The sequence below is a fragment of the Narcine bancroftii genome, chromosome 1, assembly GCF_036971445.1.
Source record: "Narcine bancroftii isolate sNarBan1 chromosome 1, sNarBan1.hap1, whole genome shotgun sequence".
In the NCBI taxonomy this organism is placed as follows: domain Eukaryota; kingdom Metazoa; phylum Chordata; class Chondrichthyes; order Torpediniformes; family Narcinidae; genus Narcine; species Narcine bancroftii.
Window position 1 is genome coordinate 2,092,019 of NC_091469.1, and position 122,887 is coordinate 2,214,905.

Consider the following 122,887-nt stretch of genomic DNA (forward strand, 5'->3'; position numbering starts at 1 on the left):
CAGGTAACACTCCACACAAAGTCATCTCTGACCCTACAGAACTGAATGAAGTGTTTGTGTGTGTGTACTCTCCCTCTTGTGCACTCTCTCCATATAATCGTATGTGTGTGTGTGTGTGTGTGTGTGTGTGTGTGTGTGTGTGTAGCGCTCCCTTACCTACACTGGTCCGACTTACAATTTTTCAAAGTTACGATGGTTCGAATCCGTACTTTCAATTTCAAATTCGGATCTGTTCCTTCCTGTGCTTGCGATATGTGGCATGCTACTCTCACAATGCTGGATGATGGCAACATTATGTGAGAGTTTTGTACAGCATACTCTCTCATGATGCTGTGACATTAATGGTTTTTTTTTCAGTAAAGGTATTCAAAATTTATTATAAAAATTGCTAGGTGCAGTATTCATTTTCGACAGGATGAATTTGCAAAATGTGGCCCTTTCGTAAGTTGAGGAGCACCCTGTATCATTGATTGAAAAGAGGAATGATCCCAGCAAGTAAAACACTACACCTGCAGAGCAGACACCAAAGGAAGGGTAAATCTTTGTTTCAAATACTGGGGCTTTTGGACTGCTGCTCAAAATAAGTACTGTATTGCTGCTAAGCAATAAAAAACATATTACTCTCAAAGTGCAGTATTACTCTTAAAGCACTCCAGCAGGATATTTATTTGTAGGATGTCAGCATTTGTTATCTACCCATAATTGCCTCTACAATTTAAAAAGATTGGTGGGTCTGCAGTCGCTGCTGGCCAGACTAGGTTGGGATAACAGGGTTCTCTCCCTTAAGAACATAAGTGAACCAGATGGATCTTTACAACAATCCTGCAATTTCATGGTCCCTATCAATGTCTAGTTTTTAAAGTTCCAGATTTAGTTATTACCTTGAATCTAAATTTCTCAGTGGCCATGACAACATTTGAACTCGCATCACTGGGTCTATAACATAGCATTCTGGGTGCTGGTGTAATAATTTAAAGTTAAGATGATGCCTTTTAATAGCAGTACTCAGCTCCTTAGAGGGGACATCATTTCAAGTCAATTAGCTTCCTTCAATGAGAAATTCTTCATGAGGCTCCAAATAAGGGTCAGGTTAAATAGACAAGTGCAGTGGATACAACTCTTGATTATTAGAGGTGAATGCATTTTGATTCACAAATTCTCAACACATTCAGATTTAGATTTATTGTCAGAGTACATACATGACATCACAGAATCAATCGTATGTTACATTCTAAATGTAGTAACATATGACAATAATGGAATCTTTACTTTTTACCCTGAGATTCCTTTTTCTTGCGGGAGCGGCAGGATTACCACTAATTGGTAATGCAAAAAAATAAACTGTACACTGCGTAACATGTAAACAAAGAACTTTAAAAACAGATAGCAAATGTAAACAAACTGCAATGCAAGAGAGAACAAAAAGAAAATCAATAAAGAGCACAAGTAAATGAGACTCTGATTGAGTTTGTTGTTGAGGAATCTGATGGTGGAGGGGTAGCAGCTGTTCATGAACCTAGTGGTGTGAGTCTTGTGGCACCAAAACCCCTTTCCTGATGGCAGCAACTGGAACAGAGTATGCACTAGGTATTTGATGATTGCTGCTGCTGTCCGATGGCAGCGTTCCCTGTAGATGTATTCAATAGTAGGAAGAATTTTACCTTTTGGAGGGCTTTATGCTCAGGGGTATTGGTGTTCCCATACCAGACCGTGATGGAGCCAGTCAGCACACTTTCCATCACACCTCTGTAGAAATTTGCCAGGGCTTCTGGTGTCACACCAAACCTCTGCAAACACCTGAGAAAGTACTAGAGGTGCTGATGTGCTTTCTTTTTTAAAAAAAAATATTTAATTGTTTGCATCGTTACAGGAAATAATGAATAAAACAGTAATCAAATATCCATAACCAATGATACAAAATAAAAATACTTTTATATTTTTCTCCCCATCCCCCCACCCAAAAGTAAGAAAAGGAAAGAAAATAAGCACCTACTATTTAATATACAATAATATTAGCATAGACAATAATTGTGTTATTAAAAATTACTAATTAAGAGGAGTGGATAAGATAGAAGAGGTGGACAGAAAATTATCCGTAAAATCCATATATGGCTTCCAAATACTATAAAAATTCTCAACTGAATTCCTTAAACTATACGTAATTTTTTCCAAAGGAATACAAATTCACAACTCATTATACCATCTACTTCATAACACTTCTCCATCATCTTTCCATGATATCACCAACATTTCTTTGTCGTTGCTATTGTAATACTTAAATATTTTTCTTGGTATTTGTCCAATTTCAATTTTATATCCTTTTCATAAATATCTCCAAGCAAACATATTCTTGGATCCTTTGGTGTCTTTGGTGTCTAATAATAAATTCAGTTCATTCCAAAAACTTTTCCACTTTTTCACAAGACCACACTGAATGCAAAAAAGTCTCTATTTCTTTCGCACGTCGAAAACACTTATTTGAATAATTAGGATCAAGTCCATTTAACCTTTCACCCAACTCGTAATATTTTTGACATGTTCTCATTATATCTCTCTCCACTCTAGAAGTCTGTATAGTGTTAAGTCTTAATTTCTTCAACTCTAACAATTTGCTCTTCTCCTCATCTTTATGTACTTGAATTTCCTTCTCCAATTTAATTATTTCTTTATCTAATTGAGTTACTTCTTTCATATATTCTTTCTTATTTTTGAAGTATAACTTATTATTTGACCTCTCAAATATGCCTTAATTGAATCCCATAATATAAACTTACTCGCAACTGAATCCTTATTAGTATCAAGAAAATTTTTTATGTTGCCTCTCATAAAATCACAAAATTCCCTTTTCTTCAACAGAATAGTATTTAAACCTCCATCTAAAACCTACCTTTTGTTCTTCTTCCAATGAAATAGACAAAATTAAAGGTGAATAATCTGATAAACCCACGCTTGATACAAGATCTGTTTTAAAATGTCTGAATGTACGTGACCTAATCTATATTGAAGTTGTGCAGAAATTAAAAACATATCTGTCCGCGAATATGTCTTAAATCGAAAAGAATAATCTCTTTCATTTGGGTGGTCCTTTCTCCATATATCCACTAAATCCATTTCTTTCATCAAATCTGTTACCATTTTTGCTACCTTAGTCTTCACCATTCTATCTCCTGATCTATCTAATTTAGGATCTAAAACAAAATTACAATCCCCTCCCAATATAACCTTTCCCTTGGCAATTGATAAATTCATAAAGACATTGAATCAACAAGCCCCTGCAGTATGAACCACTCACTTCTTTTCTGGCAACTTCAGTATAAGTAAAGATATAAAGGTTACGAGTAAATTTGACTTGATTTTCTCCTTTTTTTTTAATTTTTTTATTTTTCACACCATAAATCACATTAGCCATGATATACACTTTTTCTTTTTCACACATATACAGTGACTTTTTCTCCCCCCACCTCCCTCCTCCCAAGCCACCCCCCCCCCCCCCCCCACCCCCCACTCTCATCCATTTTAGGTATACAATCTAGGTTGCATTAAACCAGTCAGACAATGTTGTCATTCAACAAAAATACACCAGAAATTCTACTGAGTCCATTCTTTACTTTCCTTCTCCTTCCATCAACTTAGGTAATGTTTGTCCCCGGTAGGTTTTCGCTATTGTATTTAATGTAAGGCTCCCATACTTGTTCGAATATTTCAATATTATTTCTTAACCTATATGTTATTTTTTCTAATGGAATACATTTATTCATTTCTATATACCATTGTTGTATTTTCAAATTATCTTCCAATTTCCAGGTTGACATAATACATTTTTTTGCTATGGCTAGGGCTATCTTAACAAATCTTTTTTGTGCATCCTCCAAATCAATTCCAAATTCTTTGTTTTTTATGTTACTTAGGAGAAAGATCTCTGGATTCTTTGGTATATTGTTTTCTGTTATTTTATTTAATATCTGATTGAGATCATCCCAAAATTTTTCTACTCTCTCACATGTCCAGATTGCATGAATTGTTGTTCCCATTTCTTTTTTACATCGAAAACATCTATCAGATACTGTTGGGTCCCATTTATTTAACTTTTGCGGTGTAATGTATAGTCTGTGTAACCAATTATATTGTATCATACGTAGCCTTGTATTTATTGTATTTCTCATCGTTCCAGAACATAATTTCTCCCATGTTTCCTTTTCTATCTTTATATTTAAATCTTGTTCCCATTTTTGTTTAGTTTTACCATTTGTTTCCTCATTCTCCTTTTCTTACAGTTTAATATACATATTTGTTATAAATCTTTTGATTAACATTGTATCTGTAATCACATATTCAAGGTTACTTCCCTCTGGTAAACTCAAATTGCTTCCTAATTTATCTTTCAAGTAGGATCTCAGTTGGTAATATGCCAGCGCTGTATCTCCAGTTATACTGTACTTATCTCTCATTTGTTCAAAGGATAAGAATCTACTTCCTGAAAAACAATTTTCTATTCTTTTAATCCCTTTTTTTTCCCATTCTCTAAAAGAAAGGTTATCTATTGTAAAAGGGAGTAGCTTATTTTGCGTCAATATTAGTTTTGGTAATTGATAATTTGTTTTATTTCTTTCTTCATGAATCTTCTTCCAAATATTGAGGAGATGATGTAATACTGGAGAAGTTCTATGTTGTACCAATTTTTCGTCCCATTTATATAATATGTGTTCAGGTATCTTTTCCCCTATTTTATCTAATTCTAATCTCGTCCAGTCTGGTTTTTCGAAAAAATTACAGGACAATTTAGAGCATTGGAAAGATCTACCACTAACACTGATAGGAAGGATAAACTGTATTAAAATGAACATTTTTCCAAGGATATTATACTTATTTCAGGCATTGCCAATACAACTGACAGAAAAATTCTTCAAAGAGTTAAAGAAAATAATAAGGAAATTTTTATGGAGAGGGGGGAAACCGAGGATAGCACTAGATAAATTAACAGAATGGTATAAACAAGGAGGCTTACAATTGCCAAACTTCAAAAATTATTATAGAGCCGTACAATTAAGATACCTATCAGATTTTTATCAAACTTGATTTTCTCCTTCAATGCATAATACTTTGTGTGTGAGTGAGATAGAATGAGTTCTCAATCTGCCTGCATTGTTAAAAGCCCAAATGACCCCAAAACCCAGCAGCAATAGACATTAACCAAGACAAGTGGCTTTCAAAACAAAAGTTATTTTTAATCAACTTCAAACATGAAAATAGAATCAAACATTAACTTAACTCTATACTTAACTAACCCAATTTAACCCCCTTTTAATTCTAAGTGCACATGTATGTAATGTGTGTTTAAATTCAAAAGTTCTTTGGTTCACAGTCCAATCTCACTTCTCCTTCTTCCAAGTTCTCTGGTTGCGGGCAATCACTATACTGTGCAGAGAATTTAACATGTATAAAGTTTACCAGGCTTGGTGCTTGAAAGGTAACTGTTTACCGCTCAGCAAGGTTCTTGTAGGGTTTGCAGAGAGAGATATTTGTTGCTCCAAGATTTCCACAACTGAGGTACCACCACTGAATGTCTCGCTGATGAAACGTGCCCCATCAGGGTCTTCTAGATGGTAACCTCTTTCTTCAAGCTACCACAGAGTTCCATTCCTTCCTCTATTTCAAGAGAAACATCAGACAGATAGCAACTTCCAGCCATCTACTGCTTTGGAACTTGCTTTCATCAGTTTCAAAGTTACTTGTCAGTGTCCCACACACTGACTGACTGAGCTGTTAACTCAACTCTCTCTCTTTTCCAACTGAAACTCCAAAAAGAGCATGTGACTCATGTCTTGCAAAACCCCCACCATCTCCAGCAAACAGTTCTTCCTTCTGCTCCCATCTGTTGGTATCTTAGGTTCTTTCTTTGGCTTGGCTTCGCGGACGAAGATTTATGGAGGGGGTAAAAAGTCCACGTCAGCTGCAGGCTCGTTTGTGGCTGACAAGTCCGATGCGGGACAGGCAGACACGATTGCAGCGGTTGCAGGGGAAAATTGGTTGGTTGGGGTTGGGTGTTGGGTTTTTCCTCCTTTGCCTTTTGTCAGTGAGGTGGGCTCTGCGGTCTTCTTCAAAGGAGGTTGCTGCCCGCCAAACTGTGAGGCGCCAAGATGCACGGTTTGAGGCGTTATCAGCCCACTGGCGGTGGTCAATGTGGCAGGCACCAAGAGATTTCTTTAGGCAGTCCTTGTACCTTTTCTTTGGTGCACCTCTGTCACGGTGGCCAGTGGAGAGCTCGCCATATAACACGATCTTGGGAAGGCGATGGTCCTCCATTCTGGAGACGTGACCCATCCAGTGCAGCTGGATCTTCAGCAGCGTAGACTCGATGCTGTCGACCTCTGCCATCTCGAGTACTTCGACATTAGGGATGTAAGCGCTCCAATGGATGTTGAGGATGGAGCGGAGACAACGCTGGTGGAAGCGTTCTAGGAGCCGTAGGTGGTGCCGGTAGAGGACCCATGATTCGGAGCCGAACAGGAGTGTGGGTATGACAACGGCTCTGTATACGCTTATCTTTGTGAGGTTTTTCAGTTGGTTGTTTTTCCAGACTCTTTTGTGTAGTCTTCCAAAGGTGCTATTTGCCTTGGCGAGTCTGTTGTCTATCTCATTGTCGATCCTTGCATCTGATGAAATGGTGCAGCCGAGATAGGTAAACTGGTTGACCGTTTTGAGTTTTGTGTGCCCGATGGAGATGTGGGGGGGCTGGTAATCATGGTGGGGAGCTGGCTGATGGAGGACCTCAGTTTTCTTCAGGCTGACTTCCAGGCCAAACATTTTGGCAGTTTCCGCAAAGCAGGACGTCAAGAGAATCCAGAATTGACCTTTCTGTGAGCACTTTGCAGAAAGGGTACTGATAGACAGCATGACTCCAACAAGACAATGGTCAAGCATTTTATGACATCAGTTCAATTAACACCTACTTGTGAAAGGTGCTTACATTCTCCAGAGATCCTGCAATGTGAATTCTTCAGTTTTTCAAATAAGATCCATTTTAAAATGTCTGAATGTATGTGACCTACTCTAAATCTTATAAATTCTACCCAAATATTAATATTGTTACAGTATGGCTTACCTTTACATATCTGATTACATCATAAAGAGTTAAACAAGAAAATCCACAGACGCTGTAGTCAAGTTGAATGCTCAAAAGTGCTGCATCCATAGGAAGTAAAAGGTAACCAACATTTTGGGTCTGAGCCCTACATCATTTGTGGCTCACAACCCTGACCTCAAAACCAATCCTTGGAGCAGCGCTATGGGATCAGCCTCACTTTCAGCCTCTTTGCCTCCAACAGTAAGTTTTGGTGTTTAGAAAAGGAACCTGAGGTTAGTTTTTTTTTAGTCAGCAAGTTGAGATCTGAACACAATCATTTCAAAAAGGAATTGTGTGATGTTTCTTTTTATTGTAATAAGAAAACAACTATATTTTATTAGCTAAAGACCATATGGAGGCATCCAACTTGAATCCAACCGAAGGTGCCACAAACTAGTCTCCGACTCTCTCTAGTGGTCAGGAGGATCACTAGCACTCTATCATTACATCCCCTTTCCTTGAGATGTTTAACAACATGACACACTAATACAGTATTCATTTCAATTTAAAGTTCAACACAAACATAAACATGTGCAGTTCTTTTTCTTTTAGTGATTCAGTCTGTCAGGTGCCTTGATAATGTGTGTGGATCTTCTTAACACAGGTTCTTGTGTTGTCTCTGCTGGTCCACTACTGTCTTGCACTGATGGTGTTTCCTCTGTTGCTGTGCAGGCTGGGTCTTCTGCATTTGTCTGTTTCTGCAGTGTCTCTTGTGTTTTCTATTCCTTCTCAGTATTTGACCCTCCTCCTTTCTGACTGTGTAAGATCTTGGATTTACTTCCTCCAGAACAGTGGCCTCCTTGTCCCAAGTGTTGGAATCTCTGAGTCTCACTGTGACATGTTGTGCCAGTGGCCCTAAGCTTCTTCCTGACTTGTTATAGTTTGCTTATTGTCTCCATTGCAGACACTTTTGTTTCTGTTCAACATCTTCAACATTTCGGTTCTTGTTTGGGTCTGCAGAGTCGAGAAGTGTGGTGCGTTGTCTACGTCCCATCGGAAGCTCAGCAGGTGATGTGCCATGTTCAAGTGGCCAAGCTCTGTAACTCAGTTCAGTTAGATATGGATCTGAGCCACTGTTTAGTACTTTCTTGTGCAACTGTTTAACTATCTGAACTCCTTTCTCTGCTTTACCATTTGACTGTGGGTGCAGAGGACTTGAAAATCATACTCTTCTACAAAATTCTGGAATTCTCTACAGTTGTAGCATGGTCCATTGTCACTGTAGACAATTTGAGGGATTCAATGTCTTGCAAAGATTGATTTCACATATTGGATCACACAGGCAGCATATTAGGAAGCAGCGCAATCTCCAGATAGTTCGATAGATATCAATAACCAGCAAGTAATTGTTTCCATCCATGTGGAACAGATCAGTCCTAACTTTCTTCAGTTATTATCATGGGTTCCTTTGTCTGCTTTGCATGATGTTTCAAACAGGTTTCACAGCTGGAAACCATCCTGTCAATGTCAGCATTTATCCTTGGCCAATAAACAGCAGTTCTAGCCATCCTCTTGCATTTTTCCATTCCAAAGTGCTCCTCATGCACCCTTTTCAGCATCTTTTGTTGCAGTGATTGAGGAATGATAATTCTGCTCTGTCTGAGTAGAAGTCTATTGACAACACTCAGCTCAGCTCTTTTTTTTCAAACTTTATTTAAAAGATAACAAAAACATAGCATACAGAAAAAAATTTTCATTAATACCCATTCCCCCCCCCCATCCTTACAGCCAGCTCCCTTAAGGGGAGCAAAAAAAAAATTAATTTTAGATATATATATATATAAAAAATATAAATGTTAACAACATTTCAAAGTATATCTAAATGCATATATTTCAAATACGGAGACCATTTACAAACAAAAGAAGAATAATTATCATGCAAAGTATAAGTAATTTTTTTCCATAACAACACATACTTACAATTCATTATGCCAATGAGCTATATTAATCTCAGTATCATCTTTCCAGGTACTAGCAATACATTTACGCACTACTGATAATACCAAATGTACAAAAGCAATTTGAATTTTATCCAATCCCATTTCTCTTAACGAATATAAATTTCCCAACAAGAAAATCATTGGATCTAACGGTAGTATAAAATTATATAATTTCTCCAAAACTACTTTAATTCCTTGCCAAAATGATTGAACTTTAACACAATTCCATACAGCATGTAAAAAAAGTTCCAATACATGAACCACATCTAAAACAAGAATCCGAATTACTAAACCCATATTTTTTTTAACTTTTCTGAGGTCAAATATAATTGATGTAAAAAATTATACTTAACTATTTCATATTGCACATTAGTCAATTTAATTACATTGTCTTGACACATATTAGCCCAATCTTCTTCAGGAAAAATAAATACTAAATCACTCTCCCATTTAAGTTTAGATTTCTCCCAGTCTGATTTATCCATACTATCTTGTAACAAATTATACATAACTGAAATATAACCCTTTTTTGGGATAGAGGAAATCAAAGATTCAAATCTCGACAAAGTAGATACAAGATTGTTTTGTAGAGGGGAAATTTCTTTCTTTTAATCAATTGGGAGAAAGATTTGATATACCCGCAAATTCTTTGTTTGTGTATTATCAACATAGGGCTTTGATAAAAGATAATTATGGTAGAGAGGTGATTTTATTGTCTTTATACCCTTACAATCCCAAATCTTTAAATGATTTCAATTGAACATTGAAAAAGGAATAAGCTGATTATTATGCAATGGAGTTAAAATAGATAATTTATCTTTCGACCCTAACACCCTATTTTTTTTTAACCAAATCTTTAATAAATGTTTCAATATCGGCATATTATATTGCTGTAACAAATTTGAATTCCAACGAAATATAAATTCATGTATTTCAACCCTAGAAATACACACTATCTCCACTTTAGCCCAGCTAGGAGGCTGATCTAAATCCATCAATCTACTAATGAACTTCAACTGAGCCGCTTCATAATAATTTTGAAAATGTGGTAGTTGTAATCCGCCCAATGTATACTTCCATGTAAGTCTATGCAACGCCATTTGAGCTAATCTACCTTTCCATAAAAACTCTCGTACTGCTTTATTCAGATCTTGAAAAAAACCCTTAGAAAGTAAACAAGGTAATGACAGAAATAAATATTGAATTGAGGAAAAATATTCATTTTAATACAGTTAACCCGACCAATCAAAGTTAATGGAAGATCTTTCCACTTAATCAAATCTGCTTTAATCCGTCTTAATATAGGTACATAATTTAATTGATATAATGATTAATAATTTGTATTCATAAACACACCTAGATATTTAATTTTACTTGTCCACCTTAATTTTATAATTGTTTTAAATTCAGAATAATCTCCCACTCCAACTGGTAAAATTTCACTTTTATTCCAATTAACTTTATATCCTGATATTTCTCCAAATTTCAACAAACACTCTTGCAATTGTTTCAACAAGCATTCCGGTTGCGTTAAGTATACCAACACATCATCCGCAAATAAGTTAATTTTATATTCTTCATTCTTAACCCACATTCCTCTAATTTCTTCATTTTGTCTAATACCCTGAGCTAACGGTTCAATAACCATGGTTAGGTTGCTTTCGATATGTATTGACCAAAGTAATTAAATTAAATATATTGTCCGATGCATTTCTATTCTTAATGAAACCTGTTTGATCAATATGTACCAATTTAGGCAAATATTTTGCAAGTCTATTAGCTAATACTTTAACTATAATTTTATAATCCACATTTATTAAAGAAATAGGTCTACATGAAGACACTTTTAATGGATCTCTATCTTTTTTTGGAATGACAATTATTACATGATTCTGGTAATTTCTGATCTTCAGTAATTTGATTCCACACCTCTCCAAATTCATTAGAAAAATCATCATAAAAAAGTTTATAAAATTCCACAGGGAATCCATCGTCCCCTGGGGACTTTCCGTTTGGCATTTCCTGAATAGCTTCCTTAATTTCAAAATCCGTAAATGGAGATTCCAATTCCTGAACATCAATTCCATCTAATACCGGTAACTTTAATTTAGATAAATAAGAATCAATAAAACCATTATCCTGTTTCCCCTCAGAAGTATATAATTTTTGATACAATGAATAAAACTGGTCATTAATTTCCTGAGGCTTAGGTTATTATTGAATTCTTCTTAACAGCATTAATGGTCTGAGATGCCTGTTCAGCTTTCAATTGCCAAGCAAGTACCTTATGAGCTCTTTCCCCCAACTCATAATAACATTGTTTAGATCGATTAATTAAACGCTCAAACTGATGTTTGTAAAGTATTATAACACAATTTCAACCTCTCTAATGCAACTTTTTGTTCTTCTGTTACCTCTTTCTGAAAGTCCTTCTCTAACTCAGCAATCTTATTTTCTAACTCTAAACTTTCTGCCATATATTGTTTTTTTAACTTTCATAGAATAACTAATGATCTGCCCTTTCAAATATGCTTTTAAAGCATCCTATATTACAAAATGACTATCCACAGAATTAACATTTTCAGTCAAAAATAAAGAAATCTGCTCTTTAACAAAAGTAACAAACTCTGGTTTCTTCAATAACATTATATTAAACCTCCATCAAAATGACGGATGTACTACCTCCAAACTTTCGCAAGAAAAAAGTAATAGTGAATGATCAGATAGAACTCTACTTTTATATTCAGCTCATAATACTCTACCTAGTAAATGTGCTGATACCAAAAATAAATCAATTCTAGAAAACGAATCATGTCTCGAAGAATAAAAAGAAAAATCTTTCTCTGTAGGGTCAACTTTTCTCCAAATATCCACCAAATTTAAATCTTTCATTAATGCATTAATTTGTATTGCTATCTTTGATTTCCTTATACTTTTTGGATTTCTATTCTAACTGTGAGAAACACAGTTAAAATCACCACCAACAAAAACATTTTCATTAGCTTGAGTTAACAATAAAAAAGCTTCTGAAATAAACCACTCATCATCTATATTAGGGGCATAAAGAATCAACAAAGTCCATGATTCAGCAAAAATTTACAATTCACTCTTAATACTCTGCCAGCATACCCCTCTGAAGATTACAATTCAAAGGGTAAATTTTTATGAATCAAAATTGCTACTCCTCTTGCCTTAGAATTAAAAGAGAAAACATGACCAACCCAATCCCTTTTCAATTTCAAATATTCTTTCTCAGTCAAATGTGTTTCTTGTAAAAAAGCAATATCAATTTTCATTTTTTTTATATAAGCCAATATTCTCTTTCTCTTAATTGGATTATTTAACCCCTGCACATTAAAAGATGCAAAATTCAATTGAGACATCTTTTTTAACTACTAATATAGTTACACACTATAAAATAATGCTCCCCTCTACAATTCTTCCAAAAAAGTTAAACCCCCTCAAAAAAAATTTTAAAATAAAAAATAAAAATAATAATTAATAATTTTTTTAAAACAACAAAAAAAAATACAAAAAAAACCACCCAAAGGTAGTAATACCCTAAAAAACTGGGTGTGGTAAACCCACTAGTGGCAGATGACTCAAAGTTTTCAGTATCATCCAGCCCCTCCCCCCCCAGCCAGATACATATTAATTATAATCAAACACAATCGAATATAGTCCATATATTCAACCCAATGATTCCAAGCCCAACGACTGCTCTGGATCTTCAACATCAAGAAGACTTTGTGTCATCTCTTCTTTCTTTCCATACTTTCCATTATTTCCATTCTTTCCATTCCCATGTCCATTTCCATTTCCATTCACTCTCCTCTTAGGAGATAATGGAGGAGAAGATCCATTTCTTCGCAATTCCGGCAAAGAATTAGCAAAAACCAAAGCATCGTGATCATTCTCAAAAAATTGAGATGAAAATTTCCATAGAAAACCTTCAAAATTGCAGGATAATGAAAAGCAAACTTGTAACCTTTTCGCCACAAAACGTCTTTAGCCGTATTAAATTCTCTTGGTCTTCTAATAACCTCTTGACTCATATCAGCATAAAAGAACACCCTATCATGTTGAACCATTAATGGAGATCGATTCTGTCTTGCGTTCTGCACTGCCATACTTAAAATCATTTCACGATCTTGATATTTTAAACAACTAATCAAGACTGCCCTCAGTGCTTGTCCTGGAAGTGGTCTTCTTTTCAGAGCTCTACGAGTCCTATCTAATTCCAAACCTTCAGGGAAAAACTCTTTACACAGCACCTCTGGGATCCAGTGCTTAAAACATTTTATAGGGTCAGTACCTTCCATATCCTCTGGAAGACCAATTATTTTCACATTATTCCTCCGACTTTGATTTTCCAACAAATTAATTTTCTTCATTAAATCTCTTTTCTGAATCCCCCAATCTACAAAAGAACCTTCCATTTTTTCTCTATTACGTTCTACCTGAGTTTGACACTCAGAGAAAGCTGTTTCAATTTTCTTAAAATTATCTTGCAGTGTCTACTGATTTTATACATTTATTAATATTACTTTTAACTAGTCATTTCCTGTTTCACAGTTGACATTTCATCTCACAAAGTATTCATTTTTATTTTCATATCCATAAATCCTTGAATCATTTGAGTTGATATTTATTTTGACATATTATGCATTTGCTGTATTTGACCAGCAATCCCTTCCAAAACAGTGAACACTGAATCCAGTCCAGATTCCACTTCCACTTTTTGAGATTCACTTTGTTTAACTGCAAGCTCCTCCTCCTGGATGTATTCCAATAAGGTAAGCTCCTCTTCTTCCTCAGTCATCACAGTTCCTTTAACTGAACGGCTGAGGGTCTGGACACCTGACGGCGGCACCCTGACCTCTTCGGGATGCTGACGTTCTGGGACTACTGTGAACCTGAGGTGGTGCTCTTTATCTTTAACTTTCACCTTGAGTTTACATGCACCTTTCTTGATGATGCTCTGACAATTATAGGCTTTGAGCAGTACAGGATTTACATGGATGTATGGCTTTATCTTCATTATCCTGATATCACACTCACAGATCAAAATGACCTTTGCCCCTGTGTTTAGATTGAAAGGAATATTTGCTCCATTTGTGTGAAATGACACAGTCCACTTGTCCTGGTTGACGCTGTTCACGCTTGGCTCTTCAATGTCTGTTGGTTTGTAATCTTCTTGCATTATCATGCCAATGAAAAGTGCATCACTGAAAGCAGGTTTTTTTTAGTGTGTACAGTGTACACGCTTTCACTTCTGTTTTGTTTACCTTTGGAAAAAAACATTGCTTTCCATAATGATTCTGCCCTTTGCACTTTTTACACTCTTCCATGTTGGTGCATGTTGAATGCCATATCATTTGCACTTGAATGTCTCTCCATCTTTTTGTTGTTTCCTTTATCTCATTTTTTTGTTCGTGTTTGTGGACACACACCATGGCTACGGCTTTGTTTTCACTGGCTTTTGCATTCTTGTCATGACTGCTGCAGCAGCGCTACGAAATGAAGAGACGTCCACACAGTGCGAGGGTGAACAAAAAACTGACTATTATTTGAATTTGCCTCATTGCCCCGTGGGGAGCACCCACTTCCGGTGACGTATGCGCCGGCTTCCAGAAGTGAAATCAGCACGTTGCTCCATCACTCCTCAGCCGATGGTGCGTCACACAGAAGCAGGGGGTTCCCTTAGCTCGCAGGTGGCATCAACCATGGGCTTCTTTCGGTGGTGAAGGAGGGCCCATACCATCTTAGGATGGCTGACTGTTGCAGTGGATGTGGTGTATGAGTTCCCGTGGGTACTCCTAGGCATTCACACAGCACCAAAGGAGGACCCGTCAGCTTCATCCACAGAGATGGTGTTTGGTTTCCCACTAACCATTTCTGGGGACATTCATTTCAATGACTACTCTCGGTGCTTGTCCTGTAAGTGGTCTTCTTTTCTGTTGCAGCGATTCAGCCCATCCACCCACGTGGTCACTCGGCCCACTACACTACCCCCCCTCCCAGAATCGCCCCCCCCCCCCCCCGAGCGGTTTAACTTGCAGTCTCTGGGCAGTCGGCCTGGGGGTGCGGGTCCAGGGCCGGCAGGTTGGAGCCCAGGTGCACGGCTTTGAGACGGTCAACTGTGAATCTGTCTGGTCGGCCGCCAATGTCCAGTGTGAACACGACACCGTCTCTCTATAGACCCTTGAACGGGCCTTCGTACGGGTACTGTAGGGGAGTTCTTCACTGACCTCTCCTAACAAAAATGTAGTGGGTGGGCTGCAGGTCAGTGGGGACGTGGCTGGGCAGCAAGCCGTGGCAGGGGGAGCTGTTCACCCACTTACACCTTCAACTTCTGAAGGATGTATAAGGCACTGGGCTGTGGGCTGGGGGGGGGGTGGAAATGGATGTCCCCAGGAACAGTTAGTGGTAAAACATACACCATCTCTGTGGATGAAGCTGGCAGGTCCTCCTTTGGTGCTGTGCGAATGCCTAGGAGTACCCATGGGAACTTATTCACCACAGTCAGGCCATGCAGCTGGGTTTTCAAGGCAGCCTTCAGGTGGCGGTGGAAGTGCTCGACCAGGCCATTTGCTTGGGGGTGGTAGGCCTGGTGTGGTGTACTTGACTGCTACAGAATTTAGTGAGGTTGGACCAGAGTGAGGGGGAAAACTGTGCTCCTCGGTCCGAGGTGATGTGGGTCAGGACTCCGAAGCAACTCAGGTGGATAGGAAAACCCTGGCACATGTCTCCATGTTGCATGCAGGCATAGGTATTGCCTCCGGCCAGCGAGTAAAACTGTCAGTCGTTGTTAACTAGTATTGCATTTCCTGGCTCATGGGGAGTGGGCTGACGATGTCTACATGGGTATGCTCAAACCGGTGTTGCACCAGTGTACCTTGGTGCGCTGGCACTGGAAGCAGGTTCGGGCCCACAGGGTCGTGTCTCAGTGGAGGCCATGCCACACAAACTTGTCGGACAGCAGGCGGACCGTGGACCTTATGGAGGGTGGGATAGGGCATGGATCTGGTCGAAAACCCGCTGTTGCGAGGTCGTGGATAGGATATGTCTGGGCAACCTGTGGAGACATCGCACAGTAGGGATGAGCCTCCTGGTGAGGGTTAGAAATCTCTGACTTTCAGGCTGGTGATGGTTGTCCAGTAGGCCTGGATGTCTGCATCTTCCTTCTGGTCTTGGTGAGCTGGGCAACGTCGAGCCCTCCTGAGGTTGCAGCAATCATGGGTCTGGACAGCGCGTTGACCACCACATTGGACTTGCCTGCGACGTGGAGGACGGTGATAGTAACAGCATTCACCTGTCTGCCTCCTTGGCTACCAGGTGTGGGGCACTGAAGTCCATGTCCGAAACTGCTGAGGAAACGTGTACCAGCAGCTTGGAGGAACAAGGCCTCGAAGAGGAAACAGTCTGTACACCCATCCACTTGGGCCACCATCTCGTGCATGAGCTCAGAGGGATGGATTCCTGTCACCCAGGCCATGCATGTTTAAGATCAGAAAGGTGCGTTCATGCCGGATGAGTTCGAGGGAGTTGAGGAGGAACCCACCGGAACTGCTCATACTTACGCTCCATTGGCAGGTTCTCCTCGAAGGAGTTTACTTTGGCAGCAGTGGCAGCATCCAAAGCGCTGATGATGTGCCAGAACTTGGTGTCATCTGAGACAATTCCCCTGATGTGGAACTGGGACTCAGCCAGTTGCAGCCAGTTCCTGGGCTGGTTTGCCTGTTGCGACTGTAGTAGTAGCAGATTCTTGCATTCTGATGTGTTTGATGAGGGTTCCAAGACATTGTAACCATCGGGAACACCACTGTAGTGACTGCTGTGGCAGCACTATGAAATGAAGAGATGTCCGCACAGTGTGAGTGTGCATCAAAAAGCTGATTTTATCATTTGAATTTGTCGTGTTGCCCCATGGGGAATGCCCACTTCCGGTAATGTATGCGCTGGCTTCCGGAAGTGACATCAGCGCATCTGTGTCACTCCCTGGCCAGCGGTGCACCTCACAGAAGGGGGTTCCCTTAGCTCGCATGTGGCATCAACCGTGGGTTTCTTCTCAGTGGTAAAGGAAGGCACGTGCCATCTTGGGATGGCCGACTGTTGCAACGATTTGGCGTGTCCACCCGTGTGATTGCTCGGCCTGCTACACTCTCTCACGAAATTTTTTCGCATCCTGCAGAGCTAATTCACTGGTGTGGCATATCTTCACAGCTCCAGCTAAGGTAAACACTGTCTCTCGCAGCAACCTCTCTCTTACTTTCTTATCGATAATTCCGAACACAATTTGATCACGGATCATGGAATCTTGCAGCGATCCAAATTTGCATGTTTTAATACCAAGTCTGTTAAAAATGTATCAAAGCTCTCTCCCTGCCGCTGTGTGTGAGAGAAAAAACACATACTTCTCGAATGTTTCATTTTTCTTTGGTGAACAGTGTTCATCAATCATCTCGATAGCCTTGTTGAACCTGCCCTGGTCATCTGTCTTGGCAAAAACAAACGTGTTGAAAACATCTAGTGCTTGAGGTCCTGCCACAGTAAGTAGCAGTAAAATCTTCCATGCACCAGGTTTGCTATTGCAGGTATAGCACGAATCCTTGTTTGAACAACCTCCACTCATGGAGATTCAATTTACAGCATCAGGATCCTTTACACTCTCCATATCTCAGTTGATAATGACTGAGACACACTCTGCACACTCCTAGTACCATGTGATGTTTCTTTTTATTGTAATAAAGAAACATTGGTTCTTTAAAATAATTATATTTTATTAGCTATTGACAAGACCGTGTGGAGGCATTCATAATTGAATCCAACCAAACTGCCGCAAACTAGTCTCTGGTGGTCAGGAGGATCACTAGCACTCTATCATAACATGGATAATTAATATCTGTGGAAAAATTGAGTAGTGCAATGGTAAGAGAGCAGAAACTTATCAAAATGGTTCAGGCCGCATACTCCTGTTCTGGCTCTGAATGTTTCAGCTGGAGCATGTTATACCTAGAGCACATAATGTTCCTGGTGAAAGTATTCAAGATGCTTTTAAAATCACAATATATCAAAATTATACATTAAATCTACAGCACAGTAGAGACCTTTTATTCCAACTGGTTGAATTATGATCTATATCAGATTCCTTTCACCCATTGTTATATAATTCTACCAATAATCATTCCCCTTCTTTCACCCTGATGCATTTATTCAGCTTCCCTTCAAAGGTTTTTTTTTGCCCTAAGTTTATGATGGAACTCTAACTTTTTTTTAATCTCTCTCTCTCTCTCACACACACACTCACTCACTCACTCACACAAAGTTACGCATTGAAGGGGATGATTGTATCAAATTCACTCATATCGTAACAAATTTGAAATTGTAAACACTCTGTGGATGGAGAAGTTTCCTTTGAACTCACTGTTGAATTTATAACAGATTCTCTCATATTTATTGATCTTAGTTTTGGATGCCTTCAGAAACAGTAGGGAAAACGTAAAATAATAAGCTTTGCCGTATTACATACCATTTTTGGTGACCAAAGAATAAATTATGAGCAGGATATCCTGGAGAACATCAATCCACTTCCAAATAGGCTATCTAGATGCAGTCAAGATCCTGGTTTATCATTGTTATGAACACATTCCTCTCATTTTTCCATCCCTTGTCAAAGGGCTCAAGCCTGAAATGTTGGTTATGTATCTAACTTTGCTTTATAAAGTCCATGGTTTGACTGTTGAGTTTCTGTAGCATTGTGTTTTTACTTCAATCACTGCTTCTGCAAACTTTTGTGTTTTACTTCTCTCCATCCCATGGTATTGCACTGAAGTTTCAGCATCGATTATGATTGACACTCAAGTGTGATTTGGAATATGTTCAAAAACATCAGAAAGAGGATCAGGAGTAAGCCATTCATCACATTCAAGGTTGAGCTCCTATCTCAGTTCCATTTTTCTGTTTTAATCCAATAACCCTTGATTTCCCTATTTCGTGAGATTTTCTCAGGGGGTGCCCGCACCTCCCACTTGCTCCGCCTGGTCTGCCAGCAGTCACTAACTTTCTTTCTTCCTCCCCACACTTTGGGACCACTTACTGAACCATGATATTCTGGTGAATGTATGACAGCAAGTCTAGCCCCTGCTCCAACTCCAAAGTGATTCTCTGACATCCCACACCATAAACATAGTACTTAGCTGAGCTGCCCTGCAATATTTCACCCTTACTAATAATGGAAAAAAATGTCAGAAAGTACTCACCCAACCATTACTAACTTGACCAACTTCTCACTATCAAATTGAATCCCAGTGCTGAGAGTCACAGGACCCTACTCACCAGGCCCTTTCAAACTGCCAAGCAATTTGCACGGTTAGCCACCCAGTTCCATGGCGATTTGAAAAGATCCAACCAGGTTAATCTGGTCAGAACCCAACAGGGTCCCTGACCTACCTCAGAGGTAGTCAGGGTACCTAGTGAAACTTATCTGAACGTCCCATTCTGGCGGTTTGAAAAGGGAAATGGCGTCACAGGGAAACCCCCTGGCTGAAGTGCCTGCTGCATTTGGAGGGAGAGAGGGATCGCTGCCTCGGGGCCCAGGGTGGGGGAGGGGAAGAAGTCGCTGCCGCAGTTGGGGGTGGGGGGGCACAAGTGGGGAGAGTGAGGCCGTTGCCATGGAGGGAGAGGTTGCTGCTATGGGGAAGGGGGTGCCACGACTGGTGGGAGAGAGGTCACTGCCGTGGGGGGAGAGTGGGGGGGGTCCGCAAACTGCCACTACTGCGAACACAACTCCGATTCGCAGTGATGGCTCAATTTACGCGGCAGCGGGACATTTCTGAGGAGGGGCACATGCAATTGACGGGGTGAGTATCGATTGACGGTGGGGGGTGGCGACTGATGAGGGGTGAGGATGACTGACTGGGGGGGGTTGGTGATTGAGTGAGTGGTGACTAACAGGGGGGAGTGACTGACAACCAGTGGGGGTGCAGAGGAGACTGACTACTGATAGTTCCTGTGAGTATGTGACACGTCACTTACCACATCATTGCGGTGAGGGAATCCTCCTTAAATCACCCTGCGATTTAAAAGATGCTTTCAGCACCTTTGCCCCAGTTAATCACACCTGGGACCCAGGAGGGTTACCCAGGTGCTGCAATTTGAAGAGTTACTGTCACCCTCGCTCATTCACCAGAGCTTGCCCTCTGAAGATTGTAGCATTCAAAGGAATACTATGTATGAACCACCTAATCAAGGCCATCTTATTGAGAGATGAGAGTGCATCACACCTATGCAAATAAGGCCAGTGCATTGGACCTTGCTGGCTTAGTCTGCAAACATGAGAAATGAATATGAGAGCCATTAAGACAAAGGACTGCAAATGAATGATTTCCCTGACTCAGACCTCAAGCGATAGCAGACTTTTACACATTGGTTTTTCTAATTTAATTGTGTGGGCCTGGATGTTCAAGACATTGTCTCAAATCTGCTTCATTGTTGGATCATTCTTGAAACAAAACAGTATTTACCTGTTACTATTAACAGGCTAAAATATGTGCAAATAAAAGAGGACATAGAATTAAAGCTGAGATCTGACCTCATGGTAAAACACACAAATTCAGCTCACAGACACAGGACTCCTGTACAGTTTGTCTTCTTCAGTTACAGCAGTGATTTAATTATAAAAAACCCAATGAAATTAAATGTAACTGTTAAAGCAAATAAGTTGACGTTGCATGAGGTATCAGTGTGGAACCATTAACCTGATCATGATCCAAAGTTTTCATGTTTAAATTGGTGGGAAGAGATGCTCTGGGCTGGTATAGTATGTGGATAAAGAAATAAACCTTAAAAACCAATGCTTCAGTGCAATATACGGAGCCCTACAGTTTTGCCTGGGGAGAAAGTGATGGTACTGATTGGGTGGTGACTGTCAGAAGGCCAATACTAAGGGGTGCTGCACTGTTAGACAGGTAATATTAAAGGTGCTGCATTGTCAGAGAGGCAGTACAAAAGAAATGCTGTTCCTTCTTTCCTGAGGTGGGGTGATGGGCGTTGGGGAAGAGCTTAGGGCAGATGGTGGGGAGGGGTAGATTCCTGCTAAAGGGAGGAAGGCATGGAAGAAGACAAAACAGCTCTAGACCCCTCCTCTGGAGGAGCAGGAGTCAACGGTTTCCTCCAGGCCAGACCCAGAGGACCTGATAGTCTTTGGGGGTCAACAAGGACCTGAGGGAGTCGACGAGGGTGATGGAGTGCCAGAGGTCGAGGATTCCTCAGAGATCTCTGTGTCTCAGGAAGAAAGTGGGACAAAATGCAGGAGACACATGTCCGCTGAAGTGGGAAAGGGGGAGCCTAAGGCCACATGCACAGCAAGTATCTTCCCGGACCTAGAGGGTGGCCCTGTTGCAGCAGACCCACATGAGTGCTGATGTGCCCTCCTTCAGGGTTGCACTTGCCCAGCAAACATATCCGGAGTCGGTGGGGGATTCTGGTGAGCGGGAGGAAGGGGACCTACTGATGCACCATCAATTACTCGAAAGGTTATTGTACAGAAACCAATAAGCTTTTATTCACTGAAGAACTCAAGCACATCCGTACTGTTTGGTTGCCCTGCACTGAGCTGCAGGGGGCTGTGGAACAGTCACCTTTATGCAGGAGCCTGTGGGGATGGGCCACAGGTAAAACCGGCCAATTAGGTATGCCTGACCAGACAATTATACATAACAATGCTTTACCATATTCACCCCCTTGTTTTTAAAAAAAAGTCTAGTGGGATGAAATGGAACGTATAAGGTTACAATTCAAAGTCACAAGTTCAGTCTTTCAGAAGGTCTAGTCGTTCACTGGGACTGTCGTAGCACTGGTTGTGAATGCGGTACCGCAGCAGGGTCCTGGACGATCTCGGGCACCTGTACATATTCATCAGTGTTCTACTGGTGGGTAGGCACCAGAGAGCCTGGTAGGCAGCATACCAGGGGGTCAGGTGTATTGTGTATGTTCCATGATAAGGGAGATATGGGGGAACAGCCGAAGTCTCCAGGGCCCCTGAGGGAGCCAAGTCCTTGACGGTGTCTTGGTGTCCATCTGGCTATGCCACGTAGGCATATCGGGGAATGACATGGAGGGTCAGACTTATGGCTCCTCTCATGCTTCCAGAATAAGATGGGCCCTGGAGTCTTCAGCCATGTCGGTAGTGTGGTCCCAGTCACAGATTTCCTGGGAAAGGAAAACATACGTTCATGAGGTGTGGCATTTGTGGCCATACATAGCAGGGATCTGATGGAGTGGAGTGCTTCCGGGAGGACTTCTTGCCAGCGGGAGACTGGGAGGCCCTTAAACTGCAGTGCTAGGACTATCTTCCAAATCATAACATTCTCCCTCTCCACTTGCCCATTACCCTTGGGGTTGTAACTTGCCACAGGTACTGGAGTAGCTCATCACTCATAAGAGATGCCCCACGATCACTGTGGATATAACTGGGGAAGCCAAACAGTGAAGAGGCTGCGCAGGCCCTAGATAATTATGGCAGCAGTCATGTCAGGGCATGGCAAATATAAAAAGGAATATTCATCGATGATGTTCAGAAAATACACATTGCGGTCAGTAGAGGGCAGGGGTCCTTTAAAATTGACACTGAGTCATTCAAAGGGGCAGATGGCTTTAATCAATTGTGCCCTGACAGGCTGGTCAAAGTGTGGCTTGCACTCAGCACAGACCTGGCAGTTCTTTATCATAGATCTGACCTCGTTGATGGAGTACGGCAGAAAGGGTCATTTTCCAGCGTTTCTCTCTTGAGGATCTGCTCCATTGTAAAAAAAAACTTTAAGTGAATAAAAATGATGCACCATTAATTACTCTTTAAAAGACTATTGTAGAGAAACCAAAAGGCTTTTATTCACTTAAGAACACAAGCACATCAATTCATTTTGGTTGTCCTGCACTGAGCTGCAGGGGGCTGTGGAACAGTCACCTTTATACAGGAGCCTGTGGGGAGGGGCCACAGGTACAACCAGCCAATAGGTGTGCCCGACCAGACAATTAGACATTGGTTAACCACACCTACCCTCTGATGTATCTGCGCACCCAGAGTGTGCGTCACCTGGTCGACAGCCCAGAATCCAGGGGTTACCTGAGGGAGGAGGGTTGCCCAGTGGATTGGTTACCCAGATGGTAGCCTCTGTCGAGGCAAGGGGTCCTGTGGAGGGACAGACAGCCCCCAAGTCACCTGTCTGCTCAGTTCATGGGTCACCAGCTCATTCTGTGGCAGGCACAACTCAGACACCATGTGTCCTTTGTTCATACATAAGGAGGGTGAGTCGCCGCTACTGGGAAGTGGTGGTGTAGGGGGCACAAGACCTGCCATGCCTGTGGACCTGGATCAAGCGACATCAGGACTTCCATCAGTCCTTACCAAATGGACTGGGGTAAGCACATCGGCCGGTGGGGATGGCTGCCCAGAGGAGGACAAGGACATGGGATATGGCGAGGAGGGCTTCTTTAACGCAGAGCTGGAAGACCTCTTTGTCTGCATTTCTGGGTCCACGGCCGTCAATGTAGGAGAAGTGAGGGAGTTCCTGAAGATCACCCAGGGGAAATTGAATAAAGTGCAGTTTGCTGCCTCCCACTGGTCAGATATCCTTTGGGTTGCTCAATCCCTCTATAACATCCTTCAAAGGCAAGGAAGGAGTCAAAATTGATGAGAAATTAGCGGCAAAATTTCAAGTCACTCCTGCAGGCCTTGTTGCTGGCAGTTCTGGCGAGGGGAAACTCTACAAGGAGCTCTACTCCCTCCACCCAGGGTTTTGGCAACAGACTCTCTAGTGACTTGTCATGAAGATTACCATCGCCAGCCTGAACATCAATGGCAGTGGGGGAGGGAGGGGGGGGGCGGGTCTCTCAGTCCTTGGGAGTGGGAGATATGCGGTGAGTTTCCTGCAGGAGATGCGCACCGTTCCAGAAATCAAATCCACCTGCCTCCTGGACTGGCGTGGGGGAGTATACATGAGTCACCTCAGCTCCACTTTGAGCGGGATGGCTATTTTGTTGGCCCTGACCTTCCAATCCAAGATCCTAACAGTTCAGGAGCTGGTGCCCAGCTGTCTGCTCCATCTGGCCATGCGCCAGGACAGCATATCATTGCACCTTGTTAATGTTTACGCTCCTGAGCCCACTCTGATGCAGGCACACCTGTTCCAGTTATGACTTCCCTGCTGGCTTCTATTAGCAAGAGAGAACATGCTATCCTCAGGGGTGATTTTAACTGCACCCCTGAGGACAGGGATCATTCCTCAGTCTTGCTGAACCTCGGTGAGGGAGCTAGTGGGTTCCTTTGATCTGGTTGATGTTTGGTGGAACCTCCACCCGGACCCCTGCGCTTACTTGAGGCTCGCGGATTGACCGATTGTATATCTCCAGGGTACATGCCTCCTGGGTGTTGGATGCTTCCATGCGGCCAGTGGCATACTCCACCACATCTCGTCTGGGCGGAGTAAACTTCATCTCCTCATGGGTGCTGGTCAACAACCAGCTGCTGAAGGATGACCAATTCTAGGATTCATTCAGAGAGTTCTGGACCACCTGGAGGAGGCAGCGGGAGGAATTCTGCTCTCTGCAGCTATGGTGGAATGTGTGTTAGGAGAGGACTAGAGGGTCGACCAAGGGCCAGAACTATGAGATCATGTGGCTTGAGAGAGAGGTGCTTGACTGAGTCTCATTTTGGTCTGACCCCTGGGGACCCACTCCTATGGCAGGAGCACCAGAGGAAGAAGGATGCGTTGAGGAACCTGCAGTTCCAGTAATCCCAAGGTGCATACGTGAGGTCACAGATCCAACTACTCCATAATTTGGACCGCGCCGTCCCTTTCTTCTTTTATTTTTGAATATTTTATTTAGAATTTTTCAAACTCAAAGAGTGTCAACAATCCATAATAAAAAACACACTACATTCTCCAATTATATATAAGCTTCGCCGTCAAGTCCAATTTTCCCCTCCCATTCCCCCCTTTTCACAATTAATACATCCAAAGACAAAATTAAATAGACAGTTACACTAAAGTAAAAAGGGCAGCAATCCCTTATTCCTGTACGATTTATCAGTATCCCTTTATGTTCCTGACAAGTTAAGGACTTAAGGACCAAAAAGTAAAACAAAACAATTACACTTAAAAAATTCTTACGAAAAAGCAAACTCAAAAAGAAAAAAATTGCAATCGTAGGATTCGTCGGAATCCCACCACCAGCCCCCAGGTCTTTGAATTTTCATGTCTCAACCTGATTAAGATAGATCACTCCCCAGGGAGAGGGCAGGCAGGAGCGGACAGAGCAACAAACCACAAAGATCTGTAGTATATCTTTGCGCCGATATAATGCAAGTACAGTTGCCAAACTTTAAGGAAGGTGTCATATTTCCCTTAAGTTGTAGGTAATTTTCTCCAGGGGAACACAGCTTTGCATATCTGCATTCCAATGCGCAATGCTTAGATGAGAGTCTGACTTCCAGGTGACTGCTATGTACTTCCTGGCCACTGCCAAAGCAATCAACACAAATTGGATTTGAAATTTGGACAGCTTCATTGTAAACCTCATGTCCAAGATGTTCCCAACAAGAACAGCTCTAGGTCCTGCAGAAACTCTTTACCTATGATTTTCTCTAGGATTTAGCCTAGCTCTTCCCAAAAGGGCCTCACCTTGGAGCATGACCAGGTTGAGTGCACAAAGGTTCCCATTTCTATGCCGCACCTAAAACATTGATCTGAAATTTCTGGCTTAGCCTTCTTCAATTTCTGCAGCGTATAGTACAACCGGTGTAGAAGGGTCTGCCAAAGATTGATCCAGAGGCAGTTGAACGTTTGGATGCTCCCCTGACACCAGTGAGCTGTCTCCGGCCTTGCACCAGGTCAAGTGCGGCAAGCCCTTGGCTTGGATAGCCTGACTGGAGAGTTCCTCCAGACTTTTTGGGATATCCTGGGTGAGGACTATGCACATGTCCTGGGTGAGAGCCTGGCCACTGGAGAGATGCCCCTCTCATGGTGGAGAGCTGTCATGCTCCTGCTGCTAAAGAAGGGAGACCTCCGTCTGTGACTGATGGCCGGTCTCTCTCCTACGCACAGACTACAAGATCTTCATCGGGCATTGGCCAACTGTCTTTTCTCTGTGCTGGGGCAGGTGGTCCACCCTGACCAGTCATATACCATCTTGGACTAGTCTATCCATGCCAATTTCCATCTGGTCCGAGCTTAATCCATCTGCACCAGCAGCCTTCCTCTCCCTGGATCAGAAGGCGGCATTTGACAAGGTGGTACTCTGCAGGTAACTGACTGAAGTGTATGCGTACAGTTAGCGGCTCTCCACTTTAGGACCCTGCAGAGATTTCTTTGTGGTAAGCACCCTCCCAGGTGACACGTACTATCCATGTACTTTCTTTGGCAGGGCCAATGCATTCATGAGGGGACATGGCTACCACCGGCAGGAGTCAGCATGCTGCATTGCAAGGGCGTGCCACTTCTGTGGGCTGGAGGAGACCTTGTACCACATGCACGTAGGGTGTGTGAGGATGCAGCCCTAGGCTGCTCCTCGCATTCTGATTACATTTCAGTACTACCCTCTTTATGTTTGGCCACCCAGTAAGGAAGGGGGCAGGAAGGGAGGGGTATGGCCTGGTCACCTTATAGTATAGTTTAGAAAAAAGGGACAATACTTAGGGAGTGCACACCGTCAGAGGGATAGTATTAAGAGAGTACTGCACTCAGTGGGACACTACAGGGTGACTGCAGCACTGTTAAAGAGGTGTCACTTCCATTCCATACTGCCCTCCAGGCATCTGCAAGGAGGATAGGACAATCTCCCACCTCTTTGCACAGTTAGAATAGTAGTTAACGCAATGCTCTTACAGGGCCAGAGACCCAGGTTCGAATCCAGCACTGTCTGTAAGGAATTTGTACGTTCTTCCCGTGTCTGCATGGGTTTCCTGCTGGTGTTCTGCTTTCCTCCCACCATTTAAACCCTATGGGGTTTGTAGGCTAATTGGCGTATTTGGGTGGCACAGGCTCATGGGCTGAAAGGGCCTGTTTCCATGCTATATATATAAACTAAAGGCAGCATTTTTTTTTTAAACCCTTGATGAGGTTTATAACTGATCTATAGGCTATTCCCCGGGATGAAGACTGAGCCAAACATTGGGTGATGGCTGATAGGTCATCATTTCAGTTAAAGATGTACTTTGGTCTGCTTGAAGTGTGTTGGTTTTCGCGTGCAATGAGAGGTCTGCCAGGCACGCTGCAGGAATATATGCTGAGGGGTACACTGAAGCTTGGTGCTGCCAATGTAAAGGTTTTGTTGGGAAAGGCCTTCAGTCACTGCTAGCACTAGAAATGAGAGGCTGGTTCATGTAACAGTCCCTCAAATACTCAAAGTGTACATTTTTAAAGAGGTCAGATGAGTGGCATGGGAACTCTGTACGTGAAGTGCATTAATGACACTATGAATATAAAGAAAGCCACATGCTGCTGTGTATTTTCTGTATACATTTTTCATTATTGTTTATTTTTGAAATTGAAAAAAGATGCCACCACCCTAAGAATGAATTTTAAAAGCTCCAAGGAAAGCTGTATCTTGTCCACCAGGAAATGGAAAATGTCTTTGACTTCAGAAGAGCACTTTCTGCATCTCAATGGTCTCTGCGATGCTTTGGAGTATTTACAAAACTTACTTGTGGTTCTATATGAAGTTATGTTATTTTATAATCCAAGATTTTTTCAAATTAGAGAAAATATTTCAGCTTTGTTATGTCTGAGTAGCTAATAATCTAGATCTTAGAATATTTCTCAGAAGTTTGTAGAATTTGAAACATTATCCAGTTGGCTGCAGTCCATTATTAAAAAGCTTATGTAGCCCAAGGCATGAATCACTTGAAGGTGCTTTTAAGATGCCTCAAGGTGCCTGACTTAGCATGTTTTTCCAATAAAAAAAGCACCATTTTATTTTATTACTTTCTTTACACATCCACTGTTAATACATCTAGGACTGCAAACACAGTTCTAAGCAAGAAATTCAAGATCTTGTTAAATCTCTGTCAGTCATATTTCATATTGGGTACTAAATTATGCCATTCAGCATGCTTTAGTATAGAATATGCCAGCTCTCAGTGCATTTTCATTAATCTTATTCCTTCACTTATTTCACCAAATCTATTGATTCACAATTGCCCATTTATACCTCCAAATTCTCCTACTACCCACCTACCCTACAGGCAGTTCTTCTAACGACCAACATAACATTAAGTCAGTAACTCCTGCTGAGAATGAATTAACCCCAAGAGCTGCAAATCACAACAAGCTGTTTTCGACCATCTTGGTGAGCCACATTGCTTGGGGGGTTTACTTGGCTTGGATTGAGTCTAAAAAAAAATTTGGGGTTACTGAAGTACTTCTGAAATTTGCCGACAGCTGTCATGGCCAAAATGTGCACAGGAAGGTCCCGTCAAACAGCGATGTGCAATGGACAAATAGTGATGTTAGTGATCCGGGGCAGGGCACAGGGAATGAGGGGATCCAGACCCTGAGGCAGGCAGAGACACAGCCCTGGGCCCAGATCTTTCGTCCTGGGTCAGGAGCGCGGACTGAGGAGCCTGGACCTGGACCAAAGCCCGGATTCTGAGTGAGAGGCTGGACCCCGAGGCAGAGCCTGATACCAAGCACCTTGAGCCAGTGAAAGGGACAGACGGAGAGATGTTACTGGCCCACGCACTACCTTCATCTTCAATATAAACATCGAAGAGAACCTCGCCTCAATATTTGATTCTAAGACTTTACCGGGACCCCCCCCCCCCCCCCTCCTCCACTGGAGGGTGAACCTATACTTTTAAAATCACGACTTTCTTCTCCCAGCTGCCCACTTGCAGAAGCTTCATCGTTTCAAAGGCCGTGCCACCATTTCCTGAACATTTCCCACCAGGAATTGTGCGGCGAGGCCTCTCCCTTTAAACTCTGCCCCGGCCCGAAGGGCCACATCCACAGGCCGACCCTCACCTCTGAGACGCGGACCGAGTCCAGCTCTACCTCTCCCTCAGGTAGTGGGTGAGAAGGACCCAATCCACCCATCCCCTCCAAATCGCCGTCCTCTAGTTTTCTCCGCCGGGGTGGGTGGGGGGGTCCACGGCAGCCTACCTGCCCCCATCTCCGCCCCTCGTACCTCAGTGCTCGCACCCGCAACCCGCCATGGCGGTTGCCAGTTAAAGAGGCTGTACTGCTGACTGCCGATGTCATGGATGAGCTGTCGGGCCCGGTGCGGTTGGAGTCTCTGTCGCCACATAAGGCTTGAGCCGGCAAGTTAACGAAAGCGGCGCCCGACGGGCATTCTTCCGCGGCCGGGCGAAAAGACAGACGCAAGTTGGAGGGTGGCCCCACCTGTTCACGAGAGCCGGGGCCGTTGCCCCTTTAAGAGGCGATGGCTGTCGATGGCGGATGAGATGGATGGGTTTCTCTGCGGGACTGTGTGGTGTTCACAGCTCACTTTGGGAGAGAGGCAGAGCGCAGGAGGAAGGATGGATTTCAGCGTCAAGAAGCTGGCCTCGGGTGCGGGAGTTTTCTTCACCAGAGCCGTTCAGGTTAGAGACCGTTCGTCCATACCCCTTTCCTCATCGGCTGCTTGGTTTAAGAGTACATCGGAATATTTGTGAGGCCTTGTGAGAATCCGGGGCAGGGCACAGGGAATGAGGGGATCCAGACACAGCCCTGGTCCCAGACCCTTCGCCCTGAGTTCGGGACCCAGGCAGGAGCGCGGATTGAGGAGCCTGGACCCAGACCCCGGGACAGAGACGTGGACCAAAGCCCGGATTCTGAGTGAGAGGCTGGACCCCGGGGCAGAGGTCCGAAGCCAGAGTCTGATACCAAGCATCTTGAGCCAGTGAAAGGGACAGACCGAGAGATATGGATTGGGGGGTGTGGGGTGGGGGGGGGGGGGGGGGGGATCGGGCCACAGACCCTCCCTCTTAAAGACACAGTCCCCGATTCTGTTTCCCCCGTCTGAAGTTAAACAGAAGCACAGATTTGCTAAGAAAGTGACATCCTGAGGCGGAGACAATCTAACAAGCGGGGTTCCTAGACTCGAGTCAGTGAAGGAGGCAAAGCCCCTTGTAACATTCTTGTTACTGCTTGACTACTTCTCAATGAGCCAATGCAGTAAATAGCAAGACTTGGGGATTTTTTTGGCCAGCGGAGATGATTGCTAATTCAAATACAAAACTGAAGGTTGAGAAATGAGGGAGAATAAAGTTGGTAGAGTCTACTTGTGTATGGAACTGTTGAGCACAGCTGCCTTTACACCACAGATTTACTTTCATCTGAGTGAACCTTAATCCTTGTAATTTCATAAATGTAAACTGAGCTGTTCTAGATTGATTGTGGATCTCTGGGCTGTTTACAAGCTTGTTTTTATTTTGTACCTCTATGTGATTGACACCTTGCTCTTCCCCTCAGCTACACCCTCTGTGCCCTGATGAGGTGTTTATGACTAATGCCCTAATTGATACCCAATTAGTGCATAAGGTTAAGTCACACGATTATTGTGGTTCAAAGCTATGCTACTTGCAAGGTTTTTTTTTTGGATAGGAGGTGAGAGTAGTGGTTGTAATGGTCAGTGGGTGTGTACAAAGAATATGATTGATTGCATGCTGTTGTATCTGATTCTTTATTTGTTCTGTCTTCAGCTATCTGGTTGGAATCTTGTGTGATATGTTAACTGGATTCTACCATGTTTTGGAGTTTTAACCCTAGCTAAATGGAAACCAGTGAATAATTCAAAGGCAATGCCATTGACAGCTGTGACAAATTGTTGTGTCCTGCGACTGAGTCACAAAGGTTGCCAGCATTGGCACAGCAATGTGGTGCAGTACAGAATGTGCACTGGATTCTTGGGAACTATGAATTTAATTCTGTTTAGTCATACAGCATTGAAAAAGGCCATTCTGGTCCATGAGCCTGTGCTGACCAAATAGACCCATGTGATCAATTAACCTACCTACCCTGTACATCTTTGGAACGTGCAAAGAAATTGGAGCACGCAGAGGAAACTTTTTTGATGTATGCATTATACAAGGTACATCAGCATTGAAATTCTTTCTTACTCCTGCAGAACAAATACTTTAAAACACTTTAAAATACTTTAATTGGATTTTAAAAGACAATAAATGCACAAAAAATTTGCAATTGTTCTAGTGCAAAAAATGCAACTTAGCAATAGCACAGACAATCCTTTTGTGGTGTCAGAGCAGCCCCTGATTAGTGTAACAAGGGGAGGTTCAAGAACCTGATGGCTGCTGAAAATAAATTGTTCTTGAATCTAGAGGTGCTGCTTTTCATGCTTCTGTACCTTTGACCTAAGGTAGCAGTAGAAGAGAATGTGACCATGGTGATGGGGGACCTTTACGACGTTGGCTGCCTTCTTGACACAGTGCCTCACATAGATGCGTTCAATAAATGGGAGGTTTCTTTATTTGAGATGCTGATTAAACTGATCTTGGATCTCAGGACACAGCACAAAATAGGATCTTTACTGAGTGGGGAACACCTTTTTGCCTGTTTGGATTTTTTTTTTGGAGGAAAAGATACTGTTGCACTGATTCAAGGGGTAGTTTTGGAAACTTGGCCACACCTGTCAGTGGTGATTGGCCACAGAGAGAGCCTGTAAACATCATGGCAATTTAAAGATAGGTTTTCAATTTTCAGTAACCATCTATAGAAATGTTTCACCATTCTACTTTTTATTTAAATTGAAGTTATTTTTTCTCTCTCCCTCCTACATGCCTGGTGGTGGGTAATCTGATCTCTTGGTGAGCTACTCAGTGCAATGTCCCAAAGTGGTGTGAGCAAGAGCCTCTGAAAGTGTTTGTGCCTCTTGAAGGTGTCACAGCCCTAATGATCTCCTAAGTGCCTGCAAACAACTGGGTAGGAGTGTTTGCTAGGTATTTTTGTGTTTGCTGCCCAAGGTGAATGTGAAACTCCTGCATCAGCTTTCCCATTCAAAGGCCTGAAGCTCTCCTCCACATTACAGACCAGGAACAATCCCTCCCACCTCCCATATGTAAATATGAATAAACCCTGTCTTTGAAAATGTTGGATCATTGAAAGTATTATCTCACTTTGCATTTAAATTATGGCAGATAGAAGCTGCCACTTTTCTCTTGCACTACTGTAAATGAATATTTATTATCTCTATTTCTGTACAATAATTTAATGTAAAGTATTTAAATTTTGTTTTTGCAAAATACCTGTTTGGCTGCAGCAAGTGAGAATTTCCATGCATATGTACATTATTCTTGTGTGGCTGACAATAAACTCCTTGTCATTCTCACTAAATTTACCTTTGATCTAGGAAAAGGCTTGCATTTTGGTCGCACCTTCCCCCAGCCCACGGTTCCCCCAGCCCACGGTTCCCCCAGCCCACGGTTCCCCCAGCCCACGGTTCCCCCAGCCCACGGTTCCCCCAGCCCACGGTTCCCCCAGCCCACGGTTCCCCCAGCCCACGGTTCCCCCAGCCCACGGTTCCCCCAGCCCACGGTTCCCCCAGCCCACGGTTCCCCCAGCCCACGGTTCCCCCAGCCCACGGTTCCCCCAGCCCACGGTTCCCCCAGCCCACGGTTCCCCCAGCCCACGGTTCCCCCAGCCCACGGTTCCCCCAGCCCACGGTTCCCCCAGCCCACGGTTCCCCCAGCCCACGGTTCCCCCAGCCCACGGTTCCCCCAGCCCACGGTTCCCCCAGCCCACGGTTCCCCCAGCCCACGGTTCCCCCAGCCCACGGTTCCCCCAGCCCACGGTTCCCCCAGCCCACGGTTCCCCCAGCCCACGGTTCCCCCAGCCCACGGTTCCCCCAGCCCACGGTTCCCCCAGCCCACGGTTCCCCCAGCCCACGGTTCCCCCAGCCCACGGTTCCCCCAGCCCACGGTTCCCCCAGCCCACGGTTCCCCCAGCCCACGGTTCCCCCAGCCCACGGTTCCCCCAGCCCACGGTTCCCCCAGCCCACGGTTCCCCCAGCCCACGGTTCCCCCAGCCCACGGTTCCCCCAGCCCACGGTTCCCCCAGCCCACGGTTCCCCCAGCCCACGGTTCCCCCAGCCCACGGTTCCCCCAGCCCACGGTTCCCCCAGCCCACGGTTCCCCCAGCCCACGGTTCCCCCAGCCCACGGTTCCCCCAGCCCACGGTTCCCCCAGCCCACGGTTCCCCCAGCCCACGGTTCCCCCAGCCCACGGTTCCCCCAGCCCACGGTTCCCCCAGCCCACGGTTCCCCCAGCCCACGGTTCCCCCAGCCCACGGTTCCCCCAGCCCACGGTTCCCCCAGCCCACGGTTCCCCCAGCCCACGGTTCCCCCAGCCCCTCTCAGCTAACAAACTATTTTGATGCACATGTTGCAGCACACAATATCCCACAAATAGTAATATGAAAAGTGTGATGACACCAGAGAAGCGGATACGGGAATCTGCTGGAGGAACTTAGTGGAACAGTTGAGACCCTGCATCAGGATTATTCCAAAATGTTGACCAATCCTCTGCTTCCACAGATGCTGCCTCACCCACCAAGTTCCACCAGTTGTTTGTTTTGCGCGTTCAATAATATTGAGATTGGATTTAATGGTTGAAGATTTATCTGTCTATTTCAACATAGCAGAAATGTCTTGCTGACTCATGGGAATACTGTCAAACTGAATAACCATGGAACTGTGAGAAGCAGAAGTACCTTCACAGAATTTGCTCGAGACAAAAATTGAGAACAAAGAACTTTATTATACTATTACAACAATGCAAAGTTGGGTGCTTCCCCTTACCCTGGGAATACACACAGATACTGAGGCAGACCCAACTTTTATACATTTCATTCCAGTACAGAGATACCTTCCCCCTAACATTCTTCTGCCTCCTGGATTGGTTTAGCATTAGGTAATTCCGCCCACGTGGATTCTAACATCTTATCAGTTTATGTGCCTTCCTGCAAACTTGTTAGCCAGGAAATATCATGTCTTTGTTCTTTACTCATTAATCAATCCCCAAGACTTGCTAAAGCTATCTACTTGCTATCCTGTTTTGAAGATCCTTATTTTATTATACTTTTATAACCCTTCCTAACCCTTCCTCCCATTCCAGCATCCCTTCACCCTGATTTAACCCATAATACTTCATTTCTAATGAGCACTTGCTTGACTCCTCACATTCCAGTATCCCTTACAGAACCATGTGAGGAGTATGTGGCCAAGAGCTGAATCGAGGAAGGCAGAGAGATTTGGAAATGGTTTCTAGCACACAGGGCACTGGTAGCTGACAGCACGGCTGCTTGTGGACCACCTTTCATTGTATTCAAAGGGCCAGACAGAAAGAAAGGAAATTGTTCAGGTGGTAATTAGATTGGTATAAAATTACAAACCATGTGAGGGGCCAGGACGTGAATGGGGATCGAAGGCAGGTTGATAAGTTTAAAATCAATACTTGCTTAATAGGTTAGTGTATATTAGAAACCTCAAGAACAAAGGTAAATAGTTTGGGTAACTTCATAATACCAGAGGCTGGAATTTGAGAGGCTGGCTGGGCATATAGGAAGAGTCAACTCTAGAGGTTGAAGAAATGCATGCATGAAGATCTTAATAGCTGAATAGTTGAGGTGGGGCAGAATCTAGAATTGTGTAGAAGAAGAAGAGGGTGGTCAGTGAGGTGCTAAGTTCATCTCCAGCAGTGGTCAAGTATGACTGCAAGCTTGCCAACAGTTTGCTTCAGCATTTGGTAGAGGCTGAGAGGAGGGATGGTACTGCCTGCAAGGGAGAAGGGTTTGAGATGGGGAGTGAAGATGACGCCTTCAGTCTTCCTCAGCAAAATATCGAGCCCTCAGTGTGATGGTGACCCAGGAATGTGGTGAGATGAAGTTGGGCGTCAACTGTGGTCAGGTGAAATATCACCTTGTGTTTTCTCATGATGTTTCCAAGGGAGAATCACACAGATTAGAAAAAGAGGAGGGAGTTAGGATGTGTCTTTCTGGGAGTCCAGAAGCCTGGGGCAATGACAGGGCACCAAGGAGAGTTCTCCTGCTGTTCAAGAGAATAATGGTGGCTTTGTTTATATCATCTGTAACAGTTGTTGGGACTCCACTAATGATGGAGCAGTGACCAGGGTACCAGGCTGGATTCTCTGCCTGGTATTTAGTGGGATGACCTTGTCTCAAGTCGCCAACAACCCACTACCTGTGGTTCTTCAACCCCTAATTTGTTCACCGCCATGGTTACTGTCCCGTGGGTCTTTCCTCTTCTTCTCTTTCTTAAATGGGTATTCTCCCCATTTTCTTGTGCTCCATACCAGATTCCTGCTTCCCTGGAGTATGCAACCCCTCATGGCTGCTGATCAAGGGCACTGCCTTTAATGGATGCAGACTTGAGACTGAGGGAGGACTGCACTATCACAGATGCTGTCTCATAGAGGTGAAATTAAATTGCAATTTCATTTTCCCTCTTGGGTGGAGACAAAATGTGCCTTCATCAAAACTAAGTGCATTGCTGAATATTTTCAGACATCTTGAGCTTCTGGAGACCATTGGATCCAATCATTTTTTTTACCTTTTTCAATTTGTTTCATTAAACAGACTAAAGTTGGTGGAAGGCCATTTTTTAGAATAGATTTTTTTTTAGGCCTTGCCAAAGATCATCTTATTCTCTCTGTATGCCCATTTTAATAATGTGCTTCATTCAAACATATACAGATATTTTTAGGACATGAAGTTCAGAGATTGATTTCTACTGATGTTATACTGATCTGCACTAATCCACTGGATCTTTCAGTCACATACCAAAAACAGCCTGTTCCATCACATATTCTAGATCCTGACGCTGTAGTTTAATGTATCCCCTTGATACGTAGTGAATATAGGGCACATTAATTTAAAATAACATTTTAAGGACAAAGTGTACATTGTTCTACATTTATGGGCTCTAACTTTCAACTAAGAGATATTCTACCTCCATTTGGTTCTTGTAAACTTGTAAAAGGCTGTAGATATTACGGGGCAGGTATAAAGATGATGTAGAGCTTGTTTTCTTCCTTCCTGCCTTTTGTGTCTTCTGTTCCAAACTTCAACATTTCCAATTACTGAAATTAATATATTTCACTTGAACCTTTGAAATGGTCCAGAGATTAATTATGATTTTGAAGAGGGGTGTTGAGTTTGTAGCTATGTGAACTGGAGGTCCCAGGTTGTTTGAGTGATTGGGTCTAACCTTGTACAAGTTAATCTGGTACAGAGTGTGCTGTTTCTTTCTTTGGCTTGGCTTCGCGGACGAAGATTTATGGAGGGGTATGTCTACATCTGCTGCAGGCTCATTGGTGACTGACAAGTCCGACGCAGGACAGGCAGGCACGGTTGCAGCGGTTGCAAGGGAAAATTGGTTGGTTGGGGTTGGGTGTTGGGTTTTTCCTCCTTTGTCTTTTGTCAGTGAGGTGGGCTCTGCGGTCTTCTTCAAAGGAGGTTGCTGCCTGCCGAACTGTGAGGCGCCAAGATGCACGGTTGGAGGCGATATCAGCCCACTGGCGGTGGTCAATATGGCAGGCTGTAAGGCTTCAGTAAATCACCATGCAGGCAGACCTCCAGCTTTAAGACTGTGGTGTGATCAGGATGGACATTAGCTAGGATTGTATATCTGCATTTACTGTTTCATGCATGGCTTTTAATCAGATTGAACTGTGGGCAGCATTCAGAAATCATTAAGAAATTCACTTTTAGTACACTGCACATTTCCTCCCACAACTTTAGTGAAGATCAAAGAAGGGCTGTCCCAGGAGAGGGGGTGGGCCGGGGGGGGGGGGGGGGCGGGGGCGTGGGAATTGCGGGCCAGGATGAGAAAGCGGTCAGGAGAGGACCAGGAGAAATCCAACCACTGTGAGGGAAGTTCTGATGTTGCGATTCCATCATGAGCATCAGATCTCATGAGGCATTGTATTGTTAGGTTTCTATCCTGTGCATCTCAGAGAGAAGTACAGGATAGAAACCTGTCAGGTTCTTGCTGACTTTAACCACCCATCCTGGGGAACTCTTTACAGCATTTTAGTCAGTTTAAGGTGTACCAGTGTTGATTTTTTTCTCTCTCCCTTCCATGAATTTTAACCAAAACAGCCAAATAGTGTTGTCAGTAAACCATCCACCTCATGAATTGATCTTTCTGGTTTGATTCTGCATCTTTGCAGAACTTGGTTCTGAACCATCAGCAGGGCATAGATGGATTGTGGCCAATCTCTTGCTCTGTGAATCTGAACTTCCTGACTTTCTAATCACTGAAATTGTTTCCAACCTGGAGTTAAATTGTCAGAGTGATTTGAAATTTCTCACTTGAGTGTTAGAATCAAGCTCCTGAGAAATCCACAAACAAATGCTTAACTTGAGTTCTTTTGGGGCTAGTGGATACCATTTTCTTTGGTGTTGTGGCTGTGACAGTTCAATTCATTCTTCCTCACTCCCCATCACTGGGGTCCCATTTTCATCAAGAAGCTATGAAAGCAAGTGAATGTGGGAGAAGATGTTCAGCATGGACTAGTAGGCCCAAAATGGCCTGTCTATGTGCTGTATATGGTTATAGTTCAGATCATAACAAACTTCCCTCCACTTGATAGACCCTATCTACATCTCGTATGGCCCAAAAAGTCAGCCAATATACTGAAAAACCCATCGTACCCCAGTCAGACTTTCTTGGGAAGAAGGTTAAGGGTGTGAAAGTACGCACCGTCAGGGTTAAAGATGGTTCTTCTCTGCAGCCATAAGGTTCCTCAGTGACCCCCATTACCAGTACTATGCTGCTACTGTCCTTGTTTGGTGCTAATTGATCTTTTTCCTTGCAGTCTTATATTCTGAAATTGTGCTCATTACATGAATGTATGAATAAATGTTAGAAATAACCTGTTGTTCTGCTCACAGAAGAAACCATCTCACTGTATTGAGTATTTTGTGGCAAATAAACTGGATTGTAGTTTACACAAAAATGCTGGAGAAACTCAGCAAATCACGCAACATTCGTTATGTAGCAAAGATAAAGATTCATAACCATTGTTTCTGGCCTGAGCCCTTCATCAACGTACAAGTGAAAAGTTGGCAAGTGCCTGAATAAAATGGTGGGGGGGCAGAGGTATGGAGCACAAGACCACAGGCAAGAGGTTGTAGGTGGATATGGTGTGAGGGCACAAGAAAAAAGCTCAGAAGTTGTAGGAGCTGCAGGAAAGGAGACAGATGGATGGGGAAGAGAGGGAAACAGGGGAATGGCCTAACAGAAAGCGGGGATATCGATGATGATATCATTCGTTTGGAGAGTGCCCAACGGAATATTAGGTATTGCTCCTCCAATGTGCAGGTGGCCTTGATTTGGCAGTCCATGAGACCATGGACAGACATATTGGCCTGGGAATGGGGTGCGGAATTGAAATGGTTGCCCACTGGGAGATCCTTGCCATTGCTGTGCACAGAGCAAAGGTGCACAGCAAAACAATCTCCCAGTCTGTGTCCCACTATCTCTGATGTGGAGAAGGCCACAACAGGAGTACTAGATGACCCCTGCAGATTCATAAGTGAAGTGTTGAGGCTCTGAATGATGGAGAGGGAGGAGGTGTGGGGGCAAGTGTGGCACTTTTCCTGCAGTCACAAGGGTAGGTGCCAAGGGGTTGATTAGTGAGAAGGGATGAGTAGATGAAGTCATGGAGTGTTGTGCGAATAAAAGCTCTCACGACTGGAGGGAGAACAAATGCTTTTATTAGCTTATAACTAATGGTAGGGTCTCACAGTAGTCTTCGGAAGGGTTCTGGGTTTAGATGGGAAACCAGGGTTATATGTGAGCAGATGGGGGCAGAGCCAGCCATCAGCACAACACCCTACCAGTGAATCCCAGTTCACTGCATTCACCCTTTCCTGTAGAATTTAGGGTCTGTGAATGAAGACCGAGAATATACATTCTGGGAGTAAAATAATATACAGTTATTTGCAAATTTACAGATATAAGCAGTCTGAAGATCCTGGTGGAGTGCCTAAGCACCAGGGGGCCTTGGACTCCTTGGGTTTCCTGGTCCCCTTGTGAGGGAGGAGAGGTAGGTCTCCAGCTCACAATTGGAGGGGGTTGCACTTTCCTCCTAAACTGGATCCCCCAAGTCCCTGACTGGAGGTGGCGAGAATGATCTCCGTGTCTTGCAGACAAAGGACCCTCTGTTCCAGTGGGTGTCAGGTCCCTGATGGAAACTGTGTCCTCTCTGTCTTCTAGGTACTCCACATAGGCATATGTGGGATTGGCGTGGAGCAGTTTCACCCTTTCCACCAGGGGATCGATGTTGCTTCTACTCGTGCTTCCTGAGAAGGACTGGACCAGGTTGGGAGTGTAGTTCCCGATGCTGATCTTCTTTCGAAATTGAATAGGTGCTAGTGAGTAGTGTTGGTCACTGTACATAGTAGCGACTGGAAGGAATGGAGCGCTGTAGGGAGGACTTCCTGCCAGCGTGAGCCTGGAAGGCCTTTTGCCTTCAGGGCCAGTTTGACAGTCTTCCAGACTATTCTCCTTTTCAACCTCCCCATTCCCCCAGAGTTTATAGTTAGTAGTCCTGCTGGATTCAATGCCCCTCGCCAGCAGGTACTGATGTAGCTTGTCTCTCATAAAGGATGAGCCCCAGTCGCTATGAATATAACTTGTATACCTGAACAGGGCGAAAATGAAATCTAGGGCTTCTATGACTGATGGAGTGGACATGTCTGGACATGGGATGGTGAACAGGAAGTGGGAGTACACACCAATGATAAAGAGGAAGAATGTGTTCCTGTTCGTGGAGGGAGAGGTCCCTTAAAATTGACACTAATCCATTTGAAGGACCTATATGACTTGATCTAGGTGCACCTTTGTGGGGCGGTAGAAGTGCGACTTGTACTTCATGCAGCTATTGCAAGACCTGGTCATTTCCCTGACATCTTCCATGTTGTAGGGGAGGTTGCATGCCTTGACAAAATGAGCCATGCGGGGAATCCCTGCATGGCAGTGCTCGTGCAGAGACTGCAATTGGCTGGTGTGTGCAGATGCACAGCTTCCTCTGGATAGGCATCTGGAAGGTCATTAAGGGCTCCTGGTTGATGGGCAATGTGATAATTGTAGGTGGAGAGCTCAATCCTCCACCTAGCAATTTTGTCATTTTTGATTTTGTCCCTCTTGACATTATTAAACATGAATGCGATAGAGCGCTGGTCAGCGAGGAGCGTGAATTTCCTATCAGGCAGGTAGTGTCTTCAGTGCCTCATGGCTTCTACAACGGCTTGAGCCTCCTTTTCCACAGAGGGGTTCTGAACCTCGTGGCCTTGTAATGTCCAAGAGGTAAAAAAATGTAACTGGCCTCCCGCCTGGTTGAGGGTAGTGGCCAGGGCTATGTCCAAAGTGTAGCTTTCCACTTGGAAAGGTGCATTCTCGCCCACCGTATGCATGGTGGCTTTCACAATGTGATTCCGGAGGTAGTTAAAAGCCATTTGGGCTTCAGCTGAGAGGGCGAACCTTATCAGTATTTTGAGGGATCCACTGGACATAATATGAGAAAAACCCCAGGCATCTCCTTAAAAGCCTTTGTGGACCTGGGAACAGGGAGCTCTAACAGGGGGTGCATCCTATTGGGATCAGGGCCAATGATGCCATTCTCCTCCACGTAGCCAAGGATAGCCAGACGTTTAGTCCTGAGCGCGCACTTGTTAGAATTATAAGTTGAGGGTCCGGGCTTTTGGCGTCTGGAGAAAACTCTGGAGGTTGGCGTCATGGTCTTCCAAGGTGTGGCCACAGATGGTAACATTATCAAGGTAAGGGAAGGTAGCCTTCAACCAATACTCATCGCCCATTCTATCCATCTACCTCTGGAAGATAGAAACTCTGTTAGTGATACCAAAAGGGACCCTCTGTAATTAATAGAGATGACCGTTAGCCTCAAATGCTGTATATCAATGGACCTCGGAACAGATTGGGAGCTGGTGATAAGCAGCTTTCAGTTTGATGGTCGAATAGACCCGATACTGTGCAATATCATACACAGTTTCCGAAATATGAGGTGAGGGGGGGTTATGCGTCCAGGAGTGTGTACTGATTAATAGTTTGGCTATAGTCAATTACTATAGCCTGGACTTGTTTTCCCCTTTTACCACTACTACTTGCGCTCTCCACGAGCTGGTGCTAGGTTCGATGATACCTTTGTCGAGCAGATATGTGTCTTGATTTTATGAAGTCTCAGTCTGCTGTGCTGTACCTCCTGCTCTTAACCATATAACCATTTGCGGAGCGGAAACAGGCTTGGTAGCAATAGATTTGTAGTCCGAGAACCGATTTGAGAATAAAGGTGGGGGGTTGATATTCAGTGTGGAGAGGCTGCATGTGGGTTCTGATTTTAGGAGCCCTCTGTTCTGAACTGTTACAAGGGGATGGAAGAAGAATACTCCAAGGTCACACTTTTAAGGTGACACAGTAAGTCCAGACCCAACAACACCAGAACACCCAATTCATCAAGTACAGACAGGTGAATCTTACAGAAATCCCCCTTTCAAATGACAGATGTATTATACAATGTTGTTGAATACATGTAGAATGCGAATGAGACGCAAGGAATATTCAATAATTGGAAGGATCCATCTTTAGGTTGTATTCTTACAGTCCGTGAGTCTATGAAGCTTTCAGTAGAGCCTGTGTCGATTAGGCATTTAGTGGAATGTCCGTTTACCTTCACAGTCACTATTGAGTTGCTGAGCTGGTCTGTCCTGATCTAGAATCATCGAGGCTAGGACCGCATATTCCTCACTCGAGTGGCCCCCACCGTCCTGGATTGCCCTGCGTTGGTAAGATGGCGTTGACTTCATGGTGCGGTAAAATGGTCGCCCTTCCTCCTCTGACAATGATGACGCCGAGTTTGAATTTGGGTCACGGCAAGATGTCTGTCGAGCCTTTTCGCGCTGTTTCCTCACTGGCCTCCTTGTCGACGTGTTGCGCAGCAAGTGGGTTCAAGTGAATTCAGGGCCAATGGCTTGGGGCTGGAATCGGATCCGGGAGTGGTGCAGGCGTGGTCTTCCCCGGGCTTCCCCTCGCGCGAAAAACCCTCGTCCAATGCCCTTTCTTGCCACAGCTGGAATGCACGGAGTCTTTAGCCTGGCAACAAGATTGAGGATACTGGCTCTTGCTGCAGAAAAAGCACTCCCTAGCATGGGAGCGCTCCCTAGCACAGGAAGTGGCAGCTGTTCAAGCTTGGGTAGTGGGAGCAGCCAGCCCTTGGAAGGTGTCACCTGTGTGAGCGAGCTCGCTGGCTTTGAGGTTGTCATTCTTGAGCTTGGCCTGTTCCAACGATTTGGCTAGTTCATCGTGGCTTGCCAGGTCCTTCTTACCCAACTCGCAGTTGCTGCCTCGTTTACCTCGAGCGGTCCCCCGCGACTAGAGTGTCCCAGATCTGTTCTTCACGACTGTGGCCCGTAGCCGCTTCATACCTGCATTTCTTGGCAAGCGTCCACAGATCCAGCAGGTAATCATCAATGGTCTCTCCTGTCTGTTGGCAACGTAGAGCGAGTTGGTGCCTCGTAGGACCTCATTCTGCAACTTCAGGTACCAAGACTTCAACACCTCGATAGCAGTGTCACGTGTAGTGCAGTCCTTGATGACTGCATATCCTTTCGTTCCTACCCTCGAAACGAGTGCGGACCTCCTGAGTTAATCAGTGTGGAAGACTTCTCTGGTCGCGTTTAGGTAGGCCTGCAGTACGTGAACTCCTCAGCCGTGTCGAGGGACAGAGGGTCTATCAGCAGTATCCCAGGCTGGAGTCGCGCTTCCATCGTTTAGGGAATAAGCTAATAAAATTGTAGTGTGAATAAATGCTCTCACAACTGGATGGAGAACAAATGCTTTTATTAGCTTATAACTGTGTAGGGTCTCACAGTGGTCTTCAGAAGGGTTCTGTGTTTAGGTGGGAAACCAGAGTTATATGGTGGGTGGCAGAGCCACCCATCAGTATAACACTACCAGTGAATCCCAGTTCACTGCATGGAGCGAGTGGTCCCTGCAGAAGGAGGAGATGGGAAGATGAGTCTGGTGGGTGGGATCATATTGTAGGTGATGGAAATTGTGGATGATTTTCTTGTTTAAACTGGATTGTGTTCTGCCTACAAGGAGAGAATACATGTATGAAAATACTTAAATATGGAATTTTGGATGACACGATTTCTTTTTCTTTTTGTGTTTTTTATTGTTTATTTATTCTTTTTATTTCTTTAAATTATGGGGGTGGGGAGGGTGGGAGGAAGGGGGGGAATTAAAATGTCACTGTATATGAGTATTTGTATATATTATTGAGATGGTTCATGGTGAAGTATTAAATTAAAAATTACTAAAAAAAAAAGAAAATGCCAACTTCCTACTTTCAAGAGAGCAGGAGGGAATGAATGGGTCAGAAAGGTGATGAGAAAAAGATGATTATATGAAGTATCTTCCCTTTTGATTGGTTTGTTTCGAATCACGGGGTTTGGATATCACTGGCAAGGCCCACAGCGTTTGCTCATCTCAAGCTGTGCTGAGGAGCTGGTACTCAGCTGCTGCCTTGTTTCACTGCACATATTTCTACAAAGCTGAATAGTGGAAGGTTGCTGGATTCTGATCCAACAGTGATGAAGGAATGGCCAAAGCCCCAGTCTGCATGTGCAGTCTGATTTTTTTTTTTGTAGGTGGCCCTCCTTTCAGATGGGGAGACTGAGATGCTATTGAAGATGTCTTGATAACTTTACTGCATTTTGTGCACTTGCTGCCACAGCGCAGACGTGGTACAGTGAATGATTAAGATACTGGATAAAAATTGAGTAATTTCTGTTGTATGTTGGTGCTGGAGTCCAGATAATTTTAGGCAGTGTTTTGTGTTTCATTATGTGCTATTTTATGATTCATTTTGTGAGGAGTTGAAAGAGTGACCTGTTAATCCTTTCGCTGCTGCCCAATTGTGTTGGTGTTTGGAGACCCTGGTATTCACTGGTTATATGAACTCCTTGAGTCACTTTTAAAATGAAGTGAGAATTGTGTAAATGGCAAGGTTGCTGCAAACCATTTGGGATCAGCTACTCTCAGTATAATTTCTCCAGCATCTGAGCAGGGTAAAAGATTGAATTTGGAGAGGAGATGAGTGTGTGGCTACAGTGAGAGGGATTTGAGAAGAGTGCCTCTGTGAACTGGGAGATGCTGTGAAAGAGATAATCTTCTCTAGTCCTCCAACTCACATAGGTGGTGTCCACTTAAGTTCCTGTCTGTTCCAACAATGGAGTTGTTTCTGAACAGTTTGAACCAATTGCACCCGATTGACCTACATCTCTGGTACGTATTGAAGGGGGGAGGAAACCGGAGCCCCTGGGGGAAAATCCATGCAGGCACGGGGAGAACGTGCAAACTCCTTACAGACAGTGCGGGATTCAAACCCTAGTCTCAATCGCTGGTGTTGTAACTGTGTTGCGCTAACTGCTACACTAACAGTTCAGCCTTTTCCATTCACCTCCAGCTTTGTACATTTCTTCTCATTTCACTTTAAAAGTGACTCAAGAAGTTCATATTAACTATTGAATACCTGGCTCTTTAAACGCCAACACAATTGTAATGGCAGGATTAACAAACCAATTCTCTCAACAACTTACAATTGAATCGTAAAATGGTAGCAAGTAAGCAATCAAGTAATAAGTCGCATGACCAATTGACAAGAGAGTTATCTGACAAAATGTGACACAATTAGCATGAAAAAAAGTAGAGACAACGCAATTCGTATCAAGGAAAGTAGAGGGAAATCTTTCACTTCTGCATTGCCCTGGATTATTTTCTGCATGAGACCCAGGTCTCAAGTGATGCCAAGGTGATACCAAACTGAAAGATTATAGCACAGTTGATTTTGTAGAAGCAGCTCGGAACTATGAAAACCATGAAAGACCAGTGAAAGTTCCTTGGACTCTGGCCACATGGATCCTCTACAGAAGAAGTTGCTCTGTTGGTGGCTGTGCCAAGGCTGTAGTCTCTACATTTTCCTGTCTTGAACCTAGTCACCCTTTTATCTCTCCTTTAAAAATCATTCATGGGGTTTTTTCTCAGCTATCCGACCATAATATTTCTGCAGCTTAATTTCAGTATATTTCTGTTCCTGTGAAACACCTGTATAAATGTGAACTGGTGTTAAGACCTTGCCTCAGACTCTCTTTTTCAATGATGTTTTTGCTGACACCTTTTAAATATCACCGTTTTCTTTACACTATGAAGCACCTGGAGCTCTGCACTTTATATATATATATATATATATATATATCAATGATGGTTTATAATTGGGATGTTGTAAAAGTTTTTTTTTAAAAGCTATTTCTGCAGATAATGTTTGTTTAAATCTGTCAAAATGTATTTAGCAATCTATTCCTTGAAATTAAAACCCTATTTTAATCAGTTGGAATGCAGGTCTAGTTTCTGCAGAGGAATAAAAAATAAATTGTTAACTCTCCTTATGAAAATGCTACTTCATAACATTTTGTAATGATCCACATGGGATGTATGGCATAGAAATGGCCCAAATGGTGGTTACACTCCATCAATATTTCTTCCACCTTGAGCTATGATGCTTGCTACATGCTATTTGCTTCCATCAACTGAAGTAGTTGCAAATTACAACCCTTTCAGTATACAGACGAGAATGAAATGTGTGTGTGTGTGTGTGAGACGAGAATGAAATGTGTGTGTGTGTGAGACGAGAATGAAATGTGTGTGTGTGTGAGTCGAGAATGAAATGTGTGTGTGTGAGACGAGAATGAAATGTGTGTGTGTGAGACGAGAATGAAATGTGTGTGTGAGACGAGAATGAAATGTGTGTGTGTGAGACGAGAATGAAATGTGTGTGTGAGACGAGAATGAAATGTGTGTGTGTGAGACGAGAATGAAATGTGTGTGTGTGTGAGACGAGAATGAAATGTGTGTGTGTGTGTGAGACGAGAATGAAATGTGTGTGTGTGTGAGACGAGAATGAAATGTGTGTGTGTGTGAGACGAGAATGAAATGTGTGTGTGTGTGAGACGAGAATGAAATGTGTGTGTGTGTGAGACGAGAATGAAATGTGTGTGTGTGTGAGACGAGAATGAAATGTGTGTGTGTGTGAGACGAGAATGAAATGTGTGTGTGTGTGAGACGAGAATGAAATGTGTGTGTGTGTGTGAGACGAGAATGAAATGTGTGTGTGTGTGTGAGACGAGAATGAAATGTGTGTGTGTGTGTGAGACGAGAATGAAATGTGTGTGTGTGTGTGAGACGAGAATGAAATGTGTGTGTGTGTGTGTGAGACGAGAATGAAATGTGTGTGTGTGTGTGTGAGACGAGAATGAAATGTGTGTGTGTGTGTGTGAGACGAGAATGAAATGTGTGTGTGTGTGAGTGAGACGAGAATGAAATGTGTGTGTGTGTGAGTGAGACGAGAATGAAATGTGTGTGTGAGTGAGACGAGAATGAAATGTGTGTGTGAGTGAGACGAGAATGAAATGTGTGTGTGAGTGAGACGAGAATGAAATGTGTGTGTGTGTGAGACGAGAATGAAATGTGTGTGTGTGTGTGTGAGACGAGAATGAAATGTGTGTGTGTGTGTGAGACGAGAATGAAATGTGTGTGTGTGTGTGAGACGAGAATGAAAATGTGTGTGTTGTGTGAGTGAGACGAGATGTGTGTGTGTGTGAGTGAGACGAGAATGAATGGTGTGTGTGAGTGAGAAGAGATAAATGTGTGTGTGAGTGAGACGAGAATGAAATGTGTGTGTGTGTGAGACGAGAATGAAATGTTGTGTGTGTGAGACGAGAATTGAAATGTGTGTGTGTGTGAGACGAGAATGAAATGTGTGTGTGTGAGACGAGAATGAAATGTGTGTGTGTAGACGAGAATGAAATGTGTGTGTGTGAGACGAGAATGAAATGTGTGGTGTGAGACGAGAATGAATTTTGTGTGTGTGACCAGAATGATATGTTGTGTAGACAGAATGAAATGTGTGTGTGTGATACATCATGAAATGTGTTGTGTGAACAAATATTTTGTGAGACGAGAATGAAATGTGTGTGTGTGTGAGACGAGAATGAAATGTGTGTGTGTGAGACGAGAATGAAATGTGTGTGTGTGAGACGAGAATGAAATGTGGTGTGTGTGAGACGAGAATGAAATGTGTGTGTGTGTGAGACGAGAATGAAATGTGTGTGCGTGTGTGAGACGAGAATGAAATGTGTGTGCGTGTGTGAGACGAGAATGAAATGTGTGTGCGTGTGTGAGACGAGAATGAAATGTGTGTGCGTGTGTGAGACGAGAATGAAATGTGTGTGCGTGTGTGAGACGAGAATGAAATGTGTGTGCGTGTGTGAGACGAGAATGAAATGTGTGTGCGTGTGTGAGACGAGAAGGAAATGTGTGTGTGTGTGTGAGACGAGAAGGAAATGTGTGTGTGTGTGTGAGACGAGAAGGAAATGTGTGTGTGTGTGTGAGACGAGAAGGAAATGTGTGTGTGTGTGAGACGAGAAGGAAATGTGTGTGTGTGTGTGAGACGAGAAGGAAATGTGTGTGTGTGTGTGAGACGAGAAGGAAATGTGTGTGTGTGTGTGAGACGAGAAGGAAATGTGTGTGTGTGTGTGAGACGAGAAGGAAATGTGTGTGTGTGTGTGAGACGAGAAGGAAATGTGTGTGTGTGTGTGAGACGAGAAGGAAATGTGTGTGTGTGTGTGAGACGAGAAGGAAATGTGTGTGTGTGTGTGAGACGAGAAGGAAATGTGTGTGTGTGTGTGAGACGAGAAGGAAATGTGTGTGTGTGTGTGAGACGAGAAGGAAATGTGTGTGTGTGTGTGAGACGAGAAGGAAATGTGTGTGTGAGACGAGAAGGAAATGTGTGTGTGAGACGAGAAGGAAATGTGTGTGTGAGACGAGAAGGAAATGTGTGTGTGAGACGAGAAGGAAATGTGTGTGTGAGACGAGAATGAAATGTGTGTGTGAGACGAGAATGAAATGTGTGTGTGAGACGAGAATGAAATGTGTGTGTGAGACGAGAATGAAATGTGTGTGTGAGACGAGAATGAAATGTGTGTGTGAGACGAGAATGAAATGTGTGTGTGTGAGACGAGAATGAAATGTGTGTGTGTGAGACGAGAATGAAATGTGTGTGTGTGAGACGAGAATGAAATGTGTGTGTGTGAGACGAGAATGAAATGTGTGTGTGTGAGACGAGAATGAAATGTGTGTGTGTGAGACGAGAATGAAATGTGTGTGTGTGAGACGAGAATGAAATGTGTGTGTGTGAGACGAGAATGAAATGTGTGTGTGTGAGACGAGAATGAAATGTGTGTGTGTGAGACGAGAATGAAATGTGTGTGTGTGAGACGAGAATGAAATGTGTGTGTGTGAGACGAGAATGAAATGTGTGTGTGTGAGACGAGAATGAAATGTGTGTGTGTGAGACGAGAATGAAATGTGTGTGTGTGAGACGAGAATGAAATGTGTGTGTGTGAGACGAGAATGAAATGTGTGTGTGTGAGACGAGAATGAAATGTGCGTGTGTGTGAGACGAGAATGAAATGTGCGTGTGTGTGAGACGAGAATGAAATGTGCGTGTGTGTGAGACGAGAATGAAATGTGTGTGTGTGTGAGACGAGAATGAAATGTGTGTGTGTGAGACGAGAATGAAATGTGTGTGTGTGAGACGAGAATGAAATGTGCGTGTGTGTGAGACGAGAATGAAATGTGCGTGTGTGAGACGAGAATGAAATGTGTGTGTGTGAGACGAGAATGAAATGTGTGTGTGAGACGAGAATGAAATGTGTGTGTGTGTGAGACGAGAATGAAATGTGTGTGTGTGTGAGACGAGAATGAAATGTGCGTGTGTGTGAGACGAGAATGAAATGTGCGTGTGTGTGAGACGAGAATGAAATGTGCGTGTGTGTGAGACGAGAATGAAATGTGCGTGTGTGTGAGACGAGAATGAAATGTGCGTGTGTGTGAGACGAGAATGAAATGTGCGTGTGTGTGAGACGAGAATGAAATGTGCGTGTGTGTGAGACGAGAATGAAATGTGCGTGTGTGTGAGACGAGAATGAAATGTGCGTGTGTGTGAGACGAGAATGAAATGTGCGTGTGTGTGAGACGAGAATGAAATGTGTGTGTGTGTGAGACGAGAATGAAATGTGCGTGTGTGTGAGACGAGAATGAAATGTGCGTGTGTGTGAGACGAGAATGAAATGTGCGTGTGTGTGAGACGAGAATGAAATGTGTGTGTGTGTGAGACGAGAATGAAATGTGTGTGTGTGAGACGAGAATGAAATGTGTGTGTGTGAGACGAGAATGAAATGTGTGTGTGTGAGACGAGAATGAAATGTGTGTGTGTGAGACGAGAATGAAATGTGTGTGTGTGAGACGAGAATGAAATGTGTGTGTGTGAGACGAGAATGAAATGTGTGTGTGTGTGAGACGAGAATGAAATGTGTGTGTGTGTGAGACGAGAATGAAATGTGTGTGTGTGTGAGACGAGAATGAAATGTGTGTGTGTGTGAGACGAGAATGAAATGTGTGTGTGTGTGAGACGAGAATGAAATGTGTGTGTGTGTGAGACGAGAATGAAATGTGCGTGTGTGTGAGACGAGAATGAAATGTGCGTGTGTGTGAGACGAGAATGAAATGTGCGTGTGTGTGAGACGAGAATGAAATGTGCGTGTGTGTGAGACGAGAATGAAATGTGCGTGTGTGTGAGACGAGAATGAAATGTGCGTGTGTGTGAGACGAGAATGAAATGTGTGTGTGTGTGAGACGAGAATGAAATGTGTGTGTGTGAGACGAGAATGAAATGTGTGTGTGTGAGACGAGAATGAAATGTGTGTGTGTGAGACGAGAATGAAATGTGTGTGTGTGAGACGAGAATGAAATGTGTGTGTGTGAGACGAGAATGAAATGTGTGTGTGTGAGACGAGAATGAAATGTGTGTGTGTGAGACGAGAATGAAATGTGTGTGTGAGACGAGAATGAAATGTGTGTGTGAGACGAGAATGAAATGTGTGTGTGTGAGACGAGAATGAAATGTGCGTGTGTGTGAGACGAGAATGAAATGTGCGTGTGTGTGAGACGAGAATGAAATGTGCGTGTGTGTGAGACGAGAATGAAATGTGCGTGTGTGTGAGACGAGAATGAAATGTGCGTGTGTGTGAGACGAGAATGAAATGTGCGTGTGTGTGAGACGAGAATGAAATGTGCGTGTGTGTGAGACGAGAATGAAATGTGCGTGTGTGTGAGACGAGAATGAAATGTGCGTGTGTGTGAGACGAGAATGAAATGTGCGTGTGTGTGAGACGAGAATGAAATGTGCGTGTGTGTGAGACGAGAATGAAATGTGCGTGTGTGTGAGACGAGAATGAAATGTGCGTGTGTGTGAGACGAGAATGAAATGTGTGTGTGTGTGAGACGAGAATGAAATGTGTGTGTGTGTGAGACGAGAATGAAATGTGTGTGTGTGTGAGACGAGAATGAAATGTGTGTGTGTGTGAGACGAGAATGAAATGTGTGTGTGTGTGTGAGACGAGAATGAAATGTGTGTGTGTGTGTGAGACGAGAATGAAATGTGTGTGTGTGTGAGACGAGAATGAAATGTGTGTGTGTGTGAGACGAGAATGAAATGTGTGTGTGTGTGAGACGAGAATGAAATGTGTGTGTGTGTGAGACGAGAATGAAATGTGTGTGTGTGTGAGACGAGAATGAAATGTGTGTGTGTGTGAGACGAGAATGAAATGTGTGTGTGTGTGAGACGAGAATGAAATGTGTGTGTGTGTGAGACGAGAATGAAATGTGTGTGTGTGCGTGAGACGAGAATGAAATGTGTGTGTGTGCGTGAGACGAGAATGAAATGTGTGTGTGTGCGTGAGACGAGAATGAAATGTGTGTGTGTGCGTGAGACGAGAATGAAATGTGTGTGTGTGCGTGAGACGAGAATGAAATGTGTGTGTGTGCGTGAGACGAGAATGAAATGTGTGTGTGTGCGTGAGACGAGAATGAAATGTGTGTGTGTGCGTGAGACGAGAATGAAATGTGTGTGTGTGCGTGAGACGAGAATGAAATGTGTGTGTGTGCGTGAGACGAGAATGAAATGTGTGTGTGTGCGTGAGACGAGAATGAAATGTGTGTGTGTGCGTGAGACGAGAATGAAATGTGTGTGTGTGCGTGAGACGAGAATGAAATGTGTGTGTGTGCGTGAGACGAGAATGAAATGTGTGTGTGTGCGTGAGACGAGAATGAAATGTGTGTGTGTGCGTGAGACGAGAATGAAGTGTGTGTGTGCGTGAGACGAGAATGAAGTGTGTGTGTGCGTGAGACGAGAATGAAGTGTGTGTGTGCGTGAGACGAGAATGAAGTGTGTGTGTGCGTGAGACGAGAATGAAGTGTGTGTGTGCGTGAGACGAGAATGAAGTGTGTGTGTGCGTGAGACGAGAATGAAGTGTGTGTGTGCGTGAGACGAGAATGAAGTGTGTGTGTGCGTGAGACGAGAATGAAGTGTGTGTGTGCGTGAGACGAGAATGAAGTGTGTGTGTGCGTGAGACGAGAATGAAGTGTGTGTGTGCGTGAGACGAGAATGAAGTGTGTGTGTGCGTGAGACGAGAATGAAGTGTGTGTGTGCGTGAGACGAGAATGAAGTGTGTGTGTGCGTGAGACGAGAATGAAGTGTGTGTGTGCGTGAGACGAGAATGAAGTGTGTGTGTGCGTGAGACGAGAATGAAATGTGTGTGCGTGAGACGAGAATGAAATGTGTGTGCGTGAGACGAGAATGAAATGTGTGTGTGTGTGAGACGAGAATGAAATGTGTGTGTGTGTGAGACGAGAATGAAATGTGTGTGTGTGTGAGACGAGAATGAAATGTGTGTGTGTGTGAGACGAGAATGAAATGTGTGTGTGTGTGAGACGAGAATGAAATGTGTGTGTGTGTGAGACGAGAATGAAATGTGTGTGTGTGTGAGACGAGAATGAAATGTGTGTGTGTGTGAGACGAGAATGAAATGTGTGTGTGTGTGAGACGAGAATGAAATGTGTGTGTGTGTGAGACGAGAATGAAATGTGTGTGTGTGAGTGAGACGAGAATGAAATGTGTGTGTGTGAGTGAGACGAGAATGAAATGTGTGTGTGTGAGTGAGACGAGAATGAAATGTGTGTGTGTGAGTGAGACGAGAATGAAATGTGTGTGTGTGAGTGAGACGAGAATGAAATGTGTGTGTGTGAGTGAGACGAGAATGAAATGTGTGTGTGTGAGTGAGACGAGAATGAAATGTGTGTGTGTGTGTGAGACGAGAATGAAGTGTGTGTGTGTGTGTGAGACGAGAATGAAGTGTGTGTGTGTGTGTGAGACGAGAATGAAGTGTGTGTGTGTGTGTGAGACGAGAATGAAGTGTGTGTGTGTGAGACGAGAATGAAGTGTGTGTGTGTGAGACGAGAATGAAGTGTGTGTGTGTGAGACGAGAATGAAGTGTGTGTGTGTGTGTGAGAGACGAGAATGAAGTGTGTGTGTGTGTGTGAGAGACGAGAATGAAGTGTGTGTGTGTGTGTGAGAGACGAGAATGAAGTGTGTGTGTGTGTGTGAGAGACGAGAATGAAGTGTGTGTGTGTGTGTGAGAGACGAGAATGAAGTGTGTGTGTGTGTGTGAGAGACGAGAATGAAATGGGAGTAGGGTAAAGGGTATTTGATGATCGGCGTGGACGTTGTGGGCTGAAAGACCAAATTCTGTGTTGTGTAATTCTGTACCACATTAACTATTATAATTTTGCCTTTTTGAATTGTATTAATGGTGAGAAGCAACCAGTGAAACCTTACTTTCTTTTAAATTTTGGCATACAGCATGGTAACAGGCCCTTCCAGCTCACGAGCCTGTGCTACACAAATACCCCCAATTAATCTGCAATCCCCATGCGTTTTGGAGGGTGGGAGGAAACCCACACAGACACTGGAAGAATGTACAAACTTCATACAGATAGCACTGGATTTTAACCCAAGTTGCTAGCACTGTTGCACTAACCTCTAAGCTAACTGTACCGCCATTATGTAAGCTCAAGTAGAAGCTGTTCGCCCATTTTGTGTGTGTGTGAGCGCGCGTGTGAATACCTTGAAGAACTTTCTGAATTTTCCCTAGAAACTCTATAATCCGAGGAGAATAATTCCAGTTACTTTAGTTTCAACATAAGTAAAATTCCATATTTACAGCTGTTATGAATCCAGAGGACCCCAAAACCTAGCAGCAGTAAAAATTCACCAAGACTAATGGTTACTTAAACAATAGTCATTTTTAATTTTCTTTAAACATAAAAACAGGATCAAAGTTTAACTTATTATCATTAACTTAACCCCCTTCTAATTCTAAGCACATGTGTATGTTATGTGTATAGCACACATGTCAAACTCAGGCCCCCGGGCCAAATTTGGCCCATGATATAATTATATTTGGCCCGCAAGATCATATCAAATATGTATTAGAGCTGGCCCGCTGGCCGCTGCGCCAGTATAGCGCATGCACAGCTAATACTACAAATCCCAGAATGCTTTGCAACTGCATTGGCGCCGGCCCGTCAGCCCACTAATCGCCCCCACCTCCTCTTTTTACTTTCATTAGCATCTGCGACCTGTCGCCCAACTCACATGTAATAAACCCCTTACGAAAAATGGCCAAACGAAAGACAGAAAACAGGACCTTTCAAGACAGGTGGGAGGCAGACTATATGTTCATCATTTTAAAAGACAAACCTGTTTGTTATTGAAGCAAGTTGTTATTTTTTTGACTTGTTGGCTTGTGAAAAAAAATACATTTAAAAGGAGCTTAAAGGCTATAGAGAAATATTATTTATTGAATATTTTATTTCTCATTTGTTAATGCTTCTTCTGGAAAGAGTTTAACCAAAACTATTATTAAACATTTATTTTAATAAGAAAAAGTTTAACATTATATATGTTGAAAGAAAACATGCAAATGTTGTTCAAAATTTTCAATAAATATTTAGTTTGGCCCACGACTTAGTCCAAGTTTTTAATTTTGGCCCTCTGTGAATTTGAGTTTGACACCCCTGGTGTATAGGTTCAGGAAAGTTCTTTGATTCACAGTCCAATCTCACTTCTCACTCCTCCAAGTTCACCGGTATCAGGCAATTCTTGTACTGTGCACAAAATTTAACATTTAAGAATCTTCACCAGGCTCTTGTGCTTAAAGGTTACCACTCAGGAAGGTACTTGTTCTTTTCAGTGAGAGATTTGTTGCTCGTTGGACACAAACAAACTGATTTCCCGCTATCAGTACTTCAGTGTCTTGCCAAAGAAACTTGCCCCATCATGGGTTTTCCAAATTATAACCTCTTCTTCTACAGGTCATCACTGAGTTCCTCTTGTTTCCCTTATTTCAGGAGAAACACTCTAGCCAGCCATTTCCTCTTGTAAGGACCAGAATGGTTTTCACCAGGATGAACTCAGAACTCACAACCCATCTTCAAAATGGGGTTTCAACAGCTTTCCAGCTTGTCCTGTTCCAGACCCAGCTGCTGCTGCTGAACTCTCTCCCTCTCTCTCCCAAAGAGAAACCCTATTTGGTCTTTTTCTCTGCTTATTAAAACCAGAACCTCTTGCAGGGCTAACTCAATCCTTATCAGCACTTTGAGCCTGGACTGTTTATTTGCACCTGCTTTTTAAAAATTCCTTCCAAAACAGTCCCATTGTCTTTTGCAAAGCCACTGATGCCTGCATGACTGGCTTCAGCCAAGCTCTTGCATTTTAAATGAGATATGAAGTGTTACTCTGTGGTGACCTACACAAAACCCCCACAATCCATCTCTTTTAAAGACATAATAATATATAATATACCTTAAAACACAGCCATCTGTTCAATCTCTTCTGCTCTTTCAGAAAAACAGCCTTCATATAAAAAGCAATTTTAACCATAACAAATGTCCTAGGAATCTTCAACTAACTTAGAAAAGTTACAAAGCTGTTGGAATTTAAAAATGTAGCAGAAATTAAAATGATTCTTAAATATCACTTGGGGACCTTACCTTCTGTTTCTACTTAAGTAAATTCCAAGGTTCTGTTTTTATGCATTTAATGATTCCACTGTGCAATACCTCAATGTAATTGGCTTATCAAAATTTATTGTCATGAACATGTCACGAAATTCGTTGTTTTGTTGTGCAAATTTCATTTTAAAAATAAATTATTTAATGCAACAGAAGCTAAAGTAAGCTGGTGCCTGTGGTTAATTTACCATTCAGAAATCTGATGGCAGAGGGGAAGAAGCTGACCTTGTACTGCTGGGTGTTGGGCTCTTGTGCCTCCTTCCTGATGTTAAAAGTGTGAAGAGGGGAATAGCCTGGGTGGTGAGTGTCTTTGAGGCTAGAGGCTGCTTTCTTAAGACCCCCTCTTCTAGATGTCTTTGATGGCATGAAGACTGGTGGTGCCGGCTGAGTTCACAGCTCTCTGTAGTTTTATCCTATCCTGTGCATTGGCACCTTAATACCAGCCAAGGATGACCAGTCAGAATGCTCTCTATGATACACCTGTAGAAATTTGCAAGATCCTTTGGTGATATACCAAAGCTCCTCAAATTCCTCATGCAGTATAACTGCTGGTGAGCCTTCTTCATGATTGCATCAACATGGAGGCCCCCAGGACCGATCTTCAGAGATGTTGACAACCAGGAATTTGAAGTTCTTAACCCTTTCGACTACTGACCCCTCGATGAGGTCTAGTTCATGTTCTCCTGATTTTCCCCTCCTGAAGTTGACATTCAGCTCCTTAGTTTTGCTAACACAGGATTGTTGTTGTGACCCCACTCAACTATCTCCCTCATGTATGCTTCCTCATCGCTGTCTGTGATTCTGTTGATGAATGTCGTGTCATCGACAAATTTGTAGACTGCTTTTGAATTGTGCCTGGCCACACAGTCATGGGCATAGAGTGAGTAGAGCAGTGGGCTAAGCACCCATCCTTGAGGTGCGCCTGTGTTGATTGTTAGTGAGGAGACGTTTTATTCCAATTTGTACTGACTGTGGTCTTCCGATGAGGAAGTCAAGGATCCACTTGCAGAATGGGATGCAGAGGTTATATTTGAGGGAAAAAATGATATTGGAACACTCTCAATAAAAATGCTATTTTATAAATGTACTAAAGAGGCCTTTGCCAGTAGGGCACGAACACGTCTAATGTGATGGCACTTTACTATCCGTCAACATCTCTGCTCATGTATTATTTAAAAGCTCCATGCTCTGTCAGATTATAATCTCTGGAGCCAGCCAGTGCTCATTACACAGGAGTCTTGTTTGCAAAATAGAATACTGAAGCTTTTCTGGCAATTAACATGCTGTGTTGACATATAATTTCTGTTGCCAACTCGCCAAGACTGGTTAGGAGTCTGAGGGAAATGAAGCATTTAATTGCTATGCTTCTGTTGAGATCAATTTAAATGTTTCTTTGAACAATGTAAAAAAAGAATTTTATAGAAATTGAAATTGGATACAAGTACTACTTTGACTGCCTAAAGAAAACACTTTCCAGTGATGAAGGCAGAGCACTGAGATTGAGCAAATCAGGTGTCAATAACCTTTTGGGTGAGGATTGGTAGTGCAGGGGAATATTAGGTGTACACACCTAATTTAAGATGTCAGATAATTTTCCCCTGGTGGTTCAAGAGAATGTATGGCCATCGTTATCTTGAGAACTTGGGAATGGGCAATTAGTGATGATGAACTAATTACCATGCTGTATGCCTAAATTTAACTAAAAACTCCTCTGTGGTGAATCCAGTTGCATCAGCAGATCAGACTTGGTGTTGCGAGTAGTGATAAAATCCTAGGAGATCTTGCAAATGCATCTGGATCCTCTGTGATCTCACTGTACTCGGGAAGCTATGGCAAGGTTCTGGCAAAATACTGACACCTTTGGCAGGAGTGGTGCTCACACAATTGTCTTCACATTGAAGGCTCCATTCACCATATTGTGAGGTGCCACTGCAGTGGCAAATGGTGTTGATTCTGACTGCTCAAAGCTGAGTATCCATGAAGTGTGTTGAACATCAGGAGCAATGGCAGATGAGACTGAAGTGTATGCAACCTTTGTTGGCCAAAATTGGTGTGTGGACAATCCACCTCTGCCTCCTTGTGTGGACCCCACTGTTACTAAGACCATTTGAGTTGGTTTAATTCGATTTGTATGATAACATAGAGCAGCAGACCATTCATTACACAGCAAAGGCTGTGGGGATTCGGCCAAACGTTAGACCTGTGGTCTAAAATCCTCCAGAAGCTCTAGTTAAAATGAAAATCGGTGGTAATAGAGGTGGAAACTCTGCACTGCAAACTGATTGTGGATATTTGGAGGTTAATCATCTTATTGCTTCTAGGCATTCCTCAGGGTACTGTCCTAGGTCCAACCAAGTTCAGTAGCTTCATGAATTACTTTCCTTCCATCCTGCTGTCAGAAGTGGGGACACTTGCTAATAATCACAGAATGTGATCTACAAATGTTGACCAATGAGAGTGCATCTCTTTAAGAACACCACCATCATTTCCCCCCCCCCCCCCGCCCCCGAACAAAATGGGCCCTTGATTGGCACCCAATCCTCTGCTCAAAACTCTCATATCCATCATCACTGGCATCCCATCTAAAAGATGCATTGCAATAAAGCACTGGCTTTGTCAATAGCTTCTCCCAGACAGGAGCCTCTCACTCGGAAAAACAAGGCACCAGCCACCACCAGCTGCTCTCTCTGTCATGTCGAGTTGGAAACTTTAATGGTGTTGCTTCAGAATCATGGGATTCTTCACTTGAGTTAGCTCATTTTCAAGGTTGCTTCATTATAATGTTGACTTGCTATAGTAGTGACTGTATTCCAAGAATACAATGTTGTTTTAAACTCTGTCTACAGCAACTGGTGCTAGGAGCAATTATGTTGTTTGTCAGGAAACATTCCCTTGTGATATGCTGGTTGATGGGATGATGTAACTAATTGGAGAATAAGAAAAAACGTTGGACTTGTAATTTCTCACGTGCTTAACTAAACAAAATTGTCATTTGTGTCATTAATTTTCATTGTCGCTTTTATGTAAAGATATGTGCTATGTAGCTGATGTCTCCCCTCTACTGATGGCTTACCTTGTCTCCCCGCTACTTCTTATTCAGACACTCTTTAAAAACAACTATTGACCAGACTCTTGCTGTCTTTCCTCACAGCAATTCTGATGCTTGGTGTCAAATTTTCTTTCAAAGTCATTCTTTGAAGTTCTTTGGACATTTACCTTTAAAACGAGAGTAAGGGCACTATCTAATGAAAATTATTATTATAGAGGCTATTTTACTTTGGCCAATATTGGCAACAGCTAGGCAGCATCCATGGAAAGAATTAGAAAGCCAATGTTTCAGGTCAAGATCCTTTTTGTCTTGAAAATGGGTCCTTTTTTAAAAAAAAAAAAAATATATATATATATATGTGTGTGTGTGTGTATATATATATATGTGTGTGTGTGTGTATATATATATATATTTATGTGTGTGTGTATGTGTGTGTGTGTATGTGTGTGTGTGTATGTGTGTGTGTGTATGTGTGTGTGTGTGTGTGTGTGTGTGTGTATGTGTGTGTGTGTGTGTGTGTGTGTATGTGTGTGTGTGTGTGTATATGTATATATTTTTTAGTTTAATAAAAAAATACACACACATACATCAAATACATATGCTGGAATATAAGAAAAGACATAATTTGTACATTTCAAATAAAATCTTGATCATAGTACAAATTGTGTACACTCTTCTCAATCAAACCCATTATATCAAAATATTAAAAAATGAAAAAGACCCCTCCCCATTAATAAAAACCCTCCCTCTAAACAAGGCAAATTTGCATATCTAATAGACATAGGAAATGAAGGACGACATTCGGAAACAAGACAACTCTGTTCAGGAGCATCCAAACACCCTAATTCTTTAAATTATGGTAATATTCCATGAATGGGCCCCACGTCTTATAAAAGTTCACCTTTACATTTTAACATTATATTTGATTTTGGGGTCTTTTTATATAAACTTGCAAAGGACGTAACCTCCTGTAACCATTGAGTAGATGGAGTGTTGTCTTTCCATTTCATCAAAGTTGCCCCTCTAGCTATCAATTGGGTAAAAGCTAAAATTCACTTCTGAGATGGTCAATAATATTGCTGAAAAATTTTAATTCAATAAATTCTTATAACTCTTAGCAATTGTAATTCCAAGGTATCTAAACTGATCATGCAGTAACTTAAAAGGAAAGTTGGAATAAAGAAGACTCCTTTAGGGTCTTAAGCAGATTTAATTTATAACCTGAAAACTGGCTCATATGGGCAAATAAGGTTAATGTATTTGGTATAGAGACCTTTGGATTAGAAATCCAAACAAAAGATCATCTGCATATAAAGAAACTTTATGTCCAACACCATTCCTAACTATCCCTGAAAAATCTCTACATTCGCGTAGAGCTATAGCAAGGGATTCTCGTACCAAGTCAAAAAGAAACTGACTTAAGGGGCAACCTTGCCAAGTTCCCCAATTAAAGTCTAAAAAGATTTTGACTATTGTGAATTGGTATGAATTGCAGCTGATTTAATCCATTTTGATTAAAATCTGGGCTAAAATTAAACGTCTAAAATAGCAAACATTCCACCTGATCAAAAGCCTTCTCGGCATCTAATGAAAGAACACATTCAAGAGCTGAAGTAGAGGGTAAATATAGGATGTTTAATAATTGATGTATATTATAATAAGAACAATTTTTAATAAAATACCTTTTGATCTGGATCAATAATTATTGGTAAAATATATTCTAATCTATGGCCCAAAATTTTAGATAATATCTTCATGTCTACGTTAAGTAATGAAATAGATATGTACGAAATGCATTCAGCAGGATCTTTTTTCAAAATAAGAGATATACAAGTCTCATTAAAAGATAATGATAGCTTCCCATCTTTAAAAGATTCATCTAACACTGAACTTAAGTGAGATGCAAGCCATTTGGAGAAAGATATTTAAAATTTGCCTGGATAACCATCTGGTCCTGGAGATTTACCAGATGGAAATGAGTAAATAGCTGATAGTATTTCCTCCTGAGAAATGGGAACCTCCAGACTCGTACTGTTCTGAGAAAGCAAAGGTAAATTAAGGAGATTCAAAAAGTCAGATATTAAAATATAATCTTTATTATATTCAGAGATGTAAAGGTTGGATTAAAATTTTCTGAAAGTATCATTTTTAAAAAAAAAAAATCTGTAGTAGTCTTGCCATCTCCCATTCGAATCTTATTAACTTTTTTAGCAGACATTGTAAATGGGTGCTGACCTGAAAATTAATGACTGACAATTTCTCTCCATGGATGCAGCCTTACCTGCTTATTCCCTCCATCTTCTCTTTATTTGCTCAAGGATCCAGCCTCTGCATTTCTTGTTTCCTGTTCTATATCCTACTGTATGTGATCTTCCCTCCCACACTATTGATCAATATAGAAACTCCCACACAGTATGTGACCTTTTGAAATTTCCCAGGTAGAAAGAGGCTTAATATATTGAGAGTTGGCCTGTGTGGAACCATTGTAGAATAATTGAATACTGCATTAAATGAAATCTAGATGACAGCAGAAGCTTTGGAACATATGCCAATTATTTATTGAAGACTAACAACACCTACCACCTGTGTCTTTTTTCAAATCCAGAAGAACTTAACATGCACCTAACTCATTTACATATCTTACAGACAGATGTAGCTCTGGTTCAGTGTGAAACATTTGCTACAGCTATGAGAAATTATTTTGGGGAACGAATGGAGTCGTATCTGCTCCCAAGATGAGGGCTTCCATTCCAGATCATCTGAGATATCCTCCTCCTTCAAAAAATGTGGTGTCCCCTCTATCACCATCAACTCAGCCCTTACTCGCATTCCCACAAATTGTCCCTGGCTCCCTCTGCCCCTAGATGCAACAAGACAGGATTCCCCTTGTCCTCACCTACTACCCCACCAACCTCCATATCCAATACATTATCCTTTGCAATTTCTGTCATCTACAACATGATCCCACCACCAGATACATCTTCCATAAGGATAACTCCTTCCATGACTCCCCCATTTAGTCATCCTTTCCTACTAATCCCCTTTGACTGTAGAAAGTGGCACACTTGCATCCTTACCTCCTCCCTCACCATTTTACGGGGCTCCAAACAGTCCTTCCAAGTGAAGCAACACTTGGGAGTCCTCTACTACATCCGGTGCTCTCTCTGTAACCTTCTCGACCTCGGAGAGACTGGATGCATATTGGGAGATGGCTTTGCTGAGTGCCTTCCCACTTTCTGCATCAATGGTTAACCATTTTAATCTGCACCCCACTCCCACAGCGATATGAACATTTATGGCCTCTTGCACTGCCAAACCAAGGCCACAGGTAAGTTGAAGGAGAAACACATAATATTCTGTCTGGACACTCTCCAACTGGATGGCATTAACATAGATTACTCCCCCTTCTCCCTCTCTTCCATATCCCTCTCTCCTTTTCTCCAGCTCTCCACCTCCTTCCCTCTCCATCACTCCATTCACATACCTATTCCACCCTCATTTCTCATGCCCTCCTTCCCTGATCCACTTATTAACTCGTGCTTTCAGGGTGCAGGAGAGGATGTTCATCAAGGAAGTAGTAATTTTCTTCCCTTTTTTTTCCCCTTCTGTATTGGTGTCACTCTCTCTCTCACAGTTCAATTGCCTGCCATTTGTGACAAGCCTTGTCAACCTTTTATTTTAGTTCCTCAAACCCCAAGAGTGAGACATATCTGGAGTACCATGGCTGATCTCAAAGATCCATGGCATTTCTTGCCATTGTCGTTGCTGTCCCCCACCCCCATCGTGAGCTGTGACTTCCAAAGTACAAACACTTAAACTGACAAAAAAACATTTTTCCAAGTGTTAGTGGATTGGAGTAGTGTTGTGGTGTATGTCAGTGTGGTGGGGTGAGAGAATCCGAAGCTCCCTGGTTATGTCAGGGTTCTGTTCCTGACGACGATTTGTAGCCAAGGACTGTTCATAAGTGGGAATTGAACAAAAACAATGTGTGGGAGAGGATCACAGAACAGCTATGACAGGAGAGCAAGCAGAGCTGGAAGAATGGCCACTACTAGCCTCTCCAACTCAGTGAGCGAATCCATCTACTCACCACTGCCTGTTTCTAAACACAGTTTAATCCAGGCCCTGATTGATGTAGCTCAAGGGGAGCAGAAGGTAGGTGGAAATTACCTGTCCCCATCCATCTCCCAAACACTGATTCCTATGTATGGGCTTGTCGATAAATAAGATTTTGGTAACCTGGGGAGGACCTATATCTGCATTTATATATGTAGAAGGAAGCTGTTTGACCCACGTAGCCTCTTCTGGCTCTCTGCCATTGAAATCATGGCTAATTGTATTTTTCCTCTCAGTTCCATTCTCCTGCCTTCTCCCCATAACCTTTGATACATCCCAATGCTTGGAGGTATTTATTACTGGCCACTGGGCTTACCGCACTTTTGGGATGTAGGAGGAACCTACGGTGTCTGGAAAAACCCATTTGGTTACAGGAAGAGCATTGCAACCTGCACATTGATGTCTGGATTTAACCTAGATGACTGGAGTTTCAAGGCAGCTGCACTATTAACTAGATTACCCTGCATGGGTGATTGAAATAGTGGGTGGGTTGGTGTAGGGTCATGGGGGCCACTTCCCCCCCCCCCTCAAGTGTTTGAGCGACAACTATCCTTTCCACTAAAAGAAATGGCAATAATTTATCATGAATTCCATACTCGTGCCAGGTGATTAATCAGTGATCTTCAGACTAATGTGATTCCTCCAGTTCCTCCAATTGTTTAATGCTATGCTATGCCTGGTTCTGAATTGCTAAGGAATAAGTTATTGTTTCTAATTACTAATAACATCACATTTGAGGTTTGGAGTGTACCAGTACATGGGCCAGTGATCTCTCATACTGTTTCTCTCCCCATTTTCCCTTCCACCCCCCCCCCCCCCCCCCCACCCTCTCAGTACACTGAGGAGAAGCTGGGACAAGCTGAGAAAACAGAGCTGGATGCACACTTTGAGAACCTGCTGAGCCGTGCTGACAGCACTAAGAACTGGACAGAGAAGATCCTCCGGCAGACTGAAGTCTTGTTGCAGCCCAATCCAAGTAAGAGAGATCGAATCGTGTTCAGTCTACTAGCTTACGTTTCCCTGAAGGTCAGCACTCAGAGCATCACAGCACAGAAGCAGGCCCTTTCAGTCCAAAATATCTATGCTGATCATCAAGTTTTCCTTCTACGCTTGTCATTTTCCTTCACTTGTCCATTGCTTTATAATCCATTGCAATCTAAGCTCTCAACCAACTAGTTTTTTAAAAAGCTGTGAGAGGGCCTAACTCCTCCCCTTGCCCAGGCAATGAATTCCAGATTCCAACCACTCTCTGGGTCAAAATACTCTTCCCAGCTCCTCTCTAAATCTTTTGGCAGAATTCATTGAGGCCTGTTACTGTCACCTTCTTTGGTACCAGCATGATGGTGACTGGCTTGAAGCCCATGGGGATGATGGACTGCTGCAGTGGCATGTTGAAGTTGTTCATAAGAACTTCTGTCAGTTGGTCTGCGCAATCTTTCAGTAGTCGATCAGCTATGTGGTCTGGTCCTGCTGCCTTACGTGGGTTCATTTTGGATAGGGTTCTCCCCACCTCGGCCTTGGCTAAGCAGGAAGCCTGTTCATCAGGGGGACATAAAGCTTTCTTCAGTGTCAGCCTTTTCTTTTAGTTGAACCGTGCATAGATGTTCAGTCTGTCCTGAAGGGAGGCGTCATTGTCTTTAACTTGCAAGGTTGTCTTGTGATCTATTAAGTTTTGATTCCTTGCCACGTGCACCTCTTGTTGCCAGTGTTGCACAACTCTCTATGGCTCTTCTGAAAATACCCACTCTTTGCCTTCTGGAGTGCACAAGAGTGTTCAGCCCTGGCTGATCTTCATGCCATCTTGTCTCCTGTTCTGAAGGCAGCCTCACAAGCTTAGAGAAGTGCCCAGACTTCTGCTTCCAACTATGGTTTCTGGTTAGCCCTGATTGTGAAGCATTTGATTTCGGTGACATTCTCAATGCACTTGCTGATGTAGCCATTAAATCCTTGTCAAGTCTATGGACATCGTTCTTCTAAACCCAGTGCTCTACATCGCTCTCTCTCTCACACACACCTTGGAAGAATCCTTGTCAAGTCTATGGACATCGTTCTTTTAAACCCAGTGCTCTACCATCTCTTCTCCATGGGACTGACAACAGTAAGTCACACTTAACCCCAACTGACAACCAAAGACAAAGCCTCTCTTTCCTGATTCTATCTCCTTAACCCAGCATGCATCAAGAGCGTGTCTTTGCATTTCCTAAAACAGAAGAATTTGTAAGGGAGTTGTCAGGCTGGATGCCATAGGTGTGTTTGTGTTTTTAGTTCCTGAGTGAGATCTAGATAGGTTGTGAAGTTTAAGGGCTGGTTTACATTAAAGAGAAAATAAATTTGTCTTAACTGGGAAAAGATTTCAGGCATTTTTTGGCTTGTCTTTTTTTTTTAAAAAGGCCAGCTTGTTCAAAGAACTGGCCACATTCTAATATTGCCTTGTATGGTTTGGAGTGAGGACAGGAGGGGATGCATGGGAGGGAGGGCCAGGGAAAGAGAGGGCGTGTAGGAGAGAGCGAGTGTGAATCATATCTTTGCTCACAAGAAGCAGAGGTGAGTCTCTGTTGTGCTCTTGTGCACCCTACCTCTTCAAGAGGCTGTGCCAAACCTGGGAACAAGTTCTCCTGTCTGTCCTTGGCTAGTTATCGTGCTTATCAAGAGAGGGATATTTCACTTTTTTTTGTGAAGGCAGTATTGTTGAAGATGGTTCTGTTACCATGGCAATCTTTTTGCATGGCTGCTTGTTGTATATTGCTTGTGAGCGATAGCACTATGTATAGGTAGGATAGATTTAATGTCAAAGCAATCTGCAAGATTGCCACAAAGAGATTAGTCTAAAGCTGTTCATGATTTAACATTACACAGAGCTTTTGTACTTAAAAAAAATTTGTAAAATAAAGTGAATTCAGTCACATTATAGTATTGAAAAAATTAAGCACAAGATACAGCAACGTATTAAATAACTGGCAAATGGTTACATTTGTATGTGAAATATGACTGCAGTAGGAGGCTGTAATTTTGTTTCAATAGAAATATGTAGAGAATACCGTGCAGCTGACATCAGAATCTTCCTCTTTGTGTTTACTATTGACCAGACCTGATCAGTCTTGTACCTTGTTGTTTTGACTCTCACTCTCCAACAGTTGATGAGATCTCAGCATTGCCCCAGTTGTAGCGTTTGGTCTGTGTATCCCAATTTTCTTTGCCTGCCTAAGTCCTAATCACTTTCTGAGCATTCACACCATTTCCTTACTCTCCTCCTTGAACTTGTGCTTTTGACCGAAGAACTGACCACCTCCTAATATTGCCATGTGTGGGTTGGATTAAATTTCATTTTGTACCATTCTGTATTGTGCCTTAGATTTGTTGTCATTATAGATGAGAGATGTGCAATATGAGTGAATCTCACTGTAATCCTAGCATTCAATGAGTTGAACTTGTTACTGTTTTGCAATTTCTTACCAAATATTGGAGTTGGGAAATAAAGTAATTAAAAGACTTGCAAAGGATGATGATAGAATAATACTATAGAATCTTGTGTCACAGATCAAAGTTGCATGAGAGTCATCAAGTAATCCAGCGCTGTTATTACATATACCAAACAGAGCATCAACGAGCAGGTCATTATGAGCTCGTAAGCATCTCTTGCATCTGATCCTTCAAAACTTGGTAATTAAATGGTGAGGTGAATTTGAAGGGCTGACTGGGCTACTCCTGCTCCTATTGTAAATGTTTGGAAACTTAACCACAACACTTCCATGATCAAGAATGGAAGAGTGTACTCCCTCAAATAAAGGGAACTGATAGGAATAGTTTTCAGGGTATGAGAAAGGGCATCTTGATCTTTCTGGGTAGCTTTTCTTAAGACTTGGTCCAAGCATGATGAGCCTTTTATGTTGTGTCAGTTTCTTGTGCAGAGAGGATGTTTCTAATTCTGGCTAAGATGCCACCCCTTGATCCTGGGAGAGGGAAGGGGTGTGGTTTAGTGGTTAGTCAGCTGTCCCTAATCATGATTCTTTATTTGCTGCAGGTGCACGGATTGAAGAATTTCTTTATGAAAAGCTCGATCGTAAGATTCCCTCACGGATCACAAATGGAGAACTGTTGGGGCAGTATATGATTGATGCAGCAAGTGAATTTGGTCCTGGGACCCCTTATGGTGAGCTCTTGAAGACATTTAATAACAAATTTAATAGACAATCTGATCCTTTATAATCCATCCAAGGGGCAGAAGGGCCAAGATTTAATGCTTCGTCTGAGGGAAAGGGACCACCTGCAATTGGGCAGCATTCCCTCCTTACAGCTCTGGGTAAATTTTATGCTTGCCTCTAAAATAGGGACTTGCATGAATCAGAAGTTTGCAATTTCATTCCATCAGTGAGTCATGTTGTACATTATTAACTGAAATTAAGGCCCATGTAATCCTTTACTCTCCCTTTTGAAATAATTAAATGTACATGTTGTGTCGAATGAGGACTGGTTGCACAGTTGAAACGAGACTTCCCTTGATTATGGATCACATGGCAAACAAATGATGAGTTTCCTAGTTCATATGCACTTTGTTATCTCTTGTACCACATCGTTTTTATGTCCTTTCTAACAAGTGATGCACCATCACAGGAACTGGGAACTAAATCACCTCTGGGATTACAGGCAACCTAAAAAACCAAAGTACATCTGTTTTTATTGCGATCATGCAGATTTGCCTTGTTTCATTTGTATTGTGCTCATGAATTTCAAAATCACAAGATTTTTCTGCTTCTGTACTCTTGGCAATGAACAGATGGTCTTGGTTTCACAGCAATGATACACTCTTAGCAAGATTTTATTCAATCTTGAGCCAAGACCTGACTTCATAAAGTAACCTTATCAGTGAAGTCCTTGGTGCATGTTAACAGTTGGATTCAGCTGACAATCTTTGTAAACATTGTGTTCAGGCATGGGAAATGTCCAATTCTGTGAATATTTTTGATCCTTCTATCTCCATGTAAGTGAAGTGACAATGTTCTTTACTTAACTCCTGATGTGATGTGGCTTTGTGCAGTACACCAAAGTGCTAGAGAAACTCAGCTGGTCATGCAGTATCTTTAGGAAGTAAAGGGTAGGCAATGTTTTGGGCCTGAGGCTTTGTATCATTTTGTGTGTTGGTTTCAACTACTGTTGATGTGGCTATCTCTCTTAGGTTAGATTTCACAACCACCGCATTTTGTTTGAACCTCATCAACTCTTTCTCAATTTGACTCTTTAAAACTTTATCAGATTAGGTTTTTAACATGCTGATACTTTTAAACTAACTTGTTAAACGTTTGCCTTGATTTGTTATTAAACAATCTATGGCAATATACATGCCATTGTACTGGTGCATAATTATTTGTACAATTCCAGTTCCTTGTTATCTGATTGAACTTCCAAATTATGATATCCTTTTATTGTTTTTTTTTTAATTGTCCCTGAAATGTTTTTGTTTTTGTCTAAACTTTGAATTGGAAGGTTTAAACACTTTAGTATTTTAAACTGACCAGACTGAGGTAAGTGAAGGCATTGCACAGCTAACAACTGACTGAATTGATCTCACAGATACCCATCACATTCAGTTCTGCAGTCTTGAACCATTAAGGCTCCTTGGCCTTCATCTGCAGCTCTAATACTTGCATAGGCTAGTTGAAATTCCACAACATTCTTGAATGTAATTTCTGTTGATGTAACACCTTCTATTGTCAGATGTTATGAGTTCCTCCACCATATCTACACTAATCTGTCAGGTATGATCTAAGTAGGTACCAAAATTACAGTGAAAAGAAAAGTTCTGTAATAAAACAATCTACTACATTTCCCTCCCAGCTTCTGGCTTCCTTCCTCTTTTAGCAATTTATGATATCTGGAAGTGAAAGTAATTTTCAAAATAATATGAAACATTTTGAAACAAATTGAATGGTCCTGGCCTGGTGTCTCTCAGTGGTACTTTGTTTATTTGCTTATAACATCATTTTGGGTGTATGATATCATGTCTGAATCTCCATGATGTCTTTGGCTTCCAGAAACTGATCTTTTTGCTTGTATACAAGCTGAATGGTTCTTGACGTTGGCCACACATGGGTGTGGTGAAACAGAGCAGCGATGTTGTCCCTTCCCTATTCAGCAATGACTTGCTTAACTCCAGTGTATGCAATAGTCCCATGCTGTCAGTTAGAAATTATCACTTTTCGTGTTATGAATTTGCTAAAACCTACTGAAGTCAGTAATGTCCTTCAGCAATGCTGATCATTGTCACCAAGTTGTTTTGTCTCCTCAAAAATGTTGAGGAAAACCATATATTTTGCTGGGGAATGAACTGGAGCTAATTGCATTTTGTTGAGAAGCTGGCACACAACATTGCTCCCTTCAATTAGGATTGCAATACGAATATAGAGACGGTTCATGCTTAATGATGCTTTGCAAAGGATTGAGAAACTGAGATGTTGAAAATTATTGAAGTACGTAATAGTGAAAACTTGGGTAGAAATTCCACTTTGATTGGCATGTGTTAAAATAGGATGTGTGCACTGTATTTTGCTTCTTAAATATGGTTCAGTTGAAGTAAATGCCACTGAATATTTGGAAGTGGAGATTAAGTGAAATTACAGTATTTCTCAAGCATTTAAGAGTAGATAGCTGTCTGTGGAGTTTTGTTTTTTCTCCCAGAGTCTGTGTACTCTTTCCCTGGGGGCTCCAGTTTTCTCTCTCCCACCCTTCAAAACGTACTGGGAGTTGTAAGTCAATTGTGTGTAATTAGGCTGCATGAGCTTATGGGCCAAAAGGACCTGTTACCATGCTGTATGTCTAAGTTTAAAAATGAGGATGTTTCTATTCTGCTATTTCCTTCAATGGAATAGTTCAGGACATGAGGGTGGGTGTGATGAGCCCAGAGGACCCCAAAACCCATCAGCAATAGAAATTCACTAAGACAAATGATTACTTAAACAAAGTTGCTTTTATTTATCTTTAAACATAAAAACAGGATCAAACTTAACTTATTACTATTAACGTAACCCCCTTCTAATTCTAAGCGCATGTGTGTGTAAGTTAACAAAAGTTCTTTGATTCAGTCCAATCTCATTTCTCACTCCTCCAAGTTCACTGGTATCAGGCAATTCTTATTCTGTGCATGGAATTTAACATTTATGAATTTCATCAGGCTTTGGGGCTTAAAAGGTAAATGGTTACCACTCAGGAAGGTTCTTGTCGGTTTTTAGAGAGAGATTTGTTGCTTGTTGGACACAAACTGGTTCTTTCCGATCAGCCACTTCAATATCATTCTGAAGAAACTTGCCCCATCAGGGTTTTCCAGATGATTATCTCTTTCTTTCAGGTCACTACAGAGTTCCTTTTTGTTTCCCTTATTTCAAGTGAAACATTATGCAGCCAGCCATCTCCTCTTGTATGGACCACAAGGGCTTTGACCAGGCTGAACTAACAATGCATACCTGTCTTCAAAATGGGGTTTTTCCACAAGCTTGCCAGCTTATCATATTCCAGTCCCAGCTGCTGGTGCCTCCCTCTCCCCCAGAAAAATCACATGACCCTCTTAGAACAGCAAACTCCACTCCGACTGTGGCACCAGACCCAATCCTCTGAGTTCATTCATCTGTTGCTTTCCAAAACAATAATCCATTACCCCATAGTATGTCCAATTAACACCTACTTGTGAAGTCCTTATAGGCATTCTTCAAAGTTTTTTGCAAAGAAGCCTGGACTGTCTTGCTTGAGCAGAGCTCCAGCATTTTAAATGAGATCAGTTTTGAAGTGTTTGTATCTGTGTGTGACCTAAATAAAAACCCCAAGATTTTATCTCCTTTAAAACATATCTATATAAGATATAAAATAAGGCACTTTCAGGTGGCCAATTGCCCCGCATGTAAAGCCACATTTTTAGACAATATGCGGCTGTTTTGAGGCCACCTGAATGTGCAGGAGGTGCTCTTGAGGCAGGCTACGTAACCCTCCTCCGAGAGGGATGCTCAGCTCAGTGGCTCCCCCAGCCACCTGAACGCAGCTGGCTGAAAGCGGATGTTAAAGGGTCGGGACACAGCTGACACTGGGCAGGAGCCGGAGTGCGCTCAAGAGCCGCATCCTGTGCAGCTGTGTCCTTCAGGTGGCCAGCGTTGCGCTTTAAACGCTGCCACCTGAACGGCAATTTAAAGGGCCACTTCTGCTTCAGACGCATTCTTAGCGTAGAATGCACCTGAAAAAGCCTATAATCTGTCACAGTGGGTTCTTAAGTTTAGGGGCTGGGCCATTAGAAAATTATGTAAGGATATATATCTTTTTCACTGGTATTGGAAATCTGGAAAATGTCCACCCTTAAAGATTCAAAGAAAAAATAATCAAAATGCAGATTCATAGGTTTTTGTTTGGTCAGTGTTTTCAAGGCTATGGAATCAAGACAGGAGGACAGATTGAGAACCAATTAGTGATTATCTGAATGAATGGTTGACTTCCTGTATGATTAATTGGCTTCTCCTTGCCCTCTTCCTCCTTCCTGGTGGGGTTTGAAAGGACCCCACAGAACTCACCTGCTGAAGGCTTTGTGAAGAATATAAAGTAGATTTGAAGTGGTTTAAAATGTTGACTTTTAAGTTGGCCAGCATTTATATTTCTCTGTTCATACAACGTGATAGTCTGACAATAACAACACAGAAATGCTGGAGGAACTCCGCTGTTCTTGCAGTGTTTATAGGAGGTAAAGATGGATTACTGACGTTTTGGGCCGAGCCCATCCGTAAGGTATGAGGAAAAAGCAGGTGATGTCTTGATAATATAAATGGCAGTGGAAGGAGTACAGACAAAAGGTGATAATTGGATATGGAGAAGAGACTGGGAGAAAGGAAAGGTGACAAATTGATATGGGAAGGTGGGGGGGGGGGGGTGGTGGTGAGTGCTTTGGCTCTGTGAATGCAGAGCTGGGGTAAAGGAGACCGAGGGAAGAGAGGCAGAGCTACCGGAAGGTGAAACACCGGGTTCTGTTGACCCCATGGTTAAGTGAAAAAACGCACAAATGCTGGAGAAACTCAACAGGTCAAATAGTGCCTTTATTATGGTGAAGATACATCACACCAATGTTTTGGGCTGGAGCCCTTCATCAAGGTGTGAGGGAACATGAGAGATGTCTGAACAAAAGGAGGGAGGAGGGATGGTGAGGGTGGGAGATGATAGGGGGAGAGGGAGGGACACTGCAGGTGTGGTGGGGGAAGAGTGTAGGCTAGGTGGAGTGAGAAAGGAAGTAGGAACAGGAATAACGAGTTAAAGTTTTGGGAGGAGAAGGTGGAAAAGGCAAGCTCATTAGTGGAATGCAGGAACTCAATGCTCATACCCTGAGGTTGGAGAGTACCCAGATGAAAAATAAGGTGTTGTTTCATCAATCTGAGGGTCGTCAGGGTGAGGTAGTGTGACAGACAAGTGAGCTTGAGAGTGTGACTCAGAATTCAAATGGTTGGCTAAGGGGAAGTCGCTTTTGTTGCGGCTGGGCAAAGTGATCTCCTAATCTGCAACTGGTGTCTCCGATGTAGAGAAGGCCACAAAGGGTACACAGGATGCAGTAAATGAGTTCTTTGGAGGTACAGGGGAAGTGTTGCTTCACCTGAAAGGTCTGTTTGGGACCTCGGACCATGGTGAGGGAGGAAGTATGGGAGCAGGTATTACACCTCCTATGACCACAATGGAAGGTGCTGGGGAGGTGATGGGTGGGAGGAAAGAATGCACAAGGGAGTCACGGAGGGAGTGGTCCCTAAGAAAGGCTGAGAGGGGAGGAGAAGGAAAGGGGTCCTATAGTAAGTGCCAGAAATTCCGGCGGATAATGTGTTGGATGCAGAGGCTGGTGGGGTGCTAGGTGAGGACGAGGGGGATTCTGTGTTTATTGTTTCTGGGGATGGGGGGGGGGCTAGGGCAGATGAATGGAGGAGATGTGGGTGAGGGCTGAGTTAATAGTGGTGGAGGGGAAGCCACGTTTGTGGAAGAAGGTAGACATTTCAGAGACTCTGAACTGGAAGACCTCATCTTGGGAGCAGATGCGGTGGATTCGGAGAATCCCCTTGCGGGGGACAGTGTGTGAGCATGAGGAGTCCAGGTAGTTGTGGGAGTTAGAAGGTTTGTAATAAATGTCAGTGGAGAGTCTGTCTCCTGAGATGGAGACAGAGAGATCCAGAAAGGGGAAAGAGTCATCTGAGATGGACCAGGTGACTTTGAGGTCAGGGTGGAAATTGATGAAATTGATGAGCTCATCGTGAGTACATGACGCCGCCCTGATGTTGTCGTTGATGTACCGGAGGAAGAGTTGGGGTACCCATGGCTACACCTTTAAATCTGGAGGTAGTGGGATGAGTTGAAGGAAAAATTAAGGGTGAGGACAAATTCTGCCAGGCGGAGAAGGGTGATGGTGGAAGGTGACTGCTCAGGTCTGAGGTCCAGGAAAAAGTGAAGTGCTTTGAGGGCTTATTTGCGGGGAATGGAGGTATAAAGGGATTAAACAACTATCGTGAAGATGAGGCGGTCCGGTTCAGGAAATCTGAAATTTTGGAGGAGATGGAAGGTGTGTGAGGTGTCACGGATGTAGGTGGGGAAGGATTGAACTAGGGGAGAAAAGATGGAGTCAAGGTAGGATGAAATCAGTTCCGTGGGGCAAGAGCAAGCAGAGACCATGGATCTGCCCAGTTGATTAGGTTTATGTATCTTGGGTAGAAGGTAGAAATGGGTGGTGCGAGGATGGGAGACAGTGAGGTTGGAGGCCATGGGGGGGGGGGGGAGGTGCCCAAAGTTGATGAGGTGAGAGATGGTGTTGGAGACGGTGGTTTGATGGGTGATGGTGGGGTCCTGTGGGAGGGGTTGAAAGGAGGAGATGTCTGAGAGCTGTTGACTGGCCTCAGCAATGTAGAGGTCAGTGCGCCAGTCTCCAACAGAACCACCCTTGTCTGCAGGTTTGATAGTGAGGTTAGGGTTGTTGTGGAGAGAGTGGAGGGTTCTGAGGAGGTGAGGTTGGAGTAGGAGAGAGAGGTAGTGAAATTGAGACGGTTGATATCCCGACAGCAGTTGGAGATAACAAAAAGTCCAGAGCGTGCAACTGGCCAGGAGAGGGTGTCCAGGAGGAGGAAGAGGTCTTGAAGCGGGAGAAAGGATCGGGGTAGTGGGGGGGAGGTTGGAGAGTTGTGGCTAAAGTAGTGGGCCTGGAGATGGAGGCGACAGAAGAAGTGTTCAGTATTGTGGCATGTACGGAAGTCGTTGAGGTGTGGTTGGAGGGGGATAAAGGTGAGACCTCTGCTGAGGATAGAGCACTCCACCTCTGAGAGGGGAAGGTCAGATGAGATAGTAAAAACAAGGCAAGGGTCAGAGTGGGAGTCAGTGTGTTGGAGGGGGAGTGTAGGAGAGGTCCGAGGATGGAGGAGGGGGGGGAGGAGTGTTGGGGGGATTGGCAGGGGGAGAAGGGTTAGGGAGAGGAGGGGGTTAGGGAAATGGTATGGGGGCAGGAGAGAGAGACAGAGGGGGAGTAAAGGGAAGGAGGAGTAACCCAAGGGAGGGGGGAAAGAGGATTGGTGGTTGGAGGGTGGGGGGGAGAGGGGGGCAGAGAGGGGGAGATGGTGGTGGAGTAATGGGAGGTTGGGGAAGGAGGAGTTAACAGAAACTGGAGAAATCAATGTTAATGCCATCCAGATGGAATAAAGGTGTTTGAGGTGAAACATGAAAGTCAGCAGACACTGTAATTGTAGTCAAAATACAGAATGTTAGAGGAACTCAGCTGGTCTCACAGCATCCCTAGAAGGTAAAGATATTATTGACCTGGAGGACTATGGGGAGCTTTCCAGCTACATCGTTAATTGGGGCAAGAGTGAAACCATTCCACTTACTAAGGGGGATTACAGTAAATGTCAAGAAAACAGTTATTTTAAGTGACCACAAAACAGGATCAAATATCTAGGAGTCAGAATAGAAAATAACTTGAATAATTTGTATAAACTAAATTCTACCCCCTTGCTTGAGAGAATTGAGGAGGACTTAAATGGGTGAATGCCCCTGCCCATAACCTTAGTGTGAAAATGAATGTGTTGACAAGACATCAATACCTCTTCCAGACACTGCCCATGATGTTACCCTGGGGATTCTTCAAAATTTGTTTTCACAATAAGAATGTTTCTATGGAATGGAAAGTTAGCCAGGGTCTTTATGGGGAAAATTTGACCTGGGAATACATCTGGGCAGATTACAAATGCCAGACTTCAAGAAATACTATTGGGCAGCCCAGTTGAGATACCTCGCCTCACTCTTTGAAGGGGGAGATGTACCATCCTGAGCACAAATTGGCCTGCATGTGGTAGGCGAGAAGGTAGCAGAGAGCTTTATTTATAAATGGGCACTAAATTGTTATCTGGAAAAACAGGCTACCCTATACTAAAACAAATTATCTTCATTTAGAATAAAATTAAGCAATGTCTAAGAATCAAAGGGGGGCTGTCCCAAAAAACACCCCTGACTCCAAATAGATTAATACCATTGACATTAGGTAACAACATCCTGGACATCTGGCATCGTAATGGCATCAGGTGTGTAAAGGAGTGTTACGAGTATGGGCAGCAAATGTCACTTGAGCAACCAGTTGTATGATTTATGAAATAAGACGTTCCACTGCTACCTTCAGATAAGCTCTTTTCTTCAGGACAAATTGGGTCTAACTATGGCTCTACCAGAATGCAGTGACATAGAGAGAGGACCATGATTTGAAGAGGGAAACATATGGAAGTTCATCTCGGCAATGTATTTCTTGCTCCAAGCGGAAGGACCCAATCCAGGTCTTCATAAATCAAGGCAGAGGTGGGACTTAAGAATAACAATTGATGAGTAGTGTTGGTCTGACCTGTGTCAGACCAGCATGACTGCAATTGTTAATGTGTGGTACAGGCTGGTGCAATACAATTTTCTGCACCAGCTGTACCTGGCACCACAAAAATTGAACAGATCTAAACCAGAATTATGAGACCAATGCTTCAGATGCAGCATTGAGATAGGAACCATTGTGCACGCAACCTGGACATGTACAAGATGAGGCCTTTTTTGGTGGAACTAGGTCAAGTCCTAGGAAAAATTATAGGCAAAGAATTCCCACAGGATCCAGAGTTGTTCCTGTTGGGAAATATAATGAACGCAAGACTTGCAATGAATCTGTCCAAATTCCAAATTCAGTTCACAATGATCGCGTTGGTAGTGGCCAGGAAGTGCATAGCCGCCACCTGGAAATCTGACTCCTGCCTGAGCATTGCTTGCTGGAACACAGAAATGCAAAGCTGTGTTCCCCTGGAGAAAATTACTTACAACTTTAGAAAAATGTATGACACTTTTTTAACAAAAAAAACTTGACAACCATACTTAAATTCCTTAGGAGCACTGCTATAATGCGGACCATCGCGCCTTGCCGCCCTACCTTCCCCATCTATCCCTCAATTGGTTTGGGGGGTTGTCCATCCCATCCTAATCAGAAAAAGGCAAGAGAAGAAAACCGCCTGAGCACTGGCCTCCGTGTCATGACAAACCCATAAACCCCTGATATATGCTTCACACCTTTGTTGTGAGTGTCTTCAGTGTCATGTGTAACTGGTTTGTTAAATGTTAAATGTTGAGGGTGTGAAGGAGGGAGGGGGACGGAAAGAGCTTGAACTCAGCAGAAAGCTTTATATAGAATTGATAATTGCAAATTGTGGTCAATCCTGATTTTGTTGACATTGATAACTGAGTTTAAGTTTGGAAAATCACAAATCAAATATTTTTTTTTAAATTACTGACTTTTCGGAACCTAGCCCTTTCTCAAATTATCCAAAATGTCGGTAATATATCTTTACCTCCTAGGGATGCTGTGAGACTGGCTGACTACCTCTAGCATCTCTGTAAAGATGAGGTGTTGTTTCTCCAGTTTGCAGGTGGTCTCCATTCTGGCAATGCACAGACATTGACAGACATGTCAGCAAGGGAATGGGGCAGAGAATTGAAATGGGTGGCCACTGGGAGATCCACGCTACTGCGGCGACAGAGCCGAGTGTTCAACGAAGCAATCTCCCAGTCTGAATCCAGTCTCTCTGTGTCGGGCACTGCTCCATTGTTTAAATTTGTACTTTCATTCTCCTTGTAGTACTAATTAGTTTTGCATCCTTTTTTCAATTTGAGTAATGTCGCTAGTATATAAATTTTGTTGACTTTTTTATAAAGTCATAATTTCATCACTAGGTGCCAAAGCACTAGGTTCTCCAGAAGCAGACCAGTTCTTGTAATATAGCAAATCCTCTCCAATTATTCCCCTCTGCCCCCCCCCCATACCTCTCCTAAAGCATTTTCTTTTGGAGTGTGGTGCAGCTGGGTTTGTTTGTCCTTTGATATCATTATTTAAACAGACTTGGCTGAAAGTATCAGCAGATTACTTGCCTTTCAGTCAGCACAGGCTATCCAAAATGATGGAAGCTGCTGTTTCAGGAGGGCTTCTTGAGAATTAAGAACCCATTAGTCTGCTCTCCACCATTAGCAAAGTTGATGTTTCAAGACTATTTCTAAAAAGCTATTTCCTTCTCTATAGCCTTTCCCCCACCCCCACCCCACCCCCATTAAAGCATCACTGATGTGTTCTTATGTGAGAATGGACAAGCCTTTAACTTAGTGTCTGAAAAAACAGCAACTCCAACCATGCTCTCTCTGGCCAGGTAAATCTGGCATATACACTCTCGTTTTGGAGAAGGATTTAAACTCACTTTTTTGGGGGGGGGGGGGGGGGTAAAGACGCAAGAGACCTGCTCACTGAGCCACTACTGATCCCTCCACAGTTGTGGGGCCAAAATCAAGTGCAGAATGCACTTAACCCCACCCCAGTAACTATGCACTTCACTGCTGTTGCCATGGATACAAAGCAACTCGCATTAAGGGGCTGTGATTTGTTGGATAGGGAAGATGAAATGACAGATTATAGGAACTGCAAATTTGCCTCCTAGAAATTAAACTGTCATCAGTGTTGGCAACTTGGTGGGAGACTGTAATGTTCATAAGTCCAGCTCCCTTGGGAAAGGGTTGCAGTGAACGTGGGCATTGATGGCATGTGGCTGGCACCGAGAACTTCTAGGCAAATGTGAAGTGATGAAGGGAAAGGATCAAGGCCTGTAGGCCCAAAGAAGCATGGAACCTAGGGTAGATGTGGGAAACCAAAAAACCCCAAACACAGGAGCGGCACAGTTGATGTAGTGGTTAGCACAATGCCTTTACTGTGCTAGCGATCAGGTGGGGATTTGAATCCCATGCTGTCTGTAAAGAGTTTGTACATTCTCCCCATCCCTGCATGGGTTTTCCCCTGGGGGCTCCTGTTTCTTCCCATTGTTCTAAATGTACCAGGGGGGTAGGTTAATTGGGTGTAAATTGGGTGACATGGACTCATGAGCTGAAATGGCCTGTTACTGTGCTGAATGTCTAAATTCTAAATTTAAAAGTATGATGTTTCTTTTATTGTAATAAAGAAACTTGGGTTCTTTTAAAACAACTGTACTTTATTAGCTTTAGAATTCATGACCCTGTGGAGACATCCATCTTGAATCCAACTGAAGCTGCAACAAACTAGTCTCTGACTCCCTCTAGTGGTCAGGAGGATCACTAGCATGCTATCATTGCAAAAAGACCTGCTTTGGCCGGGAGCCACTGCCCAGATTGTTGAGGAATGAAAGATTCCATTTAGATTTTCTGTGTCAATGGTCCCTCCTAGTTACAATTTCAAACTGAAAGGTAATCCAGGAAACCGTTGTTAATTATAATTCCGCAGTTCATTGGATTCTTTATTATTCTGTTCAATTATCAGAGAGAGAGGAAAAGGAATCTCTGGCAATTAAAGTTCAAATTTAGATTTAATGTCAGAGTATATACATGACATCACATACAACCTTAAGATTATTTTACCTGCGGATAAGGCAGAATTACCATTTATTGGTTGTGCAAAAAGACTCTACTCAATATACACATGTAAATAAATAAAGAAATGTAAACAAACTGTAGAAAATAAAGAAAAAAAAATCAATGAAATGCAGAAGAGTCCTTAAGAGTCTGATGGTGGAGGGGTTGGAGCTATTCCTGAACCTGGTGGTGCGAGTCTTGTGGCACCTATACCTCTTTCCTGATGATAGCAGTGAGAACAGAGAGCATATATTGGGTGATATGGATCCTTTGTAGCGTACGTGCTGAGCGAGTGTGGAGAAGAACGACACACACACTAAAGCCATGGAAAATGAGACTGATTTATTGCTCTGGCTGTCCTGCGTATGTGGGCCTTGGCGCTGATGTCCGGGCCCCATGTCATCAGAACACTTGCCTTCGAATGGCCGGCGTTCTTGCCAGAGTTCCCCATCATTCTGCTATGTGGAGGTCACTGGTGACGACAGCCGGTGTCACCCCCCCAGGTGACATGTTTGTCAGCCATTTTGCAGGCCGGTCTTCGTCTCCACATGTGGGCTGCTACACGACTCCCCCACAACTGACAGCTGGGATCTTGTCCATAGCCTTAGGTGGCCTGCCCCTGCATTGCAGGGGAGGAGTGGAGACCGGCTCGTTACAGTCATATATACCGGTTTCAGCAGTCGATGGTAAAATTCTCCTCCTTCCCACCGATGTCGAGGACGAAGATGGAACCATTTGTCTCTAATGACTTTTAAGGTTGGTCTGTGTGTATCCCTCCTTACGAACACTTACTGACAAGTCTGTAGGTCCTTCAGGGTGCTACGCTTGGGCTGGCCATGTGGTGAGGGTTGCCATGGGACCCAAGGATCCCAGCTTTTGCCGCAGGTTCTTGAGAGTTGCCACGGGATCTTCTGGCCACTTATTGGGGGCCAAGAACTCCCCAGGTATGATCAAAGGAACGCCATAGACCATTTCCACCGCCAAGGCATTGAAGACCTCCTTTGGCATGGTACAAATTCCCAACAGGACCCAAGACAATTCGTCCACCCAGTTGGGACCCTTGAGCCGGGCCATCAAGGCTCCCTTGAGGCGCTTATGGAAGCGCTCCACCAGCACGTTGGTTTATGGGTGATGTGCTGTGATGTAGTTGAGCTGTGTCCCCAGAAAGTTACCCAGTGCAGCCCAGAGGTGAATTGTGCCCCCTATCTGAGGTGAGGTGCTCCAGGGCTCCAAATCAGGACACCCATGTATCAATGAATGCCTGGCGAAGGTTTCAATGGTGGTATCAGCTAGCAAGACCTACTCCAGCCACCTTGTGGAGTGGTCAGCCATGGTCAAGAGGTATCTACCCCCATGGGAAACCGGTAATAGCCCCACTAAGTCGATGTGTACATGGCTGAACCTGTGCAGCACTGGCTCAAAAGTCTGTGTGGGTGCTCTCTTGTGGCCCACTGGCTGACCTGTTTACTTATACCCTGCCAGACAAACCTGTTGGCCACTATTTTGACCGTGGTGGGGTGCTCAAGGTTGTGGATGGCCTTGAATACTTGGCACTTCCATGCAGCAGGAGCAATGGGGTGGGGGGTGCTGGTAGAAACCTTGCACAGCAGTGACAAGTTACCTGGCCCAACTGGGACATCCTCCACCCTGAGACTGGAGACGGCTGTCCTATAAGCAGGGGTCTCAGGTTCCTGTGCTGTACTTTGGCAAGGGCCATGTAATCAACCCCCTGGCCACAAGGTGTGTATTGATTTCGTTTGAAGGGCATGACAGAGCATCAGTTACCACTTTGTTTTTTCCCACGATATGTTGAATATCTGTGGTAAACTCGGTCACTTAAGACCAGTGTCTCTGTCATTGAGCTGACCATGGGTCTGATATCTTATGGAAAGTGAAAGTCAGCGGCTTATGATCAGTGAACACCCTGAATTGCCAGCCTTCCAAAAAAGTAATGTAAATGTCTTACCGCCAAGTATAGCGCTAACAGCTCCCAGTCGAAAGCACTGTATTTGAGTTCTGGGGAGAGGAGGTGTCTGCTGAAAAAGGCCAGGGGTTACCACTGACTCTTGATGAGTTGTTCTAGCACTCCCCCTATCGCTGTGCTGAAGGCGTCGACAGTTGGGACAGTAGGTGCCTCCGGTCTGGGGTGGACCAGGAGAGTGGAATTGGCCAGTGCATCTTTGCTTAGGACAAAGAGTCCTCCAGGGTGTTCCAGAACACCAATGTCTTTTACCTTGCCTGTCATCAACGTGAAGAGGGGCACTTGATGCATGGCGGTACCCATATGAAGCTGTGGTCAAAGTTTATTATATCAGCGAGTTCCTATAGCCGTTTTACTATGCCTGATTTAGCAAAATCCTGGACTGCCTCAACCTTCTCGGGGAGGGGTGTATCCTGGTGTCAGTTAATCCTGTGCCCCAGGAAATCGATGGTGGCCAGACCGAACTGTCACTTTGCGGGGTTGATAGTCAACCCAAACTCACTCAAGGGGGTGCACAGTTGGATCAGGTGGGTGTCGTGGTCCTTGTGGCTGGTGATGAGGATATCATCCAAATAGATGAATGCAAATGGAGGTCCCGCCCACTGCATCCCTCAGCTGCTGAAAAGTTTGTGCCGCATTCTTGAGACTGAAGGGTATGTGGAGAAATTCAAACAAGCCAACAGGGGTTATGATTGCAGTCTTGGGGACATCCTGGGGGTGAACTGGGATTTGGTGGTAGCCCCGGATGAAGTCTACCCTGGAGAACATCCATGCCCCGTGCAGGTTGGCAGCAAAGTCTTGGATGTGGGGTAAGGGATATCTGTCAGGTGTGGTGGCGATAGTCACCATATAGTCACCAACCCCCTGCTGATTTGGGCCCCATGTGGAGGTGAGAGGCCCAGGGACAGTTGGACTCCACACAATCACCGGCTCCTCCATTTTTTTTTTAAAAAAAACATTCTTTGCCAGTCTGAGCTTTTTGGGAGGGAGTCACCATGCCCTGCCCTGGTATGTGGTGCTTTGGCTCAGCCGTGGTGAGGGGAACTCTGCCAGGATGTGGGTGATTTAATTGTCCAAGCGTGTTATTGAGTCCAGGTGGGGGGTGGGTAGCTTGGCTTTCCCCAGAGGCAGAGTCTGAAAGGTTTTGATGTGCACCAAGTGCTGTTCCTTGAGGTCGACAAGCAAGCAGTGGGCCCGAAGGAAGTTAGCCCCCAGGAACTGTTGCGTCACTGCCGTAAGGCTGAAGGTCAATGTAAAGCAGCTGTTGCTGAAACGAAGGGGGATGGTGCAGGTTCCAAAAGTTCAAATTTAAGAGCTGTTGGCTGCCCTCCGTGCAGGGCCCTGCTTCTTCTTCTTCTTCTTTGGCTTGGCTTCGCGGACGAAGATTTATGGAGGGGTGATGTCCACGTCAGCTGCAGGCTCGTTTGTGGTTGACAAGTCCGATGCGGGACAGGCAGACACGGTTGCAAGGGAAAATTGGTTGGTTGGGGTTGGATGTTGGATTTTTCCTCCTTTGTCTTTTGTCAGTGAGGTGGGCTCTGCGGTCTTCTTCAAAGGAGGTTGCTGCCCGCCGAACTGTGAGGCGCCAAGCTGCACGGTTGGAGGCCATATCAGCCCACTGGCGGTGGTCAATGTGGCAGGCACCAAGAGATTTCTTTAGGCAGTCCTTGTACCTCTTCTTTGGTACACCTCTGTCACGGTGGCCCTGCATACCACCATGGGTATCAAGGCCTGTGTGTCGACCAGGAATCGCCTGCCTGACAGCAAGTCCCAGACTCGTCACATGGGCCGACCGCCGTAGCCATCAATGACATTTAGCCAGTGCGCTTCTCGAAAACCCGCATGGTGGGCTGCATCGATGGCCCTCAGCATCCCATCGCTGATGGCAGTAACATAGCTGTCCTGGGGTGTTTATTTGCCTCTCCGCTGGCCTTGATCTCATCAGGGGTTGTTTGTGGGGCTTACTGATGTGGTCTACGATGGCACTGGTGTCCTTCTTCACTTTCCAGAGCACGTCCACCTGGGCTTGGACCCTCCTAGGGTCGATGAAGTCCTTGTCTGTGAGCAAGAATCTTGTATCCTCGGGCAGCTGCTCCAGAAAGATCTGCTCAAAGAGCAGGCAAAGCTTGTGGCCCTTGGTTAGAGTGAGTATCTTGTTCATTGGGGTGGACGAGGCCCTGTCCTCCAATCCGTCCAAATGCAGCAATCCTTGCACTGGGAGAGTTTGAAAGTGTAGGTTAACAGCTCTTTGAGGGCCATGTATTTGCCTTGCTCCAGAGGTTGCCATAGGAAATCTAAGAACCATGCCGCTGTGCCCTGATCGAGGGCGGTCACAACGTAGAAGTAGTGGGTGTCATTGGCAATGATGTGACAACGCTGGAACTGAGCCTCAGCTGATAAACACAAGATTCCTCAAGGAATAATTTATGCTGGTGATTATTGTACTCGGAGTAGGATTTCTGGAACTGGGCTAAAGGAAAGACATCTTTGCTACAAATCAGATCATGACAAACTGGAGAGTTCGTGCCATTCATTGGATAAACTACAGACTCAGTCACAGGCAACTCTGGCTCTTAAATAACATGATGGCTGTCAATTTATATGTTCCTTTTTAAGAACTGCATGTACCAAATGTTATGGCTTGGTTTTTTTTGTAAAACTTGCCTTCAATAAAGGATGTTATGTGGATAGCTGGATAGTTTGCATGACTGTGTTGGCAGCAGCACCAAATAATTGCACAAGCACTATACTGGCATAGCTGAGAAGATGCAGGGTGGTGGAGCTACGGAGATAAGCCCTCTGAATATTAGCACGCATGGTGACAGTGAGATACACTGGAACATTTCAAAGCAACAGACTGTTATTCACCCTATAAATAGAGTGCATGGAGATTGTAGGATGAGTGAAATTGGAGGGAAGTGAGAAGGAAGAAGTAGTATTGGTGCTGGTAGTGGGTGGAGCCACTTGTAACTTTGAGTCTGTTTGGCTGTGAACTAGCACCAAAGTGTTGCATGCCGAAGGGGCGTGACCGTGAAAGTGCATTTACATTAAGACAGAACATGAGGTAGCTTTGCTCCAAGGACTAGTCCAAGGTGTGAGCAAGGAATGGGCCCACACATGGTAATGATTGCCTGGACATTGTCATCAAGATGTGTGTGTGCAAGGGCATGTAGCCAGGAACCTGCATATTGGGTGACTTTTGACATTCTGCTTTTTTGAGGAATGAATGATCTCTAAAAAGGACTTTCACCTGATGTCTCTCAACTGAGTGATTCTTGTAGCAAAACCAAAGGAACACCGGCATTCTAAGCATATTCACACTTGCAAGAAACCTGTTTTTTGTGTGTGGGTGTGTGGGTGTGTGGGTGTGTGGGTGTGTGGGTGTGTGGGTGTGTGGGTGTGTGGGGGGTGTGTGTGTGTGGGTGTCTTCAGTCTATTGAACTCAGCTCAAGGCAATTCAAGCCTATCAGTTTGTAAATAATGAATACACAGCTATGCTTTAGGCTCCAGCCCTAAACATGATTTGCTCAGTGAAAATTCTCAATTATATAAAGTGCTACCACATTCCAGATTCTTTCTCGAATCTTGTCTTCTTTCTTTCTTTCTTTGGCTTGGCTTCGCGGACGAAGATTTATGGAGGGGGTAAAAAGTCCACGTCAGCTGCAGGCTCGTTTGTGGCTGACAAGTCCGATGCGGGACAGGCAGACACGATTGCAGCGGTTGCAGGGGAAAATTGGTGGGTTGGGGTTGGGTGTTGGGTTTTTCCTCCTTTGCCTTTTGTCAGTGAGGTGGGCTCTGCGGTCTTCTTCAAAGGAGGTTGCTGCCCGCCAAACTGTGAGGCGCCAAGATGCACGGTTTGAGGCGTTATCAGCCCACTGGCGGTGGTCAATGTGGCAGGCACCAAGAGATTTCTTTAGGCAGTCCTTGTACCTTTTCTTTGGTGCACCTCTGTCACGGTGGCCAGTGGAGAGCTCGCCATATAACACGATCTTGGGAAGGCGATGGTCCTCCATTCTGGAGACGTGACCCATCCAGCGCAGCTGGATCTTCAGCATCTTGTAGTACATTGTATAATTGCACTGTTCTATTGTTTATTGTTAAACATCAATAAAAAAATTTTTAAAAAGAAAGAAATTTCTCATCAACAGCTTTATTTAAAGCTATCTTCAGAGATCATCCCACACAAGCAATGACCCCAGGGCAGGTGATTAGTAAACCTAAACTGATCTAAGTTTAGATCAGAACTTTCTCTCTCTCAGCTCTCATCATTTATTTTTTGGAAGAGGGATTTAAATGTAAGAAATTCTCATTGCAGCAAAATCCTGTATATATAAAAATAAATAATGGGCTCTTTTTTTTCTGAAAGCCTCATTTGTGTTGTGAGTACACATCAAGTCTACACTGATATTCATAAATCAAAAGAAAGTATGCATCTATTGGAATCCTTTACTTACAATCCAATTGATGGAAGTTTTCTTTAAAATTATTAAATTTTGTTTGCCTGTAAATTCTTTGATCCAAATTTAGTTCCAAATAATCAACAAAATTATTGTTGTGTATACATGTATTCTTACGATAGGTCATCTAGTCTGTCCACTGATGCTAGCCAATTGCTGAGCATTTAGTGTTTTCTATTTGTTTCAGAATTGTACACAATTGTATGCTCAAATTAAACAAAAGACATTACAACTGTGTTACGCCAATGGATCACTTTTTCCCTACTTCCATTTATCTGATTCTCTTTCTTTCGGGCAATCCATTTGCAATCAGAGCTTAAACCATTAAAATAATTTCTTTCTTCTCCCTATAGCTTTTTTTCATCAATTATAATAAATCTGTGTCATCTGGTTACTTAAACTGTCAATGGGGGAAAAAATATTCTGATGTACTTTTTCTAAATGCCCTTATGTGTTTGTATTGTTGATGGATTGATCTGGGTTATTTGGTTGCGTTGGGAAAATATTAATCACAGGCATTTTATTTAACTACTGGCATATCATGAGGGAAATCCCTAGGGTACTGTTACAGAGCAAGCCTTCACACCTCACCACAGCATTTCGCCTATGCAGATTTGTTGAAATTAAAGTGATTCCATAATCACAGTTGTTAATCTTCCTCTTTCTGATGGAACTTTTAACAAAAATAAACAGTGTGAAAAAAGAAAACTGAAGTAGTAAGTTAGTTCACATTCAACAGACATTCATGACTGTTATGAGAGATTAAGTCAGGTTTGGTGGGTTCACAGAGAAGAGGGGAAATCGTAATGGGAAGACACAAAACACTATTTACTAATGCATTTTTCCAGGACAGAAACTTTAGGAGACACTCTTGATCCCTGTACCTTGGGGTGTCCTCAGTGTTAAGTAATATACAGTTACTAACACACTCTTAACAAAACAGGGACTTAAATGTACTGTTCATAGTCAGGTTCAAGGAGCAGTGAGAATGTGCAAAGCAGATTGTGTGCTTTTAAAGTACGGTCAGCTTGGGGTGGGGGGGGCGTCTTGGGAGCTTGGCTGACCTGCATCACAGCCATCACCCAATCCCACAGGGTGGTGCTCTTGTCACTCCCTTCAGGAGGCACCGGCAGGGCATTGTTGACTGTCTGCTGCCCAGGGCACTGGCCTCTGGATGGGAGAGGTGGATATGGGGAGCCCCCTCATTCCTCAGCCTGAGCAGACATGTGGCCAGGTGCTTACCTAGCTGCTATCAATATTTATCTGTCTAATCTCCTAGTGGTTAACTCCTTGGTGGAGTAGTCCCGGGTCTCTATGACCTTGTAACAGCCACTTTCCTGTCCACATGGCTGATTAGGGGTCCTCGTGGCAGGTCTGGGACTGCATGGCCACTGGCTGGGCTTGCAGGATCTCAGGTTCGCAGGGGGGAGGGTGCGTGTAATGGGACTCAGCCTCCTCAGTCATCATCGTCCATCCACATCTCCCCACCCCCCCGACCAAATGTCGCCCTCTCCTCCGTGCATAATAAGGAGACCTTATTTTAACGGGATTGACCTGCCAGCCAGATCGGCCGGCTGCCTGTAGCTGCCACGTTTGACTAATCAGCAGGCAGCCTCAGTATATTTGGCGTCAAGGCTGCCGATGCATGCCCAGGCAGGGAGTCACATTGGTGGTCTATGGATTCAACTTGTTTGTCCTTCCAGCCACCCTGTTTGATTAAATCCTGAGTGATATCCCTACTGGTGCCTCAGCAAGGATATCAGCAACCATAGGGCTCCCCATGGCTTCGGGAAATCCAGATTACTCCAAAAGGGAGGCCATGTGGTGCCCAATCTTTTCTTCACGCAGGTTAAGCTGTTCAACCCAGTCAACCGGCATCGCGTGGCCGGCCAACCATCTTGTTGAACCTCTGGCTATCATCTGTCCATCTGGGGATTCTCATTTCTACCCCCTGCAACTCACATATTGTGTCCTGCCACCCCCATTCATCACACACACACACGTATGTCTGAGACTTCTTGAACCCTGCTCGCTGCACAAATTGTGTGAGATTTAAGTCAGGTTCAGTGGATTCACAAAGAACTGGGTCCAAAGACAAGCTGACAAACTAGGAGTAATCTTAATTGTACCCACAGGAAAATAGTAATGGGGAAGACACAAAACAACATGATTTACCAACACACTCTAAGAAAAACTTCAGCAGACACTCCCGATCTCTGTACCTCACGGTGCAGCTCAATGTTAAGTAATATATGGTTACTAACATGCTCTAACGAGACATAGATTTAAATGCACACTCCTAGTTCCCTGAACCAACGGGGATGGTGGGGGGAGAGGGGAGAGGGGAGTGCCGCTCAACGCTAAGTATTGCTAAACAATACTTACTGACTCCTCCAGCAACGTCCACAGTTAAGCAACCTGGCGTAGAGCAGCGTTTATAGTCAGGACCAAGGAACAGATGTGGTGTGCTTTTAAAGAACAGTAAGCTGGGGAGTCTGGGCCAGCAGATGAGTAAGTGATTTAAAGAGGGGGGGAAACAGAGGTGGGGAATAAGATATGGGGAATCAGAGGTGGGGAATCAAGGGCGGGGAATCAGTGGCGGGGAATCAGTGGCGGGGAATCAGTGGCGGGGAATCAGAGGCGGGGAATCAGAGGCGGGGAATCAAAGGCAGGGAATCAGACACGGGGAATCAGAGGCAGGGAATCAGACGCATGGAATCAGAGGCGGGGAATCAATGCTGGGGAATCAGAGGCGGGGAATCAGAGGCAGGGAATCGGATGTGCGGAATCAGTGATGGGGAATCAGAGGCGGTGAATCAGAGATGGGGTTTCTGAGGCGGGGAATCAAAGGCAGGAAATCAGACACGGGGAATCAGAGGCTGGGAATCAGAGGCGGGGAATCAGGGCTGGGGAATCAGAGGCAGGGAATCAGGTCAGGTATGCACTAAAGGGTGGGCAGAATCCCACCTTGATTGGTAGATGATGTGACTACTGACTAAATTCCAGATGGAGCGGCCACGTGACCCTGCACAATCCACACTGCAATGACATTAAAATGGGTCACATCTAAAACATTGGAACTATCAGCGTAAACAGTTCTCCAATAATTTGCAAGAGGTAAAATGTGCTTTTTGGCCCCTTTCTTCCCTATTTGCCCAACCCTCTTTCCCCTGTTTTATATTCTGCCAAGATGGACAGCAGACTGAGAGTTCAACAATAACTCTATGGAGCAGCACAACGATATGAATTGAGTTTCAACTGGCAATATGTGGCAGAAACACCTCGATGAGATAGAAGGAGAGACATACTGAGTCTGAGCAAGTAGGCCTTGCAAGCAGCTGGCATTGTGAAAATTGTATGTTCACCCTTTAATCAGGGAATTTTTATTCAAGGCCTTATCCCTGCTGAATTGACTCTCTTGATGAAGCATAAACCCAGAGCGCTTGTAAGAGGAGCTTCAGGCAATTTTTGCCAGTGGCGAATCTGTCGGCCTTTCAGCAGGCAAAAGCAATTTCATGTAATAAGACCCTGTTTTATTACAATGACAATAAATTGAATTTTGATCTTGAGCTGGTTAAACAGGATATGCTTCAGAGATTGTGGGGTTTCATAAGCATACAAATTCTTTCTAATTTCACAGAATTATATAGCACAAAGCAGCTCATTCAGGCAACTCTCCGCAGAAGCATCCTGCTCTCTGGCATCAATCTTCTCTGACTGAATAGGTTTGTCTGTTTCCAGCTGTAAACCAGGTTCATCAGTCAAGAGGTATGCTTTGCCCTGAATCCCCCTATGTTGGATTTAACACAGTATATTCACAGAGAAAGAAATTTCAAGTTGCATTTCTCCTCTGGGTAAACTCAAAATATTTAATTCCTGCCACATGCTTGGAGCTGGTGTGTGCCTTTGGATTTGATGTAAACAGAGAGTGAGGCATTCAACATGTACGAACAAGTTCAATAAAGGGAGCCCTTCTCTTTCCTGGTCTAGAAAGGGTGCAGCTGGGACCAATTCATAAAGCTGGGTGAAAGAGGACACAGTCCAGGTTTACACAAGCCCTGCCTGAGGAAATACACGTAGCACTGCTTAAAAAGTTGTTACGTTTAGATGGCTTTCATGTTGTAAATTCCAGCTGGATTGGATGGACCTCTTTCAATAGCCTCCTTGGAAAAGCCTCTTTTTGATGAGATATGAATCTGCAGCCAGTTGGTCCTCTTAGAACCCAGGACATCACATCAAAGGACAAAATTAATTGTATATTACTGGCCAGTGTTTACCCCTAAACCCCAAAAAAGGCAATTTATGTAATGATATTTCTGAAAGCTTTATATATTCAGATTAGCTGTTGCATCTCCCTATAATAGCTCTTTGGGAAGCCCTGGTCTTGAGAGGAGCAACATCAAAATGCAGGTCCTTTTCTCGAAATGAAGCTTCCAAGTAATGACAATGGGACCACTGTGAATGACAGCAAGCAAAAAATGTAGCAGGGCAAAAAAAATTAAAAATTGTTCTAATGATTGGGTATCCACTTGAAACATGAACTCTGTTTTTCTCTTTTCACAGATCCTACCTTATCTTCAACCACTTCCAGCATTTTCTGTTTTTATTTCAGACTTTCAGCAGCTGCAGGGTTTTTATTTGCTTTTTAGCATATGGCTCGATTCTTCTTGGCTAAGTTCTGATACATTTGTTAATGGGGTCAATTGGCTTTATCTGCCAATCAATAATTTTTGCTCTATTCATTTAATGGATTAAGTTTTTACATCATCTGATTTAAAAGCCTGCCTTTACCATTTTGTTGTTTTATCATGGTTGCATGAATTAATTTATTCCTGTAATCAATCGACATAAAAATGTCAGTGAGATTAATGTGTTTATGGTGGAGTGTATGGATTTATAGTGAATATGGAAAGTTTAAAATTGAGAGTAATGGTTGAAGGGTTGAAGCATATGGGAGCTCTGCAATGGGTTAGTGGACTGTTATAGGGCCTGCTTTATGATTACAAACCCTATTCCTGGAGAAACAGAACCTTCAGCTCACCCTTTCATGCCAGCAGTATAATGATAGACTTTTGTTCACCATGACCACTTGTAAATTGGAGGAACAACACCTGATTTTCCCATCTGGGCACTCTCCAGCCGGATGACATTAACGATTTTTCCAGTTTCTGCTAACCTGCTCCTCTTTCCCCCTCCATTCACCCAACCATCCCTTTTCCCCTTGCTTGCTGCTGACCCTCCCTTCCTTCTCCACCTATTACCTTCTGCCTTTTCACCCATGCCTCCCCCCCTCCCCCCACCTATTGTCTTATTCGGGACAGCTGCTGACATTTTATCTATACCTTGATCAAGGGCTCAAGCCCTTAACGTTGGTTATGTATTTTTACTTTGCTAAATAAAGGTCACTTTGACCTACTGAGTTTCTCCAGCATTTTGCTTTTACTTAAACCACGGTGTCTACATATTTTCATGTTTTAGACATTTGCTTCTATTTGTTTACCCTTGCTATGCAGTCATTTATTTTCCATCTTTCTATGAGTATTTCTAGTCACAGATGCCATTCAGTGAATAAATTTCATCCATTTCCCAACAATGGCAATATCCTCAACTGAGTGAGCAGTGAATTGCTATCTTGATGCAGGTGAGAGCTGTGAAGAGGATAGCAATACAGAGCAGAGAGACTGACCACCAAGTGCTCCAGGCTAACTTTCCTCCTACCTGTCGTCCAGCCTGCCCTCTGTTATTTGCCTCATTCATTCCTTGCAGAAGGGACTTCCATATTTTCTCCACTTGCTGACTAAAGTATTTCCTCTCTCCCTACTTGTTTGTGAATATCTTGTATTTATATTTGTAGTTTTTCTTTCTCCCACAGGTGACTCCCAGGTCAAACCCTTTAAATGGTCTGCCAGCTCCCTGCGAGGCATTGTGTCGCCTTTCTCGCTACTTAATCTGTCAAAATATTCAGGAGCACTCAAATTTTTGAAAGGGTAAATGTGATGACCGTACTTTGAAACATCTGGCCATCCTCCTCCTTCTTTGCTAACCACACAGAACAGGACTGTGCTGGCAGTCTACTCAATTCATATGGTCCTTTGAGTAGCTGAGGCTGATTAGATGGATTTCCATGTGTAACTCTGTCCAATTTTTATTTATTACCCCAGGTAGCACTCTAATCAAGGTTGGAGAGGCACAGAGACGCCTGGGAGCTGCTGATCGAGATTTCATTCAATCTTCCATGATTAACTTCCTGACACCACTCCGTAATTTCCTGGAAGGTGATTGGAAGACCATATCGGTGAGTGTTGCTCATATATTTCTTCCAAATGCTGTGCTCCCACCCCACCCTTTGCAATGATCACCTGCTCTTCCTCTGCCTTTTATATATTGGACAAGATGTTGTTGAAGGCATGGAGCTGTGTACCCAAACTAGAGGCCAGAGGAGATTACCTGGAGAAGGCAATCAATTGTACCATACTGAATGGGTGTGAGTTGACAAACTAAGGCACGTGGAGTCCACCTCTGGGAAATGGGAGGTGATCAACTCTGGATCTGCGATTGTCTATCTGAAAGTTTGTTTAATACATCATGCATTTACATTGGCTACTTTATTTCCTGTCTCTGCCTACATTTTCAAAATGTGCATTTAATGGTTGTAACTGACTTCAGGACATAGTGAGATCATAGAAATCTCAATAATTCCTTTAACAAAATGAAGTGGTCATTGTGAGAGTGAGCAACAATCCAGGAAACCATGGTTGTTCTGCATTCAGACGGAATGTGAATTGGTAGGGACACGGACAAAAGATGGATGTTTTTCACTTTTATTCTTAACTTGCAGAAGGAGAGAAGACTTTTGGAGAATAGGCGATTGGACTTGGACGCCAGCAAGACCCGACTAAAGAAAGCGAAAGGAGCCGAGGCAAAGGCAGCAGTAGGTCACTCTCTTTTCAACCCATCTCGAGGATTCATTAACTCTCCTGAGTGTCGTGGCAGTTCATGCATGTTTTCAAATATGGCCATCAACCTAGACTCTTATCTAGAGGCTACATCTCCTCATTGATGCTGGTTGTTCATGCTCAGAGAGTTAATGTATTTGCATGAATCTCTCTTTCCTCTTTTGTCATTCAATAACATTTTCTTAATTCCATGTCACGACTGCTGTGTTACCAGTGGTTCTTACTGACTAATGCTGTTTTTTCTGTTGTGTTCTGCACAGTGTGAGGGAGAAGTAAGTATTTGTTGGTTGAACTGCTACTTTCTGTGGTTTAATTTTCCATAACAATCTAGAAGAATTTTTTAAAAATATTTGTTCACGGCATGTTACTCTGAACCACAGTTGGTCTGTTGAGATCTCTGCAGGAGCAGCTACTGTAATTCGTGATGTCCAAATCGCGTTCCTACTAGTGAATGAGTTAACCACTGTGTGTACCAGATGTAACATTGAGGAGGGTGTAGAGGTGCGTTTTAGTGCCATGATCAGTGGAGATGTGCTGAGAGCTGCAACTCATTAGATCTTCATCATTTTTATTCTGATCTGCAATTAGAGCTTCCCCCACCCCTCCTCATTTGTACCTTCTGCCATTTAGGATCGGAATCAGTGCTGTGATCTTCCTACTTACCCATTGGCCCTGCAGCTGATGGGCAACATTAAGGATGCTTTAAAGTGTTTTTAAGTAGAGCGTAATTTTCTGCTCATACTATAGACATCCCTGTGTTATTGTGCAATTGGTTGATTTGGATAAAGAGGTTAAAATCCCTTTCATTTCTTTTCCCCCTTCTTCTCCCTCTTCAGGATCAAGAAATTCCTTTATGCCATTCTGATTTATGGGGGTCATAAAGTTCTTAGGAAGTGCATAGGCAGAGACAAGGGTTCTAAAGGGGCAAGGATCCTCCCAATAATCATTATTATGTTTATGCACCTGTCCCTCCAAATGTAGTCAACATTATCTTTCCAGTCATTGTGGGTCAGTTTGGCAGAAGTTGAATATATGATGAGGATAACAGCTGGATCTACAAAATCTATCTGCAGGCTGCCTTGGGTGCCTAGATCTACTACCCACAACATTAACTATTTGTAGAATCTGGATTCATTCATCACTCACACACATATCTCGGGTAGTTCAAACTTCTCCTTGATGCTTTGCATTATTTTATCAGAGCAAAGTGTGAATTTGGAATTTCTTGCATGTTTTGTATTAGTAGCACTTGCTAACACCAGTAATGAGAGTCCAGTTCCTCTGCACATCTCCAGCTCTAAATTTGTTTTCTGGTTTGGAGTGAACATACTTTTCAAGTTTGAAGTGACCTTCCTTTTAAAGTACAACCTCAGATATTCTGCATGTTTTTTTTCTGTAAACTCTTTCCCGCCTTGTAGGCGACACCTGATTTTCAGGAGACCAGGCCTCGTAATTATGTGCTGTCGGCCAGTGCATCTGCGGTAAGACATCGATGGAGCCTCCAAAATCAGCCTCCCAATTGTTTTTTTTCTCTCTCTCTCTCTCTCTCTCCCCCCCCTGTTGTAAGGATTGGTGACCCTTTTTACTAAGCACTTTAACATAACAAATTTTAAAGCTGCAACCTAATTGCTGACTCTGGAATGTAATCCTCAAGATACATTCACCTGCACCAACCATGGGCAAGTAACTTACAAGAGAAAAATCATTAAAATATTTGGCTGACTTCCAATATACCTCTTGGAGGTGGGGTGGGGGGGGGGGGGGGAGGAGGGGGAGAAATGAAGTTGAATATTTTTAATACTTTTTCTCTTGTAAATTGCTCAGAGCAGAGTTGTAGAAATGAACCTTCAGCTCCTGGGGAGACCAGGCCTATCCTGGTTTGGTCATCCTTGATCTCAGTTGTGTCATTTCAGACCATCAGAAAAGGAAGGGCAGATCTCACCCCTTTTCTTACCCATTCACCTCTCCCAATATTATAGTATTTCCCAGTTCAGCCATAAGGAAAACTGACCTCCACCTACTTGTCCAGACAGTGAATCAATGATATTCTCTCATTGTGTGGCTGATGTCCAACTTTAGTGGAATAAGATTTAGAGGCACCAGCACAGGGATATATGGCAGACAAATTCAAACTAATGTCCATGCCAGCATAGAAGGATAGAGCAATACAGATTGATGAGAGATGGGTGGGTTAATGAGAAGCACAAACCTTGGGTGGACTTGTTAGGCCCCGTGGCCTATTTCTGTTCATTAGACTTAATCCAAGTCTCATCTTCAATGTACTTCTTTACAATCCATTACCTCTAATCTAAAGTGAGATCAGATCTTGCACTCCACATCATCAATCCAATATTCTTTAAATTTAATAACCAAAATGTAACATTTGCCATTGGTGAGAGACGCTTTAATATTCCTTTGGTCTTGTAAGAATTAGGACTGGTTTTAAGTTAAATTTTTCTGCCACAATATGCATCCCATTGAATCTAACACTATTCTACCAACATTGAGGGACAGGAAAGGAATTTAATGATAATTGATCTGAAGGAGCACTTTTGGAGCAGCTTACCCTGATATTTCTATTAATTTACATGCAGACCAGAGAGCTGCTGAGCTCAGGAAATGAGCATTCCTTTTACTTCAGCAACTGACATCAAAGAGTGATTGTTGGTGGCTCAGTGTAGATGCTGCACCTATATGCTTCACAAAAATGATTATATGTGGAGAGTTCAGCAGCTGTACGAATCTACAGTGCACTGGCCTCCTGCATTCCCCTGAAGTCCTTACCTTACTAGTTAGAAACATAGAAAACCTACCACACAATACAGGCCTTTCAGCCCACAAAGTTGTACTGAAACATGTCCCTGCCTTAGAAATGACTAGGCTTACCCATAGCCCTCTATTTTTCTAAGCTGCATGTGCCTATCCAAAAGTCTCTTAAAAGACTCTATCGTATCCACCTCACCAGAGCCCATTCCACACACTCACCACTCTGCATTTTTTTTAAAAATTGAAAAACAACTTACCCACGACTCCTCCTCTGTACCTACTCCCCAGCATCTTAAACTGGTGTCCTCTTTTGGCAACCATTTCAGCCCTGGGAAATAGCCTCTGACTATCCTCTCAATCAATGCCTCTCATCATCTTATACACCTCTATCAGGTCACCTCTCATCCTCCATTGCTCGAAGGAGAAAAGGCCGAGTTCACTCAACCTGTTTTCATAAGACATGCTCCCTAATCCAGGCAACATCCTTGTAAATCTCCTCTGCACCCTTTCTATGGCTTCCACATCCTTCCGGTAGTGAGGCGACCAGAACTGAGCACAGTACTCCAAGAGGGGTCTGACCAGGGTCCAATATAGCTGCAACATTACCTCTCAGCTCCCAAATTCAATTCCTTGATTAATGAAGGCCAATACACCGTATGCCTTCTTAACCACAGAGTCAACCTGCACAGCTGCTTTGAGCGTCCTATGGACTTGGACCCCAAGATCACTCTGATCCTCCACACTGCCATTAATACTATATTCTGCCATCAAATTTGAACCACTTCATACTTAGCTGGGTTGAGCTCCATCTGTCACTTCTCAGCCCAGTTTTGCATACTATCAGTGTCTTGCTGTAACCTCTGACAGCTCTCCACACCATCCACAACCATCCCAACTTTTGTGTCATCAGGAAACTTACTAACCCATCCCTTCACTTTCTCATCCAGGTTATTTATAAAAATCAAAAAGACTAAGAGTCCCAGCACAGATCTCTGAGGCACACCACTGCTGTCATTGACCTTCATGCAGAAAATGGCCCATCTACAGCTACTCTTAACCTTCTGTGGGCAAGCCAGTTCTGGATCCACAAAGCAATGTCCCCTTGGATCTCATGCCTCCTTACGTTCTCAATAAGCCTTGCATGGGGCACCTTATCAAAAGCCTTGCTGAAATCCATTTACACTGAATCTCCTGCTCTTCCTTCATCCATGTGACTTCACATCCTCAAAACATTCAGTCAGGCTTGTGGGCGCGACCTGACCTTGACAAAGCCAAGCTGACTGTTTTTTTTGGATATTTTATTTAAATTTTCTATACATGTATTCTTGTCAAAATGCAAAATATAGAATGTAAGTATTTCAATCCATTATACATGATGGTTTTATAAAACCCCAAAAATAAAAACCCCCACCAACCCCCTCCCACCCAATAATAACCCCAATAGAAATAGAAAAGAAAGAAAGAACAACAAGAAATGGAAAAAGAATACAATTAGTAAAGAGAGGAAAAGGTCTTTCACTGGATTCTAATGCTAACTGTTCCAAATCATATTAACCTCACCAAATGTTCATAAATCCTGCTTCTCAGGATCTTCTCCATCAACGTACCAACCACTGAAGAAAGACTCACTCATCTATTATTTTCTGGGCTATCTCTACTCCCCTTTCTTGAATAAAGGAATAACATCCGCCATCCTCCAATCTTTCAGAACCTCTCCCGTCCCCATTGATGATTCAAAGATCACCATCAGAGGCTCAGCAATCTCCTCCCATGGTAGCCTGGGGTACACCACATCTGGTCCTGGCAACTTATCCAACTTGATGCTTTCCAAAAGCTCCAGCACATCCTCTCTTAATATCTATATGCTCAAGCCTTTCAGTCTGTTGCAAGTCATCACTACAATCCCCAAGATCCTTTTCTGTAGTGAATACTGAAGTAAAGTATTCACTAAGAACCTCTGCTATTTCCTTCAGTTCCATGCACAATTTCCCATTGCCACTCTTGATAGGTCCTATTCTTTCACATCTTATCCTCTTGCTCTGCTCCAAACCCTCAGCCACTCATTTATCCTCCACCTCATTCTATTACTATACTCACTGTCACTTGGCACAGGCACTAATCCTGAGATTACTAGCTTTGTGGTCCTACTTCTCAACTTTCTTCCTAACTCCTTGTAGTCTTTTTTTCTGGACCTCTTCCCTTTTCCTACCCATGTCATTAGTACCGATATGTACCACATCTTCTGGGTGTTCTCCCTCCCACCGCAGGATATCCTGGATGCGATCTGAAACATCCCTGCCACCTGGGAGGTAAACTACCAACTGAGTTTCTTTCCTGCATTGCCTGTCTGACCCCCTAACTATCACTACTACCTTCCTCTTCCTTTCCCTACCCTTCTGAGCCACAGAGACGGACTCTGTGCCATAGGCATGGCCATTTTTGTTTCCCCCAAGTAAACTGTCGTTCCCCCCAACATTACTCTAACAGGAGTACTTATTGTCAAGGGGTACACCCACAGGGGTACTCTCTAGTACCCGACTCTTCCCCTTCACCCTCCTGACTGTGATTCACTTGTTTGTCTATCGTGGCCCTGGTGTGACCTCCTGCCTATAACTCTTTCACCTCCTTGCTCTCCCTGACTAGATGAAGGTCATTGAGCTGCAATTCCATTTCCCTAACATGGTCCCTTAGGAGCTGAAGCTCAATACACCTGGTGCAGATATGGCCATTCAGGAGGCTGGGAGACTCCAGGACCTCCCACATCTGACGCCGAGCACTGAACATCAGCCTCACACACATACTTCCTGTCTGCAATTAACACAGGTAAACCTACCTCGCCTCGTTACTGCCTAAGCCCGTTGAGCCAAGGCCCTACCACTCTGCTACCTTCTCACTACACTGCCCCCTCTGAGTTACCAACCCACTTTAAACCTTTCACTATTGGAAGAAGGCTCATTTTTATTTCCCATCATGACCAACTAATCAGATGTGGTCATCATGACAAGGTCAGCAATTGTTACTGCATCTTTTGCTTCCCTTGAGAAAATGGTGGTGAGTTTTGTTTTATAATTGATGCATTCTATTCCGTGAAATTGCTCTCCCAATGCTGCAGGGTATGATCTGACAATATTGAGACCCAAGGATGATAAGGATTGCGACTATATTTCCAAGTCAGGACACTCTGTGTCTTGGAGGAGAACATGAAAGTTTCCATTGACTTGCCATCCTTATTTTGTCAAGTGTAAATTTGTGAATTTGGGAGGTACTGTTGAAAAAGTTGATGAATTTTTGCTGTGCTTTCTGTAGATTGCATACAATGCAGACACAAGATGCTGAGGCAATGATGGAATGATTTGGGTAGAGGATGAGGTGCCAAATAGTGGCTGGTGAAAGGTCATCAAGGTCAAGTATTAATTTGGAATGGTTTCAAACTGAAAAAAGTGGTTCATCCAGGAAAGTGAAAAGAATTGTATCGCACTCCAAACTTCATTGCAGATGTTGGAAAGACTGCGTAGTCGGACATGTGAATGGCTTGAACAAAATGTCCAGTTTTAAATTATCCTTGTATATGAGCAATTATTTTTCTGGTCAATGGTGAACCTTTAAGATATTATTTATTGAGGATTCAGTGATGTTAAGGCAGGTTTTGCATTAGTACATGTCAATAAAAGAATCTTGGACAGTTGAACACGATCTTGAGAATAGTCATTGCCTGGCCTTTGTGTGACATGAATGTTACTCACCACTCATCAGCCTAAGTCAACAGATTTCTCTGGTCGTACTGCATGCAGGCAAAGGGTTCTTCAGTATCTGAAGACTTGAGAATGAACTTGCACATTGTATAATCATCTCTGAAAGTTATTTTAATTAAAAAATTTTCTACCCAGCACTCTACTTGGGGAGCACCTATGGCAAGTCTTCCAGCAACCAGAGTTTCCTTCACATCAACTGCCTGAAACATTATCCCTCTTTCCTTCGCCACAGATCATGTTTTACTTGCTGAATATTTACAGCATTCTCTGATATAATTTCTGATTCCCACCATCTGTATTTTTTTTTGCTTTGGTCCCCCTGTCTTCATGATAAAGTGAGGGTCATGTGGGCCCAAAGCTTCAGATCTTGAAGAATAGATCCATCAATCCATTCTGAATCAATAGGAAGAGAAACAGTTAATGGTTCAGGTTGAAGACCATTTGGTTCTGAATCTATCCCATTTGGTGTACCGTAGAATGTGACATTCAGCAGCTTCAGTGTGGAGATGGGATATTACAGAGGTTACGTGGTTGTCTCTTCTGCCAGGCTGCTATGGTGCACCTGCTAAGTTGTCAAGTGTGTCCATTCTGCCACCACCTGCCATAAATCTGGTCAAGCAATCCCCCCCCCCCCTTTGGGATTTGGTGGCTACATAGGTGAGAGGGCTGAGCCATATATGGGGTTGGGCACAGAGTGCAGATGTATTCTGTGCTTCCTCCAAGTATTAATCGTCATGGAGGAATAATGATTTGTCAGATGAGGAAGGGTAGGTGGCTCTTATTTGGAGAAAACCTTTCAGGTAGTGATCTTTCACCAGCTGCTTGATTGGTACCCAGTCTTTCACTGTGAACATTCACTCAGTGCATCTGTGCTCTCACAGTTACACTGCAGCAACTCACCCAGGCTGCAGCGCATTGACAGGAATGCTACCAAATCAAATACTGCCCTGACTTGGAACTATCTCAGTGATGCTGTATCATGGCCTTATCATGGAATTCCCAGGCAGCAGCAGCACTGTGCTGGTATCTTCATTAAGCAGACAGAAACTGCTCACTGTCCCCTTTTGAAGGCCATTAAATTCTGCCTGCAGTACCCATGTCCCCAACTTGTTTTGGATCTGTTGGCATGAGGTGTTGAATCAGTTTTGAGGACATTTAAGGCCTATGACTTCTCACTGCATGCCATACTCCTCCTTTTGTATGTCTGTCAGTGAAATGGAATGTATCTATGGATATCATTGTTCAGGTCAGAAAGATTGAGTGCCACCATGTCAAACTGGTCTGTGTCTGGTTTGTGAGGCAGCTCTCCCAATTCAGGGCCAAGTGAGCAGGATTGACTGTGCTGCATGTGACTTTCCTTTCTCTGAATCAGGTGCCGGGGTGGATGCCAGGTCAACCTCCTGGCATGTTCAGTAGGAGGTGCACTGTCAGTCACAAGTCCCATAGTGTACGCTAATCCTGTGAGTGTAACAATTCACCCTCATTTACACATTCTCATTGAGAGTTATTTCCCTTTTACCCAGTGGAAAATTGAGTCTATTCTGATTAAAAAAAGCTTCACCAATCCAATGCCATGTTTATTACATACCCTCTTCTCTCTTTGTTGAAAATCCTTTTTTTTAACCTTATCTGACAAATTAACATGCAAATATGGTACATTGAGAGGTATTTTTCTGACCTGGAATGCAATACAGCAAGGGTGTGGAGACTGGTGATAAATCTGCATTTTGCTTCTCCAGCCCTATACTTTTAAAATTTTCACACACCATTTTCTTCTCTGTGATGAAATGAAGATTGGATCATGCTACCTTTTTCAATTCTTTTCAGAGGGTATGTAATAAGTGATGACACTAATTGCCTCTCTAGTATTCACCCTGTAAAGTTGGATTAATCTACTAACCCCATAATCATCCAGAGGAAAGTTGGATTTGTCTTGAGTTTGTCAAGTGTGAGTGAGGCCAAGTGTTTCTGCATAACAGAATCAAAGACTCATCAACAAATCAGCTTAGCTGAATAACTCTGTACAAATCTTTAGTGCAGTTCCTACATTTCTTACGCTGCCATCTTTCTCGGGATTTCCATTTCTATTCAGAGAAGGGCACCAATGTAATGTGTAATCAGACAAAGGCGGCGACTTTGCTGAAGAAGGATACACTGGGATGACACTTGATCAAGTGATTTATAGGAAAGCTTCTTGTCGGAGAAGTTAATGGAAGGAAGTTGCAAGGGTCCATTTCCTGAAGGCTGAAGGCACAATAGCCACAGCAGAGTGAAATGAGCATAGGATCCACAAGGGGTCAGCAGTGAAGGAAGTGGAGGTCACAGACAAAGGGAAGACCATGGCCTTGAAGGAATTTTAAAACGTGAAGAGAATTTTTAACCTGAGCCATTACATTTATAAAAATTATAAGCAATTAGTAGTTGTTTCTCGTGGTATTGGGTCTTCCTGTGCTCTCTGAGAACTCTCAGTATTGTTTAAATGTTTGTATGATGTGGAGATCTTAATCTATGCCAATAACGTTCACACAGAAATAAAGGAATAAAGTGTTGAAATCATTATTGTCCAAACACTTTAGGAGAGCTGCATTGGTGAAGTACCTTGGGATCTCTTACCATGTTAAAGGCACAATATAAATGCTTGTAATTGGCACTCCAGATATTTATGTACATGACCAATCTAACAGAATATTTCTAATTGTGTAAATTGTTCAATTAACCCAAAATAATACAAGTAGATACTTAATTGTTGAAGCCACTTATTTTTCCTTTCATTTTGTCCTTTGTGGTACTCTTAAGACAAATTCAACTTGAAATTTAATTAAACCAGTAACTGTTAAATCTACATTTAATTGAAAGAAAAGAAAACATATTGCAGAACTCTATGCAGAATTTCCAAACTTTCCAATTGATTAAACTCTAAATGTAGAGAAATTTCCAAGTGGGATTATTTATACTGCGATTCTTAAACAAAAGGAGCCGATCCCCTCCCTTGGGAGGTGCTCGCTATCTGCCTGGAGTGTTGTTCTGGTGAAGATATACGTTTGAAGGTTTTGCCATCACTACTGGTTTGCAGCAGATGTTCTTTAACACTCACACCTGTTACGTATTTCTACTTTCCTCACCAGTTTCTCATCTGGTTCTATACAAAATCATTTGAGAGGTCAGCTTTGCATCTACTTGCTTTGTCTTTTAGGTGATAGTTTATTGGCCATGCATGCTGAGCTGCAGAGATTCCAAATTCAAAACCAGTTATAATCTGTGTACACCACAGTTTAAAGGCAAAATATTTGGTCCCGTCAGAAGAGGGAGTGTTCTGGGACTTGCCCATTTATGGGGGAAATGGCAGGGGGTCTGGGGAGAGGAAAAATAATTCTGCCTGGATGTAGTGTGAAGTAAGTGGTGAGGGGATCAAAGAAGGGTGAGGCATGCATTAATAGTACAGCACACTTTTATCTTTCCTGGCAATTAATTAATACAGTAAACTCTGATAATCCACTATCCAATGTACTTAAATCCCATTGGTTCCGTATCTGGTTCACTGGGGCCCCGTTTCCACATCTCCATTACAGGAGATGAATTTTTTAAAAGTCAATTAGAGTTAGTATGGATATAATAAATGAAAGATCACTAATAAATATGGATGAACAGAGGGACCTTGTGTCTTAAGTCCACATTTCCCTGAAAATTGCAAGGCTGGTAGATAGGGTGGCAAGAAGGGTATGCGGCTTGTTTCCCTTCATGGAATGGGGCAGAGATTTTAAAAGTGAGGACATTATGTTGCAATTCACAAAATAACGGGTTAGACCATACTTTGAGTATTGTGTCTGACCACACTTCTGGAATGACGTGTTTGTGCTGGAGAGGGAGCAGAGGAAGTTTACTAGGACGTTGCCTAGATTGGAGGACTTTAGTTGTTAGCAGGGAATTGGATAGGATGGATGTGTTTTTCCTGGACTACTGTGGGCTGAGCAGTGAACTGATAGAGATATGTAAACTTATAAGAAGCTTAGAGGAGGTAGTCAGAATTTTTCTCCTCCCCCATATAAAAACAAAAAGATAGGTTTAAGGTGAGAGGAAGGAGGCTTAAATGGGTTTTAAGAGGAAAGGTTTTTTTAAACACAATGTTGCTGATATCTGGAACTCGCTGCCGGAGAAAATAGTAGAATCAGGCTGATTGCTAGATTTGAGACCTTTCGACAGGGCTTAGAAGGATACTGATCTATTTGAGCAAGGGAGTTTGTGTAGATGGAGAAAAAAGGGTTGGAATGGTCATATTGGGCCAAACGGCCTGTTCTCTTGGTATATAATGTAATGACTCGAGGTTTATTTCTAGTACTCCCTTTGAACTTGCCAGATTCCTGTATCCAGTCCTTCCTTTAAACTTTAACCTGGTTTTGTTCCTTATTCCCTTTAAAATCACCTAGTTAAGTGAAAAAAATCATTATATTACTGCATTTATAATATTTACATAATGAAATGACACGAATTCAATGTGTGTTTTGCATCAAAGTCCGACACCATGAAAGACCCAAGAATGGCAGATGATCAGAGTTTTATTGTTTGGGGGGAAGTGACTGTTGCCACCATCAGGCTCTTTATTGTACCAGTCAAAGTGGGTTGAACATTTCATCCTCATCTGTATATTGCAAAAGGGCCACATTTTCCAAAGCACACATAAATCACATTTTGTGATTTGCTGACCCTTGATTGAATTGCAGTGACTGTTTTACCCATTTTCATGTTTGAATCCCTTTTCAAAAACCATTCTATCTAAAATGTAAGCCAACATTGATTCGTTGGTGTCTGAATTTTCTTTATTGTTAATCTGCTGCCAAGTATATTCCTGTACGATGACAACTCTGATCCAGCAGCGTACATTACCGGGGTTTGTTATTTTTGCCGTGTTATTTATTTAAGTTCTCAGTCAGGGTCTGTAATCCACACCCAAGCATCAGTAGTTAAGACCCTGGTGTTCACAGTACAAATATGTTTTCTGTTCTTCTGCATGTTTGTGTTTGTGTTGTGTTATCACCATTGTTTAACCATAGTTTACATTGGACATCAGTAACAATGAGCTCCTTCTAGTGTCAAACACTCATCTCCTTTCTTGTTACTGTGTGGATTTGCAGCTCTGGAGTGAGGAGGTGACGAAGGTGAGTATTTAAAACCCATGAAGAAACATCATAGGCACTGGAAAAACTAGGCTACTGGTTACTTGGCGATTAATATTGGGCAATTATTCAATAAATATTAAAAGGTGTTTTACAAGCAAGTGCCTTAGAGTTGATCCGTACCAAAGATGCATTGCTTTAAAGACCTCTGGTCAAAATTTGAAATTGCTGCATCTATACTTGTACCCACTTTTATTCTTGGTATTCATCTAGTTTGTTCAAACATTTGTAAAGCACAGTAGGGTACATGACTCTTCTGGTACCCTGGTATGAATAGCCAATGTCAGGTGATAGAGATTTTGGTCAGAAAAGGGAGGTCTGTGGTTCAAAGGCTTGGGGAAAGATGAGTAAGGAGAGTGATGACCTGTTCTAATATAGTGATTTGTATTCCATGCCCTTGAAGTTGTGGCTTGGATCTGATTTAATGACAGCATTGGTAAGGGCATTTAAGAGAATGCTTCCACTCATTATGATTTCCAGGGGATAAATGCCTCACAGCAAGAGAGCAGATTAGTTATGATGGGGGATTCAAGCTGTCCATGCAGTTGTGCAAATTATAAAAGGCAAGAGCACCTTAAAACTGTGTAGAGCAGCTAGATCGTTCCCAATCTGTAAATCCACACAGTGAAGAAATGTCAGCAGGCAGTGAGATGTCAAACATCACAATCAACTAGAGGAAGTTTGTTTTTTGAAAGTGGGACATGATTCTTTGTTAATGTGGAATCTCTCCAGCACTGTAAAGTAAAGCACCTTACACCCAATATTAACAAAATCAGAGCAAGACTGATTCTATATAAAATAAACTGTGTGATCTGTACTTTTTCATGTTTGTATTTTAGATTCAAATTACAGTTCAACTCTGATTATCCAAAATGGTTGAGACCAAACTTATTTCGGATGACTGAATTTTTCCAAAAACTGTTCATTTTTTTTAAAATCAGCCCAGTAGCAACAGCAAATCACTTGTATCAATGTTTAAACAACAACAAACAACAAGGGAAGGCTTTTTAAACATTAAAATAGTGTTTACCTCACCAAATAAATGTTGGCTGCTGCTGATTCCTGTTACGTCCCCCCCCCCCCCCCCCCCCCCCTGTGGTGTCACCGATCCCCGGGGAGGCTTCCTGGGCCGATGCAACACTCACTGGCGAGTCAGTGGGCTCATTTCAACAGGGCTTCACATCCTGGTTCTCGATGTTGGAACCCAACACAGACCCAGTCTTTGCCTGCACATGGTCCCCCTCCCAACTGCCGCTGACGATCACTGACACCACCTCTTCGAGGTCCCACTTCTGCCCAAGAGGGCACTCTCTTTGATGACACTGGGACAAGGGATTCTGACCCCTTGCGGCTGGGAGACAGTGGCGTGTTTGAGGGAGAATTGGAGAGATGAGTCAATAGGGGAAGGTAAAGAAGAAATGGAAAGAGAGAGAGGAGGGAGTTACCTTAAACGAGGACAATCGTTCTAATTTCATGTTGGGTGAATTTTTTTTCAACCTGTGTGGCTCTGAAAAATTATCGGATAACAGGATTTCTGATTGATTTGGATATCCTCATTTTCCTGAAAATTTTCAGAAACAAACAGACATCACTTCCGGGTCTAAAAAAAATTTGGATAAATGAGGATTTCAAATGATCTGAATTTGGATAATTGGATTTGTACTGTACCTGCAAAAATTCCATTAGAATGGAAGTGGCTTCTGATCATAGCACTTTGGAGTGTGTCAATCCTATCTAGCTGCCACAGTGTAAGCAGTTTGCTCTGTATTTACCATCTGACCCATGCTCTGGTCTTTTCATGTCTATTTGGGTGGGTGGAAATCAATGAGTTAAAGCTGCAATATATAGAATACAGTTATGCAACTTCTCAGAATAATCTGAATCAAAGTCAAGCCCTTTTCTCACTGACAGATTTTGATCTTTTACTGCATTTGCTGGAGTTTTCACTCTCCTACGTCTCCTTGGAAACTGATCATTCTCCATAAATATTTTAAATCCAGAAAATCTGTTTGAAAAGTAAACTTAAGGTGCTTTCATTTTTGTTGTTAGGAACCATTGATGTTGCACTTAGATGAACAAATTGTATTGTTTTCATGGGAAAATACATAATATTATTCACTTGAAATGCATGAATGATAGTGTATGTTGCAGCTTTAGCCACAGATGGATTCTTGGCTTTTCCTGGGTATTGTTTTAGATCTAAAAATGGAGCAGTATTTTTAATAATTTGATTAACCTTGCATGGAATTAAGATTACTCCAGGAAATGAAGGGTGTTTGTTAATATGGTGGGTCGAATACTGATGACTCGTATACAGTACCTGACAGTATCAATCTGATCCACTTTATCCTTTCCAACTCCTGCAAAGGGACTACAGTACTCACCACTAGTGCCACCTTGTGTTGGGTTCTATTTTATCTTATTTGTATAACTAATTAAAGGGACAGGCTGATCTTGGTCTTGCTCTTTCATTTTCTAACAATTTATTGATGTTCTTGCTTTAATATCTTTCCTGATTTAAAACAAAATATTGTCTGCGATGATATTCCTAATGCACATTTTCATACAGTTTTATATTAACAATGCTTTTATTTGTTCCTTTCAACAGCTTAAGGAAATACTGATATTTGTGTCTCAATTTTGGCTCTTTGTGCTAAGAAACATTTAAAGAATTTTCTATTTTTCATTTTCTTTCATGAAATCAATTACAGTCACCTCATCCAAACTTAGTTTGACTGCATTGTTTGATATTGGGGAGCATTGTTTGCATTTGGTGGTTTGAACACATGAATTCTTGGTGATCATGTGTTAATCTGTTGGGAAGTGTTAAATGTTTTGTTTTCGGAATTGCATAATGTTTCCTTCCTCGGAATAAAATGACTTTTAACATTTTTGGTAGTACATTTTAAGACTTGTGTCTTTTTATAGGCACATTGATTCATTGAGTTGTCATTAATACTCATTTATGTTTAATTAACTTGCCACTAAACATAATGAATCAACTGTGCAGCCATCTCGGCTGGAAGCAAGCTGCTGTGGGGAAGTGTGGTCACTCTTCACCTTTAATACCAGTGAAGTTACTGAACAAAGCCACTCACCTGATTACCCACATGTAAAAGAGGGGCTCACCCCTCCAAACTACCCCATATTCTGAGGATCTGAATACTATGACTAGAAATTATTCTTTACATATTTGACTGTGATCTTGTTCCTTACACCTAAGCTTTGTTCTTTAGATTGATACAGAGTATCCTTGAGTCTTAAAGAAATGGGTTTGAGAAATCTAATCCCACCTTCAAACCAACTATATTCTCACATAAAGGACCATGTAACACCATTATTAATTGGTGTGTATCTGATGTATTTAGCACACCATACTTTAAGCTCCAAGATACATGGACAATGAATCCATTAACCAGTGTAAAGGAGAAGGACTCAGCCACCAGCCCATTCACTCAGCAACTAAATGCTGCAAATTACACAGTGGATTGTGCCACCAAAATGATTCTAATGTTTTTTTTCTGATTATTTCTCCAGTAAAACACTGGGTAGAGGATGATTACAAATTTAATGTGTGAAATGGATGTTGGTCCCTTGCAGCAGGGTGTGCTCCAGGCTGCCAATAGGAGTTAACTATCTTCTCCATTCTGGCTGACTTTTCGGATGTCAGTCAATTCAAATTGTTGCTCTCCTTGATCACCAGAGCACGAACTAATACCGTGCCCTGATCCTGTCCATTCCCAACTAGCTTGTCATTCTTTTTTTTTCCATCCTATTCATTTTGTTTTGTATGACCTCTACTGTGTTTAAACCATTGCAAAGGATGGGTTTCAAGGTAATTCATTGCATCCAGCAGCTTTGATGAACCAATTAACATAGAATTGTCCACTTGTAGACAACAAATATGTAATTAAGATTTGTAATTTTTTTTATAATGCACTAAAAAAATTACTCTTTTAATTGTATTTACAAAGAGCTGTTTAATTTGGTCATGGTTGTACCAAATTAAATGGCCACATTACAGCCATAAAGACTAACAAGGCTATTAAATGAGTCGCAGGAGTTGAATGTAAATCATGAAAATCTGTGGACACTGTGGTTGAAGTAAAAACACAAAATGCTGGAGAAACTCAGCAGGTCAAACAATGTCCTTTATGTAGCCAAGGGAAAGATACAGAACTGATGTTTTGGGCTTGAGCCCTTTGTCAAGGTGTCCAAACAAAAAATTGGAGGGGGAGGAGGGAGAGGGGTGGCAAAGGCAGGCGATGATTGGTGGAGAGAGGAGGGAGAGGACAGCAGCAATGAGGGGGAGGAGGGATGGCTGGGTGGATAAAGAGGGAGGGGAGAACTGGAAAGGAGGAAGGGGAAAGAATAGGGCCATGGACAGACCTGTGAGCACAGGAGTGTGACTCAGAATTGAAATGGTTGGCTACTGGGAGGTCGCTGTTGTAAACAGAGTGGAGGGGCTGAGTGAAGCAATCTCCCAATCTGTGATTGCTTTCTCCAATGTAGAGAAGACCATATCCACTGTATGTAATAAATTAAGTCCTATGAAATGTACAAGTGAAATGTTTGGGACCCTAGACCATGGTGTGGGAGGAGGTGTGGGCACGTGTTGCACCTCCTGCGGGCACAGTGGAAGGTGCAGGGGGGGAGGGGAGGAGATAGATGAGGAGGGATGAGTGCACAAGAGAATTACAGAGGGAGTGGTCCCTACGGAAGGCCAAGAGGAAAGAAGGAAAAATGTGTCTGGTGGTGGGATCCTGTAGTAAGTGCCGGAAATTCTGGCGGATAATGTATTGGATGTGGAGGGTGGTGGGGTGGTAGGTGAAGATGAAGGGGATCGATGTTTGTTGCGTCTGGGAGCAGATGGGGCCACAGCAGATGTGCGGGAAATGGAGGAGATGCGGGTGAGGGCTGAGTTGATGGTGGTGGAGGGGAAGCCACGTTTGTGGAAGAAGGAAGATGTTTCGGAAGATCTGGACTGGAAGACCGCATCTTGGGAACTGAATGTTTGGGATACATGTGCTCTTGCAGGAACTGTCTGTTCCTTCTTACAGAGCGATTGGCCCAGCATCATGTTTCTTACTGCCCCGATTTGACATGCTACTCTGAAACACTTTTTATAGGTGTTTATGCAAGTTTAAGAGTCTTCATGGATCTCTGGAAGATCTGGCAGTGGACTGCATATGCATGTATCCATTTTACACTCTTGCACCCATGTCTCGAACCACCTCTGATGTGGTTTATAGATGAGGCAGCAGCCAATTGAATTTTCATTGACAAAGACAAACCATCCTGCTGGCCCTTGAGAATCCATTGTCCTTGAAATCAAATCTGTAACGGGAATAACCAAACCCTGATGATTTATTCATCGTAAAGTAGGGCAGGTGATTCCATAAGGCAAATAACTGGACAAAGGTATAATTGTTTTGGAAATTGTAACTCAGCACTGGTCTTTTCAGATTGCCATGTTAATATGCAACATTGTTTAAGTTTCACCTTCTTTCCCCCCCCCCCACCCCCAACCTTTCTATTTGTAGGCGGAGCAGGAATTGCGAGTAACACAGACAGAGTTCGACCGGCAAGCTGAGGTTACCAGATTACTCCTGGAGGGCATCAGTAGTACACACGTATGTCACTGAATGGAACAGGATGTTCCTGTTATCTACCTCTGTTTATAACATGATATCTCTTAGCAGCAGCAAGCATAATTGAATGATTCCTACCAAATACAACACTTATCAGACAAAAAAGATTTAGGTTAATTTGGTATCTTTTTTGGCACAGAGAGTGCTGAATAACCTGATTATATGCTGTATTGTTCTATGTTTGATCTCCTCCAGTACTGTGTGGATTTACTGAGCATCTTGAATGTTTATGTCAATGTTTATGGTAAACACGGCTCCCTTTCGCCCTACTTCATCTCATCCTATCAATGTGACCTTCTGTTGCTCTTTCCCTCATTTGTTTATCGAGCTTCTCCTTTAACAGTTATGGTCATGAGTTCCTTTTCCATGTAGAAGCTTCAGCTCAGTTTACCATAAAATATTCTACATCAGTGATAATCCTTTATTTATAAACTCCTATAAGCTCATTGTGCACACACCAAAACATTTAGCTTGGTTAAATTTTTTAAATAATTTCCAATCTTCAACATGTCACACCCCTCTTTGTATTTTTTGCTCTCTCTTCAATTTTTTTTCCCATGACTACAATTATTAATATTAATAAAATATTTTTTGCTTCCTTTAGTGTAACATAGCAACATGATAAGAAAATAATCGTACAGAAAAACCATTAGTAGAGAAAAACACAGATGCAGTTGAAAGGCCATTCAGCCCATCCACGTTATATACTTGTGTAGGCCAACATTATTCTGATCATATTTCCATCCCTTTATCAATATCCAGTTTTATTTTAAATGTTGAAATCATTGCTGCCACAATCACTGGACCTGGAAGTAAACCTCTCAGCCTCATAATGTGTTGCTTTACCTGTGTTCTTTACTCCAAATCTGATAAATACAAGCCAGAGATGTAACCTAGCCAGTCTAAATTCTCATATTGTATGGAAATGGCCACTTTTGCCCATCACATCCCCACTGAGAATAAGCCATTGTTTACATTAATCCTCGCACATTCCTATGAACTGCCTAATAGCCCACCATCCTGCTATTTCAACCACTTACCTACAGGAGGGGTAACTTTAGAAGTCAATTAACACCTTAAGAACATGGGAAACCCACGTGGCCACCAAGAACATCTCTGCACAGACTACATCTGGAGAATGGAACCTGGTTCTCTGGAACAGTGAGGGGCAAGGACTAACTGCAGTACTACTAACGACCTGTCCAATTAGACTCAACCCCCTGCTCCTTCCTCATGGCCCTACAACTTTTTTTTCCCCCTCCCAGTATGTGAATGTCAATTTTCCTTCTGTTAGTTACTATTGAATCTACATTTGTGTTTCTCTTTGGTTCCTTTGGATGACATGTTACTGCATGCAGTAAGTTGGGAAAAGCACACTAACAGTATTCCTGTATTCTGATGCTCAGTATTGACTGGAAAAGAGAGGCCAGCTAACATTACACAGTGAGGAACTTCAATGATTTAATGGAAATATGTGTAAAGAATAGGGATGTGGTACAGCTATTATATTAGAACCATCTCATTGGTTTGTTAGGGGACTTCTTGCTGCTGGTGGGCCACATTTACAGCCAGTTCATTAATAGGTTTGAAGTTCTCATCCTAACAGAAAGCTGGAAAATGATTTTTCCGTTAGGAGATTGTTCCCCTCATGCTTTCTGATTCATCCAGGGACTGCTTTGCCTTGATGTTTCATCAGGGGGAGATTACATTACTGTTACACAGTTTAGCCCACAAGCATGTTGTTTTGAACCAGGGTGCCTTGAATAAAGTGGTGTTCATCTGAATAATTCAAACCTACAAACTGTGGTTTTTAAAACCAATTGCAACCCCTCCTTTTCCAGACCAACCACCTCCGCTGCCTGCATGAGTTTGTGGAGGCTCAGGCCACGTATTACGCCCAGTGTTACCAGTATACAGCAGACCTGCAGAAACTTTTGGGCAGGTAAGGAGCTGCAGATTTAACAAATAAAGTATCCAGAAGCACTTAACCTAGTTCACCTCAAATTTGACAGAAACTTTGTGCTGCCTCTGGACAATGGTCCAGGAGCATTGGACCTGCTCGTTAACATTCAGTTTACCTGCAACTATCCTGGTCATATTATTTAATGTATTTGATCAAAGGATAAGAACATTTCTGCAGGCATTTGTTGTCCATCTTTAATTGTCTCTAAACTGAAGAATTGTCCTTATGAGGGTTCTGGAGTTGCTGGAAAGTCAAATGGTGGATTTCTTATCCTGAAGCATATAAGTAAGCTTGCTGAAATTTTCTGACTGGTTGATGATTTCATGGGTTTTTTTATTCCAATTCATTTAATTGTTTGAATTAATGTTTTCCAAGTATTGTGGTGGGATGGGAACTCATATCACTGGATCAGTGCTGAAGCCCTCTGGATACCAATCCAACAATTTCCTCAGTCTGCTATTACTTATCACTGCCACTCAACAATATTGTAGTTGGTACAATTGTAGCAATTAATCTCTATCAATTAATCTAGAACCTTACTTTAGAGAAGCTTTAGGTGCCAATGGTCTGCCACCTCTTCCTCCAGCTTAACGTGAGTCAGGTCTCTGATTTGCTCATATGGATGCTGAATTTTATTTTCTGCAAACACACCTAATTTCTAGATCTCCTCATTCATTGTGGTGGCTGTAAGTCGGTCTCATTCAAAGCCACCTCTGATGCTTTGTTGGAATGAATGGATCCAGTTGAAGCCCCGTTTATTCAGGTTGCATGGCCTGAACCCCACCATTGTCTACAATGATCATATTCTGTTAAGGCAACATAAGGTGGCACATGCATTGTTTGTTGCATTATAGAAATTAGATTTGGATGAGACGGATAAGAGCTATCATATCAGAAACACCACACTTGCCTCCTCAAGTTGTACCTTAATCTGACTTGGACCTAAATCACCATTCCTTCCTCTTCTTAATGCCTTGAACATCCCATTCTGGCCCAGTGCAAGAACTCCACAATCATGTACAATGTGGGAAGGTCACCCGCCTTCTTCACAGGGCAGCTAGAACTGAGCAATAGGCATAGCTGTGAATTAATCAATTAGAACTAGATCAGAGGGCATAATAATGATGGTAGTGTGGTGGTTATGTTACTTGTCGAATGATCAATTCAAATCTAAACATAGAGTTAAAGTAACCTCGAGGCCATTGAATTGTTTTGAATCCCATTCACTGAAGTTCATTGTGTATAACCCCATCCCTTATAAACATGATTGACCCTTGCCATCTGAAATGGACACTAGATTTGAATGTCTCCTTTGTGTACTCTCCCTTTTCTCCCTGTATCCACCTATGTATGGATAAAATATTATCTGCCCATGAATCTGAGGGTCTCTTCTTTTTCTCTTTCTCTCTGTAAGTCTCACTTGAATCGGGGTGGGGTAAATTATAATGGCTGTTCATGCCCCATTGTTCATTGCACAGTCCTGAACCAACGGAACAGGTTGAATATTATGACCCGACTTTACAATTAACTTTGATCCTGAAGTAGTATTATTGATTTGCATCAAAGGAAGGATCATTCTTATTTTTATAATTTTTGATTTTCATTTCATGCTTGCAGTTCCAATGGAGAAATGTAAGTATACTTACTTGCTTAACAATAATAATGCTTAACCAATGTAAACCTGTTTAAGATGATTATAAAGAGAAATAATTTCTGCATTGCCTTTATTCTGACCCATATTACATATGACTACACGTCATGAATGCATTCAATCAAAATTGGCCAGCCAAGTTCTGAATATTACTAGTATTTTGGTGTGTGAGTTGGGAGAGGTGCAACGTGGTGGGCGATTGGAGTTGATGTGACGGTGATAAGTGTCGCTGTACCCAAAGGTACTGTAGGCCAGGCCTTGACTATCGCATTAATTGTTGCTGAGATGGCTGCATTATTCTGAGGTGTGCCCTTGGCCTCCCTAGGTTAATGGACATTGAGAAGTGTGTGCTTCTGCATTTAATGTGATCAACATCTCTGAGAGGGGCTGAAAACCATTTCAAAACCGTGGCATCTTGTTACCCTGACTGGAACTACCCTTTTGCATTGTCTTCTGCTCTTGGTGATTTATGATCCTCTCGCCGCCCACCTCTTCCCGTCACCTGCACCATCAGGATGCATGCAGCTTGGAGGCCTCCTCACAGTCCTGAGTTCTAACAGGTCAAGAGCACAAAACCTAACAGAAGCACTGGACAGAGCAGCAATCAAGACATTTTCCTGCTGTTCTTTGTGATTCCCAAAAGAGAGAAGGTATTCCATGCCTGGACATCCAGCAGGACCAGATTCCTTCCTTTATGATTCATAAAGTTGGGATCTAGTTTCTGGTTGTCACTGGTTGTGGACAACACAGTATATATTGGTTGGTAGGGGGTAGCAAAAAATTATATTTCCAGTGGAGACCATGGTGAGCCGATGTTTTGTAAAATTCATCTCCATGATCTGCGTCCTGTGACCACTGTATGTCCACTGATTGTGATTTAATGAAAACCTTTGGAGACCGACCTTGCACTTCCCCAAAATAGAATCTAGAGGAGCATTTGCATTCCCCTCGGGGGTGACTCATCTAAAATGTCAGCCAGATTTCAGTGTTTCTGAGAACGTACAGCTCCCACTCAGATCATTGGAGTGGTGACCTGAATCCTTGCTGTCTTGGAAGCACAGGTAACAGATGCAGCCAGCTGCTGCCTGGGCATCTAATGGAAAGAAGAAGATGATAAGACTCCTGATGAAGGGCCCAGGTTACCCTTTACTTCCTATAGATGACCTCCTGAGTTTCAAGTTCAAGTTTATATATCTTCCGATTGTACCAGTGCAACCCAACAAAACTATTCCTCGATCCACAGGGCAAAAGAGTGCAAATGCACATATAGACAAGCACAATACGTGTACACATATACAGTAAAACCCCTGGTATCCGACACCTAAGGAGATTGTTAGAATCTGCCGGATAATTGTATTCTGTGGCTGCTTGAGACTGCCTAACTTATACACCTGCATTAAGAATAAACAGGACAAAATTACTACACTGTACTTATACTGAACAAACTTCACTTGCATGAATATATACACCTTAAAACATTTTACTTTATTTTCAGTCACATTCTTTGAAAACAATTATCCGTAACTGCATATGCAGGCTTCTCCCCCTCCTCAAAGGTGCCTGAAAGACAAACAATAACATAGATAATTAACACACCCCTCCTTCAAGTTTACAGGTAAAGCCTCTGACCAGGGTGACTTATTAAGCAGGGATAAGGAGATGCTTTAAGAGTCACCCCAATGATGAGCGCCATCAACCAGCTCTTTACCCTGGGCAATGCCAGTGCTGTTTCATGCATTTTTATATTCAAACCGCTGCTATGAGCAAAGCACGACCAAGGCCCTCCACTGGCTGAATATTTGCTCCTGTCTTCACCAAAGGTTTGTGTGTTACTTCAGAGAACATTTACTTTTACAATTTTTAACTTGCATATTTTTTACCTATTATTTTGATTTTTTTTTATTGCCAGTTGCTTGAGGCTGCAGGTTACTTGAATTCTGGATACCAGGGGTTTTACTGTATTGAAAAAAATAATAATAATTAATGGTGTCTCTGGCAATGAGACATTCCACCAGATGACCTGCCCAGTCAGTCTACTCGGAACCATCCCACCAGATCCATCATGTCCTCATCGCTCAATTTCTGCAGGATGTTTCGTGCTGACCACTGCCTGATGGCCTTGTGGTTGGAAAAACTTTTTCATAAAGGATAGGTAGTGTAACAAAGTCCAACTAACTGGGACATTGCGCAGCAACGGGGCCAGGCCCATCCTTTGCAACAACTGGGACAGGTAGAAACTCAGCACATAGTGACACAAAAATAGAGAATACTTCAAGAATTTTCTTGCATCTTTGCGCAGGGCCATGCTAATCTTCTCTGTAACGTTTCAATTTTAGTATATGTGCTGCCTCTTTCCCAGCGGGAGTAGCTGGAGTTTCTCCAGCATTTTTGTGCATTGATTGTACTTGACTCCAGCATTTGCGGATTTTAAGTAATATTCTTGGCTTTTTAAAAAAAACTCAATTATGCAATGAGGAGATTTATCTTGGGATGGAGAAATAAACTGATTCATCCTTCCTCTTACCATTCCTGGCAGCCGGTTATAATCAGACCTTTAGCCTAGTTACCTGCAACTTTAAAATGCATTCAAATGCTAACATGTTTTGGTAGTGATTGTTTTTCAATTTAAAGGAGTGTCTTTGTGTTGTTAACTAGAACTGAAAAAAAACTGCCATATGATTTACCTTTCAATGTGATGGCACTAACTTTGCCTCCGTTTATTTCAGGTTCTCCAGTGCATTTGTGGGTAACACAAACACACCGGTTCCATCCAGTGGTGTTTCTCCGTCAGCTGCAACCATTCCTGTAGTTCCAGCAGCAGCGGGACCTTGCAACCAATCAGCATCCTCACTGACGTTCACCGAAGTTAGTCCTCCTTCCAGTGGGACAAGGAAGGCTCGTGTTCTCTACGATTATGATGCAGCTGACTCCAACGAGCTTGAGCTCCTCGCTGATGAGGTTGGTCTCCATTGAGTGGTCGTCTGAGAATCACTTAACTTCATCTTTCCAAACTAGTGGACAGGGGCTTTTGTGAACAAGCTAACACTTCAAGATGAAGAAGCAGAGCAGTTTTATTGAATATGGATTGAGCTCAAGGCTAGATCAAGCTCAGTCGCTTGGCCCCATTATGTTTTGTCTTGAGAAGCATGGATATTTTGGTATTAATTCTTGGCTGGATAGCATCTCTGGGGGGAAAATTCCTAAAGTTTCTTTTCAGATCCTTAACAAATTGGGTTGATACTCATCCAACTTGATTTTTCTTTTTTCTGACAAAATAGATTTGATTTCTGTTGAAATGTCACTAATGGCATTGTTCTATACCTCTTGTCAAACAAATGGTTTTTGAATTGATTTGTTTGAAGGGTGGGTGATGATTTTGCACACTAGTGACATAGTTGCAAACAAGCAGAGCCCTGTTTTTGTATAGTCAGCCTGATTATTATTTAACACTTTGCTGGATTAAATACCATTAGAGGATCAGGGACGAGATCATTAGAGCTTGGATGTAATTCAGTCTTCATTTTAAGTTCATATGATCTGACCTTGTTTCTGTTATAAGTTGCTCTTCACATTTGCCACGTAGTATGTTGCTCACAATGGAAAAATGTCAGAATGCAAGACTTGGAATGATTTAACTTCTTCTTTCAATGTTTGAATTTTCAGCTCATCACGGTGTATAGTCTGCCGGGAATGGATTCTGATTGGCTGGTGGGAGAAAAGGGAAACAAGAAAGGCAAAGTACCTGTCACTTACTTGGAGCTGCTGAACTAGTCTTTTCACAGAACCTCTGCCAGAACACGCAGGGTCACCACTTGCAGAAAGGCCATGCAGACATTCACCAATTTCATTTCATTCATTCCCAGTTGTTTAAGACTTTTTTTTAGAACCTCATTTCTACCATAAAGGTTAAAAATGTGCAAATAGTTATTACGTCACTTTTTAAATTATTTTTTTCAATTTAAAATATCAAAGATGTGTTGAAATGTGACATTTGAACCATGTGCTTGGAAAAGCTTGATATATTAAAACAAAATAGTGGTCCTCTATGGGAACAAGCACTAAGCTTAATGGTTGCATGGTTTTTCAAGAGGCTTTTGTAGTGCACACTGAAGAATCCCTTAAAGCAGATTTACCCACTTTGCAGAACTCCATTAATGTATGGCCATATCACATAACAACTCATACCATCAAGAATATTCAGGTTGATTGTTTTCTCCCATCCCATTGCGGGAGAAATAAAGATGTATGGGTGTACAACAACCCTTCAAACACAATAAGCATTCATGTACCTGGAAGACTATTTACCTTTAAGATGGAACTTTCAAGTCCTGTGTGATTAAATCTTTGCTTGTCATTTCAACCCAAGGGCTTATTGTGTCTTGAATTTTCACAGGGGCTTGCGGTGTGCACAATGCTTGTACATAGGGTGTGGTGGGATATGGCTGATGCTCAACACACTGAGAAATGGAATTATCTGTGTTTGAACACAAAGATATGTTGACTGTCCTGAATGCTGTTTTTCAATGGCCAGTGTCGTTGTCATAGATCAAAATGTTTAGTTCACTCTCCTGGTTACAAGAAATTTCAGATGTAATTGTTTTCAGAATAAAATACATGATTTGCAATCAAGAATTGGATTAAATCAATTATACACTATAGTTCTCTTTTTTATAATTTTTTTAAGGGTATCTGTTTCAAAATGGTTTTTATGCAAGTTAATGGAATTGAACACTTAAGGGCATTGGAATTGTACTGCAGTTTTTGTCCTCTTCCTGTCAGGTATAACTGCTCACTCTCCTTGTGTAAATGTATAATGCAAAGTCCTGATTGTTGTTCATACCTCAGCTCGTAATGTCTGCATCAATATGCATCAACTCCTTCAAATCAATTTGGGTGTATTTGCTGCCTGTTAATGCTGTTCTATATTTAGTGAATGAAGTTTAATAAAGCATTCCTTAACCAGATACACTTCGAGTAGATTTTCATTCTCAAACACCTTGGTTTCATCCTGTTGCAGTATGTTGATCCAACCTGTTACTGTGTTGTAGTTAACTGTAATTTGTTTTCTAATTTGTGAAATGAAAGCAGCCACAATTGTAAAACAAAGGTGAGTTGACTTGGTGAAAAGTCATAAATTTTCACAACTGCATGGAGACTGATAGGGCAAGGAACCAGTTACAGCTGGTTTTATCAGTATTGTACAGAACATCAGTATTGACACCTTTGTTAATTCCATGTTTAATTTTGTATAATTTCAAACTACATTTTAAAATGGTTTAATTTACATGGAAAGTGCCAGTACCAAAACAGTCCATTAATACACATCCAAAAGTTTTCATTGTTGAGAACATTCATTCTAAATTCAATGCCTGATTTAGCGAAGGTTTTGAGTTGTTATGACTGGGCAACATGTAAAAAGAAAGAGGATCATGAGAGAGATTTTCCCCTTAAGACTTAGTTGAATTGAAGTAAGTGGATGCAAATGAAAACGCAGCCAGCCTTTTCAAAATAACCTTCATATTGAAACTCTAATCAAACTGTTTATTTGTTATCACCTTCCACACAGGTTTACTGATAACAGTGAAAGCATTTGTCTGGGAACAGGATGGATGCTCTCAGCTTCTACTTTTTATGAGAAAGAATGTGATCATTCAGTAATGGTAGAACTTTAGAACAATGCTTACACTTTACAAAGGGCTTCATTGATGCAGTAATGTAGGAGATACAAAGATGAGACAAAGGTTCAAGTTCTTTATCTTTGTGTATTTATCCTTCTCTTTTTTCATGGCTCAGGTGCCTGTGTCCAGCTGTGTCATGCAGACTCACTCTCAGGATCTTTTGATCCTGACAGTGTTGACCATGTTAGATCGATGTGAAGAGCAGACACAGTGATCCTCTGGGATGTGTTGACCAAAAGACCAGTAGCACAATTCTGTAAAATACCAAACATTGTCATGGAAATAGTGTCTGAGATGGACAGCTAAGGTTATGACAGGAACCCAGTGACCGGGAGGCCAAAGTGCTCAACACCAAAACTTTTTGGAAGACTTGGACAATTAAACCAAGATGCTTTCTCAACTCAGCAGAGTTGGGGCACGACACCTAAAATGTCTTGGATGTCAGAAAACTGAGGGATGGAATCAGGAAGATTGGAAGAACCTCTGGGGGCACTTTGAGGAGAATGACATCCTTTTGAAGATGGGGACTGCTTGTTTATGTGAAAGCCTATTAGTCACAGACTTTGAGAGCCAAATTGAAAGAAAAACAGAGCAACGTGACCCAGATTCAGTGCAAAGTTCTGATAAATAAGGAAATAGCAATTCTGCCCCAGCCTGTGTTATTGTGTTATTGCTTATTGTGTTTGAAGGGTTGTTAAAGGGCAAGGAATGGGCAGGTAATCGATTAATCAGTTGCAACCAATGAGTTAGAAAATGGATTTTCTGTAAATGTAAATGGATTTACAGTATGGGTCCATTAGACAAGATGTGAATGCTCAATTTGAATTTATTAAAGTGAAATGAAGATAATTAGGGAAGAGATGAAGAGGTATGTTAAAGTGGTTGATAAAGTTAAAATACAAGTTCAAAAAGTTGAAAATTTACAAGAATATCATGATGAAGTGGATCCACATAAAGATGTGGTTAATAAGTTGGAAGATTCAGTTCTGGCTTGGAGCGTTGGGAAAAAAAAAAGAACTTTTACAAAAAATTGACACTTTAGAGAACCATAATCAAATAATGTGAAGTTTGTTGGATAGCCAGAAGGTTTTGAAGATCCTTATACAGTGCAATTTTTTTCAAAAATTAATTCCTGACAAATTTTCAAATGGTCTTGAATTGGTTAGAGCACATAGAGTTCTTAGAAAGAAACCAATGTTGGGTCAACTGCTGTACTCAGCTTTGATCAGATATCTTTTTTATCAAGATAAGGAGACTATTTTGAGAGAAGTGGGCCAGAAAGTTTGTCAATTTTAGGGCCCTTTGATTGTGGCTGATTTTTTTTTATGCGGATGTTAATGTGAATGTGGTGAAAAGAAAAAGGAATTTAATCCTGCAAAGTCTGTACTTTGGAAGAAGGGCTATAAGTTTTCTTTTTGCCACTCAAAGTTTTATTGGGGAATAATCAGGCAAAATTCTTCAACAATCAAATGGAAGCTTTGGAATTTTCCAATTCTCTTCCAAGTAATAAAATGGATCAACAGGTTGATTTATTAACAGTAGACATAGCACAGATTGAGAAGATGCAAATGTCAGATAAGGAGATACAGCAGGAGAATGCTGCTCTTCATGATGATGAGCATGTTAACAAGGATCTTAAAGCTGCTGCCCTTACCTGAAGATTATGAAGACTATCCGGGGGGGGAAAAAAATTCTCCTTAGGGAAGGCAGGATTTTTGCTTCTTCCCTAGTTGTGAACCATCTAGTGATGAGTTGCTTCCCACACGATTGAGAGCGGTAATACTGTTTATTTCACAGTATTTTTTTTGTTGGGGGGGGAAAGCTTGTATTAATTTTTCTCTTTTTTTCTATATTTCTTTTCCTTAATGGAGATACCAGGAAAAATTAATGATTTTAGAAGATGGGAGGTCCAAGAGGAGGGGTAAAGGGGAGTTATAATTTTTTTGAATTTAATATAATGGCAAATAATAAAAGTTTGAATTTTGTGTTAATAGGCTTAATAATAAGATTAAAAAGGAAGAGGGTGTTGGCTTATTGAAAATTAGAGTTGATAGTGGTTTTTTTACAGGAAACTCACTTATCTGAGAAGGAACAAAACCTAAAAAGAGATTGGGATGGACATGTAGTAGCCTCTATTTTTATTTTAGAAATGTTACCTATTAAAATTCCCAAAGTGATTATTGATCCTGTGGGAAGATTTGTATTAGTAAATTGTCAAATTTTTTCTGAAGATTGGAATTTGATGAATATTTATGCACCAAATATAGATGATGAAGGGCTTATTGGATATACTTTTATGCATTTAGCTGAGACTTACCAAAAAATATTGGTGGGAGGGGATTTTAATTGCTGATTGGATCCAGTTTTGGATAAAACAACCAAATCAGTTATTTAAACTAATGCAGCTAAGGCAAATTTTGAATGTTATGAAAGATTTGAATTTAATTGATATTTGAAGATTTAAACCCTAAAGAAAGGGATTGTTCTTTTTATTCACATAGATTTGATTCTTATTCTAGGTTAGATTTATTTTTAATTTTGACACAATTACAAGGAAATGTTATGAATGTAGATCATACAGCCAGAATTTTTATCTTGTATTTATATTTGGAAAAGGAACAAATGGTTTATAGATGGTGATTAAATTCAACATTGATAAAAAGGACAGATTTTTGTGATTTTATAAGAAAGCATATTCAGGAGTTTTTGGGATTAAATTCAAATTCTGTTTCTAATAAATTTGTTGTTTGGGACACATTAAAGGCATATTTAAGAGGACATATAATGAGTTTTACATTAAAAATTAAGAAAGATTATACCAAAGAGGTTAATCAATTAGAATGGGAAATGCAAGATTTAGAAAAGGTATTTAGAAAAAACCTTCAGATGAGAAAAGAAAGCAAGTAATAAAGAAAAAGTTTCACTTTAATGCGATTCAGACTTAGTGGACTGAAAATTTGATTGATATAACTAAGCAAAAATACTATGAATTAGGAGAAAGAGCTCAAAGTTTTAGCTTGGCAGTTTAAAAACTGAATAGTCTTCTAGAATAATTAACGCTCTTAGGAAGAGATCAAAGATGATTACTCACAATCCTAAAGAAATTAATGATGTTTTTAAAGTTTATATCCCAATTTATATAGATCAGAATTTATTGGAGATGAAGTTTAGAGAAATAAGTGAAGTGCTTAGTCATTACAGAATGGAAAATCTCCAGAAAAAGATATTTTTTTTGTCTGAATTTTATGTTTAATGAACTTTTAATAATCCTTTTATGGAGGTGCTAAAGCAGGCAATGGAAGCCCATTCCGGATATATTTTCTATGGTGATAATTAGTTATACCAAAGAAAGATAAAGATTTTTTATACCCTGCATCTTATCAACCATTATCTTTATAAAATTATTGTAAAATTGTTAGCAAATAGATTATATCTACCTGATTTAATTTATATGGATCCAGCACATATTATTAAGAAACTGTATTCTGCAGATAATATTGCAAGATGAATTATTTAATTAATTCAGAAAAGAGGAGATCGTACTATTGCAGTAACTTTGGATGTGGAAAAGGCTTTTGATAGATTGGAATGGAACTTTCTGTTTAAAGTATTGGAGACATTTGGTATTAGTTCTATGTTTATAAACTGGGTTAAAGCAATGGTTCTCACCTTTTTCTTTCCATTTACATGCCACTTTAAGTGATGTTCTGTGATTAGTAAGGGATTGCTTAAGGTGGTATGGATAGAAAGAAAATGTTTGAAAACCACTGTTTTAGTCATACCTAATTGACTCGTTATGTGCACGGTTTCATAACTCCAAAGGAAAAGGGCCAATGACAGTTTTTCTCAAGCAAAATATTTCCGTAACAATTGGATCTAGAGCAGTGATTCTCAACCTTCCCTTCCCACTCACATACCACCTTAAGCAATTCCTTACTAATCACAGAGCACCAGTGGCATAGGTATTACTTAGAGGTATGTGAGTGGAAAGAAAAGGGTTGAGAACCACTGGGTTAAAGTTTTATATACAAATGCTTTGGCAAAAGTTATTAGTAATGGACAAATTTCTGCTTCTTTTCCATTAACTAGGTCAAATCAACAAGGCTGTCCTTTGTCCCTGGCTTTATTTATTTTAGCAATTAAACCTTTAGCTGAACTTATTAGACAAGATTTTAAGATCAAGGGAATTAAAGTGAATCAAGAAGAAAATAAAATTAATTTATTTGCTGATCATGTTTTGGTTTATTTAACTGATCCTAAAAATTCTTTATTATAATTACAGATTAGGTTGAAAGAATATGGGGAAGTCATATAAAGTTAATTGAGGAAAAAGTGAGAGTATACCCTAAGCTGTGAGTGATTATACAGATTGTAAAATGGTCACAAAATTTAGGTGGCCAGATATAGGTATTAAATATTTATGCATTAGAATTGATCATGATTTTTCAAATTTCAATAAATTGAATTATTTACCCTTGCTTAAAATGAATGTTTTTCCTAGAATTCCATATTTTTTTCAATGAATTCACATTCCTTCAAAAAATGTTAAGGATTTAAATACGGCGGTTAGGAAATTTTTATGGAAAATCATTTCTTTGGAAAAATTGACTTGAAAATATGAGTTAG

At 42.5% G+C, this 122,887-nt stretch overlaps 1 protein-coding gene and 1 non-coding gene across 7 annotated transcripts; one reads left to right on the forward strand and one right to left on the reverse strand.

The window, feature by feature from the left end:
* Positions 1 to 29,365: 29,365 nt before the first annotated feature.
* LOC138754303 (endophilin-B2-like) lies at positions 29,366 to 117,547 on the forward strand. 6 transcript variants are annotated; one of them, XM_069918364.1, is made up of 12 exons: positions 29,366 to 29,662; positions 63,146 to 63,287; positions 66,333 to 66,461; positions 90,835 to 90,968; positions 91,512 to 91,604; positions 93,048 to 93,110; positions 103,277 to 103,300; positions 108,862 to 108,951; positions 110,811 to 110,911; positions 112,550 to 112,564; positions 115,310 to 115,541; positions 116,247 to 117,547. In XM_069918364.1, exons 1-12 carry the CDS (start codon positions 29,513 to 29,515, stop codon positions 116,352 to 116,354), a joined length of 1,281 nt encoding a protein of 426 aa, XP_069774465.1. In that variant the 5' UTR covers positions 29,366 to 29,512; the 3' UTR covers positions 116,355 to 117,547. The 6 variants fall into 6 exon arrangements, with proteins under 6 accessions (XP_069774465.1, XP_069774484.1, XP_069774495.1 ...); XM_069918383.1 differs by lacking the exon at positions 103,277 to 103,300; XM_069918394.1 differs by lacking the exon at positions 93,048 to 93,110 and having other exon boundaries at positions 29,367 to 29,662.
* On the reverse strand, positions 114,839 to 114,940 carry LOC138752147 (U6 spliceosomal RNA). The gene has a single exon (XR_011350410.1). It is a non-coding gene; the product is annotated as a U6 spliceosomal RNA (small nuclear RNA).
* Positions 117,548 to 122,887: the final 5,340 nt, after the last annotated feature.

Coding starts and splice junctions, on each gene's coding strand:
- LOC138754303 (XM_069918364.1), top strand. CDS start 29,513: ATGGCGGATGAGATGGATGGGTTTCTCTGCGGGACTGTGTGGTGTTCA. Junction 29,663..63,145: donor TCTTCACCAGAGCCGTTCAG/GTTAGAGACCGT, acceptor CCACCCTCTCAG/TACACTGAGGAGAAGCTGGG. Junction 90,969..91,511: donor GTGATTGGAAGACCATATCG/GTGAGTGTTGCT, acceptor CTTAACTTGCAG/AAGGAGAGAAGACTTTTGGA.